The sequence below is a fragment of the Melanotaenia boesemani genome, chromosome 2 (genome assembly GCF_017639745.1).
Source record: "Melanotaenia boesemani isolate fMelBoe1 chromosome 2, fMelBoe1.pri, whole genome shotgun sequence".
NCBI classification, from domain to species: domain Eukaryota; kingdom Metazoa; phylum Chordata; class Actinopteri; order Atheriniformes; family Melanotaeniidae; genus Melanotaenia; species Melanotaenia boesemani.
In genome coordinates this window covers 40313530-40430344 of record NC_055683.1, presented here as the reverse complement: position 1 = coordinate 40430344, position 116815 = coordinate 40313530, and the positions used below count along the sequence as shown (strand labels likewise).

The 116815-nt window shown below is 42.8% G+C and overlaps 1 protein-coding gene across 1 annotated transcript; it reads right to left on the bottom strand.

Moving 5' to 3' along the window:
• Nucleotides 1-9474: 9474 nt before the first annotated feature.
• On the bottom strand, nucleotides 9475-102870 carry stx1b (syntaxin 1B). Its single transcript, XM_042003884.1, has 10 exons — nucleotides 102337-102870; nucleotides 45288-45362; nucleotides 43018-43117; nucleotides 31878-31952; nucleotides 27331-27404; nucleotides 21503-21611; nucleotides 15297-15370; nucleotides 11053-11190; nucleotides 10860-10970; nucleotides 9475-9838 (listed from the first exon to the last, which is right to left on the bottom strand). Exons 1-10 carry the CDS (start codon nucleotides 102364-102366, stop codon nucleotides 9758-9760), a joined length of 867 nt encoding a protein of 288 aa, XP_041859818.1. The 5' UTR covers nucleotides 102367-102870; the 3' UTR covers nucleotides 9475-9757.
• Nucleotides 102871-116815: the final 13945 nt, after the last annotated feature.

Sequence of the window (116815 nt, the reverse complement as noted above, 5' to 3'; positions counted from 1 at the left end):
TTTCTTCAGTGGCCCTAATACTCTTCCGTGGAAAAAAATGGTTAGAAAATTCAATTTTTTTTTACCTAAGTATTTATTTGGCCCTTTACCAAAATGTGAAAAATAGTTAGAAATATTTCATGTATATTTACTGTTTATTACCATGTAATGACAAAAGTGTTGTAATGCTAAAGATGTCCACCAGGGGGCAGTAAACAGGGATCAGATTGTTTTGGAGCAAAGTTTTTACCATAAAATGATACAAAAGGTGTGAAACCATATAAATCTGATATGATGCACACGGCATTAAAGGGTTACAGGAAAAACTGAACCCAGCAAACAGCCTGAATGTAAAATACGCTGTTTGTCCCAGGAGACTTGGTTCTGGTTCTGGAGTCTTCAAAACGCTGTGCTTTCTGGTTAACCGGCCCACCTTCACACCAGGTAAACCAGAACCAAACTGGAAATAAACATCACCCTGTTGGAGATCTAGGGGGCAGTGCTGAGTTCAGACCGCGGATGGTGGCGCTTTTTCTGTCGTAATGTTTTCAGAGTCCCGACCGAACCAGGGTTCAGTGTTGCTGACCTGCAGCTCGGAACTCGGTACAACACGCAGCATCTTTCCAGAGAGCGAGAATCTTATGGTGTCTGGCTTTGATGGTTCCTCACCTCATTTTAAGTCAGTATAAATGTATTGATCATGTATTGATTTTTCACTTTATGGTCTTTTTATTTTCAATCTGTATTTTAGGACGTGCTGCTGACCTCGTGACCAGGTCGTCCTAACCTGGTAAACCTAAAGCTTCCGCCATCTCTACAGTCGTCCTCTTCTTCTTCTCTGGTGTGTACCTTTTGCTGTTCGCATGTCCGCTATCCTGCTCAACGGTGCTCCCAATGGTTTATGGTGGTGTTGCACAGTTTTCTGCATCAAACGACGGATCTGCAGGACCCTTGAAAACGAGCCAGTTTATGCCTTAAAACGACACGTAGCCTGATGGAGCAAGCAGAGCAGTACCACCGGGAACTGTGGGGGGTGCTGTTGACCAGTACAGCTGACATGCAACCAGCGAAGAAGAACCTGCAACGTGATTAATGTCCTCTCAGACCTCTGCCGTCTACTGCGCCGCCTCTTTCTGAGAAAGAACGTCATGATGATCTGGGAAATTAACTCTGAACTCTGTACTGCCCTCTGGTGGAGGGGCCATTTGATGAGATATTAATCACGAAATCATCTATTAGATTTCTGAAGAACCTTTGAAAATCACTGCCTATTGATTCATAGTCTAAATATCTGGGACCGCGTTGCTACGACAACCCCTGTCTGACTTCAGGTGGAGGATTTGTGTAGAAACTGGGTTTCTGATAGGAAAGCTGCAAGCGAGCCGGTTACCAGCATTAGACGTACCTCAACTCAGGGTTGATGTTCTCCGTTTCTACGTAACCTGCTTCCTGGTCGGGATCCTGGAGACCCCAAAGACCAAATTCAACACAGTTTAAGATGTTTCATGTTTACCTATAAAGCAGAAGGACGAGAGTTTGATTCGTTTCCTGCTGCATGTGTTATTAGGGACCAGACGTAGCAGGAAAACAGAAAAACAAGGAAGCAAAACAGATTAAAAAGACCCAAAGCAATAAAGACCCCATCACACCACAAGAGTACACTGAACAATCCTTTTCTTTATTCATTTTTTGTTTCATTTCAATATGTCTGTCAGGGTTTGTTTTTTAAATTTTTATTTTAAATTAAAATTTTGACACACTTATAAAAGACAGCATCTGCATAGAGTTGTCATCTTAAAGATCCATGAAGAGAGGGGGAAGAAGAGAGGAGGAGAGAAAGAGGGGAGGCGGGGGAGTTGGGGAGGGTAGGGAGGGGTGAGGCGAATGGGTGAAGAAAGAGGGGAAGGGGGAATACTGGCACGTCACATGAACTAAACAGAACAGCCAACAGCAGTACGAGAGAGGAGAGGGGGCGGGGCTAGAGGGGGAGGAAGGGGGAGGGGGGGGACAGATCGCTTTTACATTACGCTACGCACACATACACACACACAAAAAAAACGGGACACAAGTTGCATTTCCGGTCAAAGTTGCGTCTGAAGAGCGACGGCCCTGTCCTCTTTCTGAAAAACGACCTTTTCTGACCTCACGTGTCCTCTGTCCCGCCGCTTTCGCTGTGAGACACCGTCCGTCTCTACCCGCCCAGGAAACTAAAAAAAAACAACCGAAATGCAGTATATAAAAAAGCCTTTACTTCTTCAAAAGTTAAAGGAGTCCCTGTAGGAGAGTGAGCTCCCAGGCCGGCCTGCACGCCTCTGCATGATAAAGACAGCCCTTGTTTCTCTGAATATTGCACACTTCGTTGTGATAGGCCTGTATGAGGCAGGAGACCGGGCCTAAAGTTAGGCGGCGACGCTGGCAGGACCGTGTCCCTCAAACCCGAATAAAACCGCTCGTGAACTTTCAGCTGCGACTGTCTTTCTTTGAGAAACTGAAGCTAGGATCTCCTCCAGGAACTCGGTGAGGTCTAAGCGATGGGGAAAGCCACGGAGAAGGAAGACTGGAGGCGTTAGAGGACGCAGGACGTTGATTAAGATCAGAAACACAACCCAGAATGTTTGGGCTGTGTTTCTGTTAAACGAAGACGAAGAACGAGATCAGCTAGAAATCAAATCTGGTCTCTATTACAGGCGAAGGTGAAGGCGTCTCATTGGCTGATGGATGTGTGTTTTGTTTTTTTGTGGGGGGGGCGACTTGATGGGTGTAAGCAACATGGACTTTTTATGAGTAGTATATACACTCTACCCTACAATGCCGATATTCATATTTGGCGCAGCGTAGGCGGTTAGCCGTCTGACTTCTTGGCTAACTCCAGGAAACCAGGCAAGTCGAGCTTTGTGTCGTTCGGTTTGCTAGCTGTGGCCGAGAGATGGGACCCAACAGAGAGAGAGAGAGAGAGTTTGTTACCGCAAACAGGGCTTTCAAAGGAAATGGGGGCGTGGCTTGGAAAGCCCTGGAGGCGGGGTTAAATTTCCTAATATGGAGGGAAGCACTTTCATCAGAGGAGCCATGTGTGGAGCCTCTGGATCTGGGGTGATGGATGTGGTGTGGCTGTCGCTGCGTTCACAAAGACCCGCCGACTCACCAGGTTCCTGCTTCCACTGAAACAAGCTGGAAGAAAGAAAGCCGATGGCTGGAAAGGTACGACGCTGCAGCTCGGAGAGCGTCCTGCTACTAAAACACCGCCGTCCCCTTCCATCCTGCAGGCCGGCGTAAACGCAGCGTCCGAACCGAGCCTAGTGCACGACGACGCTCCGTCTCTCTGCCGCCGTCTCTCGTCCATGAACAGCGGAGCAAAAAGGACCGAGATGGGCGGGGACGGGCCAGAGGGGAGGACAGGTGATGCTCGGGGGACAGAAAATAGGACAGAGTTCGAACTGATTGTCAACTTTGACGGGAATAGATATCTCAGTAGTTTTATACATAGACATGCAAGTCATTTTTTCTCTCTTTGAAGTTATTTACAATAATTACAGAACACAAAGAATCCAGTTTCAGTTTGACAAAATTGCGAGCATTCAATATTCAATATTACTACTATTATTTATGATAACATAACTCCTTTTGTACTTCTTTAAATCACTGCTATTATAGAACCATCAGTGCCTCCCTTTGATAAGGTTTTTCTCTCGTTGATCACTTTGTGTGGAAGCGTTCTCGCTCCGTCTGGGTGTTTTACTGCAGTTCTCATTTATGCTTAGAATAATCAGAACAATAATAATAATAATGATAGTAATGTTTTTTAAGTGTCTTTCCTACTTGCTATGGCAGGGACTGTGTGGGTGTGGTCTATATGTGACCCCCTCCCTTAACTCCTCCCACCCCTCCCACTAGGGGAAAAAAACACTGATAAAGCAAATACTGTGGATGCAGAGAGATGGATGGAGGACCAAAGGAAACAACAGTTCATATCAAGCTACTGCTGGTCGAGCAGAAGCCACAACAAACAAACACAAACAATTCCATGTGGTGATCGGCAGAGCAGGACACCGGACAGGGTTTGGTTTGTCAAAATTCTGTCAGAAAGACAAAAATCCTGGGGAAGGTTTCTGGTCTGAGACTTGGTCTGTTGACGACGTGGAAGACAGACACTCGTGCGCACGTTGAGACAACAACGTCGCGTTTTTAGGCTAACGGCCGAAACGCTTCCCGCATGATGATCCTCCTGCCGTTTGTGTCCTGCTCTGACAGAAACTGTACAGAAGAAGCAGTAGTGGCTCGCGGCCACATACATACAGGTGTAGAAATGCAGTTTCATATTTATTCTTGCATCAGCTGACAAGGCTGCAGTCCATCACACACAAGAACCTCCTCACTCAGGGTTTATGGGAGCTAGATAGCTTGAGTTAGCATCAATTGCTGCAATTCTCTTCCCATTTATTCACTTTTTTGTCCACAAACCTGCAGAGGAGTCTCAGTCCTGGAGTGTGACCACGACTGGCAAACAAGCTGTATAGAAAATAACACCAAAATAACAACAAGAGCAATAAATAAGCCAAAGAAGAAAGCACCACCATCGTCTCCGATTATGCCTCAAGTGGAGGAAAAGCTAATTATTTCACAGATGAGAATGAGTCATATTTCCACGACTTCCACCACAAACGTACATCTAGAGGTGGAGAGGAAAGGAAACCAGGGGGAGGCAGACATCGTACTGTAGCGGTACAACCAACATGCAGTGAGGGCTGGTGGTGGGCGGTGGGGCTTCCCGTTTTATTTACTTTTAAATTTCCGTGTGTAAACTCGACTCGCGTTGTGCTCTTTGATATTAACGGTGAACATTATGAGAACACGAGGGGAGGGAAAAAGGCTTTGGCTTGAATCAAACATATAAGAGTAACAGTGATCATGGCATCCTCAAACGTGTCTGATCGCTTCTTCTTCGTCGCACTTTTAAAAAAGAACGTTGGAGAATTCGTGAATCGGCTGCAACCCGACAACCTTCGCACATCTAAACAAACTCGTGCTGCTCGAACATACTCGCATTCACTCACATGGGAATCTGGTTTCACCAGGAAGGAAGGGAAGGGAAGCATGCTGCACACACACAAGGTGAGGAAATCTTAGCCCAGAACCAAGATTTGTGGAGAAAATTTCTCCACAAACGCACAACGGAAAGCAACAGGGCCAACAAGCACAGTTGTTTAAGGTTGTGTGAGCGCTAGCGAGAGATTTGGAGGACTCAGGGGAAGCCTTTTGCATGAAATTATCCATTTAAATAAAAAGTTTTAACAGTATTTTCCATCTAACGTTACACATGTAAAGACCGCATGTGTTGAACTTCAACATAAATATGAGAAGGCTGATTAAATAGTTAATAGCAAGTAGCTAATGTGCTAATCAAACAGGTCCGATGAATGGTAAAGTGCACAACATGGAGGTCAGGGTGGGACTGGGGTACAAAAAACACCATCATGCAAACTCCACAACGTTTTTGCATGCCTTTTTTATTATTATCATTACAATTATTACACACAGCGGGATGGGCGGGGTCTGCACACTCCCGACCCTCATCATTGTCTTTTTGTACAACCAAACAACCACAACACAAGACAGGAAGACAGGGGGCCGAACACTCGGGCAAACCTTTACCGAGATATTTGGTCAACCTTAATGCCTTTATGGTTTAACAATGTGTTTTTAGGGGGACGGCGGCAGGGTTGGATGGATGGCTGCCAGACAGGAATGGGAACTTTACAGGAAACACAGCAAAGCGAGGTCGGTGTCAACAATAGCTGGTGCTACAACGCTGACCTAGCCACCACAGAAACCGTCTGCTGCAGCGAGCGCGGCGCCACCTGGACAGCCGTGCACCGCGGAGAATGTGGGGCTGACCCAAACATCGCGTAGCCGACTGTGATGGGACCAGGTGGTGACAACAAACATGAAAAAACTGTTTACGTTCGCTAAACTTCCCAAGTTCTCAGAAAATCCACAGACAGGATAAAATGTAGATGAAGCAAGCAGAGTTTGGCTGAGAGAAGAAACGTTAAAGCCACTACTGTTCGTGCTTTCGTAGAAAAAAGGGTGAAAGTCACAGATTTTACCAACACAACAGCAAACTTCTTGTTCTAAATCTACTGACAGCTCATTCTAACAAACATCTGTTGGATTTTGCTGCTGAGAGGGGTTGTGGGTGTGAAACTTTGGTCAACACAGAAGTTTTGGTTTTGGGTAAGCAAAAAAAAAAAAAAAAAAGAAAAGAAAGAAAAACCTTCCAGTCGTCTCCAAACTTGAAACTAAATCATTTTCAACTATACATGCAGACATCTAAAGCTAACAATGCTAACGGCTACAGCTAAAAGTAACATGTTCGTTACACAAAACAGTGACTACTTACTCATTTCTGTGAAGTGAAGCTAACGTTATTGCTTGGACACAAAGTGCTGTGTGAGTTTAGGGTATTTCATTATTTCCTCCAGCGTAGGCCTCAACAGAAGTTCACAAGCCTCCGTATCACAGAGCCTGAACGCAATCCTTCGAAAGCCATAACCTGACAACAGATTTTAGAATAACTTAAACTGGTTGTCTTTCTTTTGTTTTTTCAACTCGTTCCCTCTGCAAACGTTCAGGATGTGGCAGATGTTGGGAGAAAGCCCATTTCAGCCAAACCAGGATGTTTGCCTCATCTTTATCAACTGATTTAATGCCTTATAAACTTGAAAAAGTTCAGGTGTCCATGAACACAAATCAGTTTGGTAAAAAAAGACGATAGCCATCTACAATCATATTAGCTTTATTCATGTGTGACTTCTCTCTGGGGCTTTCCAAGCTTTCCATGATTATATGAAATTATAGTTGATTTTCTCTAATCAACAATATATTTACCAGCAGTTTCACAAACTGCCGTAAGACTGCATTGATCAGTCAAATGAGTAATTGTACCATGGTTGTTTTTAACACTGTCTTGTCCAACATGTTCTAACGTGAAAAGAAACACCACACCATAAACGACAAAACATGCCTTTACAAAATATGTTGTCTTGAAACGTTGGGTATCTTGTTCCAGGCAACAGTGCTGAGGTTAACAGGCAGTTATAATTAGCTCATTTTAAATTAGCTGCAGATAAGCAGCTAGCTTATTATTAAGACTGTTAAATAAATTTATACTTAACTGATAAATGTCTAGTTTCAGTATTTGTAAAGTTGCAGGTGTAAAACTAAAATATAAAAATGAAATGCTTTTTTCCCCTTACTAGCTAGCTTGTTTTTTGTTAATGACAAAAAAATTAAACCTGCTGGCTAGTCTCACAAGTTAGCAGGTTAGAATCCCAGCAACAAGTTAGCTAGTGAGACTAGCTAGCAACAAGCTAGCTGGGAGAAAAATCTGGGCCTGTTGAACAGGTTAACTTACAGGCTACCTCTCTTTTTTTTTCTTTTTAAAGGAAAACAGCCCTTTTTTAAATTCCCCCCAGCACTGGAGTGGATATACTTAAACTCTCTTTAACATTAATTTAAAAAAAGACAAACAAACAAACAAAAAAAAAAAAGAGAGCTAAACCTCCAAGCCTCTGCACTAAATTTAAGCTAATGCTACAGCATGCAAAGCAATCTAACCCTAACACTGACACGGGGACGTTCAGTCTTTAAAAAAGACTTTTTTAGTGTCTGTGTGAACAGTTGAACATATATAATGCATACGATGCAACATATATGATGTCATGAATTAATGTCTGTGCCACAAGGAAACACCTTGAGTAGCACCTTTACAACTAAAGCGTTCAGATAGTGTACCTGTTTTATTACAGCCATCCAACACACAAACACACATGATGGATGGATGGACGGACGGACGGATGGATGGACAGACGGATGGATGGGTGGATGGACGGATGGACGGACGGATGGACGAAGGGATGGGTGGATGGACGAACGGATGCATCAACGAACGGACAGATGGAGGGATAGATGGATGGATGGATGGATGGACGGACGGACGGATGGACGAAGGGATGGGTGGATGGACGAACGGATGCATCAACGAACGGACAGATGGAGGGATAGATGGATGGATGGATGGATGGATGGACGGACGGATGGACGAAGGGATGGGTGGATGGACGAACGGATGCATCAATGAACGGACAGATGGAGGGATAGATGGATGGGTGGATGGACGGACTGATGGATGGACGGACGGATGGATGGACGAAGGGATGGGTGGATGGACGAACAGATGCATCGACGAACGGACAGATGGAGGGATAGATGGATGGATGGACGGACGGACGGACGGATGGATGGATGGACTGACGGATGGATGGATGGACTGACGGATGGATGGATGGATGGATGGATGGATGGACTGACGGATGGATGGATGGATGGACTGACGGATGGATGCTGGGAGGAACCCGGCATCAGACTGAACATTAACTGCTAAAAGACTGATATGTGAAGCATCACACATGCATTAAAACAGCAGCACCATAACAACAAAGCAACAAGCATTCCCCACCCAACAAAACAAAAATATCACCGCAACACCTCAGTAACCATGACAACAGTGTTGTCCAGCTTGTTTACTTTATTTTCTTTTCGTTTTAACGTGTTCTGTCTTTTAAATCTTCAGACAGCTGAAGGTGACGCCCGGCCTCGACTACCACGTTTCTACAGTGATCAGTGTTATGACGAGGCTTTTGGTGACGTGAATCTCCGATTCTCATTGGCTATTTCGGTTTGGGGAGGCGGGACATGTCGTCTTTTATTTTGATCTAAACTGCATAGATTAACTGTTCATCTCCTTCCACCTCTTACAAACCCTACTTCACTCTCTCCTTCCCGCGGTTCACCTGTCAGTCACATGTCACCTTCCTGCTGCCGCTGGCCAATCAGACTAAGCAGGCCAACCAGAAGCCCCTCCCTCTCCCTGTGCTTTGGTTGGACAAGTGCAACAATAAGGGGAGGTTGTTGTTGTGCTGTGACTTCCCCCTCACCGACGGATGTTTTCCTAACTGAACGTTTCCATGTTCACGAGTCACGCTCTTGTAAGTGATTGACAGGACTGAGCAACCAATGAATGGGGGTCTTAAAGGGGCAACGTTTAAGTTAGCCCCCCCCCTTCAGAAACAAGGGGACCAAGTTTACCAAAGCCTGTGAAGCCGCCTCCAGAACACTGTGGATGGCTCCGGATCAGAGGTTTCTGGAGGGTTCTGGAGTCGGGAGTAGGTTTTCTTTAGGTGTTAGCAGGTGCTCACTTCCAAAAATTAGTTTAAGAGGATGAGAGACAAATTAGTCCCACAAGATTCCTACCCAGCAGCCGTCACTGTGCTCGGAGACTCCCGGAAAACAAAAAGAAAAGAAGAAGATAAAAGCCAAACAAAACAAATGAGTAAATGTCATATAGGATATCAGTTTTTTACAGGTAGCTAACCCATGTGTTGCTTCATATGTTCAATACATTTACATGTACATCAGTAATAAATAGGTTGGTTTGTACCCTCTGCTGTTTACACTGTGTGGTTAAGTCAGCTATAATGTGATGGCGTTATTATTGTTTTTTTTTCTTGTTTTTTTGTACCCCACCCAAACCTGTGGTGTTTCCTCTTATCTCTGACTGGATTATCTCTTTCTAGCTGATTGGTTATCTGTCTTGCATTTGTGTTTCAAGTTTTTTTGTGTTGTCATCGTCGTCAGTGTTTCTTTTCTCTGCTGGCTGTCGGTTTATCCTAATGGTCAGTCGGTCGGCGTCAGTCGTCATGGCAGCAAGCGGTGGAGCGTCTTAGAAGCCCAGCGTCCCACCAATGGTTGACGCCAGGACAACGCCAAGGATAACGCAGCAGATGATGATCATGATCTTCTTCTGCAGGGTGACAGGAGAGAAGGCGGAGCTGTTAAACATGTTTCTTTAGGGAAAGGTGAAGGTATGGAGCTAAAGTAGGGACAAAAGTTTTCTAACTTGTATCTCCATAGGGGTGGGCAACATGGCCGATAACTGATATCCCAATATTATATTTGCTTTATCCCGATACACAATATATATCTTGATATTTTGAAATCTCTTCTAAAACACTGTAAATGATTAATCCAACATCATCAGCATAGAAAGACACCAGTAGGATTTAAGTAAACTCTGCTAAATTTAACTTCATTGTGATTTTTCTCTTTCAACAACTTTTTATTCTGAACCAGGGCTAGCTCTCATAAACTTAATAAACTCCGACCATTATATTTGCCCCCCCCCCCCCCCCAATTATTTCATATTCAGATATTCTCTTAATATTTAGGTTTTTCTATTCTGCACAAGATCCCAGGAGCAGTGATCCCCGGGTTCCCTTTCCTCTAGACCAGGTTTATATTTAGTTCTTTATTATAAAAACTAAACAGCCTGGTTCATTTATTTTATTCTCATGTTGATGTGTAATTATGTCGCATCATGTCTCTACCTGCCGCCTGCACACAGGTGAGCTACACTCCCACCTGCAGAGAGAGCACTTTAGGAGTAGTTGCATCAACCACCTGAAAATCAGACAGAAACACCTGGTTTAATGGCCAGCGTGGCTCTTCCACCTTCCTGCAGGTGAGTCTGTTTATGAAGATTAAAAAGTTCATTTCTGGAGATGAAAGTCACGTCTCTGTATCAGCTCATTCTGCTAAAGGTTCGCAGATGTTTTATTTATGCACCTGTGGCCTGTAAAACGAATGTTTTCAGCTTCCTTTTCAGAATTCTACTTGTAGAAATGATTTGTTCCTGCACCTCACGTCCCAGTTTCTAATGGAGATACAGGTTACTTCTGTCTCTACTCCATCTCCATAGACTCCCAGCTCCTAAGAAGCGTAGATGTTCAGCTACGTCCCATCCGACCTCTGTAAACGCTGCTTACCTTGCGAGCCTGGCTCTGGTATTTGACGGCCTTCTTGGTGTCGGAGACTGCTCGCTCCACGTAGTCGACCGAGTGCTCCACATTGTACTCAATTCTGTCAATCATCTCCCCCTAAAACACAGACGGCAGTTTAACCAACAGCACGGACTTGATGCGACCTCAGACGTGGGCTTCCTGTGGTCACGTGACGCACCTGGCTCTCCACCAGCATGGCCATGTCCACGAACATGTCGTGCAACTCGCGGATGCTGTTTTCCAGCTTGATGATCTCGGTGTGTCGGGTCTCGATCTCGTTCAGGGCCTGCTTGGTCATCTGAGAATCCATTTTAATCTGCAGGACAGGTTTGAAGAGCTGTTAGCACCTTGTAAAAGTCGTCATCTGGAAGCACGAAAACAGCATGGTGCGTTTCGAAAAATTACTTCATCACAACTTCCTGAAAACATTCAGTTTCTACTTGTTTCTACTTTGCCCAAAACAGGTTTACTGAAAATATTTTTTATTTTTAATTTTGTTGCTTAGTTTAACTTTCAGTGGTTTCTCGTTTTAAATGGAAGAGGTACAACTCCACACCTGTCCACAAACTAGAAGTAATAGTCGCCTCGGTGTAACACCACTAACAGCCACTAGGTGCTGCTGCAGAACATCTTTGACACCACAGACCTCTGCTCAGCTTGTCAGAAAACACTGAGTCAGCAGGTTTTCCCGCCAGTCTTTTTGACATGGTTAGATAAATATTACACCTCAGAGACCTTTGTCCAATCAGGTTTCATGTCTGGCTCTGAAAAGACACAATGCTGGCGGCTGGAAGTGATGAATTCTGGATTTGGAAGGTAAAAACGGTCGTCATCAGCCAGATTCTTTGTTAAATCTGAGTCTAGCGTGGTTCATATTTACTTCATCAAATGGCTTATTGCAGTTTGTGTAAAAATAAATCATTCAGTTTTACATGAAACTGTTCAGAACAATAATATAAATCTGATGATATAATAAAGTGTCTGCATTTACCTGCTGAGCAGATTTCATGTGAACAACCAGGTAATAATTATATTTAGTTAAACAACACAGTTCATGTCTCACGTCTCTCTATACACACTGATGCTTTTTTAAAATTTACTTTTTAATTTCTATTGTTTTTAAATTTTTCTATTTACACATATTTATACATCATATACATATTATATATATCTATATATATATATATAGATATATATAAAGGAGTAGGGCTTGATTAAAACATAATCTAATTACAGGCTTTGTAATTAACTCATTATCTCATTTCCCTTTTTAGATGTTAAGTAAAAAGAAAATCTAACATTTAAAAAAATCTTAGTAAATGTTACAAACTTGTTTTTAACTGTGATAGAAAATGAAGATCATCCTCTTCATTCGGAAATTTCCCCTCAGACCTACATGATAGTAATCACTAGTTCCTCACCCATTAAAACCTGAGATGGTCCTCATGATGGGTCACACTGAGTCAGACTGAGTCAGACTGGATCAGACTGAGTCAGACTGGATCAGACTCAGTCAGACTGGGTCAGACTGGGTCAGACTGGGTCAGACTAGATCAGACTCAGTCAGACTGGATCAGACTGGGTCAGACTGGATCAGACTGGGTCAGACTGGGTCAGACTAGATCAGACTCAGTCAGACTGGAGCAGACTGGGTCAGACTAGATCAGACTCAGTCAGACTGGAGCAGACTGGGTCAGACTGGCTCATTATTTACTGAACTGAAGCTCAGTAAAAACTGCTTCTACAGGAATTCAGCTGTTAAGATGATGCCACGGAGGAAAGACATCAGCAGTGACCCTAGACAAGCAGCTGTTGCCCCCCATCGGCCTGGGAAGGTTATAAAGGTCGTTTCCAGACTCCCTGGAGTCCATCATCCTGCAGAGAGGAAGATTCACATGACAGCTGTTGATCTACCCAGGACTGGATGTCCCAGCAGGTTCAGACCATCAGATCTCCATCCCAGACTCTCCAGGCCTCAGTCAGCAGTCCAGTTAGAAACAGACTGAAGCAGTATTGCTTGCTGGGAAGGTTGCAGGAGAAAAGAGAGCATGGTAGCTCAGCTTAGGCTGGCAAAGCTACATCTGGACAAACCACCAGACTTCTGGAACAAGGTCCTCTGGACAGACCAGACCAAGGTGGACATGTTTGGTCCTTAAACACCTCATAGCAGCTGTCAGCATGGTGGTAGAGGGATGATGGTCTGGGCACCGTGGAGTCATTGAGTGGACATGACCTTCTCTGGATACCAAAGTCTTCTTAACACTCCCTCCAGGAATTCATGTGACCGGAACTACTCAGCCAGTCCTTGCTAATTCTGTTCCTCCGGCAACGTTGTCCAATCACCACAACTTTAACGCAAATCTCGGCGCTCCGCTATGTCACCTGGAACACAAATGTCATCAAATTTACCTCCACATTTCCGATTATTAGGAAAAAAAGACTTTCCGTTACAGTGACAAATGTTATTTGGCCACACATCTATTCCCCGTGCAGATCTGTTGTATGTTACAGAATTTAAAGGGCCCCTGTGTCAGAACTACTGCCATCTAGTGGTAAAGATGGGTATAACACAGCTGTGAATGTATGGTGGCCCTCACTGGCCAAACTTTTTCCAGACATAAAGATGTTTTCATGTGTGAGTGGATCCTGTGGCCTCAGGTGCAGCGATGTATGCACTACAGGTAACTACTTCTTCTTCTATGGTGCTTTGAGGAGATTCTTATCCCAGAAGGTGCTCTAGCATGTAGAGAACATCTAGTATAATTGAGTCCAGTCTTTCATTCTCACTTTCAACCTAAAAACATGGAAATGAGCTGAATTTTGAACTAGTTTAAAACTGAAATGGACTGGAACCATTCACTTCCACCCGTGAACTTTGAACTGGACCACGAGAAGCATGAACCTGCACAACACTGGATTTGTCAGCTGGGTCGTGCTGCAGCATCTTCTACATGTAGGGCTGGAAACGTCAGAATCTTCAGAAATAAGGAGAGTAAAGGAGTTTTTGGTGGCTTCGGTTCTCAGCTGTAACATTACCTCAGTTCCAAAATCAGCTCCTGTTGCCGAGGTAACGCCACATTGAGATTTTTAAATCTGTAAAATACTCGCCCAGTTTGCCCATTTCAATCAGAAATGTCCAAATGAAAAACTAATATGTGAGATCAATTTAAGGAGCTTTTGCAACACTAATAAAAAACACAACTTCTCATTAAAGCTGCTGCAATCAGACATTTCAGTCCACAACAATAAAAAGAAGTTTAAAAAATCAGCGAAATCCAGGAGGACCTGTTGATCTGAGTCCATCTGTCCAACAGCTAAAGCTGAAACTCACTCATGAAGCAGGACATGGGGCTGACCTGGTCCAGTCAGAGTCCAGACCTCATCCTGACTGCAGGAACCAGACCGGCTGGAGGGGGAGGAGGTCTCAGCGCGGCCCAGTCAGAGTCCAGACCTCATCCTGACTGCAGGAACCAGACCGGCTGGAGGGGGAGGAGGTCTCAGCGCGGTCCAGTCAGAGTCCAGACCTCATCCTGACTGCAGGAACCAGACCGGCTGGAGGGGGAGGAGGCCTCAGCGCGGTCCAGTCAGAGTCCAGACCTCATCCTGACTGCAGGAACCAGACCGGCTGGAGGGGGAGGCGGTCTCAGCGCGGCCCAGTCAGAGTCCAGATCTCATCCTGACTGCAGGAACCAGACCGGCTGGAGGGGTAGGAGGTCTCAGAGCGGTCCAGTCAGAGTCCAGATCTCATCCTGACTGAGATGCTGGTGGGACCTTGAGATGCTGCAGACCTGGATGAACTGAAGCTACGATGGAAAGAAGAGTGGAGCAGAATTCCTCCAGGTAACCTTGGCTGCAGCTTCCTGCTGCTGGAGAAGCTTCTAGAAGCTGGGTGATGGAGAGGAGGCAGGTTCTGTTTCGTGTGATCTGTCATGTTGATCATCTGAGGTTGGAAGTTCTGATTATCAACACCTGGTGAGGAACAGGTGACTCTCTTTAATGTCCTAAATAATAAAACCTTTGAAACAAAGGGCTTCTTTCTCACCTCTTTCAGTCAGTTTAGTTGTTATAATTTAGTTTTACCTGAGACCGACTTACCTGCTCAGAGTAACAGAACAGCAGCTGTAAACATGCCTTAACTGACCTCCAATGATTGGCTAGCCCTCTGTGACATCATAAATGGGCTTGGCTTCAACCAAAGGAGATGAGTTTAGCTAAGTTTTGATTTACAGCATGGTGTCCTGTTCTCTCATATGTGACCAATGTATTCCCCTCCCCCACTCATGTCATGTGGCAAAGACTGTCTTCACTTGATGTTTCAGCGCACCTCATGGCCGTTCTGCATCCCTACATGATGATCAGTGTGGGATGCAGAATCAGCGCTCGTTAATGTGCCCGTTAGCAGGGCGCAGGTGCGGTGCTTACATCATCGGTGAAGACGGCCAGTTTGCCACTCTCCAACATGTCCTCTAGCTCTTCGTTGGTGGTGGTTCTTCCAGCTGCAGACAGAACACGGAGAGACAAACGGAGGTGTGGTTTAGAAGCGAGGACACCTGACGGATCATGTGACTGCAGCGATTACCGCCTGCTGACGTGACGGGAAGAGATGAAACCAAACATTAACCTCTTCTTCACAGGACTCCATTCAATCCCCAAACAATGATATGAGAATGTAAAACAAGAACAGCTCTGACTGTTCATCATCATCATCATCATCATCATCATCATCATCACCTTCTACTGTGACACAGTTCCTCCTCAGATATTACTTTACTCATTCCTAGGATTACTTTACTCATTTCTAGAATTACTTTACTCATTCCTAGGATTACTTTACTCATTCCTAGGACTACTTTACTCATTTCTAGAATTACTTTACTCATTCCCTAGGATTACTTTACTCATTCGTAGACCTACTTTACTCATTCCTAGGATTACTTTACTCATTTCTAGAATTACTTTACTCATTCCTAGGATTACTTTACTCATTCGTAGACCTACTTTACTCATTCCTAGGATTACTTTACTCATTTCTAGAATTACTTTACTCATTCTTAGGATTACTTTACTCATTCCTAGGACTACTTTACTCATTCTTAGGATTACTTTACTCATTTATAGGACTACTTTACTCATTCATAGGACTACTTTACTCATTCTTAGGATTACTTTACTCATTCATAGGACTACTTTACTCATTCATAGGATTACTTTACTCATTCATAGGACTACTTTATTCATTCCTAGGACTACTTTACTCATTCATAGGATTACTTTACTCATTCATAGGACTACTTTACTCATTCTTAGGATTACTTTACTCATTCATAGGACTACTTTATTCATTCCTAGGACTACTTTACTCATTCATAGGACTACTTTACTCATCCATAGGATTACTTTACTCATTCATAGGACTACTTTACTCATTCATAGGATTACTTTACTCATTCATAGGACTACTTTACTCATTCATAGGATTACTTTACTCATTCATAGGACTACTTTACTCATTCATAGGATTACTTTACTCATTCATAGGACTACTTTACTCATTCTTAGGATTACTTTACAAATTCATAGGACTACTTTACTCATTCATAGGATTACTTTACTCATTCCTAGGATTACTGTACTCATTTCGAGAATTACTTTACTCATTCCTAGGACTACTTTACTCATTCTTAGGATTACTTTACTTATTCATAGGACTACTTTACTCATTCATAGGATTACTTTACTCATTCATAGGACTACTTTACTCATTCTTAGGATTACTTTACTCATTCATAGGACTACTTTACTTATTCATAGGATTACTTTACTCATTCATAGGACTACTTTACTCATTCTTAGGATTACTTTACTCATTCATAGGACTACTTTACTCATTCATAGGATTACTTTACTCATTCATAGGACTACTTTACTCATTCATAGGATTACTTTACTCATTCATAGGACTACTTTACTCATTCATAGGATTACTTTACTCATTCATAGGACTACTTTACTCATTCTTAGGATTATTTTACAAATTCATAGGACTACTTTACTCATTCATAGGATTACTTTACTCATTCCTAGTACTACTTTACTCATTCTTAGGATTACTTTACTTATTCATAGGACTACTTTACTCATTCATAGGATTACTTTACTCATTCATAGGACTACTTTACTCATTCTTAGGATTACTTTACTCATTCATAGGACTACTTTACTCATTCATAGGATTACTTTACTCATTCATAGGACTACTTTACTCATTCTTAGGATTACTTTACAAATTCATAGGACTACTTTACTCATTCATAGGATTACTTTACTCATTCATAGGACTACTTTACTCATTCTTAGGATTACTTTACTCATTCATAGGACTACTTTACTCATTCATAGGATTACTTTACTCATTCCTAGGACTACTTTACTCATTCCTAGGATTACTTTACACATTCCTAGGATTACTTTACTCATTTCTAGAAGTACTTTACTCATTCCTAGGACTACTTTACTCATTCTTAGGATTACTTTACTCATTCATAGGACTACTTTACTCATTCTTAGGATTACTTGACTCATTCATCGGACTACTTTACTCATTCCTAGGATTACTTTACTCATTCATAGGACTACTTTACTCATTCTTAGGATTACTTTACTCATTCCTAGGACTACTTTACTCATTCTTAGGATTACTTTACTCATTCCTAGGATTACTTTACTCATTTCTAGAATTACTTTACTCATTCCTAGGATTACTTTACTCATTTCTAGAATTACTTTACTCATTCCTAGGATTACTTTACTCATTCATAGGACTACTTTACTCATTCTTAGGACTACTTTACTCATTCATCGGACTACTTTACTCATTCCTAGGATTACTTTACTCATTCATAGGACTACTTTACTCATTCTTAGGATTACTTTACTCATTCATAGGAGTACTTTACTCATTCATAGGATTACTTTACTCATTCATAGGACTACTTTACTCATCCATAGGATTACTTTACTCATTCATAGGACTACTTTACTCATTCATAGGATTACTTTACTCATTCATAGGACTACTTTACTCATTCATAGGATTACTTTACTCATTCATAGGACTACTTTACTCATTCATAGGATTACTTTACTCATTCATAGGACTACTTTACTCATTCTTAGGATTACTTTACAAATTCATAGGACTACTTTACTCATTCATAGGATTACTTTACTCATTCCTAGGATTACTGTACTCATTTCGAGAATTACTTTACTCATTCCTAGGACTACTTTACTCATTCATAGGACTACTTTACTCATTCATAGGATTACTTTACTCATTCATAGGACTACTTTACTCATTCATAGGATTACTTTACTCATTCATAGGACTACTTTACTCATTCATAGGATTACTTTACTCATTCATAGGACTACTTTACTCATTCATAGGATTACTTTACTCATTCATAGGACTACTTTACTCATTCTTAGGATTATTTTACAAATTCATAGGACTACTTTACTCATTCATAGGATTACTTTACTCATTCCTAGGACTACTTTATTCATTCTTAGGATTACTTTACTTATTCATAGGACTACTTTACTCATTCATAGGACTACTTTACTCATTCTTAGGATTACTTTACTCATTCATAGGACTACTTTACTCATTCATAGGATTACTTTACTCATTCCTAGGACTACTTTACTCATTCCTAGGATTACTTTACACATTCCTAGGATTACTTTAATCATTTCTAGAAGTACTTTACTCATTCCTAGGACTACTTTACTCATTCTTAGGATTACTTTACTCATTCATAGGACTACTTTACTCATTCTTAGGATTACTTTACTCATTCATCGGACTACTTTACTCATTCCTAGGATTACTTTACTCATTCATAGGACTACTTTACTCATTCTTAGGATTACTTTACTCATTCCTAGGACTACTTTACTCATTCTTAGGATTACTTTACTCATTCCTAGGATTACTTTACTCATTTCTAGAATTACTTTACTCATTCATAGGATTACTTTACTCATTTCTAGAATTACTTTACTCATTCCTAGGATTACTTTACTCATTCCTAGGACTATTTTACTCATTCTAAGGATTACTTTGCTCATTCATAGGACTACTTTACTCATTCTTAGGATTACTTTACTTATTCATAGGACTACTTTACTCATTCCTAGGATTACTTTACTCATTCATAGGACTACTTTACTCATTCTTAGGATTACTTTACTCATTCCTAGGACTACTTTACTCATTCCTAGGATTACTTTACTCATTCCTAGGACTACTTTATTCATTCTTAGGATTACTTTACTCATTCATAGGACTACTTTACTCATTCCTAGGACTACTTTATTCATTCTTAGGATTACTTTACCCATTCATAGGACTACTTTACTCATTCTTAGGATTACTTTACTCATTCATAGGACTACTTTACTCATTCTTAGGATTACTTTACTCATTCATAAGACTACTTTACTCATTCTTAGGATTACTTTATTCATTCATAGGACTACTTTATTCATTCCTAGGATTACTTTACTCATTCATAGGACTACTTTACTCATTCATAGGATTACTTCACTCATTCATAGGACTACTTTACTCATTCATAGGATTACTTTACTCATTCATAGGACTACTTTACTCATTCATAGGATTACTTTACTCATTCATAGGACTACGTTACTCATTCATAGGACTACTTTACTCATTCATAGGACTACTTTACTCATTCTTAGGACTACTTTACTCATTCATAGGACTACTTTACTCATTCCTGGGATTACTTTACTCATTCCTAGGACTACTTTACTCATTCTTAGGATTACTTTACTCATTCCTAGGACTACTTTACTCATTCCTAGGATTACTTTACTCATTCCTAGGATTACTTTACTCATTTCTAGAATTACTTTACTCATTCCTAGGACTACTTTACTCATTCTTAGGATTACTTTACTCATTCATAGGACTACTTTACTCATTCTTAGGATTACTTTACTCATTCATAGGACTACTTTACTCATTCCTAGGATTACTTTACTCATTCATAGGACTACTTTAGTCATTCTTAGGATTACTTTACTCATTCATAGGACTACTTTACTCATTCTTAGGATTACTTTACTCATTCCTAGGACTACTTTACTCATTCTTAGGATTACTTTACTCATTCATAGGACTACTTTACTCATTCTTAGGATTACTTTACTCATTCATAGGACTACTTTACTCATTCTTAGGATTACTTTACTCATTCATAGGACTACTTTACTCATTCATAGGATTACTTTACTCATTCATAGGACTACTTTACTCATTCATAGGATTACTTTACTCATTCTTAGGATTACTTTACTCATTCATAGGACTACTTTACTCATTCTTAGGATTACTTTACTCATTCATAGGACTACTTTACTCATTCTTAGGATTACTTTACTCATTCATAGGACTACTTTACTCATTCTTAGGGTTACTTTACTCATTCATAGGACTACTTTACTCATTCTTAGGATTACTTTACTCATTCATAGGACTACTTTACTCATTCATAGGATTACTTTACTCATTCATAGGACTACTTTACTCATTCTTAGGATTACTTTACTTATTCATAGGACTACTTTATTCATTCCTAGGATTACTTTACTCATTCATAGGACTACTTTACTCATTCATAGGATTACTTTACTCATTCCTAGGACTACTTTACTCATTCATAGGATTACTTTACTCATTCATAGGACTACTTTACTCATTCTTAGGATTACTTTACAAATTCATAGGACTACTTTACTCATTCATAGGAGTACTTTACTCATTCATAGGATTACTTTACTCATTCATAGGACTACTTTACTCATTCATAGGACTACTTTACTCATTCATAGGATTACTTTACTCATTCATAGGACTACGTTACTCATTCATAGGACTACTTTACTCATTCATAGGACTACTTTACTCATTCTTAGGACTACTTTACTCATTCATAGGACTACTTTACTCATTCCTGGGATTCATTCATTCATTCCTAGGATTACCTTGCTAATTTCTAGGATTACTTCACTTATTCTATGGCTTCATAGCAGGAAGGTCACTCGTTCGAGCCTTGATTGAGGTGGTGGACATCTTCCTGCATGTTCTCCTCGTGGGTGCGTGGGCTCTCTCCAGGTTCTCCGGCTTCCTCCCACCATCCAAAGACATGAGGTTAGGTAAACTGGTCACTAAATTCTCTGTAGAAGTGAGTGTTTGTCTCTCTGTGATGGTCCTGTGATGGAGTGGTTACCTGCCCAGATGTACCTGCCTTTCATCTGGAAATTACTAGAATAGACTCCACTGTTTACATGTTCTATTGTGTTCCAGGTGAATTTACTCTGACACAGTAACACATATATGGATTCCAACACTTCTGTAGTAATCTCACATGTCTCAGCTTTCTGTAGAGTCCAGGATTAAACATACAGCCCTGGTAGTCGTGTAGATATACATTTATTTTTGGGGGTGTCATTTTAGACAGGAGGCAGGAAGACAGGCCTTGTGAAGAAGAGGTTAAACTGAGTGTGAGGTGTGTTGGTGATGGGGAACTCACTGATCTCCAGCTGTCTCTGGATGCGGTCTTTGCAGCGGTCGCGATACTTGGACTGCGTGGTGTTGTACTCAGTCATCACCTCCACAAACTTACGTGACAGCGTCGAGTGCTGCATGGAGAGGAAAACGTAAAAACATCAGCCCCTCTGTCAAAGCAGAAGATGAACAATTTCACAAGTTACGCAAACTGGATTCCACCTGTTGAAAAGCCCCAAAACAGAAACATGAATACAGGCCGTTGTTCTAGTTCTAATTCAGTAGAAGATGTTCTAATTCTAATTAGTAGAAGTTCTAAATCAGGAGAAGTTCTAATTCTAATTCAGTAGAAGTTGTTTTAATTCTATTTCAGTAAAAGTTCTAATTTTAATTAAGTAGAAGTTCTAATTCTAATTCAGTAGAATTTGTTCCAATTCTAATTCAGTAGAATTTCTTCTAGTTCTAATTCAGTAGAAGTTGTTCTAATTCTAATTAGTAGAAGTTCTAATTCCGTAGAAGTTCTAATTCAGTAGAATTTGTTCTAGTTCTAATTCAGTAGAAGTTCTAATTTTAATTCTACTTCAGTAGAATTTGTTCGAATTCTAATTCAGTAGAAGTTGATCTAATTCTAATTCAGTAGAAGTTGATCTAATTCTAATTCAGTAGAAGTTCTCATTTTAATTCTACTTCAGTAGAAGTTGATCTAATTCTAATTCAGTAGAATTAGTTCTAATTCTAATTCAGTAGAAGTTGATCTAATTCTAATTCAGTAGAATTTGTTCTAGTTCTAATTCAGTAGAAGTTCTAATTTTAATTCTACTTCAGTAGAATTTGTTCTAATTCTAATTCAGTAGAAGTTGATCTAATTCTAATTCAGTAGAAGTTCTCATTTAAATTCTAATTCAGTAGAAGTTGATCTAATTCTAATTCAGTAGAAATTGATCTAATTCTAATTCAGTAGAATTTGTTCTAATTCTAATTCAGTAGAAGTTGATCTAATTCTAATTCAGTAGAAGTTGATCTTATTCTAATTCAGTAGAAGTTGATCTAATTTTAATTCAGTAGAAATTGATCTAATTCTAATTCAGTAGAATTTGTTCTAATTCTAATTCAGTAGAAGTTGATCTTATTCTAATTCAGTAGAAGTTCTCATTTTAATTCTGCTTCAGTAGAAGTTGATCTAATTCTAATTCAGTAGAAGTTGATCTAATTCTAATTCAGTAGAAGTTCTCATTTAAATTCTAATTCAGTAGAAGTTGATCTAATTCTAATTCAGTAGAAATTGATCTAATTCTAATTCAGTAGAATTTGTTCTAATTCTAATTCAGTAGAAGTTGATCTAATTCTAATTCAGTAGAAGTTGATCTTATTCTAATTCAGTAGAAGTTGATCTAATTCTAATTCAGTAGAAATTGATCTAATTCTAATTCAGTAGAATTTGTTCTAATTCTAATTCAGTAGAAGTTGATCTTATTCTAATTCAGTAGAAGTTCTCATTTTAATTCTGCTTCAGTAGAAGTTGATCTAATTCTAATTCAGTAGAAGTTGATCTAATTCTAATTCAGTAGAAGTTGATCTAATTCTAATTCAGTAGAAGTTCTCATTTAAATTCTAATTCAGTAGAAGTTGATCTAATTCTAATTCAGTAGAAATTGATCTAATTCTAATTCAGTAGAATTTGTTCTAATTCTAATTCAGTAGAAGTTGATCTAATTCTAATTCAGTAGAAGTTGATCTTATTCTAATTCAGTAGAAGTTGATCTAATTTTAATTCAGTAGAAATTGATCTAATTCTAATTCAGTAGAATTTGTTCTAATTCTAATTCAGTAGAAGTTGATCTTATTCTAATTCAGTAGAAGTTCTCATTTTAATTCTGCTTCAGTAGAAGTTGATTTAATTCTAATTCAGTAGAAGTTGATCTAATTCTAATTCAGTAGAAGTTCTCATTTAAATTCTAATTCAGTAGAAGTTGATCTAATTCTAATTCAGTAGAAATTGATCTAATTCTAATTCAGTAGAATTTGTTCTAATTCTAATTCAGTAGAAGTTGATCTAATTCTAATTCAGTAGAAGTTGATCTTATTCTAATTCAGTAGAAGTTGATCTAATTCTAATTCAGTAGAAATTGATCTAATTCTAATTCAGTAGAATTTGTTCTAATTCTAATTCAGTAGAAGTTGATCTTATTCTAATTCAGTAGAAGTTCTCATTTTAATTCTGCTTCAGTAGAAGTTGATCTAATTCTAATTCAGTAGAAGTTGTTCTAATTCTAATTCAGTAGAAGTTGTCCGTCTTCAGGAATACTTTATCTTAAATTTTATTCTAGAAATGGAAAATTATCTGGACAAAGGACAACTGTACAACACACAACTTAAAACTAAAAAGATCAATAAAAACAGATAAAAGAACAAATAAACATTTTTTCGTGGAAGTGGAGCCATCAGTCTGGGAACCTGATGGCAGCAGGTGAAGTACAGGACGTAGAGGGACAGGTGTGGTCTTGATGAATCTGGATCTCTGTTTTGGTTGGTGTTCGATGACGTGGCTTTTTGTCCAGTGATCTTCCTGATCTGATTAATGATTTGCAGCATGTTCTTGTGTTTCACTGAAAGGTTTCCACACCAGGACACAGAATGATGTTAAAACACGAGCTACTGGTTTATAAATCCTGGTCAAGGTCGCTGGCTGCTGTTACCGCTCCTCAGCTTCCTGAGATGAGCGGCGCTGTTGTCCTTGTTTGTGGATATAGCTGACATTTTCCTGAAAGGAGAGCCGATCATCTAATATCGTTCCAAGATATTCAAAATGATTGACTTGCTCCACATCATGCTGACTGGCATGAAGGTGAGCATGGACCCCTTCCCTGCTACTGCCTTTCAAACGCACCTCCTTGGTCTTAGCAACATTCAGGTCTAAGAAGAAGAAACTGCAAATGGAGACAGGTGTCATGTCTGTTCATGTTCGTGGTTTACCGTCATGTTCTGGGTTTTCATGGTCATGTTCAGTTCTGTGTTGCTTTTTGGTTTCTGCTCGGAGAGGGAAGTCTGGGTTTCCCTGCTTAGGCAGCTGCCCCCGCGCCCGACTCCGGATAAGGGGAAGAAAATGGATGGATACATATTTTAATTTCAGCTGTTTTAATGCACATGTGCTGCTGATCCTTAATAAAAAAGCATTTAGCCCTCAAAGCTGCAAATTAGAGTGGTCTGTTTGGTTACTTGACAAAGAAATTATATGGAGATATATATTGTGATTCAGGTAAAAAATACTGAGGTATGAAATTGGGTTAATTTCGCCCAACTCTATTTCAGACCCTGGGAGATCCACAACACAACAACTACCACACAGTAACAAAAGACAAGCAATCACACAGACAATAATAATAATAATAAAAAAAACTTCTACTTACAACCTAACCCAGAGTAATTAGTTATATTAGTGCAATCAGTCAGTTTGACTCAAAGTGACTTAGAATCGAATATTAGGGAAGACTCATTGTGCCACCTCAGACGCATTCAGGTTCATGGTTTGACGCTTTATTGATTAGCACTTCATTGATTAGCGCGTTAAAATATATTTCTGTATAAATGATCAGGGAGAAACAAAAATAATGAACATTACTAATGGATGGAAACTTTTTTCTACTGGTGGTCATCTCTGCGGTTGTATAAGCTGCTACATTTCTGACTTTGTCCACCAGGTGGCAGCAGCGAGCAGAGACTCTGAGAGGAGGAGAAGCTGCAGCCAATCACAGGGCAGAATACTGCGGAGTTGACAGGATGCTCAGGGAACAAATAGAGCTGTCGGTCATGTGATTGGTACTTGAAATAAGGTTCAGGACAAGGAGGAAGCAGGAAGAACTTCAGAGAGAAAAAACTTTAAGAAATATTCCAGATAATATAGATATTAAATATGATACATTAAATAAATATAAGATATGTGTATTCACACACACACACACACACACACACACACACACTTATTTTATATATTTATGTATACATACATACATATATATATATATATATATATATATATATATATATATTAATAAGATAATAAAGCATTTTAATTTAATTTAATAAAATCCAGAAAATTGCTCCAGGCCAGAGCCTCTCTGTGAACTAGCTCTTATAAATCAATGTTAGAAACTCCCTTGTCCTCCCACAGTGTAGACAAAGAGACACAAAATGATCCCAGAGAGATTTAACCCATAAGAACCCGACCTGACATATTTGTCACATACAGTTTCTGAGACATTTTGCTTCAATTTATGGTTTAAACTTTGTTCAAAATCCTGTTGAACACAATCTGATACTTGTCTTCTGTCCCCTAATAGATACCCAGAAGCAGAAAACCCTATTATAATATTTTTAATCTATCACATGGTAATAAATGGTAGAAATCCCCCCACCCCCCCAAAAAAGTAATTTTTTTGTTACATTTTGTTAAAGGGACAAATAGAGAACTCATATTTTAAAAATTGGACTTTTCTTACTATTTTTTCATGGGTCGGGCCTTAACGGGTTAAAAAGACATAAACAGTTTAAAAGACATTTAGTCTCCTTATAACACTGGACTTTTTCCACATCTGTGCATCTGAAACACTTTCTGAAGGCTGCAGCTTCTGTAATCTCTACAAGGTCTTATGAAGGTATTGAACGTGTGTTTGTTTATAAAACCAGGAAGCAGGCTCCTTTAATTTAATTTAAAATGATTCTAGTTGAGTTTAAATATCTTGGTATCACTTTAGATTTAAATCGTATAACTCGCAGAAACACATCAAGCAAATGACAGAAACTATTAAATACAAGCTGGTAAATTTCAGACGCTGTAGATCTCCTCTCCAAACAGATCGAGTCAAACATATTTATACAGGCCTTCATTAGTTCACCTGCTCAGAAGCAGGTCAGTAAAAATACCATCAGACCTCTAGAATCACCTTTAAAACAAGTTATAAAATCCTGGATAAAATGCTGTTCCTGTTCCATCATTACAAGCTTCCAGAGAAACTTAGCATACAAACTTAAATTTTTATATTTTTCTTAAATTTTTACATTTTTCTTAAATTTGAGTTTAGTCTAAGATTCTAAACAGCTCCTGCATGTCTGCTATCTGTTAGCGCCCTGCTAGTTCTGATATATCCACCAGAATAGCTTCTATTTATACCTGTAATCTACCTTTCCGCCACAGAAACTCTGGACAGTCAGTCTTGACAGTCTGACAGTGAGATTAAAATACGGAGTTTTAATGGGAGCCAATGGGACAGTTTTGGCCACGAAGGTCACCAGAGGGATTATTCGTTCCTACATAAAAAGTCAAATAAGTTTTGTTGCTGGGTATGACATATCTAAGACTCTTATTACCACCAAAGCCCATAATCATCCCCATAATATTTATTTTACAGAAAATATTTAATGTTTTGTGTGTTTTTTAAATGAGTAAGTAATAAGAATAAGTAGTAATTCAAATATTTGAACTGCCATTTAAACAATCAAAATCCTAAGAATTATTAAATGTTTGGTAATTTTGTGCTGGACAGAATTAGTTTAAATTATTTAGGATTTTTTTTTTTTTTTAAATATTGATGTTTGATGATTTTATAGCAGTTTCTGTGGGACTGCAGATGTAAATTAGCTCTAATGCTAACTCTTGTATGATGCATCAAATGGAAATATTTATGTTTTAAATTATATACGATCCTCAATAAATAAAATAAAGTAGAGTATGACAGTAAAAAACCCTCTGAATTTATTACTGACATTGATAAGTTATCAAAGATATCCTGCCGTCTGCTAAAATGTCATGGCTGTCAGCTGATCAGGTACTGGTCCTCCACCTGTGTCTCGACCCACCTGTGTCTTGCGGATCCTGAGGTCCGCTGATGATCTGTTGAGACCCTCCTCCTGCTCGATGCTCTGCTCGATTGCTACAGAAACACACAAAGAGATGGCGGTTTATTTGAGTTTTTACTCTGAGCTCATGTTTCAGTTTAACAGCTCTTTTCTCAAATGTGACATTTCAAATAAAAGCAGCCATTCTTCCATCTATTTAGATCTTTATTTTCCATCAGAAAGTTCAACCTGAACAAATTTAGTTTTTTTCTCCTCATCAGTTTCATGTTAGTTTTCATCACGTTTTCCATCTCAAACCTAAAAGATCCCAGAAAAAGTTGGTTCATACCGCAATGAAAATACCTAGGGGCAGATCCAGAGCTTTAGTGATGGGGGGCACAGATCAGGTGAAGGCTGCACCAAAGTTAATGTAACTTTTTAAGAAAAAGGTCTCTATTTTAAGAAATAATGAGCTAAAGTAGCTAAATGATGAAAAAAAGTAAAGATACATTTGTAAAAGGAAACAACCAATAATACAATCAATAGTTTTTGTTATCGGCTGTTTAACGTCAGTCGTCATATTTAGTGCTTTTATGACGTTTTCATCCTCTTCAGTATAAACAGTCTGGACATGGAGACAGATGGTGACATGTAAATGTTGTGTGGTCCAGATGTGGTCCAGATACGGTCCAGATAAGGTTCAGACACAGTCCAGATACGGTCCAAAAACGGTCCAGATACGGTCCAGATACAATCCAGATATACGGTGTGTCCCAATTCAGGGTCTGCACACTTCGAAGTGCGCAGACTATGTAGGCTACAGAGTGTCCTCCGTAGTCTACACACTTCTGCTTAACGTTCGTGAAATGGGACAGCCTACCTAGTCAACAAGAATTTCCCATAGCAACAACACAGGACGTTGAATCACTTAAACCTCTAAAATTACTCATAGGACACTTCAGTGGACAACACCGACAGTAAAAAAAAAAAAGAAAAAAAGAAAGAAAAACACGGTTTGAGGCTCTTTTGTTTTCCAGCCGGTTTTCCATCAAATGGATCCAACATCTTCTTGTCAACTTCTTCACAATAAGCCATTCATTTCAGTCAGGTGTGTTAGATCATGGAAACAATGAAAACCTGCAGGATACCAGCCCTTGAGGACCGGCGTTTGACACCCCTGAGGTAGACTCTAAGAAGAGACATGTATGGACTAAAGATAACCGTATCTAAACCCAACATAAAGGTGGCTGCAACCAACCTTTTTTTAAATTCACGTGAAAGATGGGATTTTATTGTAAAACAAAGACCCAATTTCGGTTCCAACCCTTTTACTAGCTGATGAATATGTGGAGTAAAAGGAAGAGATTAATCAATAAAAATACAGAGGTGTCTGTAACATGATAAAAACTCAATCTGTAAAACCTGCGATGTAATGATTAAGGGGCAGGTTCTGGGGTTTAGACAGAGGAATGACTTTGTATTCACTAAAAGTTTTAAACCATAAAACTTTGGTTGAACTATTTTAAAAATTTAAAAATCAGTTGTAACTTGGTGAGTGGGAATGGGTGGAGTTGTGCAATAAACCACAGTGTCATCAGCATATAAACTTAATTTTGGACATATTTTGATGAATGTCATTAATATAAAGGGTAAAGAGAAGTGGGCCTGACCCCTGAGGCAATCCTTTTGTTAGCTGGAGATGCTCATGGAATGAAATGCCTTAGAGAGGTCAACAAAAGAGGGCAGCACAATGTTTTTATTATTAATAGAATAAATAAAATCAGGATTCCTATGATTACTTTACTCCTCCAAGTTGTTTGAGTATCTTTATCTAAAACCAGACTAAAAATTAGATATAATCTAATGTGAGAGTAAAAACTCTTAACTGATTGTTGTCAAGGGACTCGAGTTCTGCCCGAACATTGTTTGGAGACAGGCTTGTAATTAGTTAAAAGAGAGCGATCAACCCCTTTTAAAAGGAAAAGGACATAAGCAGACTTTCATACAAGAGGGATAAAGTTTGTGTTCAAGCAAAGATAAAAATATATGGTAGAGGTTGGGTGAAAAAAATTGCTGCTTTAAAAAATATTTATTCTTTATTGGTCTTGTTTTTGGGAAATGCTTCCTGAAATATGTGATTATTGTTGTAATGCACTTAGTGACCTGTAGAGGGCGACATCAGGCTCCCAGATGTTCAGCTGCCACAGGTGAAGTCCTCTGAGGTCAGACAGACTATCAGCTGATAATTCCTGTTTGAGTGTGTGTGTGTGTGTGTGTGTGTGTGTTTACGCGTGTATGTGCTACTGTAACTGTCTGCAAGTACGTCTTGCTGTCATGTGACTCTGGTGTGAGAAGAACTGAGTTTCCCACCCCATTTGTTCTGGTTTATCTTGATCATGGGGACCCACATCTGTCTGCTACATTACGAGTCAACTGACTCTTCAGGACGTTCCCAAAGTATAAATTATTAAGTTTTAGTAGCAAACCTTTGTTTAAGGTCGTAACAAAGCTGGTGCGAGTCTCTGGGAAATTAATGTGAGACAATGTCATGTCCTCAGAAAAGCTGAAAACATTAGTGTGTTTTCTGGCTCGTGGCCCGGCTGCTCGCTGCTGGATCCATGATGACTAAGCAATATCACCAGCACTGGTGGTGGTGTGTATGTGTGGAGTTTTTTTTTCTGTGTATTTGTGTGCCAGTGAGATGAAAACTGGATGAGTAAGCAACAGATTGTGTGTCCTCATGTGTCTGTTTGTGGACATGTTTAGCATCTTTAGTTGCAAAATTAAATAAAAAAATAAAATAATTTTGTTCTTCTGTAAAAATTTGTTCTAGGAATATTAGAACTGAACATGAGTTTACATCACAGAAAACTTAGAAACTGAGAAATACTAAATTCTTTCATTTGATTTAATTATTTCCCTCTCAAATTAATGAAGTAATGTTCATTTAATTTCTCATAATTCTCTTTAAAACAAATCAAACTGTGAAAACCAGCAGAATTGAAATAATCATGGTATTGATTGAAAAATTTTTAGGTTATATTTGAATAGTTATTTGTTTCACTTGTTTTTAAGTGAAACTACCAATATCTGATCTGTCCTTAAAGAAGCAATAAACATTTTTGACCTGAGGATTGTTGGTTGTATAAAAGAAAAGAATAAACTGAACGTAATGATCTGTTTCCTCTCTCATTTTGCCACCAAGGATTAATGTCCATCTCCTCTACATGAGGTTTCTTCTTGCTGCAGTCTTCCTCAACCCCTTCGATTTATAGGTTATACCCAGCTGTTCCCGCCAGTCCCGTCCAATCAGGCCCATGTTACCAGCAGCCGGTCATTCGTTCCCATTTCTTTAGTTTCAGGTGTGAAAACCAGCAAAGATCAGACAGTCTGACAGACAGAAAACAGGTGAAACCTGGCTTTTCTCAGCACGGAGGCAGAAACTGGACAAGAGGAGAACAAAAGAAGAAGAGTCAGGACTTAAAACTATCTACAGCAGATAAACAGGGTCTGAAAGTCCTGAAGAAATCAAAGACCTGAACCAGGACCTTAGCGATGCATGTGGACCTTCAGCTGATCCATATACTGTTGTTCTCTAAGAGGGTTGAGACCAAATATTCCCTTTAGGTTCCTCAGAACTGGACTGTCTCTGATCCTGCCTTCAGTAAATCTCTGCAGCTGTTTCCTGTTTTTGTTTAAATAAAACAAAATGAGGGGCTCAGCATGGATCCGGGTTGTCTGCACAGAACTGTAGATCAGAGCCTAATGGACTACTTTTTATTTTAAACTGTAAAATGTGGAATAGCTTTAACATGTGAACCCAGCAGGAAGGAAGCCCGAGCGAGTCGACAGTGGGTCAGAAAACCCGTCTGAGGATGTCGTCTGTACAGTAGTGATGCTGCAGCGTGCAGACCAGAAGGCTGCTGCTTGTGGCGTTTCCAGTAACAGCCTCATCGCCAGCACCGCAGCTATTCTCGGTCTGCATGTGTACAGTCTGGATGTGCTTGTGTCGTCCGTCCTCTGGCTGTTCTCATTAAAGCGGTGATGTCCTTGAACCTTCACCGTGAACCAACGCCGCTGCTCTGACTCTGTGTTTGTGTAGCTTCAAGCCGATTGGCTGCTCGATCTCTGCATGTGTGTGCGCGGCTGTCCCAGCGATTACGGCTTGTTAAATCATTTCTGAATAATTTTTCCTTCTGATGCTGCTGAAGGTCGACATGCGCTCATCCTCGGTGAAATACCCTAAATCCTCTGATGAGAACAGAAATGCTGCTGAATGCAGACGTTCGCTAGGAGGAGTCTGTTTCATGTTTCCTGAAGCTGAGACGTGAACAGCAGCACGTTTCCGTGCTTGTTCAGCCTTTTTTAACTGTTAACGATGAACCTGCTGACTGAGGCCTGGAGGGTCAAACCAGTCATTTTTCAGCTTTTCTCCACTCTGAACAGGTCAGCCTTTACTATTATTTATTTATTTTTTTCTTAAAACTAACATTCAGAGGGATCTGATTAAACAAAAATCCATCTCATTGGTCATCAAACAATAATATATGATGCATGATCAGTCGTACCTTTTAATTTTGAACGAACTTTATTGGCTGTCTTCTTGATGTCAGCTGTGAGGTCCTCCAACTCCTGCTTGGTCTCTGTGAAGAGAAGAAAAGGTTTGTTAGGACGAGTGGACCACATCCTCTGGTGTGACAGTAAACATCAATTTTATTAATTTAATTTAGCATCACATTCATTCATGTCATTAATTTATCGCCAATCATTTATTGAGAAAAGTTTATACTCTGAGAATGAAATAAAGATTAAAATGAATATTTAGTATGTTCATGCTGAAAATGGGGGCGTGTTCTAACTCTACAATGCAGATGCAGGTTGGTGGGTGGAGCCTGATCAGACCACAGAAGTTGACCAATCAGAGCAGACCACCTTTCAGCAGGAAAAAGAAACAAAGTTGTGAAAAACTTTATTTGTTTATTTTGTATTTTTGTTCTTAAGAGAAAGTGATGCAGTGATGTTTCATTTCAGCTCATTATTATCAAACTGTTTCCTCTTCATCAGGACCGCCTTCTAGTACCGGGTCGTCCTCTTCATCAGGACCTCCTTCTAGTACCGGGTCGTCCTCTTCATCAGGTCCACCTTCTAGTACCGGGTCGGCCTCTTCATCAGGACCGCCTTCTAGTACCGGGTCGTCCTCTTCATCAGGACCTCCTTCTAGTACCGGGTCGTCCTCTTCATCAGGACCTCCTTCTAGTACCGAGTCGTCCTCTTCATCAGGACCGCCTTCTAGTACCGGGTCGTCCTCTTCATCAGGACCTCCTTCTAGTACCGAGTCGTCCTCTTCATCAGGACCGCCTTCTAGTACCGGGTCGTCCTCTTTATCAGGACCGCCTTCTAGTACCGGGTCGTCCTCTTTATCAGGACCTCCTTCTAGTACCGGGTCATCCTCTTCATCGGGTCTGCCTTCTAGTACCGGGTCGCCCTCTTCATCGGGTCCGCCTTCTAGTACCGGGTCGTCCTCTTCATCGGGTCTGCCTTCTAGTACCGGGTCGCCCTCTTCATCAGGTCCACCTTCTAGTACCGGGTCGGACCTTTTTAATCCTGGTGTGATAGATGAAGCAGGTGGTGGAAACCTTCCTCAGAGGTTTTCTCCATATTAACATGACAGCATCACACAGTTGCTGCAGGTTTGTCGGCTGCATCCATGATGAGAATCTCCCGTTCCACCACATCCCAAAGCTGCTCTACTGGACTGAGATCTGGTGGCTGTAGAGTCCGTTGGAGTCCAGTGAACTCATCGTCATGTTCTAGAAAGCAGGTGGAGATGAGCTGAGCTTTGTGACATGGTGCATTATCCTGCTGGAAGTAGCATCAGAAGATGCTTCACAGGGGTTTACATAACCATAAGTCAGATATCAGGAAGTAATCTGTTAATTGTAATAATCTAATCATTCACTAAGACATGTGTAAATGGGATATTCCTGTTATTTTCTGTCTTTAATGAACAATAATGTGGGAGCCAGCGTTCTTAGCATTAGCTGCTAATATGGGAGCCAGCAGTCTTAGTATTACCTGCTAATGTAGGAGCCAGCAGTCTTAGCATTAGCATTTAATGTGGGGGGCCAGTGTTCAAAGCATTAGCTGCTAATGTGGGAGCCACCAGTCTTTGTATTAGCATCTAATGTGGGTCTCGACGATCTTGGCTGTAGCTGCTAATGTTGGAGCCAGGGGTCTTAGTGTTAGCTGCTAAAATGTGAGCCAGAGGTCTTAGTGTTAGCTGCTAATGTGGAAGCTAGTGGTCTTAGCATTAGCTGCTAATGTGGGAGCTGGCAGTCACTGCGTTAGCTGATAATGTGGGAGCCAGCAGTCTTAACATTAGCATTTAATGTGGGGGGCCAGTGTTCAAAGCATTAGCTGCTAATGTGGGAGCCACCAGTCTTTGTATTAGCATCTAATGTGGGTCTCGACGATCTTGGCTGTAGCTGCTAATGTTGGAGCCAGGGGTCTTAGTGTTAGCTGCTAAAATGTGAGCCAGAGGTCTTAGTGTTAGCTGCTGATGTGGAAGCTAGTGGTCTTAGCATTAGCTGCTAATGTGGGAGCCGGCAGTCACTGCGTTAGCTGCTAATGTGGGAGCCGGCAGTCTTTGCATTAGCTACTAATGTGGGAGCCGGCAGTCACTGCGTTAGCTGCTAATGCGGGAGCAAGCCATCTTAGTGTTAGCTCTCTGTGGGAACCATTTTGTTCTGGTAATATGATGAGGTTGCTTTTTCTTTTTAGAAAAACACATTGAAAAGACGAAAACAAAAGAGTTTTTGTACACTAAATTATTGGGGAGGAATCTAGTTGTTAATCTGATCTCTTTTCAGAATATGCTGTCTACATGATGACTGGAGTAATCTGTAAATGATCAGATTTTTGGTGGGTAAGTAAACAGGATCAAATGAGGTTGAAATCTCTAAACTGGAATGAAAAAATAATGAATGAATTAAAATAAAATATAATTATAATAAAATAAAATAAAATAATTAAAATTAGTTTTAATTGGTTATTGATTAGTTTTAGTCTGCTTTAATCTGAGAGACATTTAATGATCTGAGCTGTGGAATTTGAGTGGTCAGTATCTGAAAAAACTCAGCTCTCTGAGGGTCAGGATGCCGAGGAAGAGGAGGAGGCTGTGAAGTTGGTGTGTGAACAGTTATATCACATCACGTCAGCCATGTTGGAGGAGGGCGACGGCGAGCACCAAGTGCAGCAGTGCAGTCAGATTTACGAGCGCTGCAGTGCCATTCAGCCTCCTCCTCCACCTCTGACTCACCCTGATCTCCGTCTGACCACCTCGCTGCTTCACTCGCTTCAGCACCTGATGCCGACCACACAAACAACACAAGTCTCTGGAAGTCTCTGAGTCTCTGGAAGTCTCTGGAAATTTGAGTCTCTGGGATTTCAAAAACACGATGAGGCTGCAGAGATGAGCGGTCTGACTGGATCAATCATACACACAACATACAACATGATAATTTTAACCGGTGATTTTAACCTGCACATTAATAATCCTTTAGACCCTGTTTCAAAAGAATTTTTAAACATTCTTAACTATATGGATTTTACGCAACACGTCACACAGCCGATTCACAACAGAGGACACACACTGGACTTGGTCATTACCTATGGCCTTTCTGCCAGTGTGTCCTCTGTTGTTGACACGGCTGTCTCTGACCACTACTGTGTGTTTTTTAACATCACCGGTTTTATTCAGCGGGAGACCTCGGTGCGAACTGTGAGGAAGCGCTATCTAACCTCTGAAGTGGCTGCAAATTTTATCAAAGTTCTAGATAAATGTCCTCCTGTGATTTTACCTGCACCCTGTGATTTTATTGTTGAACACTTTAACAGTAAACTGAAGACAAGCCTCGACTCTGTTGCTCCACTCACTACAAAAAAGATTTACCCAAAGCTTATATCTCCCTGGAGGAATGAGAGGTTAAAAAACACAAAAGAAATTGCAGGGCGGCAGAAAGGAGATGGAGGAAAAATAAAATGACAATAAATCATCAGATATTTTGTGAGCAGCTTAAAATTTACAATAACGCACTAAGGAACTCAAGAAACATGTACTTCGCAAAAATAATCAGTAACAATAAAAATAATCCCAAGGTTCTTTTTTCCACCATCGATCACCTATGTAACCCTGATTTTAACAGCTCCTAGCGAACCCCCACGGACTCTCTCTGTGAGCAGTTTGCAGACCACTTCAGAGGTAAAATCAGTGCCATCAGATGTGGTATTTTATCCAACCAGAACACGAACACATCTGAGTGCTTGGTTTTACCTGAGGAGACACTGGACAGTTTTGTCCTGGTTAATGCTGAGATCCTTGATAAAGTTTTCTCCACAGTAAAACCCACCACATGTCTTTTAGACCCAATTCCCACTTCACTTTTTAAATCATTTTATGGATTTTTTAAAGACGAGCTTTTATGCATGATAAATTGCTCTCTTCAGATGGGCGTTTTCCCTGCGGCCTTTAAAATGGCGGTCTGAAGAAGAGCAATTTGGATTGTAATGATTTTAATAACTATAGACCTGTATCCAACTTTCCATTTTTAAGTAAAATTCTAGAAAAACTGGTTTTTATTCAGCTTAATGATTTTTTAAATAGTAGAAATATCCTTGAGATATATCAGTCTGGATTTAGGGTGAACCACAGCACAGAGACTGCTCTCCTGAAGGTTTTAAATGATTTTAGGATTAACTGTGACTCACAGAACCTCTCAGTCTTGGTGCTACTGGATCTTAGCGCAGCATTTGACACAGTAGACCACACTATTCTTTTAAACAGACTGAAACACCCGGTGGGCCTCTCTGGTGCTGTTCACAACTGGTTCACTTCCTATCTCACAGACAGAACTTACATGGTAAGTTTGGATACATGCTCCTCTAAGATCCATAAAATGACATGTGGTGTGCCCCAAGGGTCAGTTTTAGGCCCTGTTCTTTTTAATTTGTATATGCTCCCTCTTGGCAGCGTCATCAGGAGGCATGGAGTAAACTTCCACAGTTATGCTGATGATACTCAGCTGTACATCTCCATGTCTCCTGATGACACGAGACCAATGGATGCCCTTTTCAACTGTATTTTAGATATCAAATCCTGGATGGCAGAAAACTTTTTACAGCTTAACCAGGACAAAACTGAAGTTTTAGTCATTGGTCCTGAGGCTCAGAGAGAGAAACTCTTAGCTAAATTACAGACATTTGCATTAAACCCATCATCACAAGTAAAAAACCTGGGCGCTATTTTTGACTCTGAGCTTGGTTTTATTCCACATATTAAACATGTTACTAAAATAGGATTTTATCACCTAAAAAACATAGCCAGAGTCCGTCCCATTCTCTATCGGGCCAACACGGAGATGCTGATGCATGCTTTTATCACCAGTCGTATTGACTACTGTAATGCCCTGCTCTCTGGTCTTCCCAAAAAGAGTATTGCACCTCTACAACTTCTACAGAACTCAGCTGCTCGTGTGCTGACGAAGACCAGAGGGCAGGCCCACATTACACCGGTTTTAGAATCACTGCATTGGCTCCCCGTGTGTTTCAGGATCAATTTTAAGGTTCTCTTATTGGTTTTTAAATGTCTTAATGGTCTTGGGCCTTCTTATCTTTCAGATTTGCTTTTACCTTATGAACCCTCGCGGCCCCTGAGGTCTTCAGGTACTGGCCTCCTGACTGTACCTAAAGTCAGGACACATACTCATGGAGAGGCAGCTTTCCGTGGTATGGTCCTCGTCTGTGGAACAGCCTGCCGGAGGAGCTCAGGGCTGCAGAGAATGTTAATGTTTTTAAGAGCAGGCTCAAGACCCACCTTTTTAATTTAGCTTTTACTTAATATTTATTTATTTTATTTTATTTATTTTATTCCCCTAGCCTATTTATTTTTCTGTGTTAACCCATTTTTATTTATTCTATGCTTTTATTCTATTTATATTATTTTTAGGTTATTTCCCCAGTGTTTCCTCGGAGGGGGCTTTCTGCACCGGAGGCTTTCATCGGCTGTGGCTGCTGCGGTTCTGTCCTGCGGGTTCTTTCAGTCTGGTTGGGTGGCTCCTCTGCCTCTCACTTGGCCGTGTGCCCTGGGTCGGTGTCCTGGCGGTCGTGGCCTGCGAACAGCTCCCGGTGCAGACGGCTCCCTGTGCTAGTGTTTCCTTACCTGGCTCATCTGTGCTCAACCTCACATTAGTCTTTTAATATGTGCAAGTATGTGTGTGTGTGTATGTGTATGCCTGCTTGTACATACTGTTATGAGGGGGGGCGTTGTTTTAACCATGGAAAGCACTTTGGGCTGCATTTATGTATGAAAAGTGCTCTATAAATAAAGACTGATTGATTGACTGATTGATTGATTGATCTGGAGGAGTCTGGCTCAGATCTACATCCATGTCTAGGTCAAATCCAATCCCACATTCCAATTCCAAGTGGGGATGAAGTCCAGGTCTAGTTCCAGGTCTTGGTCTGGATCTGGGTCCAAATCCAGATTCATGTCTAGGTCCAGGTCCAGATCCATGGTTGGGTTTAGGTCCAGGTCCAGGTTGAGATCCAGGTTTTGTTCTAGGTCCAAATCCAGATCCTTGTCCAGGCCCAAGCCCAATTCCATGTCGAGGTCCAGGTCCAGATTCAGGTCCAGGTCCAGGTTAAAGTTCTAGTAATGTCTTGCAGATGATGTAATAAAACAAAATGATCCAAACAACAGGAGACTTCACCTGATTGGAGGATAATTAACGGTTAATGCTGATTGGTCAGCGAAATCCTCGTTAACCAATCAGCATCAACGAGGAAAGTGAATGATGAGCTGAGGACGACACACAGGAAACAGTGTGTGTGTGTATCGATCAGCAGGTGAAATGTGAGAAACAACAACATCAGCAGCTGCTCAACAACAAACAGACTGAAAGTAAACAAACAAACAAACAGCAGCTTTTCATGTTTTAAATAATTTTCCTTTGTTCTTCTCTGTTCTGTTTGTTTCTTTGAGTTTTTTTTTTAAATCTTGTTTATTTTTGTTTATTATTTTGGTCATTTTGTGTCGTGTTTTTGTTTTTTTATAATTGTTTTTCTATTTAGTCTTTTTGTAGATTAGTAGAATAGTTTTAATTCTAAAAGCATTTTTTTGTCAGTGGTTTTAATACATTTTCTTTTTATTAATTAAAGTTGTTTTTATGTCTGGTGCTTTTTGTTGTCTTGTCTGTTGTGGTTCTTCCTGTTTATATTTTTCTCTGAGGTTTTTTGGGTTTATTTCGTCCTCTGTGTCTGACCTGAGGCTAGAAGACGTTTCAACCTCAGTTTCGTAGATTTTTGACGAGTGAAGGAAGGATGATGTTGTGGTAAGGAAGAGAGGGAAGAGGCAGAGCTGCAGCATTCCTCGTGCATGGCTGCGGCATGGAGGCTTCATATCACTACAACTCCCATCATGCATCACTCAGACAGAAACTCTGAGGGTGGCTGAGAGCCAGCTGACCCAGAATCGAGGAGGAGAAGAAGAAAGAAAGTGACGTTTTTTCACCAGGAGGAAGAAGAAGAGTAAGAGTGTCGCCTCAGATAAACAAGAAGAGACGTCACATGACCACAGAGGTCTTCATCCTCGTCCTGCAGCTCCTCATCATCACCGCCAGGAAAGAAAAGCTGATTCCTGATCAGTTTTTATTAATCTTTTTTATCATCTTCACTTAATTTTTGTTTTTATCTTTTATTCTTTATCTTTTCTCTCATCTTATTTTGCTCGCTATTTACTTATTTATGCTGATTCTTGTCTTTAGTATTTATTCTGTTTTGTTGTTTCTATTTTGCAGGCAGTTATAGTTCAACAATAAATCATCCTGCTCACTATATGCTCAGATGTTTGCTTGTCTAGAACTGAATTACTTCACTTTTAATCATTCATTGGTGTACTTTTGAAAGACACAAAGCAATGCCGTCCTGGTCTCACCTGAAACAAACAGCAGATGTCCTGGCCGATTAAAGGTTAGATAAAATAAAAAAAATGGGACCTGTTTATAGGACCTGTTTATGGGACCTGTTTATGGGACCTGTTTATAGGACCTGTTTATGGGACCTCTTTATGGGACCTGTTTATGGGACCTGTTTATAGGACCTGTTTATAGGACCTGTTTATGGGACCTGTTTATGGAACCTGTTTATAGGACCTGTTTATTGGACCTGTTTATGGGACCTGTTTATGGGACCTGTTTATGGAACCTGTTTATGGAACCTGTTTATAGGACCTGTTTATAGGACCTGTTTATAGGACCTGTTTATGGGACCTGTTTATAGGACCTGTTTATGGGACCTGTTTATAGGACCTGTTTATGGGACCTGTTTATGGGACCTGTTTATGGGACCTGTTTATGGGACCTGTTTATAGGACCTGTTTATGGGACCTGTTTATAGGACCTGTTTATTGGACCTGTTTATGGGACCTGTTTATGGGACCTGTTTATGGGACCTGTTTATAGGACCTGTTTATAGGACCTGTTTATGGGACCTGTTTATGGAACCTGTTTATGGAACCTGTTTATAGGACCTGTTTATTGGACCTGTTTATGGGACCTGTTTATGGGACCTGTTTATAGGACCTGTTTATGGGACCTGTTTATGGAACCTGTTTATGGAACCTGTTTATGGGACCTGTTTATAGGACCTGTTTATAGGACCTGTTTATAGGACCTGTTTATGGGACCTGTTTATAGGACCTGTTTATGGGACCTGTTTATAGGACCTGTTTATGGGACCTGTTTATAGGACCTGTTTATGGGACCTGTTTATGGGACCTGTTTATGGGACCTGTTTATAGGACCTGTTTATGGGACCTGTTTATGGAACCTGTTTATAGGACCTGTTTATGGGACCTGTTTATGGAACCTGTTTATAGGACCTGTTTACGGGACCTGTTTATGGAACCTGTTTATAGGACCTGTTTATGGGACCTGTTTATAGGACCTGTTTATGGGACCTGTTTATGGGACCTGTTTATGGGATCTGCTGGTTGGATCTACTGAGGTCTCTGTATCAAATTTTATTTTGTTTTGGATTAAAAACAAACAAGAAAAAGCAAAACTTTTAGTCTCTTTCAATAAAACTAAGGTCAGATTTGATCATCACAGCAGAATAACGCGGCACTGAGGGACCTGGCTCCTTGAGCCCCGCCCCTTCCTTCACTGCTACAGGGGATGTGTTTGTTTGCTGATGTGGGATGTGTTTGTCTGATGATTTAACATTTTCCTGTTAACAGGTTCCCGATGGCCGAGCAAAGCCTCTCGGGTTCATCTACATACTCACATGTCCTCAGTGGGTAACCTCGCCGTTTCCTCTGAGCTCTACGTCACCCCATGCAGTTTAAATAAGGAAACTTCAGAGCAGCATGCAGCAGAAAACACAAGGGACACAAGACAAGGAGGAGGAGGGATGAAGAACAGGGAGGAGGAGGATGAGGAGGAGGCGGGAAAGAAACAAAATAAAACACCATCATTTATCATGCAGAAACAAAAGAAAAACATCAACATGCAGTGATGAGAAATTAAAGTAACATCATGCAGAAGAAAAAGATCCAAAGAAAACCACATGATGATGATGATGATCTTCAGCTGAAACAAAGTAAATCTGACCCTGAACCAGATCTGTGTCTTTCTGTCATTGTCAGGAGAGAAATGAGGACCCCACCCTCAGAGGGAGTTCTAACCAGAGGGTACGGCACAGTTCGGTGCAGCTCAACTCGGCACAGGACGGCTGGTATACAATGGCCGGCACGGCTTGATAGGGGACGACTCAGTAAGTGACGGCCTGGTAAGGCACGAGTCGGTAAGGGATGGCTCGGTACGGGACGACTCAGTAAGGGACGGCTCGGTATGGGAAGGCTTGGTATGGGACGACTCAGTAAGTGACGGCCTGGTAAGGCATGGCTCGGTAAGGCACGGCTTGGTAAGGGAAGGCTTGGTAAGGCAAGCTCAGTAAAGGAGGGCTTGATAGGGGACAACTCAGTAATTGACGGCCTGGTAAGGCACGGCTCTGTAAGGCATGGCTCAGTAAGGAAAGGCTTGGTAAGGCAAGCTCAGTAAGGGAGGGCTTGATAGGGGACGACTCAGTAATTGACGGCCTGGTAAGGCACGGCTCGGTAAGGCAAGCTCGGTAAGGGAGGGCCTGATAGGGGACAACTCAGTAACGGACGGCTCGGTAAGGCAAGCTCGGTAAGGGAGGGCCTGATAGGGGACAACTCAGTAAGGGACGGCTCGGTAAGGCAAGCTCGGTAAGGGAGGGCTTGATAGGGGACAACTCAGTAAGGGACGGCTCGGTAAGGCAAGCTCGGTAAGGGAGGGCTTGATAGGGGACAACTCAGTAAGGGACGGCTCGGTAAGGCAAGCTCGGTAAGGGAGGGCTTGATAGGGGACGACTCAGTAAGGGACGGCTCGGTAAGGCACGGCTCGGTAAGGGACGGCTTGATAATGGACAGCCTTTTGTACTAATCAACCATTTAATGCAACGTATATCTGATTGTATTTGATTGATAAACATTGTGACTAATTGCATCTCTGTTATTCTGAGACATTTTTAATCACTTTATGGTAAAAACTTTGCTCCAAACCCTATTGAACACAATCTGATACATATCTTCTGCCCCAGTGGACACTTTTGGCTTAGAAAAATTCTGCCCTGTCATGCGGTAATAATTTCTTTATGTTTTGTTGTTGTTGTTTTTTTGCATTTTGTTATGGGACCAAATAGACTTCAGATAAAAAAAAAGAATTTTCTGCCCATTATTTCTTAAGTCAGACTTATTTACTCTAAATTTGTCTCATTACTTTAAAATATTAGTTCAGTATTCCACGCTAATGCATCACTCTAAATTTAAAAAAAACTTAATAGCACATAATGTTTCTGAATTTTCAACCCAGTAAGTTTAAAAACCATCCAGAGTGATGTGGGTGTGATGTAAGCCAACGTAAATAAATGGATGTGTAACATTTTCTGTGTAAGAAAGGGTGAAACATGACTAATGTTTATGTGCCGGTGTTGTGATTAAATCCTGTTTGGGGTCCCGTAAAGGCTCAAGTTGGCTCTGGATCTGAAACGGTTGAAAATTAGTCCTCTTTGACTGAATCTGGAGCTCGGTGATGCTCTGGGTCAACCTGCTGCAGGCCAGAACCCTGAAGGTGGTTCAGGCTCGGTACTGTACAGGACTCCGGAGAGCGGATCGCTGCTGCTGACTCGGCTTCAGGCCTCAGCTGTGATGCTGAGTCATCGTTGCTGAGTCACGGCGAGGCGACTCGTCCAGCCTCTCGCTTCTAAACCGGGTTTTACTTTTTCTCCAGGTGTCAGGAGGAACGGCGGGATGATGGATGGTGGTGCCCTGCCAACACCGAGTTGCAGGTAACAGGATCAGATTTCACTCTGACGGCTCTGTTACAGAATATTCAACACTCCTTGTCTTTATTTACGACCTGAGGAATCCTCCAATCACTCACTGACAGCATCTGAAACACTGATTCACACAAGCTGATTGGCACAGGACCGATTCAGACTGGCTGAGGGATACACTGAGGACAGGAAGAAGTAGGTCCGACCCCGGAAACAGGTGAGAAAGGTTCTCCTGGTTCAGGAGCTACAGCAGATGTGAGAGGTATGTGTGAAAGCTGATTGGCTGCTGTGTCTTACTTTCGTCAGGGTTGGGTGCGGCCAGGATGGCGCTGTGCTGCTTCTTCACCTGCTCCACATCCTCCGACAGCTTCTCTATACAGCCTCTGATCTCCTCCACCTGAAACAAAGCCCAGCAGGTTACTGTCACACCTGTTTCTCCTCCAATCTGAACCCACGAATAAGAGACGCTCCAACCTGCGTCCGAGCACCACGGAGACATTTGATTCACTAACAAACAAGTCCATTTTAGACTCGGTGGAAAACACAGATTAAAACGCTTTTTTCTGTTTAAGAACTTTATTAACACCCAAATAATAATGACAATTTACACAAAAGGCCCACCTCCCACTTCATCAGCTCTACCTGTTCAACTTCCAACATATCTAACAGCCAATCAGATGGCAGCATTTAGACATGTAGACATGGTCTAGACCAGTTCTCATTCAACATTGTTCCCCTGTAGAATGAAGCTTCCAGACCAGGACCCCCCAGACCAGGACCCAGTTTATGTTCTAGTCCAGGTTCCAGCTCAGGTCTCCAGTAAAAAAACAGCATTATAACCTATAAATGATGAGAACGCCACATTTTTAAACTTCTTTTAGGGCAAAGAAGTACATGTACAAGATGAACTTATTTTATAAAACATAAACAACCTTAAAGTTATTATTTTTTTCAACATTTATAACAATTTATTTATGTATGTATTTTATTATTATTATTATTTCATACATAAAATCTATAAATATAAAGTTTAATATTTTTATATAAAAATTGATCAGTTTCATGTTTTAATATGTATAGGATATTATTTAAATGAATTATATTTCTATCTGTAGAAACTTTTCATTTATGTATTTACACATTCATCACAACCTCTGAACCAGCACAGATCAATAAAAACCACAAAACATTTAATTTGTTGTATGTTTGTCAAACTCCAGTGTTTCAGATCATCAAAAAAATTAGTATTAGTAAAAAACAACACAAGTAAACACAAAATGCAGTTTTTAAATTATTAAAGGAGATAAAAAAAAAAAACCTACAGGCTCCATGTGAAAAAGTGATTCCCCCCTAACCCCCTAACCCCTAACCCCTAACCCCGAACCCCTAACCTAACCCCTAACCCCTAGCCCCTAACCCCTAACCCTAACCCTGAACCTAAACCTGGCTGGGCCGCCCTGAGCAGCAGCAGCTGCAGTCAGGCGTTTGCAGGAACTTGTAATGAGTGTTTTACTGCTGTGGAGGAATGTTGGACCACGCAGCTTCAGCCACATCGGAGGGTTTTCCAGCATGAACCGTCTTTTTAAGCTCATATACAGCATCTCAATGGGATTCAGGTCAGGGCTAGGCCACTCCAAAGCCTTCATCTTCTTTCTTCAGCCAATCGGAGGCGGACCTGCTGGTGTGTTTTGGTGTTGTCAGCTAATCGGAGGCGGACTCAGAGGAGGACCTGCTGGTGTGTTTTGGTGTTGTCAGCTAATCGGAGGCGGACTCAGAGGAGGACCTGCTGGTGTGTTTTGTTTCCAGGGTTTCCAGAGATGGTCTGAAGAAGAGAAAATATCCAGAGCAGCAGTTGTCTGGACCAGGATGCAGCAGAAGACACACCGGGTTCCTCCTGCCAGCTAAGAACAGGAAACTGAGGCTACAATTCACACACACTCACCAACACTGGACAATAGAAGATGGAGAAACGTTGCTGGTCTGATGAGTCTCCATTTCAGCTCCACATTCAGATGCTCGGCTCAGAATCTGCTGGAAACATCATGAAAACATGGATCCATCCTGCCTTGGATCAACGCTTCAGGCTGCTGCTGGTGTAATGGTGGGGGGAGATTTTCTTGGTCCACTTTGGGCCCCTTAGTACCAACGTGGCCTGGTTTAACCAGCACAGCCTACCTGAGTATTGTTACTGACCATGTCCATCCCTTTATGACCACAGTGGAGCATCTTCTGATGCTACTTCCAGCAGGATAATGCACCATGTCACAAAGCTCAGATCATCTCCACCTGCTTTCTAGAACATGACGATGAGTTCACTGGACTCCAACGGCCTCCACAGCCACCAGATCTCAGTCCAGTAGAGCAGCTTTGGGATGTGGTGGAACGGGAGATTCTCATCATGGATGCAGCCGACAAACCTGCAGCAACTGTGTGATGCTGTCATGTCAATATGGAGAAAACCTCTGAGGAAGGTTTCCACTACCTGCTTCATCTATCACACCAGGATTAAAGAGGAGGTCTGACCTGGTATTCAGGTTTCGGGTTGTGTGTGTGTTGTGCTGCCTCACCTGTTCAAAGAACTCGTCCATGAAGTGGTCCCTGTCCACCTGCACCACCTCCTCATCATCATCGCTGTCCTTAGCCTGCAGAGAAGATGAAGATAAGTCATTGATCCGGTTATCAGCTGACAGGATAAACCGTTTAGTTGCAATGAGATAAATAAAATAAACAATAAAACTTCACTTCACCACTAAACTAAACATGATATGCAGATACGACGTCCAACAACAAGCACAACAGACCATTGCCTAGGCAACTTCAAAGAGTGTTGCCACGGCGATGAAGTCACTAAAGTCCCTGTCAGGTATTTCTGAAAAACACATGAACAGTTGAAACTGCTGCTGTCAGATCAACAAAGTCACCGAGCCACGAGCTGACGATTGTTCACAACACAAACAGTAAAAATCCGAACAGACAAGACGTAAGCCAGCAGGCACCGGCACCTCTGGTGGTCTATTTTACTCTGTTTACACCCCCATCTCATAATATAAATATATTCCTGCTTGACACTGTTGTGTGGAAACAATGTCTTGGGCATCCGTCCACACCAGGAGCCACCATGACCAGAGAGGCTGCCACCACGGGGACGGGTCAGGTCCGGCAGGCCGGGGCTGTGGTGTGGGCCCCTAGCCACCCAGACCACAGCCGTCACCACGGCAACAGACCAAGCTGCGGTGGTCGCAGCATGGAGGGTCCCCATGAGGAATGCACTGGAGATAAACATTTTAACAGTAGAAAATTAAAGAAACCTAAAAACAATAAGAACAAAGAAGAAGCACAAGTATGAAAGTTTAACTAAAGGAGCTCATAAAAACAACGTGGCTTAGTAGAACACAGTCATAAAAACAGAACTGAGAAAAGGACAAAACCAGGTGGTTTTTAAATAAATAAGTACATGTATAAGTAACATAACATAATTAAATGAAGTAGCCTAAATGAGGTAAATTGATTGAACAATTGAGTCAAAAGCTAAATTAAAAAGGTCTTGAGCCTCTTTGTAAAAACATGAACGGTCTCTGTAGCCCTGAGTTTCCCTGGTAGGACGGTCCATAGTCCAGGACCCTAGTGGTTTAACAAGGGCTTGAATTTTAGTCCTGACTATAGAAACAACCAAAAGGCCCAGAGGTACCAGAGGACCTCAGAGTCCACAAGGTCTCATAATCTAAAAGCAGGTCAGAAAAATATGAAGGTCCAAGACCATAAAGACATTCATAACTAGAAGCAGCTTAAACTCGTCCTGAAACGCACGAGGAGCCAATGCAGCGATTTTAGACCTGGTGTGATGTGCTCCCTCTGGTCCTCATCAGAACTCTGCTGCTGAGTTCTGGACCAGCTGCTGGTTTGAGATGGACTTTTTGGAAAGACCACAGAGCAGGGTGTTACAGGTCTTAAGATGATAAAATCCTGTCTCATCCAGCTCAGTCGAAAAGGACGGCAGATTTCGCACACACTGAGAATGTTGAAAGTTTTATAAGTTTGGTAAAATGATCTCTCTCTTGTCTTCAGGACCAATAATTAAAACTTCAGTTTTGTCCTGATTGAGCTGTAAGAAGTTCTCTGCCTTCGATGATTTAATATCTAAAATCCAGTTTAACAGAGTGTTAACTGGCTCCAGGTCTTCAGGAAACACAGCGATGTAAAGCTGTGTATCATCAGCATAGCTGTGGAATCAAGGCTGTGACTCCTGATGACGTTCCCAAGAGGCAACATGGACAGATTAAAAAGAAGTGGGCCTAGAACTGGTCCTTGGGGAACCCCACATTGGATTTTATGGGAGCATGTATCCATACTTGAACATAAATGTTGATCTGTGAGATTGGAGTAAAAGTATTTAAGACCAGGACCTGAGAGGCCCACCAGACTTCTGAGTCTGTCTAATAAAACCTGCTGATCTACTGGATCAAAGGTGGCACTAAGATCCAGTAGAACCAGGACTGGAAGATTCTGTGGGTCCAAGTTCCACCTGAGGTGGTTAACAATGTTTAAAAGGGCGTCTCAGTTCTGTGGTTGGTCCTAAAACCAGATTGATATTTTTCTAAAATCTCCTGTTCACCACGAAGCGTTTGAATATGGGGTACTACCTGAAAGCTTTAACGAGGCAGTAATATCATTAATTCCGAAAGGTGATAAAGATTTAACTGACCCAGCCAATTACAGACCAATAAGTTTAATAAATGTTGATTGTAAGATATTATCCAAAATATTAGCAACAAGGTTAGAGATTGTACTACCTCAAATTATTCATAGGGACCAGGTAGGGTTTATCAAGGGCAGATCTGCTGCTGATAATATGAGAAGATTGCTGCATCTCTTATGGGTGCATAGAAATAATCAAGCTCCTGTGTTGGCTGTATCTTTAGATGCCCAGAAAGCCTTCGACAGGGTAGAATGGAGTTTTTTGTTCACTGCCCTGGTGAAATTTGGTGTAGGTGTTAACTTTTGCAAATGGATTAGAACCTTATATTCATGTCCAAAGGCAGCTGTGTTCACAAATGGGATTCTCTCTTCATTTTTTAATATTTCCAGATCAACCCGTCAAGGGTGCAATTTAAGTCCACTGTTGTTCACTATCTTTTTGGAACCTTTGGCCATTCAAATTAGAGAAAATTCAAAAATAAAGGGTGTACATGGGGGAGGCAGAGAACACAAATTGTTTTTATACGCAGATGACATTTTGGTATTATGTCAGGATCCCACAAATTCTATTACAAATTTACTAGATGTTATTGATAATTATTCAGTGTTTTCTGGGTACAAAATAAATTGGCATAAATCTGAGGCCATGCCAGTCTCCCACACCTGCAGCCGTGGTTCATTATCTGGTCTCAATTTTAAGTGGATGAATAAAGGAATGAAGTATCTCGGAACTGAATTGGGCCCAGATATAGATGACATTATGGCTGACAATATAGGAAAATTGCTTAACAAAATTAAGACTAATTTGGATAAATGGACTAAGTTAAATTTGACATTATGGGGGAAAGTTAATACAGTAAAAATGGTTATAGCTCCACTTATTAATTACTATACGGGAATGTTGCCTATGTGCATCCCGCGGCCACTGATATTAAGTTATAACAATATGATAAAGCACTTTCTTTGGAATGGTAGAAAACCCCGTATCAATATTAATCGACTTTACCAACCCAAAAAGGAAGGGGGACTTGCCCTGCCCAATATAGAGCACTATACCATTTCTTTCGAGATGTCTCGATTAGCCAAGCATCGGGCAGGGGAGATCAACCTGGACTGGATTCTTATAGAACGAGAACTAGCATCTCCGTTCACGCCAATTGAAATTTTGCTACAAAAAATAAGTAAAGACAATAATTTGCAAAATCCTATTTTGAAATTTTCAAAGACGGTATGGTTGGAGGTACATAAGAAATACAAACTTATCCCTATGCCCCCTTGTGGCATAATCCTAAAATTAAAATTGGTAAAGAAACTATCTATTGGACACAATGGTTACGGAAAGGTATTAGAACTGTTGGTGATTTACTGGTTGGAGATGTGTTCATGTCATATGATGATATCAAATGCAAATTTAATTTGGAAGGTCCTGGTCATTTTTGGAAATATTTGCAAATAAGGGATTGTTTAAAAGAAAAGGTTAAGGTATTACAGGAGCAAAACCCGGTGGAGACGTTTCTGCGATTACCCCCACTATTGTGTAAAGCCTCAAAATGGTACAATATTTGCCCCTGGATTTCAAAAGAAATAAGTAAAAGTCTCAAAGTAATATGGGAAAAAGATTTAGGTTGCAAAATTGATAATGATTTGTGGGATTCAATCCTTTTAAATAATGGGTTATACATTAGAGAAGCCAGGGGTAAATTTATCCAGTACAAAATTTTAAATAGATATTATTATACACCATCCAGACTTTGCAGAATGGGTGTTGGCAGAGATGATCTGTGTTGGAAGTGTCAAATGAGTAGAGGTACTTTGATACATGCTCTCTGGGAATGCCCCAAAGTCTTTCCGATATGGGACAGCATTTTGAGTTACATGCAGGGCTGGTTACCTTGTACTTTGCCTAAATCACCCAAACTATGTTTATTAGGAGATAAAAGTGAGGTACCTCTTTTGAATAAACATACCTTCAGAGTGTTAAATACTGGACTGGTGACATGTGCCCGTCTTATTTTGAAATTTTGGAAGGACCCTCGGGTTCCAACAGTTAAAATGTGGACAGAAAAAATGACTGAAAATATTGCTTGTGAAAAAATGCTGGGAAGAATGCATTGTAAAAATGAAGCCATCTTGGAACAATGGGACAGCTTTTGCACTTATATGTGTACAAAGTGACTTGACAGGATACACACAGTTTATCCTCACCAATTTGTTTTTGTTTATTTTCTTTTGTTCAATTTTTGTATTGTGTTTATAAAATGCAAAACTAATAAAAACTTAAATTACAAAAAATAAAATCTCCTGTTCATGCAGAAACTTGTGTAACTGAATAAAAACAACTTTTCCTACCAGTTTACTTAAAAACAAAGAGTTGGATACAGGCCGGTAGTTATCCAGAATGTTTGGGTCTAAATTCCTCTCAAGTCCTTACGTCAGCTTTGGGTTTTGGTTCACTTGCATGTTGTTTATTGCTCTCTATTGATTTTGTGTTTAATTTCCTTAAGTGCTTTGAAAGGCGCACTCACATAAAATGTATTATTATTTTGTTATTAAACCTGAAGCAGGAGCCTGTTTGAGGAGGGACCTTTTTCACTGCTGCACCACGCAAAGTAGCTGTGGAGACGTTCAACTGTAAAAACATACATACTTACAAATCTCATAAAATTTTTCTTTTTCAGCTTTGAGGGAAAATCTTCTCCATAACATAGCTCTCGTTGATAATTTCAACTCATTCATTGATGGCAGGTGATTCCACCTTCAACCATTTCCTCTTGATAGCCTTCTTATTGGCTGCCAGCAGGTTTTTGTCCTTCAAGCTCCAAGTTTCTGACCTTAGGTTGCACAAATACAAAATTTCACATTTAAATGGGATGTCTATATTAAATAAACTGATTAAAAATGAAAAAAGATGCAGGACACTGGAGCCACTGGTAGAGGTGTTTGCTAGAGGTAATGAAGGAACCAGATAACAAGCGCCATCACCATCCATACAGCCAAACACCTGGTTCTGACCAGTTATGAGGAGAATTCAAGATAAAGATCAGGACAGTCAGAGGTTGGTCCACATCGCATGGCAGTAAATCAGATTCATTTCCGGTGCAGGTTGGACTCCGCCAAGGCTGCCCTTTGTCACCGATTCTGTTCATGACTTTTATGGACAGAATATTATCATTATTTTCTGAAGTGGTTTATGTGAACACAGTTGTATAAACTGGACTGATGTGGATCGTAAGTGTCTTTTTTGTAAACTGGAGCAGTATAAATAAAGTTGAGTTGAAGATTGTACATTGTATTGATAGGTTTCAGTTTTCTCTCTGCTGCAGTTCTACAGGTCCTGTTGTTTATCAGATTTGTTTGTTTACTCCGCTCCGCGTCTAACTGCTGATTCTGGATCAGACGAGTCACCCGAAACCAAACGAAACCAGAACCCGGCTCACAAGCCTGAAATGTGGTGACCCAGCAGGTCATTTGAACACATCAGCATGGTGACTGAATTCCAGCTCTGTGATTGGATGATTCCTGCAGCTTTTCAAAGACCTGATGATGAGTCTGAGCAGCTGCAAAGGATCATGGGATCAGACTGATAGGCTCCAGCTGTTCCACCAATCAGAGACTGCCATCAGCATCATGGTGTCCTCAGAAAAACACACCACTCAGAGTGCTGTTATCTGCAGAGACCGGACCACAACCAGACCTCTGAGGTCCTAAACGTCCAGGAGGAAAGGAGAAGACCCGGCCGGGTAACCAGAGCAGATTCTCATAAAAGTAAAAATGAAAGAGATGAAACTATCAGGTCATTGGAAGGTAAATATTCTGTCAGGTTTCAGATTCATTACCAGCAGGGTTTATATGGGGAGTTTTCCTGATGTACTTAAACACAACACCAAACTAGGACACATTTCGCTTTTCATCAGAACTGGTTTTTATCACGATAACATTGATCAGCAGACCAACAGGAGGTCTCAGTGGTGAGTTCACGGACTTTAGTCATTTTCTCATTGATGGTTGTTGTTGCTTACTGGGTCTTAAAATGGTTTCCATCCTGGTCTATAAACCTGTCCAACGGAGGTCACATGATCACCTCAGCCAACGGTCGGTTCTGGGTTTAACTGGAAGTCCGGAACCAACATAAACGTCTGACAGGATCTCACAGGTCCTTCAGGGTTTCACTCATTTGAAGGAAAATGTAGCTCTGAGAGTCCAGCTGTGTCTAACAGGATCTACCGGGTCCCTCAGGACCCAAAAAGCTTGTAATTCTCCTCAGTCCAAGTTAATAATTTTAAAGCATAATGAGACTCGTGTTCAAGAAAACTGGCAGCTCAGTGAGGTGGGACGCTCTCTAACTGGATCTAACTGGGGTCTGACTGGGTCTAACTCCGTCTAACCTGGTCTAACTTGGGCTGACATGGTTTAACCAGATCTAACTGGAGTCTAACTGGAGTCTAACTGGGTATAAAGTGATCTAAAAAGATCATTCGTGTTTAAATGAGGTTCAAACTGGACTGGAAATGGTTTCTGAGAGTCTAAGGCATTAAAATAAGGTCTTTGCTGGGCTGTGTTCCGAACTTTCAGACTGGTATCCTTGGGCTTTTTCCAGCCGGTGTTTCTTATTCATGTTGATGGTTGTGATGCTGCAGCACTGAAACTAACTTAAATGATCTCTGAATCTGAACCTTTCAATCAGGACTCTGGTCGGGTTGTAAATTCGGACTTAAATGCAGAAGGAAGAGAAGTTTGTCTCGGATGTTGATGTGGATCAGTCTGCAGCTCCATGCAGCTTCAGTTGTCCTTCCTGCAGATGGTTTGTTTTTCCCGATCGCTTGCGGCGAAAACATGTCTGAAACTGGGTTGCTCTACTTCTTCTTTCCACAGCTACAGAAAAACATCCCTACCAGAGGAAAGATCTGCAGGAAGAAAGCAGTTTGTTAATTTTTCAGCCTCTCAAATTTAACACTGACTTCTGCTCAACTAGCCTGCATCACTTTCACTGAGTTTCAGCTCAGATCAGATGCTTTAGTTCTGGGTTCAGGATCCAGCTCAGGATCTGGTTTCAGGGCCTGAAAATGCAGCATGTCAACGAGTGTCCTCACAGGGACACGATTCTGTGTGTGTGTTTGACTCAGACACGGTCCCTGAAGGCATCACGAGCCCCTCCCTGTGGAAATCCTCCACAGAGAGATTTTTTTCCTGGATGTGACAGCAGAGGACTTTCTAACCTTCAGAGTCAGCTGGACCCAGAGACACCCGGGAAGCAGACCGAGACGTGACATCGAGGTAAACAATGATCTGATCACATAAAGTCAAACAGAACATAAAATTGAAGTATAATGTACATAATAAAAATTTTAATAAAAAATAGAAAAGTAAAGAAATTCAAATTATTAAAAAAAGGAAAGAACAAATCAGATAAAAAGTAAAAATCAATTTTTATCTCTTTATTGGGGACATGACCATATTTGGACGTAGAAAATGCCTCTGCTTGTTGTCCTGCTGCATCCAGCCGACCTGGAGAAGCTCAGCATGTTATCTCTGAGGGAAAATCACGTGATTCCAGTTTAATCTCTGGGCTCAGCATTCCTTGTTGTTGGTGTGTTCAGCTGCATGATCTGATAAAACTAAAATACACCATAAATTCAGTCACTGCAGCCAATCAGCATCTTCTCCTTTGCCAATCAGCATCTTCTCCTTTTAACCGGCCAATCAGAGCCTGTTGACTGGCTATAGAAGCAGCATTTTATCCTAAAACACAACACAGATGAGGAGGTTCAAGGAGACTGTGGTGCAGCAACTGATAGAGAAAATGTTTGTGTTCGGTTCTGGACTTGGACCGAGCCTTGGTCTGTGGGCCCATCAGACTGAGAGGCCGATTTTGGTTCTGGCTGTAATCAGCTCTGCAGCTCCTCAGGCCACCTGATGGGGGTGCCGCTGCAGGCGTAGCATACCGACGCCCGGTTCGACTGCAACGGCTCTGCTCCTCCAGGAAACAGACCCATCCCACATCAGCAGCAGTTTGTGGTTACAGAAACCAAACGGCTCAACAGCTGACTAACTCAGTGGTGACCAAGGAGGGATTAATAACACGGGATTCCACGGTCCAAGGGTCACGGGCCCCCAAGATGCTGCTTAAAGTGACTAATTTACCTCCAAGAGATGAAGTTACAAAAACAACAGATCTGTTTTTATCTGATTCCTTTTCCAACATTTGGAGGAGTCGTTCATCTGAACACTTTCAGACCGAGTTCTCCAGCCAACAGGACGCATTGCAGTTTGAGAAAAACACGACGTTTAAAAGCAACAAACGCCGCTGTCCTCTTTGGGTTTAGATCTGGAAAACCTGACATTTAAAAAGCGAACGTCTCCGCCCTCTTTGGGTTTAGATCTGGAAAACCTGACGTTTAAAAAGCGAACGTCACCGCCCTCTTTGGGTTTAGAACTGGAAAACCTGACGTTTAAAAAGCGAACGTCACCGCCCTCTTTGGGTTTAGATCTGGAAAACGCGACGTTTAAAAAGCGAACGTCACCGCCCTCTTTGGGTTTAGATCTGGAAAACGCGACGTTTAAAAAGCGAACATCTCCGCCCTCTTTGGGTTTAGATCTGGAAAACCTGACGTTTAAAAAGCGAACGTCTCTGCCCTCTTTGGGTTTAGATCTGGAAAACGCGACGTTTAAAAAGCGAACGTCACCGCCCTCTTTGGGTTTAGATCTGGAAAACGCAAAATTTAAAAAGCGAACGTCTCCGCCCTCTTTGGGTTTAGATCTGGAAAACGCGACGTTTAAAAAGCGAACGTCACCGCCCTCTTTGGGTTTAGATCTGGAAAACGCGACGTTTAAAAAGCGAACATCTCCGCCCTCTTTGGGTTTAGATCTGGAAAACCTGACGTTTAAAAAGCGAACGTCTCCGCCCTCTTTGGGTTTAGATCTGGAAAACGCGACGTTTAAAAAGCGAACGTCACCGCCCTCTTTGGGTTTAGATCTGGAAAACGCGACGTTTAAAAAGCGAACGTCACCGCCCTCTTTGGGTTTAGAACTGGAAAACCTGATGTTTAAAAAGCGAACGTCTCCGCCCTCTTTGGGTTTAGATCTGGAAAACGTGACGTTTAAAAAGCGAACGTCACTGCCCTCTTTGGGTTTAGATCTGGAAAACGCGACGTTTAAAAAGCGAACGTCACCGCCCTCTTTGGGTTTAGATCTGGAAAACCTGACGTTTAAAAAGCGAACGTCTCCGCCCTCTTTGGGTTTAGATCTGGAAAACGCGACGTTTAAAAAGCGAACGTCACCGCCCTCTTTGGGTTTAGATCTGGAAAACGCGACGTTTAAAAAGCGAACGTCACCGCCCTCTTTGGGTTTAGAACTGGAAAACCTGACGTTTAAAAAGCGAACGTCACCGCCCTCTTTGGGTTTAGATCTGGAAAACGCGACGTTTAAAAAGCAAACGTCACCGCCCTCTTTGGGTTTAGATCTGGAAAACCTGACGTTTAAAAAGCGAACGTCACCGCCCTCTTTGGGTTTAGAACTGGAAAACCTGACGTTTAAAAAGCGAACGTCTCCACCCTCTTTGGGTTTAGATCTGGAAAACGCGACGTTTAAAAAGCGAACATCTCCGCCCTCTTTGGGTTTAGATCTGGAAAACCTGACGTTTAAAAAGCGAACGTCTCCGCCCTCTTTGGGTTTAGATCTGGAAAACGCGACGTTTAAAAAGCAAACGTCACCGCCCTCTTTGGGTTTAGATCTGGAAAACCTGACGTTTAAAAAGCGAACGTCACCGCCCTCTTTGGGTTTAGAACTGGAAAACGCGACGTTTAAAAAGCGAACGTCTCCGCCCTCTTTGGGTTTAGATCTGGAAAACGCGACGTTTGAAAAGCAAATGTCACCGCCCTCTTTGGGTTTAGATCTGGAAAACCTGATGTTTAAAAAGCAAACGTCTCCGCCCTCTTTGGGTTTAGATCTGGAAAACCTGACGTTTAAAAAGAGAACGTCTCCGCCCTCTTTGGGTTTAGAACTGGAAAACCTGACGTTTAAAAAGAGAACGTCTCCGCCCTCTTTGGGTTTAGAACTGGAAAACCTGACGTTTAAAAAGTGAACGTCACCGCCCTTTTTGGGTTTAGATCTGGAAAACACGACGTTTAAAAAGTGAACGTCACCGCCCTCTTTGGGTTTAGAACTGGAAAACCTGACGTTTAAAAAGCGAACGTCACCGCCCTCTTTGGGTTTAGATCTGGAAAACGCGACGTTTGAAAAGCAAATGTCACCGCCCTCTTTGGGTTTAGATCTGGAAAACCTGACGTTTAAAAAGCAAACGTCTCCGCCCTCTTTGGGTTTAGATCTGGAAAACCTGACGTTTAAAAAGAGAACGTCTCCGCCCTCTTTGGGTTTAGATCTGGAAAACCTGACGTTTAAAAAGAGAACGTCTCCGCCCTCTTTGGGTTTAGAACTGGAAAACCTGACGTTTAAAAAGAGAACGTCTCCGCCCTCTTTGGGTTTAGAACTGGAAAACCTGACGTTTAAAAAGTGAACGTCAACGCCCTCTTTGGGTTTAGATCTGGAAAACGCGACGTTTAAAAAGTGAACGTCACCGCCCTCTTTGGGTTTAGATCTGGAAAACGCAACGTTTAAAAAGCGAACGTCTCCGCCCTCTTTGGGTTTAGATCTGGAAAACCTGACGTTTAAAAAGCGAACGTCACCGCCCTCTTTGGGTTTAGATCTGGAAAACGCGACGTTTAAAAAGCAAACGTCACCGCCCTCTTTGGGTTTAGATCTGGAAAACCTGATGTTTAAAAAGCGAACGTCTCCGCCCTCTTTGGGTTTAGATCTGGAAAACCTGACGTTTAAAAAGAGAACGTCTCCGCCCTCTTTGGGTTTAGAACTGGAAAACCTGACGTTTAAAAAGAGAACATCTCCGCCCTCTTTGGGTTTAGAACTGGAAAACCTGACGTTTAAAAAGCGAACGTCACCGCCCTCTTTGGGTTTAGATCTGGAAAACGCGACGTTTAAAAAGCAAACGTCACCGCCCTCTTTGGGTTTAGATCTGGAAAACCTGACGTTTAAAAAGCGAACGTCACCGCCCTCTTTGGGTTTAGAACTGGAAAACCTGACGTTTAAAAAGCGAACGTCTCCACCCTCTTTGGGTTTAGATCTGGAAAACGCGACGTTTAAAAAGTGAACGTCACCGCCCTCTTTGGGTTTAGATCTGGAAAACCTGACGTTTAAAAAGCGAACGTCTCCGCCCTCTTTGGGTTTAGATCTGGAAAACGCGACGTTTAAAAAGCGAACGTCACCGCCCTCTTTGGGTTTAGAACTGGAAAACCTGACGTTTAAAAAGCGAACGTCACCGCCCTCTTTGGGTTTAGATCTGGAAAACGCGACGTTTAAAAAGCAAACGTCACCGCCCTCTTTGGGTTTAGATCTGGAAAACCTGACGTTTAAAAAGCGAACGTCACCGCCCTCTTTGGGTTTAGAACTGGAAAACCTGACGTTTAAAAAGCGAACGTCTCCACCCTCTTTGGGTTTAGATCTGGAAAACGCGACGTTTAAAAAGCGAACATCTCCGCCCTCTTTGGGTTTAGATCTGGAAAACCTGACGTTTAAAAAGCGAACGTCTCCGCCCTCTTTGGGTTTAGATCTGGAAAACGCGACGTTTAAAAAGCAAACGTCACCGCCCTCTTTGGGTTTAGATCTGGAAAACCTGACGTTTAAAAAGCGAACGTCACCGCCCTCTTTGGGTTTAGAACTGGAAAACGCGACGTTTAAAAAGCGAACGTCTCCGCCCTCTTTGGGTTTAGATCTGGAAAACGCGACGTTTGAAAAGCAAATGTCACCGCCCTCTTTGGGTTTAGATCTGGAAAACCTGATGTTTAAAAAGCAAACGTCTCCGCCCTCTTTGGGTTTAGATCTGGAAAACCTGACGTTTAAAAAGAGAACGTCTCCGCCCTCTTTGGGTTTAGAACTGGAAAACCTGACGTTTAAAAAGAGAACGTCTCCGCCCTCTTTGGGTTTAGAACTGGAAAACCTGACGTTTAAAAAGTGAACGTCACCGCCCTTTTTGGGTTTAGATCTGGAAAACACGACGTTTAAAAAGTGAACGTCACCGCCCTCTTTGGGTTTAGAACTGGAAAACCTGACGTTTAAAAAGCGAACGTCACCGCCCTCTTTGGGTTTAGATCTGGAAAACGCGACGTTTGAAAAGCAAATGTCACCGCCCTCTTTGGGTTTAGATCTGGAAAACCTGACGTTTAAAAAGCAAACGTCTCCGCCCTCTTTGGGTTTAGATCTGGAAAACCTGACGTTTAAAAAGAGAACGTCTCCGCCCTCTTTGGGTTTAGATCTGGAAAACCTGACGTTTAAAAAGAGAACGTCTCCGCCCTCTTTGGGTTTAGAACTGGAAAACCTGACGTTTAAAAAGAGAACGTCTCCGCCCTCTTTGGGTTTAGAACTGGAAAACCTGACGTTTAAAAAGTGAACGTCAACGCCCTCTTTGGGTTTAGATCTGGAAAACGCGACGTTTAAAAAGTGAACGTCACCGCCCTCTTTGGGTTTAGATCTGGAAAACGCAACGTTTAAAAAGCGAACGTCTCCGCCCTCTTTGGGTTTAGATCTGGAAAACCTGACGTTTAAAAAGCGAACGTCACCGCCCTCTTTGGGTTTAGATCTGGAAAACGCGACGTTTAAAAAGCAAACGTCACCGCCCTCTTTGGGTTTAGATCTGGAAAACCTGATGTTTAAAAAGCGAACGTCTCCGCCCTCTTTGGGTTTAGATCTGGAAAACCTGACGTTTAAAAAGAGAACGTCTCCGCCCTCTTTGGGTTTAGAACTGGAAAACCTGACGTTTAAAAAGAGAACATCTCCGCCCTCTTTGGGTTTAGAACTGGAAAACCTGACGTTTAAAAAGAGAACGTCACCGCCCTCTTTGGGTTTAGATCTGGAAAACGCGACGTTTAAAAAGTGAACGTCACCGGCCTCTTTGGGTTTAGATCTGGAAAACGCGACGTTTAAAAAGCGAACGTCTCCGCCCTCTTTGGGTTTAGATCTGGAAAACGCGACGTTTAAAAAGTGAACGTCACCGCCCTCTTTGGGTGTAGATCTGGAAAACGCGACGTTTAAAAAGTGAACGTCACCGCCCTCTTTGGGTTTAGATCTGGAAAACCTGACGTTTAAAAAGTGAACGTCACCGCCCTCTTTGGGTTTAGATCTGAAAAACGCGACGTTTAAAAAGAGAACGTCTCCGCCCTCTTTGGGTTTAGATCTGGAAAACCTGACGTTTAAAGAGCGAACGTCACTGCCCTCTTTGGGTTTAGATCTGGAAAACGCGACGTTTAAAAAGCGAACGTCTCCGCCCTCTTTGGGTTTAGATCTGGAAAACGCGACGTTTAAAAAGTGAACGTCACCGCCCTCTTTGGGTTTAGATCTGGAAAACGCGACGTTTAAAAAGCGAACGTCTCCGCCCTCTTTGGGTTTAGATCTGGAAAACGCGACGTTTAAAAAGTGAACGTCACCGCCCTCTTTGGGTTTAGATCTGGAAAACCTGACGTTTAAAAAGTGAACGTCACCGCCCTCTTTGGGTTTAGATCTGGAAAACGCGACGTTTAAAAAGAGAACGTCTTCGCCCTCTTTGGGTTTAGATCTGGAAAACCTGACGTTTAAAGAGCGAACGTCACTGCCCTCTTTGGGTTTAGAACTGGAAAACGCAACGTTTAAAAAGAGAAAGTCTCCGCCCTCTTTGGGTTTAGATCTGGAAAACGCAACGTTTAAAAAGAGAATGTCTCCGCCCTCTTTGGGTTTAGATCTGGAAAACGCGACGTTTAAAAAGCGAACGTCACCGCCCTCTTTGGGTTTAGATCTGGAAAACGCAACGTTTAAAAAGAGAACGTCTCCGACCTCTTTGGGTTTAGATCTGGAAAACCTGACGTTTAAATAGCGAACATCGCCTTCCTCTTTTGGTTTAGATCTGGGTGCAACGAGGATGACAGCCCTGACTAATATTTGAAGATGCGTACATAACCGCAGAGGCAGCTGTTCCCTCTTCATCGAACCATCTGAGGACCAGAGACTTTCTGAGGAGGAGGACGAGGAGGAGAAGCTCCTACTTTTTGTCTTCTATTTGTCTCACCAGAACATCAAACCACTCGTCCTTTATTCCTCATGAACCTGTGAATCTTCTGCCTGTGATGATCTCATTGAACACTAAACTAAAATCAGAGCAACAAACAGATGAATTAAATATAACAAAATGAAAGAAATTCAGATAAAAAGCAGGAAATTTTTCTTGAATCATTTTTAAAAAGATTTAATGTGATTAAGCAGATGAAGTTATTTCATCTCTGAGCCATGACGAAGAGGAAGAGGAAGAAGAAGAAGAGGGCTTTCCAGACTTTCAGACATACATGGATTAACTGTTAATGAAGCTCGTTACATGTAATGTGTAAACGTGACAACAAATGTGTGTACATGTGTGTTTGTGACCAAATTACTCTGATTAATGTGAGTAAGTGAGCAGTGTCTGCCGGCAGGGAAGAGATGAGCGACAGGGAGAGGTAGGAATGTGAAGAGGATGTAGATGAAGACGCTCCACAGAGACATGATGGATGAGGAGGGGGGAGGGGAGGAAGAGGAGGTAATGATGGGGCAGAGAGGAGGAAGAGGGGGATGGGTGATGGAGAGGGGAGGAAGAGCGGACAGTAAGATGCTGTGAAATACATGTTCAATAATTAAAAAACGACTTAAGATGATTAATTAACCCTTAAAATGCCAAGATAGTTTCTGTTGTATAAACCAGTCGGTAGCAGCTTTTAATCCCAGTATAAACCAGTCTGTAGCAGTTTTTAATCCCAGTATAAACCAGTCTGTAGAAGTTTATAATCCCAGTATAAACCAGTCTGTAACAGTTTATAATCCCAGTATTAACCAGTCTGTAACAGCATATAATCCCAGTATAAACCAGTCTGTAGCAGCTTTTAATCCCAGTATAAACCAGTGTGTAGCAGCTTTTAATCCCAGTATAAACCAGTCTGTAACAGCGTTTAATCCCAGTATAAACCAGTCTATAGCAGCTTTTAATCCCAGTATAAACCAGTCTGTAACAGCTTTTAATCCCAGTATAAACCAGTCTGTAAGAGCTTTTAATCCCAGTATAAACCAGTCTGTAGCAGCTTTTAATCCCAGTATAAACCAGTCTGTAACAGCTTTTAATCCCAGTATAAACCAGTCTGTAACAGCTTTTAATCCCAGTATAAACCAGTCTGTAAGAGCTTTTAATCCCAGTATAAACCAGTCTGTAGCAGCTTTTAATCCCAGTATAAACCAGTCTGTAACAGCTTTTAATCCCAGTATAAACCAGTCTGTAACAGCTTTTAATCCCAGTATAAACCAGTGTGTAACAGCTTTTAATCCCAGTATAAACCAGTCTGTAGCAGCTTTTAATCCCAGTATAAACCAGTCTGTAACAGCTTTTAATCCCAGTATAAACCAGGTTGTAACAGCTTTTAATCCCAGTATAAACCAGTCTGTAGCAGCTGTTAATACCAGTATAAAACAGTCTGTAACAGCTTTTAATCCCAGTATAAACCAGTCTGTAGCAGCTGTTAATCCCAGTATAAACCAGTTTATAGCAGCTTTTAATCCCAGTATAAACCACTCTGTAGCAGCTTTTAATCCCAGTATAAACCAGTCTGTAGCAGCTTTTAATCTCAGTATAAACCAGTCTGTAGCAGCTTTTAATCCCAGTATAAACCAGTCTGTAACAGCTTTTAATCCCAGTATAAACCAGTCTGTAACAGCTTTTAATCCCAGTATAAACCAGTCTGTAGCAGCTTTTAATCCCAGTATAAACCAGTCTGTAGCAGCTTTTAATCCCAGTATAAACCAGTGTGTAACAGCTTTTACTCCCAGTATAAACCAGTCTGTAGCAGCTTTTAATCCCAGTATAAACCAGTCTGTAGCAGCTTTTAATCCCAGTATAAACCAGTCTGTAACAGCGTTTAATCCCAGTATAAACCAGTCTATAGCAGCTTTTAATCCCAGTATAAACCAGTCTGTAACAGCTTTTAATCCCAGTATAAACCAGTCTGTAAGAGCTTTTAATCCCAGTATAAACCAGTCTGTAGCAGCTTTTAATCCCAGTATAAACCAGTCTGTAACAGCTTTTAATCCCAGTATAAACCAGTCTGTAACAGCTTTTAATCCCAGTATAAACCAGTCTGTAAGAGCTTTTAATCCCAGTATAAACCAGTCTGTAGCAGCTTTTAATCCCAGTATAAACCAGTCTGTAACAGCTTTTAATCCCAGTATAAACCAGTCTGTAACAGCTTTTAATCCCAGTATAAACCAGTGTGTAACAGCTTTTAATCCCAGTATAAACCAGTCTGTAGCAGCTTTTAATCCCAGTATAAACCAGTCTGTAACAGCTTTTAATCCCAGTATAAACCAGGTTGTAACAGCTTTTAATCCCAGTATAAACCAGTCTGTAGCAGCTGTTAATACCAGTATTAAACAGTCTGTAACAGCTTTTAATCCCAGTATAAACCAGTCTGTAGCAGCTGTTAATCCCAGTATAAACCAGTTTATAGCAGCTTTTAATCCCAGTATAAACCACTCTGTAGCAGCTTTTAATCCCAGTATAAACCAGTCTGTAGCAGCTTTTAATCTCAGTATAAACCAGTCTGTAGCAGCTTTTAATCCCAGTATAAACCAGTCTGTAACAGCTTTTAATCCCAGTATAAACCAGTCTGTAACAGCTTTTAATCCCAGTATAAACCAGTCTGTAGCAGCTTTTAATCCCAGTATAAACCAGTCTGTAGCAGCTTTTAATCCCAGTATAAACCAGTCTGTAAAAGCTTTTAATCCCAGTATAAACCAGTGTGTAACAGCTTTTAATCCCAGTATAAACCAGTGTGTAGTAGCTGTTAATCCCAGTATAAACCAGTCTTTGGCAGCTTTTAATCCCAGTATAAACCAGTCTGTAGTAGCTTTTAAACCCAGTATAATCCAGTCTATAGCAGCTTTTAATTCCAGTATAAACCAGTCTGTAGCAGCTTTTAATCCCAGTATAAACCAGTCTGTAACAGCTTTTAATCCCAGTATAAACCAGTCTGTAGCAGCTGAAGATTTTAGTCCCAGTCAGCATCAGACCATAAATAAATTTATAAACATAAATAGGATATGGTTTCCCCATATTAGCTTATAGCTAATCTAGTGCTAGCATAGAACTAGCCTCATGCTAAAATCAAGTTAATAGCCTTACATAGTAGCTGTACCTGCACAGCAATAAAAACAAATCTTTTCTAGAAATGTGTAGCCAGATGTAAGTATTTTAAAAGGATCAACTGGTTTGGTAATACTGGTGTAGTGATACTGGTGTAGTGATACAGGTGTAGTAATACTGGTATAGTGATACTAGTATCGTGACACTGGTGTAGTGATGCTAGTATAGTGATACTGGTGTATTGATACTAGTATAGTGATACTGGTATAGTGATACTAGTATCGTGACACTGGTGTAGTGATGCTAGTATAGTGATACTGGTGTAGTGATACTAGTATAGTGATACTGGTGTTGTGATGCTAGTATAGTGATACTGGTGTAGTGATACTAGTATAGTGATACTGGTGTTGTGATACTAGTATAGTGATACTGGTGTAGTGATACTAGTATAGTGATTTTGGTGTGATAAAGGTGTAGTAATACTGGTATAGTGATACTAGTATTGTGATACTGGTGTAGTGATGCTAGTATAGTGATACTGGTGTAGTGATACTGGTGTAGTGATACAGGTGTAGTGATACTGGTATAGTGATACTAGTATCGTGATACTGGTGTAGTGATGCTAGTATAGTGATACTGGTGTAGTGATGTTAGTATAGTGATACTGGTGTAGTGATACTAGTATAGTGATACTGGTGTTGTGATACTAGTATAGTGATACTGGTGTAGTGATACTAGTATAGTGATTTTGGTGTGATAAAGGTGTAGTAATACTGGTATAGTGATACTAGTATTGTGATACTGGTGTAGTGATGCTAGTATAGTGATACTGGTGTAGTGATACTGGTGTAGTGATACAGGTGTAGTGATACTGGTATAGTGATACTAGTATCGTGATACTGGTGTAGTGATGCTAGTATAGTGATACTGGTGTAGTGATGTTAGTATAGTGATACTGGTGTAGTGATACTGGTGTAGTGATGCTAGTATAGTGATACTGGTGTAGTGATACTGGTGTAGTGATACAGGTGTAGTAATACTGGTATAGTGATACTAGTATCGTGATACTGGTGTAGTGATGCTAGTATAGTGATACTGGTGTAGTGATGTAAGTATCATGATACTGGTGTAGTGATGCTAGTATAGTGATACTGGTGTAGTGATACAGGTGTAGTAATACTGGTATAGTGATACTAGTATCGTGATACTGGTGTAGTGATGCTAGTATAGTGATACTGGTGTAGTGATGTAAGTATCATGATACTGGTGTAGTGATGCTAGTATAGTGATACTGGTGTAGTGATACAGGTGTAGTAATACTGGTGATGCTTGCAAGTGTTGGAAAGATGTTTCTGTCCTACAGAGCTCTGTCAATCACCAGAGCAGGCACCTGCGGTGTCCAATCAGACTTCAGAGCAGGCAGGTGTCACCATGGCTCCCCCTCTAGCTCCACCCCTGATTTATCACCATGTGAAAATTTTAATTTAAATAATTGTTTTTAACATGTAGTGACAGGTTGTATAAAATTATTCAGGAGAAAACTACTTAGTATTATAAACAGTTAAAATTAGTCTTTCTTATAATAATGAACTATGGTTATAAGATAATTAATTAATTGAATTTAATTTGTTTAAGCTCTCATAAAAATGTGTAAATATGTAAAAATGATGATAATCTGTTTTCACCCTAAAATATAAGATGTAAAGTTAATTGTGTATTTTCTGCTTTGCTTTCTTTCCTTGTCCTGTCATGTTTTTCTTTCAGATACTTCCTTTTCATTTTCGTTTCTACTGTACTTCCTTTTCCTGTACTGTACTGCTTTTATTTCTTTCACTCTGACTTATTTTCTTTTACCTCTTGGCCTCCCCCCTTCCTACTTCCTTTCCTATCCTTTGATTCCCTCCTTTTATTTGCATCCTCTCCTCTTTCTGTCTTCCCTCTCATGTCATGCAGACTTAAATCAGGACGTTGACCTCAGGTGTCACAGTGTTTTCTGTTGCCAACACAATGCGCGTGTGCATGTTGCATGCATGAATGCACACACACTGTATCCGTGTGCATGCAGCAAACCATGCCAGCAGCTAGCTGTATTACCCACAATCCTCTTGGATCCCTGGCTCTACCCAGAGTCCATCTGTGCTCTGAGTTACTGGCCACCGGGCACTGACTTCACCTACAGAAGATTTTTAAGAACCTAGAACCGTGTTTTCAACTCCTAACTGGTTCTGTTAAATTACTCCTTTATGCTCCAACATTTGATTCAAGAGGAAACCTGAATAGGTGCTAAACTCCCAGACACACACTGATCCTCAAAAATCACTTTGTGTCCACAGGGACAACGTTCCCATAAGATGGTGTGCAGATTTGTGTCCTCATGACACATGTAAACTAACACACACACACACACACACACACACACACACACACTGCTTTCTCTACTTCTTTGTGTCTATAAATAGTCAGACTTGTTCTCTGCTGAGACGATGCCAGAGGGACAAATAGAGAAAATAAAGGCAGGCAGCAAAAAAGAAAAGAAGGAGAAAAAGAAGATGGATCTTTTATCGGACTGGTAATGGATAAAGATACGGAGGAGTGAGGATGAAGAGGTGGAAGATGCTTCAGCTTGTTGTTGTATTGGCAGTTTAACATGGGACAGCTAAAAATTGATCAGAAACCAGCGCAGCATCATTCCATTTCTCCTCCTCCTCCACCTCCTCCTCCTCAGCAGCACCAAGGCACTCTGGGTAATCAAGCCCAGGATGCAGCTGAATCAATAGATAATCTTCTTTTAGTTGGTGGCGGCTGGCAGGCGGCCTCGGTCTGGATGAGCGTCCTCACTGCTGTTCTACCTATCACCTGCTTCCATGCAGGGTTGATGACTTGATTTTTGCTTTTAGTTTTTTTTATTTCATCAATTTAATCATCACTAATCTGCTAAAGAGATTTTTTTCTAGTGCTTTTTTAAGAAATCAAGGTTATGTCCTGGTCGACTGGTTAATAACACCTGTCGGTCTCACCTGGAGGAATAATCAGAGGCACCACTCGCATCTTCAAATGATGCCACAGGGGTGAAAATCTGCTTAACAACTGTAGAAGGTACAGTAGGCTATGTAAGTGAAACAATTTCCTCTTTAGCCACAATACTACCAGGATGTTGGTCCCGATGCGTTCACGGACCAGACTGCAAACTACTGCAGGATGTTGGTCCCGATGCGTTCACAGACCAGACTGCAAACTACTGCAGGATGTTGGTCCCGATGCGTTCACGGACCAGACTGCGAATTACTGCAGGATGTTGGTCCTGGTGCGTTCACGGACCAGACTGCAAACTACTGCAGGATGTTGGTCCCGATGCGTTCACGGACCAGACTGCAAACTACTGCAGGATGTTGGTCCTGATGCGTTCATGGACCAGACTGCAAATTACTGCAGGATGTTGGTCCTGATGCGTTCACGGACCAGACTGCGAACTACTGCAGGATGTTGGTCCTGATGCGTTCACGGACCAGACTGCGAACTACTGCACGATGTTGGTCCAGAAACGTTCACGGACCAGACTGCGAACTACTGCACGATGTTGGTCCAGAAACGTTCACGGACCAGACTGCGAACTACTGCAGGATGTTGGTCCTGATGCGTTCACGGACCAGACTGCAAACTACTGCAGGATGTTGGTCCTGATGCGTTCACGGACCAGACTGCAAACTACTGCAGGATGTTGGTCCCGATGCGTTCACAGACCAGACTGCAAACTACTGCAGGATGTTGGTCCCGATGCGTTCACGGACCAGACTGCGAATTACTGCAGGATGTTGGTCCTGGTGCGTTCACGGACCAGACTGCAAACTACTGCAGGATGTTGGTCCTGATGCGTTCATGGACCAGACTGCAAATTACTGCAGGATGTTGGTCCTGGTGCGTTCACGGACCAGACTGCAAATTACTGCAGGATCTTGGTCCCGATGCGTTCACGGACCAGACTGCAAACTACTGCAGGATGTTGGTCCTGATGCGTTCATGGACCAGACTGCAAATTACTGCAGGATGTTGGTCCTGATGCGTTCACGGACCAGACTGCGAACTACTGCAGGATGTTGGTCCTGATGCGTTCACGGACCAGACTGCGAACTACTGCACGATGTTGGTCCAGAAACGTTCACGGACCAGACTGCGAACTACTGCACGATGTTGGTCCAGAAACGTTCACGGACCAGACTGCGAACTACTGCAGGATGTTGGTCCTGATGCGTTCACGGACCAGACTGCGAACTACTGCAGGATGGTGGTCCAGAAACGTTCACGGACCAGACTGCGAACTACTGCAGGATGTTGGTCCAGAAACGTTCACGGACCAGACTGCGAACTACTGCAGGATGTTGGTCCTGATGCGTTCACGGACCAGACTGCAAATTACTGCAGGATGTTGGTCCAGAAGCGTTCACGGACCAGACTGCAAATTACTGCAGGATGTTGGTCCCGATGCGTTCACGGACCAGACTGCGAACTACTGCAGGATGTTGGTCCTGATGCGTTCACGGACCAGACTGCGAACTACTGCAGGATGTTGGTCCTGATGCGTTCACGGACCAGACTGCGAACTACTGCAGGATGTTGGTCCAGAAACGTTCACGGACCAGACTGCAAATTACTGCAGGATGTTGGTCCCGATGCATTCACGGACCAGACTGCGAACTACTGCAGGATGTTGGTCCCGATGCATTCACGGACCAGACTGCGAACTACTGCAGGATGTTGGTCCTGATGCGTTCACGGACCAGACTGCGAACTACTGCACGATGTTGGTCCAGAAACGTTCACGGACCAGACTGCGAACTACTGCAGGATGTTGGTCCTGATGCGTTCACGGACCAGACTGCGAACTACTGCAGGATGGTGGTCCTGATGCGTTCACGGACCAGACTGCGAACTACTGCAGGATGTTGGTCCCGATGTGTTACGGCCTCTGGCCTGTCAGTCTGGTGATGGAGCCTGTCAGCATGATGATGGAAAGTGGATGCATGATCTCCACCAGGAGCTGCTCTTCTCCTCCCCTCTTCCCTGCCGGAATTGGTCAAAGGCCGCGCTGGGACTTCCTGGAAGGGGCGGAGCTTCGGGCACAAAAGCCGGCAGTCTCCTCCACTCGGGGCGACTGTGTTCTTGGGCATGCAGTTCTCCGGCTTGGCTAAAGACTATTCTGTGTGTTATCCCTGTGTGGGTTTGTACTGGCTGTGGCGTTTGTAAGAGCTTTTTCCTTTTGACAGATTTTTGGTTTAAAGAAAAGACTATCCGTGATTTTCAGTTTGTGCTTTGACATTTGGATAATAGAATATTTGGTTTATAGGTGCTTTGTATTTTGGTTTGCATTGTTAACGTTAGATAGTACCCTCAATAGGAGGAGGTTTAAGGTAGTTATTAGTATTCGTTTGTTTAATATATTATTGTTTACCTGAGAAAGGACACTTTATGTTGGTTTTGTAGCCGGACATGGTATATTTTTGTTTATAGGAATTCCTTTTTGTTTAGTAGAACCCGGTATTTGTACTTTTGTTTATAGGAATTTGTATTAAAATAAATACTTTATTTTATACCATTTTGAGGACGTCCGGTTTTGTTAGTGACCCTTATCCCCTGGACAAAAAGGGGGTCATAACAATGGACCAGACTGCAGGCTGGCGTTATCCTGGAAGATCATCAGCTGTCCTGAATGTTTTCCATCACTTCTCTCTGTAGAATGATGGTGTCCAGATAGTCTGAAGAAGACCTGATAGCCCTTTCCTGGTCTACATGACCGTGTCTTGGTTTCCATGAGTTTCTTTTCTGGGTGGTGCCCCGTGATGTTTTTTATTAAGAATTTAGCTGAATGTCAAAATCTATCCTTGGACATCTTTGAACCAAAAGATAAAATCATACGTTTCACTGACTCTTAAATTATGTGTAGATTCAGTCAGCAGTTAAACCGACGCAGGATCAATACTCATGTATCAGATATTGGAAACTCAGAGCCAGGGTCTCCTTCTGAGTCAATCAGCATTAATAAAAATCTTTTTTTTTAATTCTCAAAGAAACATAATCAACATCCACTGATCACCAGAATAATCAATATTATACTGTTGCCATGACAACAAACAATACCTACCACAACCCACAAACCTGAGCTCTTTAATGGGATCATAAACCAATCCTTCCTGAGCATCAGCCCTGGAAGAACACGTCTGAAAAGATCAATGAAAGCATTCTGTTGCTAACGAGGAGCAAAGCGCTAATTAATCAGAGAAGGCTGTGATTGGTTAACTGGAAAATGACGGACACAAACACCGGCGTCCTCCACATGTGGATCATAAGGATCAAACTATTTCAGGAAGAAACATCAGGTTAAAGCAGAACATCTGCTGTGATGTTCCAGAGAAGCACAAAACAACTGAATACAAACAGACGGCCACGAGGCTGGAGACCCCCCAAAGAAACCCGAAGAGTTAGAAAGAAAACCAGAAAACAAGGAAGGAACACGACACATACTCTCTCCATCAAACTCACATCCTGGTAAAAACATGAAGTTAAAACTGTTTTCTTCTGTAGAATCAAGTCAAAGAATAATCATCACCTGCATTAAGGGCAGCTAAGAGGTGGGAGCCTCTTATCGGACCAGTTCTGCAGGGTGATGGTCTTCCATCTGCAACTAGCTGTTTAATCTCAACCGATGCAACGAGCAGCTTCTCGTGTCTTAAACAACCATGAGGAAAGACTCATCCGTGGTCGGGGAGAAGATGTTAGTCTGTTCCAGAAGGGTCAGATCATCAAGCAGAGGAAACATCTCAGGAGAAGCAGAAACTAGAACTGGGTTCACAAGTGTCCAACCATCATAAAAACGGGGAGGATGGTGGGAACCATCGTCTTCCAGGAAGAAACGTGGTCGGAAAAACATCCTGAATGATGTCATTCAACCTTTGGTGGAACCAGATAGAAGAAAAACTGCAGTAGAACTCAGGACCATGTTTAATAGATCCAAGATTTAAGATCTTTATTGTCAGTGTTCAAGCATAGCATCATTTTGAAAAGTCTCTTTGACCTAAGCACACATAAATAATAAAATAGAAATGTAACAGGCACACATAAACAACTTAAAAATGAAGATGTAAGAGATACAGAACACGTCTATATTTACAGAAAATGAGAGAATTCCCAGCAGACAGTAATATTTGCAGGCTGGATAAAGTGCATCCTGGTGCACGGATGGAGGTGTGTGCGCGTGTGTGTGTGTGTGTGTGTCTGGGAAGGTGTGAATCCTCCGTGTGTGTGTGGAGGGGTGGGTGCATGTGTGTGAGTGCTGTAGGGGGGTGTAAGTGCTGAACTACAGGGGGGCTATTGCTTCCACATCTCTGGGGAAGAAGCTGTCTCTGAGTCTTGAGAACAAATAAAACACCTGATCCAGCATAAAGTCTCTTGTTGGAAGGTTTATGATTTTGTGGAATTTGGGAAGAACAGATTTTAATTCCATGTGGTTAAGATCTGCAGCCACGATCACAGCCGCCTCTGGGTTAGTGCTCATCTGCCCGATGATCAGGTAGTACTAACTTAGCATTAGCTCGCGGTGGTATGTAGGCCGCTATGATCATGGAACGGTGAAAGTTACAACATTTCCACATGAACAATGAAGGAACTCAACGGACTGAACAGCTGTGGCGCCAGAAGAAAACCACTAACCAGTGAGGCTAACCGGAGAAAAAGGCTTCAGGTTTCTAGGGAGCATAAAGACTGGACTCTGGAGCCATGGAAGAAGGTCATGTGGTCTGATGAGTCCAGGTCTACCCTGGTCCAGAATGATGGAGCCATGGAAGAAGGTCATGTGGTCTGATGAGTCCAGGTCTACCCTGGTCCAGAATGATGGAGCCACAGAAGAAGGTCATGTGGTCTGATGAGTCCAGGTCTACCCTGGTCCAGAATGATGGAGCCATGGAAGAAGGTCATGTGGTCTGATGAGTCCAGGTCTACCCTGGTCCAGAATGATGGAGCCATGGAAGAAGGTCATGTGGTCTGATGAGTCCAGGTCTACCCTGGTCTAGAGTGATGGAGCCATGGAAGAAGGTCATGTGGTCTGATGAGTCCAGGTCTACCCTGGTCCAGAATGATGGAGCCATGGAAGAAGGTCATGTGGTCTGATGAGTCCAGGTCTACCCTGGTCCAGAATGATGGAGCCATGGAAGAAGGTCATGTGGTCTGATGAGTCCAGGTCTACCCTGGTCCAGAATGATGGAGCCATGGAAGAAGGTCATGTGGTCTGATGAGTCCAGGTCTACCCTGGTCTAGAGTGATGGAGCCATGGAAGAAGGTCATGTGGTCTGATGAGTCCAGGTCTACCCTGGTCTAGAGTGATGGAGCCATGGAAGAAGGTCATGTGGTCTGATGAGTCCAGGTCTACCCTGGTCTAGAGTGATGGAGCCATGGAAGAAGGTCATGTGGTCTGATGAGTCCAGGTCTACCCTGGTCCAGAGTGATGGAGCATCAGGGTAAGAAGAGAGGAGGATGAAGGGATGCAGCATCATGCCTGGTGCTGCTGTACAAGCCTGTGGGGACAGTCTATGATCTGGGGTTGCTGCAGTTGGTCAGGTCTAGGTTCAGGTCTAGGTTCAGCAATATTATGTGTCCAAAGAATGAGGTCAGCTAATACCTGAATATCCTGAATGAGCAGGTTATTCCATATTCCCTGATGGCTCAGTGCAGGATTCATGAGGCTCAGACTGTGAAAGAGTGGTTCAGGGAACAGGAGACATGGATCGGCCACCACAGAGTCCAGACCTGGACCTCATGGAGGATCTTTGGGATGTACACATTGCAGAAGCTTCTAGAGACAAAAACTACAGCCTGGGACCTGTTTTTGGCCTGGCAGTATGGATGTGCATAGCTTTCATTTGGATGAACTGAGGCTCATCACAGGTCTTTCACCACTGCATACCTTCTGCTCGGGTTGGAGGTTTTTCTTTGTCCTCGGATGTTCTTATTTATACATCTGTCTTTTGGTGAGCCATAAAGTCCTGGAAAAGTCTCCCCCCACTACTTGGAGTAAACTGTGCACATTTACGGACCTGCTTTTGAATCTCATTGTACTCTATATAATGACAATAAAGGCTTTCTGTTCTATTCTATTCTATTCCATTCTAAACTACAGAAATGGGTGAATCATCAATTTAAACATGTTTTGAATATAAAAGAAGCAGAAATGTGGGACTGTAGTTGTTGTGTTTGACCAGTTTTGTCTCCATTGATTCTTTTATGACTGTGGTGTTAGATTGTTGGAGGTCCTGGCGACTAAAACTTGTCTCATTTTAACTTCTGTTGTTCCCTTTTATATCTAAATCTAGATTTGCTTTAGTTTTAGTGTTGATCTCAGTCAGAACACTGGTGGAAAAGAGATTTATGATCTTAAACCGGTTTACGTTCTGGTTAAGTAGAGACAAACAAAAAACTCACCAAAAACTGCAAAAAAAAAAAAAAAAAAAAAAACAGAAAATACCTACAAAATAGAAAAAACCCCCCAAAAAACTAAGAGCTGGTGAGCTAGAAAATGTTCCAAGACTTTAAAAGAAGGACAGAAACTAGCTAGAGTTGGGCCAATACGATATTAGCCAAAAGTAAGGGGATTTGGATCGGTGAGTATTTTTTCTAAACATCATCCAATTCCACGAAAACAGAATGTGATTCGTTTTTCCTGAAACACCACACAGACACAGGAAGTTACAGGAAGCAGCTGCATGCCACTGTGCTAATATTTAGCATCAGCGTCATGTTGTATGTTGCGCTAAAGTTGCCAGAGGCGGCACAAATGCTGACAAATGTACCACCAGCAACCTTATAAATGTGGGTTGCCAGATCATGAGGAGTTTGATGCCTTAAAGGAAAAACGCAACAAACCGCAGCTACAACAAAACGCTGGCAAATGCTTTTAGAAAACATGAGAAATTCACAAAATAAAGCCAGAAACTAGGGCAAAAACAAACATTTGTCCTGGATAGCAGCCCCTGTCTTTCCTGGAAAATGTTCCCCGTAAGTCCAAAAGAAATTGTTTGATTTCAGTCTATTTACTAATTAATGAAAAAAGTTCTATACTAGGCTGCTTAATGACAGTACCAATACAATCATATATAATAAATTTAATTACTGACATTATAAACTTAATAACAGGTTTTAATAAAATAACAGGTATCAGAATCAGTATCAGACAGAAAAAAATGGTCTCAGAGCGTCTGTAAAAGAAACGAACAAAACCACCAAGACGTGGCTTTAAAAACCCGTTAGAAGTAAAACGATGTTCGCTGACCACTGGGTACTTATTACTTAGGGGCGGCATGGCTCAGCTAGTTAGAGCGGTCGCCTTGTAACCCAAGGGTGGCTGGTTCGATCCTCGGCCAAGTCGAGTTCATGTCGAGGTGTCCTTGGGCAAGACACTGAACCTCCTAATTGCTCGCCGTGCATGGCAGCTTCCGCCATCAGTGTGTGAATGTGTGTATGATGTAAAGTGCTTTGGGTATCATCCCAGGTACAGAAAAGCACTGTATAAATACGGACCATTTACTTCATAAATACCAGTATTACTAACCATTCAAAGTTTGCTTAAAAAGAAACAAAGAGAAATTTCTTTTTCTTTTGGACAACAGAAATGAGAACAAAGTCAAAGTCAGCTTTATTGTCAATTCTTCACATGTAGCAGACATTTCCCACCATCCTGCGGTGACGACAGGACGTTTCAACACTGAAGTAACCATCAGAAATAAAAAGTGCACAGGCACGACAATATCTGGAAAAAAGCCTGAGATCACTGCAAACAGATGAAAGTGCAAATAGAAACAAATGCATCTGAAAATATCTACACAGCAAGAAAGCAGACTTCCAAACGTTCTCCAACTCAAACTATTATCCAAATATCATCAGTAAAAAATACATTTTATAAAACAAAAAAAATTATTTAGTAGAAAAAATCTTAAAACTAGATCCAGTAATGGGATTACAAACACCTTTATTATTACAGACCTAAACCAGGAGGAAGAGATGCTCCGGCAGGTTTATCTCCACACATCTTTAATTAAAGTCATTATCGTCACTGAAAATGTGGTCCTGCTAAACTTTAGAGGCCATTAAAGGGTTAAATTGCGGTACCATGCCAGAGAAACAGTACAGGTCTAGACACAAATAGGTAGCCAGTGTTGAAAGTACTACAGCAGTACCTCGGAGAGTCCCACCCCAGAGACGAGACTCCCTAAAGGCTAAATGACATCAGTTCCTTCAGACTGTCTCTAGTGTAGGTTTGGATTTAGAAAACGACTGTTTGTGCATGAAATGTGACGTCTGGTTATCTGTGATGTAAGAGCCAAACGTCCTCCAGGATCAATTCCCTGTCTTCCTACATTGTCCTGGTTCTACTTCCTGTTCCCCAGAGAGCCGTGGCGTGGTACGAGTGTGTTTTTGCGTGAGTGTTGACCCACATCCAGTTTTCCCTCGAACACGAAACAGATGGGATTTTCTTCTCTTCTGTGGTTCAACTGGAAACATTTAGACCATAAACTCAACCCAGAATCCTCCTCACTATGGGAACATCCCATCCCGGTTCTGATCCGGTTCACACGCATCCGTATTCCCAGTCTCAAACTGGTCCAGTCTCTAAAATCCCAGTCCAGTCTCTTTTTTAATGTTTTCCACCTTGTCCTGTCCAGCACGGTGGCGGCAGAATGATGGTCTGGCTGCTGTGTTGTACCGAGAACATTCGCTTTGCCGAGAGGAGCTTTATGGGTATAAAGCTCCTCTTGATCATTTCACTTTTAATTTATTTCTTTATTTAAATATATAGCTTCTTTCTTATTTATTTATTTGAATTTATGTAACCTGACCGGAGGGGCCAGAAAAAAACGAAGAGAAGTAAAAAGGGAGAGGAGATAGAAGCAACGAGCTTCAGTCCAACCTAACAGCAACAACCAGCTGCTACACCTGTACAGAAACGCAACAGAGAATTTCCTACAGCTTTTACAGGTAAACTAAGCAGACAATCATCAGGAGTTCCTAAAAAATAACCAAGACAACAACAACAACCAAAGAACCAGAAACACACACACCTGAACCAAAGCATCTGTTAGTGTATAAACACACTGGACACCTCAGTGCTACCCTCCCTACACAGTCCAATCTATTAAATCCTGGTCCAGTTTCTAAAATCCCAGGCCAGTTTGTAAAATCCTAGAATTTACACCAATATCTAGTCAGCCAATCACATGGCAGCGTTTAGTACTCAGACCCCTGTGATGATGCTTCTCAGAGACTGAAGCTGACCAATCAGAGCAGAGTATTGATTTCTCTCAAACTGTTTGAAGATGCATCTGGTCAGAGCAACTGAAACCGTTAAAAGGTCCACAGCACAACTCGGTCATCAGCATCATCCTGTGACATCAGCGTGACCTCAGCATGACATCACCATCTCGCCTGTTTCTCATCAGCCCGGAGACGAGAAGCTGACCTTGATTGATGATAACGAGCTGCTCTTTGGTCGGCCGAGCCCACAAGTTAATATTTAGATAAAGAAAATAAAAGTCTCTCAGAAGAGGTCGAGGAGGAGGAAGATGAAGAAGAGCAAGAGGATGAGGAGGATGTTTGCTGTTGTGCTGGCTGGGCGGGGTGGGGGAGGGGTTTTACATCTATAATTCATGACAACATGTAGAACACATGAAGGAGGACAGAGACATTAAACAGATGCTGCTATTAATCACATGACCATCTGACTGACCAATCAGCTCGCAGGCAGGCAGTTAGCAGATATCCTGTGTGTGTGTGCTTCCTCCCATCATTGTGAGGACAGATTCCTCCATGTCGGGGACAGGGTGGGCCTTTTTATTTCAACCTGATGTGACGGTGAAGATGCTGGATGAGTTTCAGCAGAGATATCTTTATTCCCTTTCAGATGAAAAATGGTTATAAAATCTTACAGATTCACAGTTTTTTCTCAAATTGCTGAAACAACTTTCCTCACATATGAGTCATTTCCCTGACAGAGAAACTACATGTGAAACACGCGAAAAACATATAAAACTGATGTGAAACACATGGTTTTCACATCTGAATCCCATGTGTTTTACAAATCTGGATCATATGCCAATCACATCTGCTCAACATGGGGTTCGCATGTTTTTCACGTGTTCCACGTGTGACTCACATGTGAATTAGAGGTGATTTACGAAAGAAGTTTGCATGTGCATGAACATGTGGAGCCCATGTGGTTTTTCTGTAAGGGTTTCCACAGAATACATGTTTGGGAGATTTTTAGTTTCATCTCATCAGATAAAATTTCCAAACTATAACATGTTGTTTGTGGAAATTAATTTATTTCACAAAAACAATGACATCATGTGATCTAATTGGCATTTAAAGTTTAATTTGAATAATTACTTTTTTAAATTAGGCCTGACGTTTGAGCACATGCAGCAAAATGAGAGGAAAAGTTCTTCAATAGAAAAACTGTTAACAAAGTAATCACATACGGTGTAAAACAACCACAGCAGTCCATTATCTGACGTCTGCAGTTAAAGTCGAGCTTAAACTTCAGCTGCAGACACAAAAACGTGATGCGTTCAAGTGCAAATCAGCTGCAGACACAAAATCGTGATGCGTTCAAGTGCAAATCAGCTGCAGACACAAAAACGTGATGCGTTCAAGTGCAAATCAGCTGCAGACACAAAAACGTGATGCGTTCAAGAGCAAATCAGCTGCAGATACAAAAACATGATGCGTTCAAGAGCAAATCAGCTGCAGACACAAAAACGTGATGCGTTCAAGTGCAAATCAGCTGCAGACACAAAAACGTGATGCGTTCAAGAGCAAATCAGCTGCAGACACAAAAACGTGATGCGTTCAAGAGCAAATCAGCTGCAGATACAAAAACATGATGCGTTCAAGAGCAAATCAGCTGCAGACACAAAAACGTGATGCGTTCAAGTGCAAATCAGCTGCAGACACAAAAACGTGATGCGTTCAAGAGCAAATCAGCTGCAGACACAAAAACGTGATGCGTTCAAGAGCAAATCAGCTGCAGACACAAAAACATGATGCGTTCAAGAGCAAATCAGCTGCAGACACAAAAACGTGATGCGTTCAAGTGCAAATCAGCTGCAGACACAAAAAAATGATGCGTTCAAGAGCAAATCAGCTGCAGACACAAAAACATGATGCGTTCAAGAGCAAATCAGCTGCAGACACAAAAACATGATGCGTTCAAGAGCAAATCAGCTGCAGACACAAAAACGTGATGCGTTCAAGAGCAAATCAGCTGAAGACACAAAAACGTGATGCATTCAAGAGCAAATCAGCTGCAGTAAAACTGAAATCAAAACCAGTTGCAGAAGAACAGCCGGATAACATGAAGAAGCTACAGCAGCACAAGATCATCAGAGAACAGCAGAGAACAATAGAGAACAATACAGAACAGTACAGAACAGTAGAGAACAATAGAAAACAGTAGAGAACAGTACAGAACAGTAGAGAACAATAGAAAACAGTAGAATAATGTATGAGAGTATCACAGCGATGTGAAAGTGACCCTACTGAAAGCCAACAGAAATGGTGTGTTTGCCCTTGACTTGGCTGGCGGATGGCCACCGGCACACACACTCACATGCACACACACACACACACACACACACACACACACTCACACACACACACACAGTGTCGCAGCCCTTCAGACCAGTGAGCTAGCTTCCTCTCATTAGCTTTCATTAGCATGGAGCCTGTAGCGGTTTGCATTCTCAGAGGGAACGGTGGCAGCTTCTTCCTGAAAGCCCACGTGCACGCTCATTGTGCAGGTGGTTCAAATGAACATCAGGTGAATAGTGGGCGGTGCCTGATGTTGTGTTTTAATATTTTCTGTACCACTACTTCACACCTTAAGTTAACTTTGATTATTTTAATCTGTTTCCAAGAAATTGTGTATATTAAATTATTTTAAATATTTTGAGGTTTTATTGTCATAAATTAAATGAGTAGATACTTTTAGGCATCCTACCTGTATACATACGTAGGGTAGCATATTTTACTGGTGTAACATACATAGTTGAGACATCCTACCTGTGTAAATAAAGTTTATTGATCTTTAAACTTATTGTCGAAAGCACTATGAAAACTGAATTGTATGGAGATGTATTCTTTTCTGATGGGGTGGCCCAGATTGACAGAATGCCAGCTTGTTCATGAACAACACATCATAAAAAAGAGGTTGAATAAAGGCAACTAGACTCTCTTGATCTATTTCTGGGACTTCTACTTCATGAACCAACACAGAGAAGTCCAGCTGCCTGTATTCAGGCTCTTATGATTACACGACCTGGGTGGCATCAGCATCACTATAGAAGCAGACTGGATTGTGTTGGGGTTTTATTTTTTATTTTTTTTATTTATTTTTTTTTTTAACCTGTCTTGTCCAGCATCGTTGCAAACAGAATGAATGTCTGGCTGCCGTCTGGTGCTGGGCAATTTTACTCTATCAAGCAGGGATTTATACTACATGTATAAAGTCCCTCTTGATGATATGAAAAACTTTATTAAATCAGACTCTTAATGCTGGACTCGACCGGAGGGGACAGAGAGAGAGAGAGAGAAAAGAAAGTAGAGAGAAGAGGGAGGGGAGAGAGAGGGACAGAAAGGGTGTGGGGAGTGCGGGTGGGGACTTGAAACATCATACAGAAGACCATGTAATCCATACTACTTACAACATATATAGCTAAGATCATCCTAGCCAGTAGGTCATTACACAACTAGTTGATAATAGTAACAATAATAATAATAAGAGTAAGAGTAATAATAATAATAATAAGAACAGAAATAATAAAAAAAAAAGAAAAAAAATATGATAATAGATATAAGTGAAACTGCTGTATTCAAGAACACGTGCAGAGAAACCTGTGTGGATGTGTTGGAGAACTCGGCCACACGGCGACGCAAAGACTGTGTGGAGACGTTCAGGAAGGAGTGACCATGCAGAGTGATCATGCAGATGCCACCTCACTTGAACAGAGGCCAGAGTCAGGCCAGCGGTCCCGAGACCCAGGCCACCAGCCCCCCCGCAGGCAACAGATCCCGACCGGTCCACAGAGACGACCTCTCGCCCGCCCAGGAAGGCAGCAGCAGGAGACCCCAGCAGGAGCCGCCCCGCGGACACAGGGCACCGGCCCCGGCGGGCCGAGGCCAGCAGTCCCCGACCCCCCCGGGCACCGGCCGCCCGGGACAGACGGGGCAGAGGGCCCGGGCCCGGGCCCAGGAGCGCAGGGACACCCCCCTCCCCCACAGGCCGAGGGCCAGCACGCCACCCGGGGGGACCCGGCCCGCCCAGACGGCCACCACCAGAGGCCAGCCCCACACCCCAGCGCCCAGCCGCACACCCCGAGAACCAGTCCTGCCCCCCCCCAGACCAACACACACACACACAAACACACACACTCACCTTCCACTCCTCCATTCATCCTCCCACGCATCCACACCATTCAACCCTCACATACTCTGTCCTCCCACACACACACACCATCCTTCCACCATCCATCCTTCCACACACACACCATCCTTCCTCCCACACACTCACCATCCTTCCACCATACACTCTCCCACACCTACCCCATCCTCCCACACACACATCATCCCTCCACCACTCATCCTCCCACACATACACCATCCTCCCTCTCATACACCATTCCTCCACCTTCACACCTCCCACACACACACACCATCCTTCCACTACCCATCCTCCCACACATACATCATTCTCCTACACATACACCGTCCTCCCTCTCCTACACCAAACATCCACCTTCACGTACCCCATCCTCCCACACACACACACCACCCCTCCATCACCCACTCTCCCAAACATACACCACTCCCCCACACACACACCATCCTCCCTCCCATACACCATCCATCCTCCCGCACACACACCATCTTTCCACCATCCATCCTCCCACACACTCCCCCATCCCTGCACCATACATTCTCCCACACATACCCCATCCTCCCACACATACATCATCCCTCCACCATTCATCCTCCCACACCCACACCACCCCCCCTCCCACACACCATCCCTCCACCACCCATCCCCCCACACCCACACCACTCTCCCACCCACACACCACCCCCCCCCCAACACACACACACACAAACACCATCCCCCCACCACCATCCTCCCGCCACCCCACGCTGCGGGGGGACAGCCCCAGCCAGGAGGCGAGGAGACACGAGCCAGGCCCCCACCCCCCCTCCCCGCCCCCGCCCCCCACTCCCCATCCCCAAAACAGCACCTTCCCCCCAGGGCCAGCAGCCAGAACCCCCCGGGACAGCCCGCCTATGCCCCGGGCCAACGCGACAGGCCACCCGGCCCGCCCCGCCCCCGGGCCATCCATGGAGACAGGGGCGCTTGAAGACCCCATCCCCCCTCCCTCCCCCACTAGTGATGGAATATATTATGTGCTGTTTGCAATTAAAAAAAGAGGGTTAAAATTGGGGGGCAGTAACTGCATTGAGGAGGGGGCGGGGCCACCTGAGCAGTCCCACCCACCTGACCTCGCATGTTCCACCCCCCAAAACGTGTTTGTATGTTGCAAATGTTATTTGTGCCCAGTGACTAAGTGGAATTAAAAGCTGGGAGGCATGCTGCCGCTCGGCGAAGCAACGGGGCCACTATGATGACCCCCCTGCCCCACCCAGCGCAACAAGCACACCTCCCACAGCCCTACCTGTGTATGTAGTGAAGAGTGGGGGAGGGGAGGGGTCAGGAGATGTAGGTCCAGAGGGGAGTAAGCCTCCCCCCTGGAAGACGACCCGCCAGTGGCTTAGGGCGCCCCCGTCCCCCGCCGGCCCCGAAGGGCGTCACAGGCCCGGAGCAGGCACCCCAACCCAGGCACGCCACGAACCCCCCCAGGGGCCAGCCACCAGCCCAAGGGGCCACTTTCCTCTGTCTGAGTGGGAGGGGGGCGAGGCAAAGGAAGGGAACCCCAGGCCCACGTCCCCAACACCCGGCCAGGGCGCCCCCCAGAGGACACGTCCTAACCCCCTGCAAACGCACACACACTTTTTTTTTTTTTTTTTTCTTTTTTCTTTCCCCCAGCCACTCACACACCCTCTCACACACCTCTATACACCAACACCTAAATACGTGCACATACCTCCACACACACACTTCACGCACATACCTATAAACACACACACCGGTACCCACATACACACACACTCTCATACCCCTCCATACACATACACCACTACACACGCACTCACATACATACCTGCATATACACACAAGCACCTCCATACATACTCACGCCTCCACCCACTCCTTCACTCCTCCACACACACCTCGACCTCCACGTGCACACACTCATATATACACACCTTCACACACACCCACACACACATCCCACATAGACCTCCACACACACACCCGCACACCACTCACACACACATACATGCACACACCTAGACCTTCATACACACCCACACACACATACAGCACACACATCCCTCTACACCCACCCACACACCAGCATACCTACAGACACACACACACACACACACACCTATATACAAACACACCCCCACCCAGGTTCTGGGGCTGCGACCAAGCACCAGGGCACGGACCAACCCCCGGCACGGCACATCCGGACGGGCCCAGCCCCCCCCAGCAGCGGCAGACCCCCCACCCCCAGGAGAGGGGGGAGACCCGACACCCCAGAGCCCGGGGCCCCCACCCGGCCCACCCCGGGCCCGACCGGCCACCTGGCCAGGGGCCGACGGACACCGACCCAGGCACCCCGGCAGCCACCCCCCACCGCCACGAGGCAGCCCCACCCCGGGGCCCACCCAATGCCGCCCGCCCAGACCGGAACCCCCAGCCGACCTAGCAGCGGAGCGGCCGAGATCCCCACCCAGGAGACAACCGGAGACCCGAAGCCACCAGGGACCCCCCACCCATATCCACCCCCATCCCAGCGAAGCCGCAATCCTCCACCTACATTAGGTGATGTAGCCAGTCACAGGGGACCAGAGGGAATGAAAGTCATCTGATTGGTTCCTGGAGGAGGCAGACATTGTCTCAATGCTGATGTGATCTAACAGGAGATTTCTAAACTGCTGGATAGACAAATTATTCTTATCTTTCCAGTTCACAAGAATAGTTTTCTTTGCGATGCATAAGACTGCGAGGACCAAGTTTATGGAGTGTATTCCTATGTTAGTGTCACCCAGGTCGCCCAGTAGGCAAAGTGTGGGGTTTGCAGAAAAACTGGTTTTAAACCATTTTGAGAGATCTTCACACACCTTAATCCAGAACCTTTGGACAGGTGTGCAGGACCACAGCGCATGGATGTAGCTATCAGAGGTGTTCTCAGAGCAGTGTGGGCAGATATCTGATGGTGAAAGGCCCATCCTGAACATCCTGTGTCCTGTATAATGAGTTCTATGGAGAATTTTGAATTGTATTAGTTGTATATTTGAATTCTGAGTCATTTTAAATGTGTTTAAACATATTTGTGACCATCTTTTCTGATCAAAGTTATTAGATAAATCATCTTCCCATTTTGAAGTTGGGAGAGATATCCTGTCTTCTAGCTTTGCAAGTAATCTATATATTTTTGATAATAATTTTGGAGTATTAAGATTCAAGAATTCTGCTATTCTGACAGGAAGCTGCAAGTCTAACTGTACAGGGGTATACTTCTTACATATAATTGATTTTAGTTGGTGGTACTCTAAGAATTTATTGCTGTTGATTCCATACTGTGAGACAATTGTGTTGAAAGATACCAAGTTTCCATTTTCTATTATCTGTCCTAACTGTTGTATTCCTTTAGTCTTCCATTGAGTAAAGTTTATCATCTTTTTGTTCTGCAGGATGTCAGGGTTGTTCCAGATGGGTGTAAGTCTACACGGAAAGAGGGAAGATCTGGTTGTCTTACAGAATTCCCACCAAGCCATTAAGGAAAAACGGATGTTAAGGCTTTTAAAGCACTTATATGGTTTAATGGTTGAGCTGATGAACGGCAGGTCAAAGATGACTAAGTCCTCACACAAAGCCTGCTCCACATCTAGCCACGGCTCATCCAGATAACTGGGTTTGAGCCACTTTGAGATGTACTGCAGCCTGTTAGCTATAAAGTAGTGATTAAAGTTTGGTAGATCCAGTCCTCCTCTATCTTTAGTCTGCTGTAAGGTTTTAAGACTGATACGTGACGGCTTGTTTTTCCAAAGAAACTTGGATATGAAAGAGTCCAGAGATTTAAACCAACTGGTGGAGGGTTTAGTGGTTATCATTGAAAATAAATAATTAACTTTAGGTAGAATCATCATCTTAATGGTGGCAACTCTCCCCATTAGTGAGATGGGTAAGCGCCTCCACCGTAAGAGATCATCTTCTATTGTTTTTAGTAGCTGAACATAGTTTAATTTTGTTAAATCTGATAATCTGGGGGAAATATTTATACCTAAATATCTAATGTTTCCTGTCTGTATTTTGATATTAGGGATGTTTTGTAGGTCACAGTTGATGGACATGGCTGTAGTCTTAGACCAGTTAATAGAATAATCAGATATTGATGAGAACTTATTAATAACTGTGATTGTCTCAGAGAGTGATGTTTGTGAGTTCTGAAGGAAAAGTAATATATCATCTGCATAAAGACTTATTTTATGTTCTATATTTTTGCCCTGGATTCCTTTAATTTCTATATTTTGTCTAATAGCAGCTGCTAACGGCTCTATGAAAATGGCAAAAAGTGAGGGGGAGAGTGGGCAGCCCTGTCTGGTGCCTCTCTGTAAGCGGAAGCTTGGAGAAGTTTGATCGTTGGTTTTCACACATGCATTTGGGTTATTATATAATATTTTAATCCACTCTATGAAAGCAGGTCCAAACCCAAATTTGTCTAGTGTTGCAAATAGAAACTTCCAGTTTACCCTGTCGAAGGCTTTTTCTGCATCTAGAGAAATGATTGTGGATTCTAGATTATGTAAAGTAGAGTAATCTATGAGGTTAATTAGTCTACGCGTGTTAGTAGATGAATGTCGACCTTTTATAAAACCTGTCTGGTCCGGATGTATTATAAGAGGGGTTATTTTTTCTATCCTTCTGGCAAGAGCTTTACTAATTATTTTCAGGTCTACATTTATTAAAGATATGGGACGGTAACTGGATGGAAGTGTGGGGTCTTTGCCTGGTTTTAGCAATAGTGTTATATTAGCTAAGTTCATATTTTGCGGTATTTTTTGTTTTTCCTGTATTTCTAACAACATATTATAAAATGTAGGAGCTAGCGTTGTCCAGAATTCCTTGTAAAATTCTGCTGAGTAACCATCTGGACCCGGGGCTTTATTGTTGGGCATATGTTGGAGAGCTTCGTGGAGTTCATCTACAGTAATAGGTGCATCTAAATTTATTTTATTTTCATTTTTTAGTTTTGGTAGATTAATGTTGTTTAAAAATTGTTCAATATGTTCATCTGTTGGATTAATCTGTGATTCATATAATGTTTTATAGAAGCTTCTAAACGTGTCATTTATCTTGTCTGGGTCATGGCTGATGTTTCCGTCTTGATCTTTAACAGAGGAGATTGTTGTTTTCTCCTTGTTTGTTTTTAGTTGATTTGCTAAAAACTTTCCAGATTTGTTACTATGTTCAAAGTTCTCCAAGCGAAGTCTTTGCACTAAAAACTGTGTTTTTTTATCTATAATTTCTTTAAGCTGCAATTTAGTTTTCCTTATATTATTCATTGTGTGCTCTTCGGGGGAAATGCGGTAAGCCTCCTCCAATGATTTAATCCTGAGTTCTAATTCTAAAACTCTTGCTGTTTCCTTCTTCTTCTTATGTGAGGAGAAGGAAATTATTTTCCCTCGCATTACTGCTTTTCCTGCTTCCCAAAGGAGACACGCTGAAGTTTCAGGCATGTCATTTTTTTCTATGTAAATTGACCATTCTTTTTTAAAATAATCAATAAACTCAGGATCTTTCAATAAAGAGGTGTTAAATCTCCAGCTTTTACCAATCGGTTTATTATTTTTGTTTCTCAGAGTGAATGAAACTGGTGCGTGATCGCTGATGCTGATTGGATGTATCTGAGTCTCTGAAATGTCGCCCATTAGTGAGTTACTATTTAAAATATAATCTATTCTAGAGAAGGAGTGGTGAACTGAAGAGAAGAAGGTGTATTCTCTTAGTTTAGGATGGTGAGAGCGCCAAGCATCGCAAAGACCAAAATCCTTCATGTACTGTTTGATAGTTTCTGACGACTGCCAGACTCGATGACTAGCTGATGTGCTGCAGCGATCTTGTTCAGTCAAGACTACATTAAAATCACCAGCTAGCACTATTCTGTTATCTGAATAATTCTGGAGTGTAGCAAACAGGGAGTGGAAAAAGGAGGGATCATCTGCATTGGGGCCGTACACATTGGTAATACATAATTTGATATTACAAATAGATAATAAAGTTATCAGAAATCTGCCTTCCGGATCCACTACTGTGCTATCTATGTCAAAATTTAGTCTCTTATTAATAAGAGTAGCTACTCCTCTCTGCCTAGAATTATAACAGGCTGAGTAAACATGAGGAAACTGAGCTGTTTGAAGAAGATCTATGGTTGAGTTTGTTAAATGAGTCTCTTGTAGTAAGACAATGTCAGCCTGCAGCTCCTGTAATTTATTAAAGATCTTCAACCTCTTCTCCCTGGAACCGGCTCCATGTACATTCCAACAGACGATTTTTAACATGGTTATTGTGAACGGCTTAATGCTTCATGCGTGTTACTGACGCGTGTGTCTTTGTGCGCCCCTCTTGCGTGTTCGCGCGTGTTTGCATGCAGCCTGATTGCGCGCGTTTGTCCGTATGTTAAATGTCCGTATATGTAGTCTACCTTAATGCGTGTTCTCTCATACATAAAACGCGAGTGTTTATATGTATCATGTATGGTGCGGCTGTGCGTCCTGACGGTGTTCGACCGGCTGCGTGCGCTGCTGATATTACGAGCTGGATTACAATTAACAGTGAAGACGTGAAATAGAAAGATAGTGAAAAGTGAGAAGAGTGGTGAAACAGAAAAAAAATACATCGATCTAGGTGTAGAGGCTGTGGTGAGACGAGCAGTGTGTTCTACTGTCAGTGATCTATAATGGCGAGTTAAGAGTGATCATTTGGAGAGATTGACTTACAGCACCTGGGATCAGAAGAGCCACGGAGTGATGTCCGGGTCGCGGTACAGTTGTCCATTAATAAACAGTTTATCCACCGCGATGACAGCGCGAGCGCCATTGGCGATCGATTTCTTCCTGATGGGAAACAGGATTCTCCGTCGGTCCAGAATCTCTCTCGGATATTGGTCGTTTACTCCGAAGTTGGTCCCCTTCAGTTCGCGGCCCTGGTTCTTCACCTGCTCCTTCTGTTTGAAGCTGACGAACTTCGCTACTATGGGTCTTGGTCTGCTGGACCCGGGTTTCCTCCCGCCGAGCCGATGGACTCTGTGAAAGGAGATGTTTTTCACCGTTTCCTCCGGGAGCTTCAGGTGGGTTTTGATGAAGTTTTTCACCGTGGTCTCGGGGTCCTCCTCCGTCTGCTCTGGAATCCCTGCAAATACCAGGTTCTCTCTCATGCTCCGCGCCTGCAGATCGATCACCGTTTCCTTAATCTTCTTATTTTCATCTGAGAGACGGGTCAAGCCCTCGGTGAGGGATTTTACCGTCTCTCTGAGACCGGCATTTTCTGCAGCCAGACTTTCCACCTGCTTCTGGCTGAATTCTAATGATTCACGTAGCGCCTGGAACTCCTTGTGGAGAATTTCTACCAGACTCAAACGCGCATCAAAACTACTGAGTTTCTTATCTATAGAGATCAGAACATCTGTTGAGTCGTTCCCCGTTGGTGAAATAGCTCCAGGTGAATCCTCATTTCGCTGTCTCTTGGACTTGGATGAGGTGGAGGGGGTGGAGGTGTTGTTTGGTTTCCCCATGACGATTCTGTCGTAACAACGATCTATAAAATCTGTCAGGCTGGCCAAATCCTCCCCGCTGTGCTCCAGAGTGTACCTTTTAAAGACACTATAGTCCTACTTTAAAGAATATTTTGATTAAGTTGGCACAAAATACAATAGAATGAAAGTAGAAATGTTTGGGCGCGCCTAGTTTGAATCTGCCGTCTCCCCCGGAACTACGTCACCTACAGCATTAGCGTCACTTACCTGCCACCAGCGACTGGGTTGGGGTTTTATGCTAACTGGTCCTCAGAGGTCTGAAATCAACAAATATTCCTCGCACAAGGTTGCAAATTAACTGCTGCACAGAGAGGTTGTTTTATGAGTCTCATAATCACTAAAAACTCAAATAATGATGTCTTTATGTTGTGAAAAAGTAAAAAGTACAAAATGTTCTGGTTGAGCTGTCAGACTCAGAGAGCAGGACGTCTGCAGCGTTAGCATCGATTATAACTCTTCACTCTATCTGTGTCACCTCCTTCATCTCTGATGAGGGTTAAAAACCACGTGGAGCGGATATTTGAAAGAGGAGTTTGTTCTGAAATCTTCCTGTTGGAGGAAGATCTGCATTACTTAAACAGGAAGTGTTCATTAGAAGGTCCAGCTGCTACCATCAAGTTGCCCTTACATAAGCCACAACTGCCAGTGTGTGTGTGTGTGTGTGTGTGTGTGTGTGTGTGTGTGTGTGTGTGTTTTCTGTGTAAATAAAGTCAAACAAACATAGCCCCACCCACGTGGTGTTGCCAGGAGGGCAAAACAAACCACACAGTCTGCTTAACACACATCCTTGTTTTCTTGCCTTTGTGGGGACGTCCACCACTGATGTAATGACACACTCCTGCTGTAAATGCCGTTCACTGTTAACCAAGTCATCTTTTTGTAACATAACTACTTAAATGTGCAGCTTTTCCGGCATTTGCTGACAGCAGAATAAAATAACCTGAGAGTAAATGTGTTTGTGAACCACACGTTATGGAGACATTAGGTTACTGTAACATTATGAGGACATTCTGCCTTATGAGGACATTTTACTGCAGATAAAAGGTTAGTTCAAGTCAGTAGGAATTTAATTGTAATAGAAACATGATGGAGATTTACATCCCTGGAGAGACACCCACCTGCCTCTCTCTTCCCGTTATAATCAGTGAGACTGAACCTGGATATCCACACACACAAACTGTATCTTGCTGCATTTGCACAAAATAAGAATCCAGCACTTGAAGAGAAATGTTGAGGTGTGGTGACACCATTACAAGCAGAGTCAGTGAAGGCACCGTTAACAAGAGCTTCAGCAGCTTCCTACTACTAATATTTGATTTAACCAACAATCTGGGGAGATTCTGCTCTATGAAAGCAGAAGTATTTTTATCTAAATAAAATAATTTAACGTTAAGTGTCAGACAATCCGACGTTTAGTGAGGAGCTGCAAAGTCTCCAAACATCATGAAAACCGGAGCTGCACTGATATGAAGCTGCTGCAGAGTGAAGCTGTCCAACATGATGCAGCACTTTTTAGTCTTTAGCGCCTCTACTTGTTTTCTCTGTAACTTTATATCTTAATATTTTATCTTTATATGCTAATCTATATACAACATGTTTAGTTTTTTGCACTTATTTCGGTTTAGTGTAGATTATGTTTTGTTTTTGGTCCATTTCTGCTGCTATAATGATAATTTTCTCATTAAAGGACAAAATGAAGAATGATTCTGATAAGTTTTTAACGGCTGTATTTTTGAGTTTTATCTACCAAAGTTGAAGGCCTGAAAAAAATGTAATTTTGAAACCAGATGCGTTTTTTTTTTTTAAAAATCTATTAAATGAGTGCAGTCAAACAATTTTATGTTTCATATTTTTATTGATAGCTCAGTTCCTCTCTTTCATTATATTTTAATTTAGGAAATTTCAAGGAGCTCTCCCTCTCAAACCCTCCAGAATGAATCAGAACAGGCTTTCCAAGAGATGGACGAACCGAAACAGTCCAAAAATTAGGTACAAGGAACGAAAATTATCAAAAGGCACAAAAACAGACTCCAAGTTGTGGCGTTAATCATCATTTCTCCATTTGAATAACAAAATCAGTCTCGCAGCTTTTTCTGAAAACATAAAGGTGTTCTGGTCCAGGTAGCAGGGATGTCAAAGGTGAGGCCGGTGGGCCTAAACCGGTCCTCCAGAGAGTCCAGGCTGGTCTGTAGGATGAACATGATGAATATGAACATAGAATAAATTACCTGTAAAATTTTAAAGAAAGTAACTAATATTTAAATAACAGTAACTGTAATATTGTAATAAAAGTAACTAATATTGTAATAAAAGTAACTGTAATACTTTAATAAAAGTAACTGTAATACTGTAATAAAAGTAACTGTAATATTGTAATAAAAGTAACTGTAATACTGTAATAAAAGTAACTGTAATATTGTAATAAAAGTAGCTGTAATATTGTAATAAAAGTAACTGTAATATTGTAGTAAAAGTAACTAATACTGTAATAAAAGTAACTGTAATATTGTAATAAAAGTAACTAATATTGTAATAAAAGTAACTGTAATACTGTAATAAAAGTAACTGTAATACTTTAATAAAAGTAACTGTAATACTGTAATCAAAGTAACTGTAATATTGTAATAAAAGTAGCTGTAATATTGTAATAAAAGTAACTGTAATATTGTAGTAAAAGTAACTGTAATACTGTAATAAAAGTAACTGTAATATTGTAATAAAAGTAACTGTAATATTGAAGTAAAAGTAACTGTAATACTGTAATAAAAGTAACTGTAATATTGTAATAAAAGTAACTGTAATATTGTAATAAAAGTAACTGTAATAGCCCTTAAATTGACTTTTTAATATATATTAATTTTCTTTTATTGTTCTTATTACGTTGATTTATTTATGCTCTTTTATGTATCTTATACTGTGTTTTATTTTCAGCTTTTATCTTTTTTTTTTTTTTTTTATCTTTTATCCTCTAGCTCCGGTGTTCCCTCATGGGGATCCTCCACATCGTGGGCTGTCTCTCCGGCCTGCAGGGTTGTCGCTGCGGGGGTCGACCTGGACGGGATGGCTGACGGGCCCTGCATTGCAGTCCTGTGGCTGTGGTGGGGGCCCTCGCCTGACCCGATCTTGGCGGCTCCTGTGGCGATGGCCTCCGTGGTTGCTGGTGGGGCGCTCATGGTGTGGATGGGTCCCCAAGGTACTGCTTCCTCACAGTGGTGTCAAGCCAATCGTCTTTTATCTTGTCTTTTAGATCTCTCTCTCAAACTTTGTTCTTAAACCGTTTCAGTTAAAGAGACAGGAACTAGAAGGAATAGTTTTAATTCTATGAAAAGAAGAGTGGCATCATCTGTTTGTGTTGTGTGATGCGCGCTTGGGTGTGTGTGTGTGTGTGTGTGTGAATGTATGTGATTTCAAATGTAAAGTAGATAGCATTTGCATTATTCTACTCTTAGATTTTTAATATATGTTTTTACACTGTAAAGCACTTTGTATTGCATGACAATGTATGAAAAGGGCTATACAAATAAAGTTTGAATTGAATTGAATTAAAAGTAACTGTAATCTTTAATGTTTCCAGATGAGTTTTTGTGTTTTCTGTTTAAATGTAAAACATTTCCAGGGTGGGAGAAGAACTTGTTCCATCTTTCTGAATCAATAGATAGACTATAGACTTGAGGTGAGTCAGGATTACTACACACATGTGGAAACGTATTTACATTTAAAATAACTTCTTGCCAGCTGTGGGAATCTTTAGGCTCACCATGATTTGAGTGTATTACGACTCTGACCACGAGACATTTCTCCCTCTTATCATTCTACATGTGTTTTAGTTATGTTTACCCACAATGCCCTGCGTTCTAGTCTAGGGCAGTGCTTGCCGACCTATTTTCCTTTCCAAACACTGAAAAGCCATGGACCCCCTGCCCCACCCTGTTCTGAAACCATGCTTAGTTTCAGAAGTGAGATTCTCACCATTAATACTGTATTCTGGCTGAGTCCAAAGCCAAAGTTACATTAACAACATACAGCCTTACTTTTTACTTTTTATCTTAAAGTAGGGACAATCACAATGGCTCTTAATGTTCAAAGCCTCTGGGATCCCCTGTGCTCCTTGGGGGTCCCGGACCCCAGGTTGGGAACTACTGGTTTAAACCATAGACATATAAGAGTAGACTGCATTGGCTATTGGAGCACGAGAAACGTTGCTGCCATCTTGGACCGGCCACAACCCAACCAACCTACACAGCAGCAGCTACAGTTGAGGCCAGAGCTTTGTGCAGCGTTTTCCTGTTGTCATCGTTGGACCATCGAAAGCAGGAAAAGGGGAATTACTTTTCACCAGTAAGACTGAATATCAATATTAGCTGTATTTAGTCACTACAGTAGTTCGTGTCCTGTAATGATCTGTCCACCAGCAACATCATGCTGGTCAGGCTCATGTTCAGAGCTGCTATCAAAGTTATGTCATGAAAGTAAATCTATAAAACTTTATAAAACATAAAACACATATAAAACACTCACTCTATGACACAGATGTAGATTCCAGCTGATAATGTGAATGCTGTTGTAAAAAATAAGCCCAGTGTGACCAGTATAACATGTTGGACCAGAGTATTTTACACAGACATGACGACTGTACCAATCTCCAACTAAAGCAGGATATTTTCCTGTTTCTCACCATCTCCTTCTACTTTCATACAATAACTATGTGTTTCTGTTGGTTCAGAAAAAATATGCTTCTACTGGGATGAATATGCTTCTACTGTAATACATATTATTGTACTGGGATAAATATGCGTCTACTGGGATACATATTCTTCTACTGTAATACATATTATTCTACTGGGATAAATATTCTTCTACTGGGATAAATATACATCTACTGAGATGAATATGCTTCTACTAGGATAAATATGCTTCTACTGGGATAAATATTCCTCTACTGGGATAAATATTCTTCTACTGGGATAAATATACGTCTACTGGGATGAATATGCTTCTACTGGGATAAATATTCCTCTACTGGGATAAATATTCTTCTACTGGGATAAATATGCTTCTACTGTAATACATATTATTCTACTGGGATAAATATTCTTCTACTGGGATAAATATGCTTCTACTGTAATACATATTATTGTACTGGGATAAATATTCTTCTACTGGGATAAATATGCTTCTACTGTAATACATATTATTCTACTGGGATAAATATTCTTCTACTGGGATAAATATGCTTCTACTGTAATACATATTATTGTACTGGGATAAATATTCTTCTACTGGGATAAATATTCTTCTACTGGGATGAATATGCTTCTACTTGAATAAATATGCTTCTACTGGAATAAATATGCATCTACTGGGATAGATATGCTTCTACTAGGATAAATATGCTTCTACTGGAATAATTATCCTTCTACTGGAATAAATATACTTCTACTGGAAACAATATGCGTCTACAGGGATGAATATGCTTCTACTGGAATAAATATGCATCTACTGGGATAGATATGCTTCTACTAGGATAAATATGCTTCTACTGGAATAAATATCCTTCTACTGGAATAAATATACTTCTACTGGAAACAATATGCGTCTACAGGGATGAATATGCTTCTACTGGAATAAATATACTTCTACTGGAATAAATATGCATCTACAGGGATGAATATGCTTCTACTGGAATAAATATGTGTCTACTGGGATAAATATGCTTCTACAGGGATGAATATGCTTCTGCTGGAATAAATATGCTTCTACAAGAATTAATATGCTTCTACTGGAATAAGTATGTGTCTACAGGGATGAATGTGCTTCTACTAGGATGAATATGCTTCTACTGGAATAAATATGCATCTACAGGCATGAATATGCTTCTACTGGGATGAATATACTTTTACTGGAATAAATATTATTCTACTGGGATAAATATGCTTATACAGGGGTACATATGCATCTACAGGGATGAATATGCTTCTTCTGGGATAAATACGCTTCTACTGGAATAAATATGCGTCTACAGGGATTAATATGCTTCTACTGGAATAAATATACGTCTACAGGGATGAATATGCTTTTACTGGAATAAATATGGTTCCACTGGGATAATGGCCCAATGACCTTCAAATTAAGGTTTTAAGAAATTTAATGGTGATGTTTGCTGCAGGAATGATCTCCGCAATCTTCCCCTTGTTTCTTCACTGTGTTGTGTAGAGGCTGTGAAGAGTCAGCACCAAACCAGAGCCAGAGTTATCCCCAGTACAGAACCAGAATTATCCCCAGCACAGAGCCACAGTTATCCCCAGTACAGAACCAGAATTATCCCCAGCACAGAACCACAGTTATCCCCAGTACAGAACCAGAATTATCCCCAGCACAGAACCAGAACCAGAGTTATCCACTGTACAGATCCAGAATTATCCCCAGCTCAGAACCAGAGTTATCCCCAGTACAGATCCAGAATTATCCCCAGCACAGAACCAAAACCAGAGTTATGCCCACTACAGATCCAGAACCAGAATTATCCCCAGCACAGAACCAGAACCAGAGTTATCCCCAGTACAGATCCAGAATTATCCCCAGTACAGAACCAGAACCAGAGTTATCCCCAGTACAGAACCAGAATTATCCTCAGCACAGAACCAGAACTAGTTATCCCCAGTACAGAACCAAAACCAGAATTATCCCCAGCACAGTCTTCTGGACCAGGTTGTCCAGTCTCTGGTTCTGTTTATATTATTATATAATATATAATACTATAATATAATATTATATAATGTTTTATAAGATAGATTAGATGGATTAGGTAAGATAAAATAAAAGGTGTAGATAGAATACATGTATAATTGTTATTACAGTCTTACAATTTACTATGTATGTTACTGTACTATGTATACTGATATTTTAGTGTAAATAAATGTGTTTTTATTGTACATATGTGTGAATATATTGTTATTTAAATATTTCAAATATCTTTGTATATATGTCTAATATTGATTATGTTTATAGAATCAGTTATTTACTTTTTAATTAAGTAAAACTAAATTTTACTGTCTGTGTGTGTGTGTGTGTGTGGTGTGTGTTTCATGATACACTGAATACTTCATGTATCTGGACACAGACACTTTTCATTACTGTTAAGCTACTATCTGTCTGCAGACTATGAAAAGAAGTGTTTTCTCTGTAACACAGCGTCCCGTATCAGAGGAACATGACTTCTAAGGCTGCAACGACTAGTTGACGTAGTCGACAATAAATTTAGCCGTCAACTATTGTCGGCAAAAAAACAAAACAAACAAAAAAAAAAAAACTACAGAGTGAGACATCGTCATCATTTTTTTTTTTTTTCTGCTGAGAGCTGCACATGCGCCATAAAGTCCGCCAGGGGAAAAATATGGTGGCGGACTAGGGAGGAAAATGGCAGTGGAGAACGGTAAAAGTCTGGGATAACTTCATGTTAAACTTACAAAATAAATTAAATACATGTGAGATTTGTAAAGCGGACCTTGTGTACCACGGAAGTATGTCTGCAATGTTCGAACATTTAAAGAGGAGGCACGTCGGACTTACATAACAACCTCATGCAAGATTTCAAAGCTGAAAGTGAAATAAGATCCATTTATAATAATCATGAGATACATAATCTGATTGGTTGACTAGTCGTTTTAATAGTCGGTGACTAATCGACCATCAGAATAGTCATTAGTTGCAGCCCTACTGACTTCTGCAACAAAGAAAACCCGAACCCGATGAGTTCTGGTCATTTTTATTCCTTTTAAACAGGTGAGCTAATGACTGGTCCAAGGTGGCGACCATGTGACTCGTCAGCTCCTACAGGCGGCTGCAGTCAATGCGGCGTCTATTCTTTATATGTCTACGGTTTAAACCTACAGATTCAGAACAGAACGGGAGTGAAACTGCTTTTCAGTACAGACCAGTCTGAACTCCATCCCAGCTGAGGTCATCCCCAACAAAACGGAGGCGTTAACCCCTTAAATCTGACCCTGTCGTTGGTGACAGACCCTGCTGTTCCTCATTTATGCTACCGATGGTATTCCATCTGATTCCTTCAGCATCTTGGGGATAACTTTGAGCTAAAAAGCCGAAATTTCTGACGTTCAAAGGCTTTAATGGGTTGAAAAATTCATATATTTTAGATTTTTATCAGAAAAAGCTTGATAATGAAAGTAAAAGAATAAAAAACTAAAACTTCTAAAAAAATAACAGAACAATAGCAATGCTGGTTGATTTTAAACAGAATCAGAAGCAAAATTCTCCATTTTCTCAAACACAAAAGTTAGTGCTCATTCTCCGGCTCTTTAAACGACACGTCATCTGCTATGAAATAAAACCCGAAGCTTCACTTCACAACAGATTAAAAGTGTGGATTTTTTTTACCAAAATTCCCTCGTTAAATGTTCGACTTGGTTCTCTGACTTCACTGATGCTGCGTTCATTCAGCAACAGGCTGCTGCTTCCGGAGGACAGGACCAGCAGACGGAGGACGTCCTCCATGCCGTCAGCTGTCCAGCTCCTCAGCCGGGAGAAGGACGACCAGAACGGAGGCAGAGGGGAGGGTCTGCCGGACCCTGATAACACAGCGACCACCGCCACACAAACACCATCTGCAACATACACACACACACACACACACACACACACAACACACACATATGTGTGTGTTATATGTGTGTGTATATGTATGTATGTACATGTAAATATTTATGTTTAAATGCTTGTTTTATTGCTCCTGTAGTTGAATTTTGTTTTTATTTATACTTGTTTGTATATATACTTGTTTTACATATTTTTTTATACTTTCGCGTTATTCTACTTTTTTACGTTTTCCTGAGAGGATAACAGTGCAGGCTGTCATGAACGTCCTCCCTGAGGGATTAATCAAGCTGTCTGAAGTCTGTCTGACGACTGGAACGAGGAATTCCAGCATTCAGTAAAGTTAAACTTTACTGTTTATTTATTTATTTGTTTGTTTATTTATTTATTTATTTATTGTAGTGCGTCAACATGAAATCTGGTCTTTTTTTCTGTTCCTGGAGAAAATTATTTAAAAACTGACGATTTGTTGTTAATAAAAATGAAATAAAGGATTTCAGACGTTTTTCCCGTAAAACATTTCTTGTGTTTCTGCTCTGAACGTTACAAAGAACCTCAAGCTGCAGAATAAGACGTAAGACTGCTTGTCAGCTTTCTACACACTGTCAGCAGCTGAGGGGGAGGAGGAGGAGGAGGATGAAGAGGAGGAGTGCAGGCAGCGTCATCGGGATGTGGACGATTACATAAAAATATAATTATTACTACAGACTGGCGGCGCGATGCGGCGGCATCTGTTACCGGCTGGAATTCAGTCCACTGACAGGAAGAAAGGATCAGTAAATGAAGAAAAGAAGGAATGGAGACATCATTCCCTCAGATGGATGAGACGGAGGAAAGGAAGAGAGAGGAGGAATAGCAGGAAAACAGGAAGAGAGGGAAGGATGTAGAGAAGAAGGCGGCTGAAACGAAGGAAAGAAACAGTGGTGGACGGAGTGATGGAAGGTGGAGGGAGGAGGAGGTGAATGAGGATGGATGAGCAGAAGGATGAGAGGAATGAAATGATGACATGAAGATGGAGAATCAAAGGATGAGAAATGGAAGGATGGACAGATGAGGGGGAATGAAGGAAAGAGGACAGAAGTAAAAAGATGGAGGAGGAAGGCAAAAAGAAAGAATGGGAGGAAAATGAAGGGAATGAAAGATGGAAGCAGAAATAAGGAAAGTTTGACGTTAGGCGTTGGACGGCGGTTTATCTGTTACAGGATTTTATCAGGCCTGGGCACGTCGATGAGTTATGATCGAGCTGTTAACGCCTTACTAATGACTTACTAACAAGTTCAGGTCACATTAATTAACAGCAACAACCATTTTATTACATGTTAATTCAGCTTTTCTGAAGTCTGATGTTCTGGTTTTGAACCCACAACCGGACTAACCAGGAGTCCCTGGAGCGGGACAGAAGAGGACTGGGACGCCGCCATCACCCGTCTCAGCCATTAGGGTCATCCTGGAGGGCGTACTGCGATCACATGACCTGCTTATGTGCCAAGCTTTGTTCATCCCAGAATCGCTGCGTCCCGACGTACGGCGCTAGTCACGATTTACTACAGGAAGTAGCATTTTTTATTCCGTGGTGTTAAGTTTTAAAAAATAGATTTTCCCTCCAAGTCTAGAAGATCTGAGATCCTAATCCTGGTTTTGGTCTGTGCGAGTCTGAAAGGTGCAGGTTCACTTTTCTAAACTTTTCTACCTTCTTTGTCATATATTTATAATTTTATCACATTAATATTTCAGTTGAAGTTCACCGGAAATATTTTACCTGCTGCTGCGTGAGCAGAAAACTGATGTTTAAAAGCAGATTTTTCTTTTAAGGGTTTGAAAACACTTGTAAATTCATTTTAAATTAACACCCCGGCACACACACGCAGACACACATATTAGTTGCATACAGGTACGTCTCCACGTCACCCTGCATCGGTCATGTTGGGACACCCTCACCGGTTGGTCACCCCGGGTTCATGTGTTAGGAGACCTCGGATGAGTCGTGTATTTCATTCTAAGTTTTCCGTGCGGGTGAGAGGGAAACCTTTACACCAACAAAGACCCTGATGGTTGTTTGTGGCTGTCAACATGTTTGACGTCCCAGTTGTTTTACTAAGTGTTTACGCCCATGATGACAAATTCATGTTCTCCTCCCTTCCTGACATAGACAGTCATTACCTGATTAGAATAACCTTGTTCAGCACCCTGTTCTCCCACATCCATCACACATACTCAAGAATCCACTTTCTCCTCGTTGATAATCGGCTGTTACTGGATCAGCTCTAGCGAGTATCAGCATAGGGATCTCAGATCACGCTCCTACAGCAGTTGTCATACATACTGAACAATCCGCGTTTTAAACAGCTCTTCCAGGAGAAAATGGCCAACTTCTTCCAGACAAACGACAACCCAGATAGTTCGAGGCACTCTATGGGAAGCGTGTGAAGCATGAGGACAGCCTATCTCATTGGCGTCTCGGCAGAATGAAATTGATATGGAAAGGTTGGTCTGGCTGTCAGGTCAGCTAGTGAAAATTGATGCAGAATATGGGCGTGCTGATATCAGTGACAGAGGATCAGGAGGTGATTGGACAGTCCCCTGACCCAGACGGGTTCGTAGTAGAGCTCTACAAAGCACATTCAAACCTAATAGCCTCACATTTGGTTAATGTCTACAACGAATCCTTTATCAATGGTATGTTGCCCCCAACCATGTCTGAAGCTAATATTTCTTTATTATTGGAAAAAGACAAGGACCCTCTTGAATGTAACAGCTATAGGCCCATTCCCCTTTTAAACATTGACCAAAGGTCCTAGCCAAGGCCCTCAGTGTGCCCCGCCTGCCCTGATCTCCTTGGTCCAGATTGGGTTCAAGGCTGGAAGGAACTTGTCATTTAACACCAGACACCTTTTCAACATTATTGGCTCCCCCAATCCTGTCATACCTGACCTGGCAATCTCCTTAGATGCTGAAAAAGCATTAGACAGGGTTGAATGGGAGTATCTGTCAAAATTTGGTTTCAGTTCCACCTTTGTTCTATGGATTAGACTGCTTTATCACACCCCAAATCCCAATTACAAATGGTGTGAGGTCGCCTTCTTTTGCCCTTCGCCAGGGCGCTAGACAGGGATGCCCCCTCTATCCCCTCCTATTTGCCCTAGCTTTGGCTATCTGTCTTCATGGGGAGGGATGGGTTTGGGGCATTACAAGGAATGGTTTCATGCACAAACTGTCTCTATATGCGGATGACCGGCTAATATACGTGTCAAGCCTGGTCTCATCCATCCCTGTTATTGAAGACATTCTAACCCAGTTTGGCAGCCATTCTGGTTATAAACTAAATTTCGGTAAAAGCAAGCTCCTCCCCATCAACTGCCTGGCTAGGAAAATTCCACTCTTTCCGTTTTACAAATGTCTCAGAGGTGTTTTGTCCCCGCTTCCTTCAGGGACATTTTCAGCAGAGATTTTAACCTGGTGAAGATGGTGATTCTCCCAACAAAGGAAACCCTGTTGTTACCAACTCCTTGAAGATCTGGATGCAGATCTGTAAACATTACGGCTTGAATGAATCATCAACTTTAGCCCGATTGTTAAAAACCATCTATTTGCACCCTCCTTGTCAGACCCTACCTTTAATCTCTGGAGAAACAAAGGCCTGATCTCTATCGGGGACCTGTACAAAGACATTTTTGCTGTTTTCAGAGGTTGCAGTCAGATTTGAAGTGCCCCACTCTCACTTTTTTCATTTTCTCCAACCAGGCACCTACCCTCACTTCCTCAACCACCCACCTGGGTCCATGATGGATTCTTTTCTCACCCTCGACCCTGCCAAAAGACACTGATCTACAACTCCACTGACTCCCTTAACCCTGACCATCTGACTCGCCTGAGGCCAATCTGGGAGGAGGAGATGGGAGAACCAACACCAGACGACCAGTGGGACCAAACTAACGCTAGTTCACTCGTCCTCCATCGTGCCAGACACGGCTAGTTCTAATGTAAGGTTCTTTTCAGGATGTGTTACACAAACGCCCGGCTGGCAAGGATCTACCCGGCACTAGTGGCAGCTGTAATAGATGTCAGCACTCACCTGCTAATCACACACATGATCTGGTCCTGTCCCAGCCTTACAGATTTATGACACCACATTTTAATGCACTTGCAATAGTGCAGATCTTAGTCCTGCACCTTGTGTAGTCCTGTTTGGTTCCCCCCCACCTACAACATCTAATCTCCCTGTGACAAAGCGCTGGGTTTCGGCCTCTGCAGCTCTACTGGCCAGACGTCATATTTTGTTTAAGTGGAAACATGATGTACCCTCTTCACACAACAGCTGGCTTAGCGAGGTCCTAACGCATGCTAAGCTTGCGAAGGTCAAGTTCTCACTTGCAGGCTCAGGTGATGTTTTCAAGAAAACCTGGCAGCCCTTCATAGATTATCTAGACAGAACAATTATTTATTCAGAAATTGCCCCAACATCCCTCCACGCGTCCCCGTCCCCATATTGATTCTAATTATTGGTTTGAGTTTCCTTTCAGACTTTTCAGATTTAGGGTGCGTTTTTTGTTTTGTGTTCCTTTTTCTTTTCTTTCGACAGTGGGTGGGAAGGGATAACGGGTGAATGTTAGCTGATATGGTTAGTTTTTGTTTCCAACACGTAAGACAAACCTCAAACTGTCTCTCAACTAGTTTGACTAGATATTCTGTACACGCCACGCCTTGGTTGTATGAAAACCAAATCCCAATAAAAAGATTTATACATAAAAAGGAAATATCTGACAATTTCATTTATTTGTGTTTCTCTTCTTTCTCAGCAGGAATCCCTGGATCAGAGTTCTGCTGCTGGTTCACCCTCTTTCCTGTCCTCTACACCCCCAACTGGAAGATGGACATCCTTCCTGGTCCTGACGGAGGTTTTCCTTCCTAGTCCTGATGGAGGTTTTCCTTCCTGGTTCTGGTCCTGATGGAGGTTTTCCTCTCCTCCTGGAGCTCAGGATGGAGGATCAGATTTGATCCAGTCCCTAGCTAGGTGGTTTATAAGAACAGAGTTATTATAAAATGGACTAATGTGGATCTTATGATGAATTTGTTTAACTGAATTATAACTCTGCTGTCTTCAGATAACTCTCATTAATTATTGTTGTACAAATTAAGCTTCACAGAACTGACCAATAAGAACTGAGCCTTTGGGCTTTGGATCTTCAGGGCTACCGGGGCTGGAGGAGTTCGGGTGTTACATCAAAGACCAACAGACGCAGCAGGGAAACAAATATGGAGGATTTTTGTGATTTAAACCCACAAAGTTTAGATGGTTGTCAGTTAATGTAGAGACTGAAAACTGAGACGTTTCCAGCTTGAATCCTTTAAAACCTTCCTGCAGCTCGGCTGTCGGATGTTTTCACTTTCTGTTTCACATTTAAAACAGAAGCTGGCTCACATGACCATTAATCAGCAGGAACGCTAGATCTGTTCAAGTTTTCATTCAGGAGGCTGCAGACTGGTGGAAGGGTGGATGGATGGCAGCAGCAAAAAGAAGGGAAAGATGGAGAAATGGAGGAGCTGACAACATGAACAAAGGGGTCAACGGGAAGTAAGGAAGGATGAAATTAAGACACTCAAATGATGATGGGAAGATGAAGAAAAGCAAAAACGAGGAAAGACAGAAGGAGGAGTGGAAAGGGGAGGATTATACCAGGGTTTATACAGAAAGAGGAGAAGAAGAAGGGAGTGAAGGACTGAGGGATGGATGGGCAGTGCGGTAAACTCCAGCGCTGCTGAGGCTCTCACTTTTTCAATGCAAATTAGCCCCACAGACGCGCGCGCACCATTCAGCTGCTGATTTACTGATCACATACTATTGATTACCGCCCCCACCCCGCCCCACCCCTCACACAACACAGAGACGGAGAATAAGAAAGAGGAAGAAGAGTTTCAGCCATACAAAGCTGAATTCCTGAAATTCGCGTTTTGTCGTGTTCGGTTCGTCCGACGCGAACCCGGCTGAACCCGGTGGTGGCACAGGCTGGAGGCGCGTGGAGCTGCCGCAGAGCTTGACCAGCTGATGTGACCCCCCATCTCCCCGTCCCCCACGCGCGCGCGCAAATAAACAGAAAAAAATCCTCCCAAACCGGGAGCGACAGCTGTTCGGTGGAGGCACCCCAGGAACGCCGCATCGCTACGCATACCGCACACGCGTCAAAGCCTCCGGTCTCACCCGGTGCGGAGCCACACGGTCATAAAATGGGTGAGGCCTCCCCCGCCTCCCCCTGCCACTATCACAGGAGGAGGAGCGGCTGGCAGCACGCGGAGAGGCGGCAGATAAAGCCGCATCGCGCCGCGCCGCGCCGCTCCGCTCCACCTGCATCCTGATTTATCCATCCAGCCGCATATTGATTCTCTCTGGTTCTGATCGGGACTGATCAGGTGGGGAGGTGGCGTGCGCGGGCTGCGGGATGCGGCCTCCAAAGAAATAAATAAATAAAAGAAAAAAACCAACTGCATTTTGGTCCCATTTCAGTCAGTTTCCCTCCTCCTCCACCACCCTCCTCTCCATCACATCATCCAGGCACGCATGCATGGACATGCACGGCCCGAATTAGAATTAGCATGGATGGGTGCGTTTGAAGCCGTTTTCCCGTCATGCATGCAGCGTTGCTTGCGCAGGGCCTCTGCGTCTCAAGCCGCTGACACGCGCTCAAACATGCCGTTAGAGCAGAAAATGCCGATAATAAACGGTCCAGGCGGCAGCCGTGACCTCCAGCCGCGGCTGCGACCAAACACCCGCTCTCACTGACAGAAAATCCACCAATTTCGGGCTTCATCATCACACAAGTCCGCAGCTACTTTCACACACTCTGTATTCACAGCATGAAGCGCTCCGGCCCGCAAACACACACCACAAAGCACCACAAAACCGCAAAATGACCGCGCTTTAAGCGGCTTTTTCCTCTCATTTCCGCTCCTCTTGCGCGTCGCTCCTCCGAATGCGGAGAAACGGCGCGAGGCCGCGAAGCTCCAGCGGCCCAGGAGGAGGAAGAGCGGCAGAGGAGGGGGATGTGTGGAAACATAGAGGCCGTGAGGGATGGATGGAAAGATGAAAAGCGGACTTACGCTTCGCAGTTCCGCCGTACGGTCCTTCATGGTGTCGCGCGCCGAGCTGGCTGCTAGAAAACGGAGAATCGGCCCTGGTCCGGGAAGGGAGGGGGGGAGGTTTCCAACACCGCGTCCTTCGTCCTTTTGCGCCCAGGAAATCCACCGGTTTTCTTTTTTTTCCTTTCTTTTTTCCCTTCAGCGTTTCCTCCTTCTTGGTTTTCACCTCTTCTTCGGTTCCGTTGGAAGCGGAGCGGAGAGATGGAGGGAGGAAGAGCGCGGTGTGACGCGTCTCCGCCTTCTGCTGCTGCTTCTTTTTTTTTTTTTTTTTTTTTTATCCGTGCGGTGTAGGCGCGTGCACACCCTCCACCTCTCTCTCCTCTTTTATTCTATTATCTTTTTATGTAGTGTAATCGGTACCTCTCCGCCGCTCTGGCTCAGGCTGCCCCCCCTTTCGGTTCGCGGCTTTCTCCTCTTCCTCCTCGGTGCGGTCGCAGTGTGGCCCCGCAGCGCGCAAAGCAGCAGCAGCCCGGCAGGAAAACCAAGCGGAGAGGGAGGGGGTAGTGGATGGGGGGTGGGGGGGTGGTACTGATGCTGCAGAAAAGGAGAGAGGAGGGAGGGGGGAGCGGATGGGGGGACGATGCGGAGGGGATGGACATAAATGCGCAGGCGCCCTCTCTATATCCTCCATCTTTACCTCCCCCCCCCCCTCTCTCTCTCTCTATCTGATGTCGCGGAGTGTCTCTCGCCCCCTCCCTCTCCGCAGCAGCAGGGAGGTGTGTTTGCTTACAGGTGAATGAGGAGGAGGAGGAGGAGGACAATCTGTTCATTCTCCTTTATGTAGTCAGTGGTGATGGGGGGGGTACTGTAATATGTAAATATCATGTTCACAGTCTCCGAGCCAACATGTTAAATAATAATTAATTTACAATAAAATGATTTTTAATTGAAAATTAAACTTTAAATGATTTTGGTTTAATTAATAATCTGAAATAAGTCAGATGCAGGCTGGAGAATTAGGTGTGTGTGTGTTGGGGGTGTGTGTGTGTGTGTGTGTGTGTGTGCGGTGGTGGAGGGGGGACAGTGGTCTTATGGTTAGACCACTGGTTCCCAACTGATTTTTCCTGATTCCAACTTCCCTACCAGTGAGCTGTAATCAGATTTATTAGTCCTCATATCGGTAAGACAAGTTTATTTGTACGTCACATTTCATGTAGAAGACAAGTCAAAGTGCTTTACATGAGTCATTAAAAGCATCACAGCGGCTGTAGGAAGCAATAACACTTGTATTTAAAAAACTTAAAAATAAATTAAAACAGAAAGAAAAAAAGCTCAAATAAACCAGATAAAACAGAAATAAAGGTCCAGTGTGGGGAATTAACAGCTGTTCTGATAAAAGGCAGCAAATAGAAAAGTTTTAACTCTGATGTAAAACTGCTGAGTCAGCAGACCTGCAGGTTTCTGGGAGTTTGCTCCACATGTGAGGAGCATAAAAGCTGAATGCTGTCTCTCCACGTTTAGTTCTGACTCTGGGAACAGAAAGTAGACCTGACCCTGATGACCCGAGGGATCTGGTTGCTTCATAACCAACCAGAAGATCCTAAATGAATTCTGGTCCTAAACCATTCAGGTCTTTGTAAACTTCCTGGTCTTAGTGAGGACTGGAGTTCTAGGATCTACTTTCCTGGTCTTAGTGAGGACTGGAGTTCTATGATCTACTTTACTGGTCTTAGTGAGGACTGGAGTTCTAGGATCTACTTTACTGGTCTTAGTGAGGACTGGTGTTCTATGATCTACTTTCAAGGATTCAAGGATTCAAGGAACTTTATTGTCATACCAGCTCACATTTACATGTTTATGGTACGAAATTAGAACTGAGGTCCCGGTTTGAGCCATAAGAAGGAGGGCAATAAGTGAAATAAAATAAGACATGAAAAAAAATAGAAATATAGGCTAAATATAAATAGAATATAAGCTAAATACAATAGAATATAAACAGCAAAATTTTAAATAAAAATAACAGTAAACACTAAAGAGCCCAGTTTGCATGTGCAGCCTAGATAAATATGTGCAAGTATGTATGTGCATGAGGTAGTGGTAGTCCAAAGTATAACATTTCTGATATTAATATTAGTGATATTGCACTTGTATGGACAGCAGGTAAACATGTAAACATGTGGACAGGAACTCCCCTGGGGGGGGTAAAGTGTTTGCAGTGCAGGTCTGTTTGTCGGAGTGGGGGGGTGGATTCAGTTGGGGTGGGGATGGGGGGGGGTGGGGGCAGGGCAGCAGGGTTTGGGCTGATGTTCAGAGGTGGGGAAGTAGGGTGGGGAAGGGTGGGGTAGGGTGGGGGGGGAGTCTACAAGGCATGGCAGGAGTTCAGCAGTCTGACAGCTTCGGGGAAGAAGCTGTTCCTGAACCTGGTGGTCTTGCTCCTTATGCATCTCAGCCGCCTGCCTGAGGGGAGGGGTTGGAAAAGTCCATGTGCTGGATGGGTGGAGTCCTTCATGATGCGGAGGGCCCTCCCCCTGCATCGTGCTGTGTAGAGGTCTGAGGTGGTGGGAAGGCTGCTCCCCATAGTCCTCTGTGCAGCCTTTACCACCCTTGCAGAGCCTTCCTCTCAGCAGCGGTGCAGTTGCCGTGCCACACAGTGATGCAGGTGCAGAGGACGCTCTCCACCGCGCAGTGGTAGAAGCTCCTCAGGACAGCGCTCCCTAGTCCGGCTCGCCGCAGCTTCCTAAGGAAGTAGAGGAGCTGGTGTGCTTTCCTGACCAGCTGGGAAGTGTTGGTGTTCCAGGTGAGGTCCTCGGTTATGTGCACACCCAGGTACCTGTAGCTGGAGACCACCTCCACAGCTACTCCGCCGATGTGCAGGGGAGGAGTAGGGCGCTTATCCTTCCTGAAGTCCACCACCATCTCCTTGGTCTTCTTCACATTGATGCAGAGGTTGTTTTCTCTGCACCACTGCACCAGGTGTTCCACCTCCTCTCTGTATTCCGACTCATCGTTGTTGTTGATGCATCCCACAACCACTGTATCATCTGCAAACTTCACTATATGACAGCTGGGATGTCTCGCCGAGCAGTCATATGTCAGCAGAGTGAACAGGAGGGGGCTCAGCACACAGCCCTGAGGAGAGCCGGTGCTGAGGGTGATGGAGGAGGAGGTGGAGTTATGGATCCTGACAGTCTGAGGTCTGTTGGTCAGAAAGTCCAGGACCCAGTTCCCCAGTGTGTTACTCAGACCAAGGGTGGAGAGCTTCTGCACCAGTGTCTGTGGGATGATGGTAAATGGTAAATGGTAAATGGTCTGTACTTATATAGCGCTTTTATCCAAAGCTCTTTACATATACGTCACATTCACCCATTCACACACACATTCACACACTGATGGCGGAAGCTGCCATGCAGGGCACCGTGCAGGGCGCTAACCACGACCCATCAGGAGCAAGTAGGGGTTCGGTGTCTTGCTCAGGGACACCTCGGGATGAGCTCTCCGGGCCGGGATTGAACCGGCAACCCTTAGGTTACAGGACGACCACTCTACCCATTGAGCCATGCCGCCCCGATGGTGTTGAAGGCAGATGATGGTGTTGAAGGCAGAGGAGAAGTCCAGGAAGAGCAGGCGGGCGTATGAGTTTCTGCTCTCCAGGTGGGTGAGGGTTGTGTGGACCACTGATGAGATGGCGTCATCAGTGGAGCGGTTCTTTCTGTATGCATACTGATGTGGGTCCACGGTGACGTTGATGGAGTCTTTGATGTGGGCCATAACCAGCCTCTCGAAGCACTTCATGACTACCGGGGTCAGGGCTATGGGTCGGTAGTCATTCAGGCCTGTAACTGTGGGACACTTTGGGACGGGAACAATGGTTGCAGTCTTTAGACAGGTGGGAACGGATGCCAGTGACAGTGAGGTGTTGAAGATGTCCGTCAGCACCTCAGCCAGTTGGTGTGCGCAGTCTTTCAGTACACGCCCTGGGATGTTGTCTGGGCCAGCAGCTTTGCGGGGGTTAATTCCTCTAAGGGTCTTCCTCACACCAGCAGTGGACACACAGAGGGGCGTGTCACCAGGTGGTGGTGTTAGTCTATTGCAGGGAGGGGGGGAGTCAGGGTCCTCAAAGCGAGCGTAAAACCTGTTTAGTTCGTCTGGCAGGGAGGGGTCCTTTGGACATTGTGCATCCTTGGTGTTGTAGTCTGTGATGCACTTTATGCCCATCCACATGCTCCGGGGGTCATTGGAGGTGAGGTGACCCTGGATCTTCTGAGCGTATGTGGCTTTGGCCCTCTTGACACCCACCGTCAGATCTTTTCTCGCCGTTCTTAGTGCTGATGCCTCACCTGCCCTGAACGCAGCATCCCTGGTTTTCAGCAGATCTCTCACCTCAGCATTCAACCAGGGTTTCTGGTTTGGATAGCAGGTAACTGTCCTGGTGGTGATGACATCATCAGCACACTTGGAGATGAAGCCGAGGACGGAGGAGGTGTAGTCCTCCAGGTCCACCTCTCCCTCACACATAGCTGCCTCTCTGAAGACCTGCCAGTCTGTGCACTGGAAGCAGTCCTGGAGCACAGAGGCTGCATCACTGGGCCACACAGTGACAGTCTTCTTTGTTGGCCTGATCCGTCTCAGCAGGGGGCGGTAAGCTGGCGCCAGCAGGATGGAGATGTGGTCAGAGAGGCCAAGATGGGGCCGAGGAAGAGCTCTGTATGCACCACGTATGTTTGTGTACACACAGTCCAGAGTGTTGTCCCCTCGTGTGGGAATGGTGACGTGCTGGTAAAACCTGGGCAGAGTGTCCGTCAGTTTCACGTGGTTGAAGTCTCCCGCAACCACGTAAAGTGCCTCTGGGTGCGTAGTCTGCAGCGAGCTGATGGTGTCATGTAGCTCCTGTAGCGCTTCGTTAGCATTAGCACCCGGTGAGATGTAAACAATGGTGACGAACACCGCGGTGAACTCTCGAGGCAGATAGTGCGGCCGACATTTCAGCGTCATAAGTACTATCGCCTCAGAGCAGTGGCTTTTTACCAGTCCACAGTTTGTACACCAACCTTCGTTTATGTACATACATAGTCATCCTCCTCTCGACTTCCCCGACCGGTGGTCGGGGTCCGCACGGAACAGCTGCAGGCCGTCGATCTGGAAGGCTGAGTCCAGCATGTTGTGGTTCAGCCAAGTTTCCGTGAGACAGAAAACCGCACAGTTCCTCATCTCTGTGTAAACACTCAGCCTCAGACGCAACAGGTCCACTTTGTTGTCCAGGGAGCGGAAGTTGGCCAGGAAGAGAGTTGGAATTGGAGGCCTCCTCGCCTTCAGCTGGGCAAGCACACCCCGTTCCTCTCTTTTGTCTCCGGGCACAACGCTTCCTTTTGCCAGCAGCGCCCCGTACTCTGCTGCGCCACTTTGTTGTCCTCAGGAGCCCCTGTCTCCCAAGTGCGGATTTCAGCCCTGGAGTTACGGTCGTGGTAACCAAACTATCTCTGATGAGTGCGAGTTCGGTTGTGCTGTACTTCACACGCAGATTTTGCACAGAAGTAGTGCTAAAAGTGGTCTCTAAGTTGTGAAAAACAGCCTTAGTCCCGGGAGCTCGAGAAGCCGCTGCTCTACTGTGCGCCGCCATTATCATCATCTGTCTTACTGGTCTTAGTGAGGACTGGAGTTCTAGGATCTACTTTCCTGGTCTTAGTGAGGACAAGGATTCTAGGACCTACTTTCCTGGTCTTAGTGAGGACTGGAGTTCTATGATCTACTTTACTAGTCTTAGTGAGGACTGGAGTTCTAGGATCTACTTTCCTGGTCTTAGTGAGGACTGTGATTCTAGCGTCTACTTTCCTGGTCTTAGTGAGGACAAGGATTCTAGGACCTCCTTTCCTGGTCTTAGTGAGGACTGGAGTTCTAGGATCTACTTTCCTGGTCTTAGTGAGGACTGGGGTTCTAGGATCTACTTTCCTGGTCTTGGTGAGGACTGGAGTTCTACTATCTACTTTCCTGGTCTTGGTGAGGATTGGAGTTCTACTATCTACTTTCCTGGTCTTAGTAAGGACTGGAGTTCTAGGATCTACTTTCCTGGTCTTGGTGAGGACTGGAGTTCTAGGATCTCCTTTCCTGGTCTTAGTGAGGACTGGGATTCTAGGATCTATTTTCCTGGTCTTAGTGAGGACTGGAGCAGCAGCGTTCTGGACTAACTGCAGGTGTCTGATGGACCTTTTAGGGAGACCTTTGAGGATAGCGTGACAGTAGTCCAGTCTACTAAAGATAAATACATGGACCAGTTTTTCTAAATCCTGCTGAGTCATCAGTCCTTTAATCCTCCAGATGTTCTTTAAGTGATAACAGGCCGACTTCACAACTGTCTTAATATAACTGCTAAAATCCAGGTCTGAGTTCAGGACTACTCCCAGGTCTGAGTTCAGGACTTCTCCCAGGTCTGAATCCAGGGCTACTCCCAGGTCTGAGTCCAGGTCTGAGTCCAGGACTGCTCCTAGGTCTGAGTCCAGGACTACTCACAGGTCTGAGTCCAGGACTAATCCCAGGTTTCCTGGCTTGTTTGGTAGTTTTGAACTTTGCAGTTTGAAGCTGAGAACTGAGTTTTAATTTTTCTTCTTTGGCTCCAAAAACTATTTTTTTTGATGTAACTGAAGGAAGTTCTGGCCCATCCGATCTTTAATCTGATCCATGCAGGTAATCAGAGTCTGGATTGGACTGTAGTCTCCTGGTGAGATGGTTATGTAGATGTGTGTGTCATCAGCATAACTGGTAACATGTTTAGTTGTTTCCATAATGTGAGCGAGTGGCAGCATGTAGATGTTGAACAGCAGTGGCTCCAGGATGGAACCTTGGGGAACTCCACAGGTTATTTTGGTTCGCTCAGATTTAGGCTAAATCCCATTTCACCCTTTGGCCCTACCACTTAGCCCTACCCCTCTGTTTTGTGCGTTCACGTGTAGAGGTAGGCGTGTCCCAATTTCTTTTAGGACAGAGGGGTAGGGGTAAGGGGTAGGGCTACATACCCCTTCAAACAAAGATTTTTCAGAGGCACACTTCAAATGGAGGGGTATGAAAAATTACCAGTTCTATATGAGAAAGCAAGTGTTTCTACACACATCACGCTTTCTTGAGGTGCAGGGCAACACACACTCACACACACACACACACACACACACACACACACACACACACACACACACACACACACACACACACACACACACACACACAAAGTCACAAAGAAAAAGAGAGTATGTCCGCACACAATTAATTTTAATTGCACGCAAATTCTAAATTACGTCCTACATAGGCCTGTGGCGATAAGCAGTAAGTCAATTAATTGCACTGTAAGGAAAAAATTAACGTGACAAGTTTGTTGGCCGCGATAGTTTTCATTAGTTGTCCCGTTCTCACGTTAAACCTCCGATTTCTCAGGCTGAAATACACATCAAGAGCAATGCTGGCTCATGGAGAGGTTCGAGAGGATTCCCAGTGGGCTGCATTCCTTTTGGGCCGGCGTCTCTGCGTAGATGTCAAAAAGACGCAGCGTTGCGTCACAGCAGCGGTTCGTCACAGCAGCGGTTCGTCACAGCAGTGGTTCGTTCACTGCTCATAGATCAGTCCAACACGCAGCAATGAGGGAGATGTTTCAGCTTTACAAACAGAAACGATGCACAATATACTTTTTCCTAGTTTTTTAAATACAACTGGCAGTTTGCTGATTTTCCCTGTCAGATCTCAATGTTTAATATCTTTTTATATATTTATTGTTTTTATTTTATTAAAAATTTCTTCCAGCTCCAGTGTAAAATGTTCTTTAGTTACTACTGATGACAGCTTTACATCTTCTAGCTCCGTTTTTAAGGGGCAAGTGGCAAGGGGTAGGGGTAACAAAGAGAAATCGGATTGGGCCTTATAGTAACCTGTAGACACAAAGTAGTCCCTGTCTTTTAAATAGGACTCAAACCAATTAATTGCAGTGCATAACTGATACTCCGCCTTGAGGAGAAGGAAGGAGGAAGCATCAAGCAAAGATAACATGGAGTTTACTGTCCTTCTCTGGTCCTTCCAAACTCGCCTAGACTCCCACAGACGGACCATCATCTGTTCATGAACGTCCATGAATGTTAGATTCCAGCAAGGCAATTATTTGGTTATGTTAAGATGCTTTTAGCATTTAGCTACAACATTAGCCCAACATAGCACCGACTATACTTACATCGATTACATGGTATAAATGGAATGATTTATGTCCCTTTTGTAATTTCTCAATGGAATTAATGACGTATTTTTCAGTTATTACATGTTGTTGGGGTGGACTCTGATGTGGAGGCTGCCTGGTGTCCGGACACATCCGTGGTCTAGATTCCAGGAGATTCCATTTGTTCTGGATTTTACTGATGTGTATCCTGGTCCAGCATGGGCATCACTACAATCTGCATCCTGAGTCTGATTGTGAACCTGCAGCCCAATCCAGTCTCTGGGTCTAGTCCTGGGTTTGGAGGAAGCAGGTTTATTTCATCTAGCCGTTGGAGGAGACATTGGAGGTTCATTAAAAAATGGATTATAATAGCGGGGAGGAGCTCTGGAGGCTCTGGTTGGCTGGACGCCCGGAGGAAACTCCTGGAATCCCCCACATCCCTGATCCCGACCACACACTCCTGACATCATCCCACTGGTCTGCTCCAGCTTTTATAGTGAGACTGTGAGCAAGGAGGAGGAGGAGGATGTAATTGTCCTGGAGGTCTTTCAGTTGATCCTGAAGGAAATCAGAACTCTTGTTTCATTAATAATTCACCTGCTCGTCTCTGGTTGGGATAAATCAGAGGTCTGAGAAAAACGTCTCTCTTAACTTCAGTTTTTCTTCTTTTTATGAATAAATGTTATTGCTTCTCCAGTCTGGTGATATTTGCTGCATCTCTGAATTTAATCCACATCCAAAAAAATGTGGAACTAAACTTTGATGAATAAACTGAATGTGACAGTCTTTATACCTACACATATAGATAGATAGATAGATAGATAGATAGATAGATAGATAGATAGATAGATTGATAGATAGATAGATAGATAGATAGATAGATAGATAGATAGATAGATAGATAGATAGATAGATAGATAGATAGATAGTCTTCAGGTAGGACCTGTGATGTTGCTACCAAACCTCCTTCCGATGTAAGTCGCTTTGCAGAAAAGCTTCTGCTATGCGACTGTAGAATAGAAGAACCAATAAGCCATCCTTTAAGTGTTTCCACACGCCTCACAGTGTCGTGCAGCTTTAGCCTCTGACCTTTAGTTTACAGCAACCAGAGACATTTGGTGGATGTCCTGCATCAGCAGCAGAGGTTTACTGCAGTGTGTGTGTGTTACACCGTCAGCAGTGTGTGTTTGAACTGTTTCAGTGAGGACTGCTTTCAGCAACAATCACCATCTCTCTCTCTGCCATTAACACCCTCAAATTGCTTGGTCGTTGTTGCAGTTTAACTGGATCATATGGTTACAGGACACTGTAATGCAATAACTCTTCAATGTTGTAACACTGATGCTTTAACATTGTAATGCTGTAATGCTGTAACACTGTAACACTGTAACGCTGTAACATTGTAACAATGTAACACTGTAACGCTGTAATGCAGTTACACTAACACTGTGACGCAGTTACACTGTAATGCTGTAACACTGTAACACAGTTACATTAACACTGTAATGCTGTAACGCAGTTACATTAACACTGTAACACAGTTACATTAACACTGTAACGCTGTAACACTGTAATGCAGTTACACTAACACTGTGACGCTGTAACACTGTAACACAGTTACATTAACACTGTAACGCTGTAACACTGTAATGCTGTAATGCAGTTACACTAACACTGTGACGCTGTAACACTGTAACACAGTTACATTAACATTGTAACGCTGTAACGCAGTTACATTAACACTGTAACACAGTTACACTAACACTGTAACGCTGTAACACTGTAATGCTGTAATGCTGTAACACTGTAACGCTGTAACACTGTAAGGCAGTTACACTAACATTGTAACAATAAAACTGTAACGCTGTAGCTCTGTAACACAGTAACACAGTTACATTCATGCTCTAACACTGTAACACAGTAACACTGTAACGCTGTAAAACAGTAACAGTGTAACAGTGCCCTGACCCTGGTACTACTGCTGTAGTACTGACCCTGGTACTACTGCAGTAATAATGATCCTGGTACTACAGCTGTAGTACTGACCCTGGTACTACTACTGTAATAATGACCCTGGTATTACTGCTATAATAATGATCCTGGTACTACTGCTGTAATAATGATCCTGGAACTACTGCTGTAATAATGATCCTGGTACTAATGCTGTAATAATGACCCTGGTACTACTGCTGTAGTACTGGCCTTTGTGCTACTGTTGTAATAATAACCGTAGTACTACTGCTGTAATATTGACCCTGGTATTACTGCTGTAGTACTGACCTTAGTACTACTGCTGTAATAATGACCGTAGTACTACTGCTGTAGTACTGACCTTGGTGCTACTGTTGTAATAATGACCCTGGTACTACTGCTGTAATAATGACCCTGGTACTACTGCTGTAATAATGACCCTGGTACTACAGCTGTAATAATGACCCTTGTACTACTGCTGTAATAATGACCCTGGTACTACTGCTGTAAACAAGGGTCTTAGGAGGATTAACCCCCACAAAGCGGCAGGGCCAGACAAAATTCCTGGACGAGCCCTCAGAGCATGTGCCAATGAGCTGATTGACATTCTCACCTCCATATTCAACGTCTCCTTTAACCAGAAAACGGTTCCATCCAGCTTAAAAACCACTACCATGGTTCCCCATCCTGCTTTAAGACCACTATCATGGTTCCCCATCCTGCTTAAAGACCACTACCATGGTTCCGTATGCCGCTTTAAGATCACTACCATGGTCCCCCATCCTGCTTTAAAACCACTACAATGGTTCCTCATCGTGCTTTAAGACCACTACCATGGTTCCCCATCCTGCTTAAAGACCACTACAATGGTTTCCCATCCTGCTTTAAAACCACTACCATGGTTCCCCATGCTGCTTAAAGACCACTACCATGGTTCCCCATCCTGCTTAAAGACCACTACAATGGTTTCCCATCCTGCTTTAAAACCACTACCATGGTTCCCCATGCTGCTTAAAGACCACTACCATGGTTCCCCATCCTGCTTAAAGACCACTACAATGGTTTCCCATCCTGCTTTAAAACCACTACCATGGTTCCCCATGCTGCTTAAAGACCACTACCATGGTTCCCTATGCCGCTTTAAGACCACTACCATGGTCCCCCATCCCGCTTAAAGACCACTACCATGGTTCCCTATGCTGCTTTAAGACCACTACCATGGTCCCCCATCCTGCTTAAAGACCACTACCATGGTTCCCCATCCTGTTTTAAAACCACTACCATGGTTCCCCATCCTGCTTTAAGACCACTGTCATGGTTCCCCATCCTGCTTAAAGACCACTACCATGGTTCCGTATGCCGCTTTAAGATCACTACCATGGTCCCCTATCCTGCTTTAAAACCACTACCATGGTTCCTCATCGTGCTTTAAGACCACTACCATGGTTCCCCATCCTGCTTAAAGACCACTACAATGGTTTCCCATCCTACTTTAAAACCACTACCATGGTTCCCCATGCTGCTTAAAGACCACTACCATGGTTCCCCATCCTGCTTAAAGACCACTACAATGGTTTCCCATCCTGCTTTAAAACCACTACCATGGTTCCCCATGCTGCTTAAAGACCACTACCATGGTTCCCTATGCCGCTTTAAGACCACTACCATGGTCCCCCATCCCGCTTAAAGACCACTACCATGGTTCCCTATGCTGCTTTAAGACCACTACCATGGTCCCCCATCCTGCTTAAAGACCACTACCATGGTTCCCCATCCTGTTTTAAAACCACTACCATGGTTCCCCATCCTGCTTTAAAACCACTACCATTATACCCCATCCTGCTTAAAGACCAATACCATGGTTCCCTATGCCACTTTAAGACCACTACCATGGCCCCCCATCCTGCTTAAAGACCACTACCATGGTCCCCCATCCTGCTTTAAGACCACTAACATGGTTCCCCATCCTGTTTTTAAACCACTTCCATGGCTCCCCATCCTGCTTTAAAACCACTACCATGGTCCCCCATCCTGCTTTAAGACCACTACCATGGTTCCCCATCATGTTTTTAAACCACTTCCATGGCTCCCCATCCTGCTTTAAAACCACTACCATGGTTCCACATCCTGCTTAAAGACCACTACCATGGTTCCCTATGCCGCTTTAAGACCACTACCATGGTTCCCCATCCTGTTTTAAAACCACTACCATGGTTCCCCATCCTGCTTTAAGATCACTACCATGGTCCCCCATCGTGCTTTAAAACCGCTACCATGGTTCCCCATCCTGCTTAAAGACCACTACCATGGGTCCCTATGCCGCTTTAAGATCACTACCATGGTCCCCCATCCTGCTTTAAAACCACTACCATGGTTCCTCATCCAGCTTTGAGACCACTACCATGGTTCCCCATCCTGCTTAAAGACCACTACCATGGTTCCCCATCCTGCTTTAAAACCACTACCATGGTTCTCCATCCTGCTTTAAGACCACTACCATGGTTCCCCATCCTGCTTTAAGAGCGCTATCATGGTTCCCCATCCTGCTTAAAGACCACTACCATGGTTCCCTATACCGCTTTAAGATCACTACCATGGTCCCCCATCGTGCTTTAAAACCGCTACCATGGTTCCCCATCCTGCTTAAAGACCACTACCATGGGTCCCTATGCCGCTTTAAGATCACTACCATGGTCCCCCATCCTGCTTTAAAACCACTACCATGGTTCCTCATCCAGATTTGAGACCACTACCATGGTTCGCCATCCTGCTTAAAGACCACTACCATGGTTCCCCATCCTGCTTTAAAACCACTACCATGGTTCTCCATCCTGCTTTAAGATCACTACCATGGTCCCCCATCCTGCTTTAAAACCACTACCATGGTTACTCATCCTGCTTTAAGACCACTACCATGGTTCCCCATCCTGCTTAAAGACCACTACAATGGTTCCCCATCCTGCTTTAAAACCACTACCATGGTTCCCCATCCTGCTTAAAGACCACTACCATGGTTCCCTATGCCGCTTTAAGACCACTGCCATGGTCCCTCATCCTGCTTAAAGACCACTACCATGGTTCCCTATGCCGCTTTAAGACCACTACCATGGTCCCCCATCCTGCTTAAAGACCACTACTATGGTTCCCTATGCCGCTTTAAGACCACTACCATGGTCCCCCATTCTGCTTAAAGACCACTACCATGGTTCCCTATGCCGCTTTAAGACCACTACCATGGTCCCCCATCCTGCTTAAAGACCACTACCATGGTCCCCCATCCTGCTTTAAAACCACTACCATGGTTCCCCATCCTGCTTTAAGACCACTACCATGGTCCCCCATCCTGCTTAAAGACCACTACCATGGTTCCCCAACCTGTTTTAAAACCACTACCATGGTTCCCCATCCTGTTTTAAAACCACTACCATGGTTCCCCATCCTGCTTTAAAACCACTACCATGGTTCCCTATGCCGCTTTAAGACCACTAACATGGTCCCCCATCCTGCTTAAAGACCACTACCATGGTTCCCCATCCTGCTTAAAGACCACTACCATGGTCCCCCATCCTGCTTAAAGACCACTACCATGGTTCCCCATCCTGTTTTAAAACCACTACCATGGTCCCCCATCCTGCTTAAAGACCACTACCATGGTTCCCTATGCTGCTTTAAGACCACTACCATGGTCCCCCATCCTGCTTGAAGACCACTACCATGGTTCCCCATCCTGTTTTAAAACCACTACCATGGTCCCCCATCCCGCTTAAAGACCACTACCATGGTTCCCTATGCCGCTTTAAGACCACTACCATGGTCCCCCATCCTGCTTAAAGACCACTACCATGGTTCCCCATCCTGTTTTAAAACCACTACCATGGTTCCCCATCCTGCTTAAACACCACTACAATGGTTCCCCATCCTGCTTTAAAACAACTACCATGGTTCCCCATCCTGCTTAAAGACCACTACCATGGTTCCCCATCCTGCTTAAACACCACTACAATTGTTCCCCATCCTGCTTTAAAACCACTACCATGGTTCCCCATCCTGCTTAAAGACCACTACCATGGTCCCCCATCCTGCTTAAAGACCACTATCATGGTTCCCCATCCTGCTTAAAGACCACTACCATGGTTCCCTATGCCGCTTTAAGTTCACTACCATGGTTCCCCATCCTGCTGAAAGACCACTACCATGGTTCCCCATCCTGTTTTAAAACCACTACCATGGTCCCCCATCCTGCTTAAAGACCACTACCATGGTTCCCCATCCTGCTTAAAGACCACTACCATGGTCCCCCATCCTGCTTAAAGACCACTACCATGGTTCCCCATCCTGTTTTAA

Bases quoted from the DNA above. Each gene is read 5' to 3' on its own strand.
- stx1b (XM_042003884.1), bottom strand. From the start codon at position 102,366: ATGAAGGACCGTACGGCGGAACTGCGAAGC. The intron at 45,363-102,336 runs GTAAGTCCGCTT...TCTTCTCTGCAG, and splicing joins GTACGGCGGAACTGCGAAGC to GCTAAGGACAGCGATGATGA. The intron at 15,371-21,502 runs GTGAGTTCCCCA...TTCTGTCTGCAG, and splicing joins CCAGAGACAGCTGGAGATCA to CTGGAAGAACCACCACCAAC.